General features: G+C 47.5%; 2 protein-coding genes and 1 pseudogene across 9 annotated transcripts; 2 read left to right on the top strand and 1 right to left on the bottom strand.

Moving 5' to 3' along the window:
- The first annotated feature begins 8,882 nt into the window (after positions 1-8,882).
- LOC101045500 (ATP synthase F(0) complex subunit C2, mitochondrial pseudogene) lies at positions 8,883-9,553 on the top strand (annotated as a pseudogene).
- Positions 9,554-53,218: 43,665 nt separating this feature from the next.
- On the top strand, positions 53,219-61,621 carry GPX3 (glutathione peroxidase 3). The gene is made up of 5 exons (XM_003934037.4): positions 53,219-53,386; positions 57,956-58,109; positions 59,529-59,646; positions 60,060-60,159; positions 60,551-61,621. Exons 1-5 carry the CDS (start codon positions 53,300-53,302, stop codon positions 60,755-60,757), a joined length of 666 nt encoding a protein of 221 aa, XP_003934086.3. The 5' UTR covers positions 53,219-53,299; the 3' UTR covers positions 60,758-61,621.
- Positions 61,622-62,565: 944 nt separating this feature from the next.
- TNIP1 (TNFAIP3 interacting protein 1) lies at positions 62,566-124,350 on the bottom strand. Of its 8 annotated transcripts, none has more exons than XM_074379049.1 (18): positions 124,269-124,350; positions 101,334-101,505; positions 99,975-100,109; positions 98,483-98,568; positions 96,323-96,403; positions 92,800-92,991; positions 87,738-87,832; positions 85,351-85,474; positions 80,888-80,977; positions 77,152-77,217; positions 76,819-76,950; positions 72,922-73,050; positions 70,021-70,152; positions 68,524-68,649; positions 67,963-68,028; positions 66,213-66,404; positions 64,889-64,985; positions 62,566-63,365 (listed from the first exon to the last, which is right to left on the bottom strand). In XM_074379049.1, exons 2-18 carry the CDS (start codon positions 101,467-101,469, stop codon positions 63,331-63,333), a joined length of 1,914 nt encoding a protein of 637 aa, XP_074235150.1. In that variant the 5' UTR covers positions 101,470-101,505; positions 124,269-124,350; the 3' UTR covers positions 62,566-63,330. The 8 variants fall into 8 exon arrangements, with proteins under 8 accessions (XP_074235150.1, XP_074235154.1, XP_003934082.1 ...); XM_074379053.1 differs by having other exon boundaries at positions 62,566-63,291; XM_003934033.4 differs by lacking the exon at positions 124,269-124,350 and adding an exon at positions 118,079-118,237 and having other exon boundaries at positions 62,566-63,291.
- Between the last annotated feature and the right edge of the window lie 11,622 nt (positions 124,351-135,972).

Below are 135,972 nucleotides of genomic sequence, written 5' to 3'. Positions count from 1 at the left end.
TGTGAAAATCCACAGGGCCAGAAATAGAACATCTGTCAGAAGAAGAACAAATACCAGCTACATGGTCCAACTAATGTTTGTACCTTTTGTAAAGATGGGATCTTGCTTAGTTGCCCAAGCTGGTCACAAACTTCTGGGTTCAAGCAGTCCTTCCATCTCAGCCTCCCACGGTGCTTGGATTACAGGTGTGAGCCACCATACTTGGCTTTCAGTTTCATTGATTAGAAAACTTATTGTTAAGTTGCTGCTTCTCAATTGTTCTATAGATTCAACACAACCCATTAAAAATCCAACAGGAGTTTTTTCTTAGAAACTGACAAGTTAATTCTAAAATGTGTATGTAAATGCAACAAGCCTTAGCAGAAGCAATCATGAAGAAAAAAGTTGTGACATGTACCGTACCTAATTCCAAGAGTTACCATAAAGCTACATTTATTAGCCTAGTATAGGTAAATTTATTTTTCCATTTACATTAAGTGCTAGAACATGCATAGTTAACTTCTGAAAGAAATCAGAACAAAGAACAGTGGTTGCTTCAAGGGTGAGGACAGACTAGGAAATGTCTGGTGTAACAGCAGTCGTCTATATTTTGATAAGAATGTGGGTTATGCTAGTGTATGCATGTTTTAAAACTTATCAAACTGTAAACTTAAGATATGTAGTATTTAATTTTGTGGTGTTTGCCACAACAAAGACAACAAAAAAATGAGATCACAAATCTGTCAAAATGATTATATGAAACAACAGAGATTTAGAGTCTTATAAGAAAATTAAATGTAAATGATGTAACTTACATCATATCCTTTATACTCAATGTGTTCCTTCTATATTCTGGTCTTTGTGAAAAGGATTAAGTAACATAATCCTTTGTATTATCAATTAGAGTTTTAAAGCAATTGGATCATTTGTAAAACTTTCTTTAATATCTGTATTTGTTGGATATGTTTATCTTTCTCTGTGGAGTTTACACCTTCAGATTTATAGTCTGCATTCCATTGGTTTGTATCAGAAGTTTCTTGCCCAGGTATCTTGAATTATATACTTTACAAAAAAAGACAATGGCTTTTACTGGCTTTTAATTTTCAGATATCTAATTCATCCAATGATGGATTTACAATATCACTGCAAAGGAACTCAGGTCAAGCAGCAGGTAGCCCTTCCAACCTTCTCCAAACACCTCCTGAAGTCTGTTTTAATTTCATTTAAAATCAGTTATGCCAGTGCTTTGAGTACACCGATATGCTGGTTTGATTTTTCCTCTCCTTCCTTCAGAAAATCTCTTTTTGGTCACACTGGTACCCATTAGGTGTGCTGTTGCTCTTGCCTTTGCTGTGACTCATACCAGAAATAGCCAAATTTCTTACTCAGGGGTTGACAAGACAGTGAAAATGACATCAACTTCCTTAGCAACTTAACTGTCTCACATTGGAATCTGAGGCTCATAATACCATGAAAACTCAGAATCACAGAATCATAGAATCTTTGCTGCTAAGAGCACAAGGAATCCTGGAGAGTATAATTTCTCTTCATAACTTGAGGTTGTAAAGAATCCTTTCCTTATAATGGAGAGTGTTTAGCTCATTTTATTTCTTGATTAGAAATACAGAGGAATTTATTGTCACACAAAGGATAATCATGCCAAACTTTGTTTATCACGGGTATTTAAAGTGAAATAATTGTTATATATTGCTGATTAATTGTTTCTTTTATCACTAGTAATTTTTTTGCTGTAAAGTCTATTTCATATGTATAATTATAGTAAAACTAGTTTTCTTTTGATTAGTGTTGGAGTAATATATTATTTTTTCCTATACGTTCAAACTTTCTGTGTTTTTATATTTGGCATGTAGTTGGTCTAACCATTATTTTTTAAATTCAGTCAAAATATTTGCCTTTTTCAACATTATTCATCTAGCAAAATTCTAATATATTTGGTTTGAAATCTATATTTTTAATGTTTGTTCTTTATTTCTCGGCCTGGTACTATGTTCCTTTTCTACCTTATTTGAATTGACTGGATTTTTAAAAATTAATTACATTGTTCTCTATTAGCTTTTTAATTGTACATTCTACTAATTTTTAGTGAATTCTCTAGAAACTGCAATATGCATAGTTGATCTATTCAACTCTAATACAGATTAGGACTTTTCATTACTTCATGTCAAATGAAGGGCCTTAGAAAACTTTAATTTCACTTAGCAACCTGTGAATTAAGTGCTTTGCTAGTGTGTATTTGAGTTATTTTAACCTCACCTCTTTGATTTTTATTTTTTCCTATATCTCAAAGTTTCTTTCTCAGGTCATTTTTTTTCTGCTTCAAGAATATTTTTTTAAGGATTAACTGACTTAGTATAAAAAATATAATTAAATTGTACAACATAATGAGTTTTGAAACATGTATATACTTGTGAGGTAATCACGACAATCAAGAAAATAAACATATCCATAACCTTCTTTTATAATCCCTCTTTTCACTCTGTGCAGTATCTATTCCCAGGAAACCACTGATGTACTTTCTATTCAATGTCTGCATTTTCTGGAATTTCCATAAATGGAACCATATAGTATGTATTTTCAGCTTGTTTCTTTCACTTAGCATAATCATTTTTAGCTTCTTTGCTATGTATCTATTTTGTTTATATGTTTATCTGTTGATACATATTTGGATTGTTTCCAATTTGGAACTATTACATATAAAGCTGTTGTGAAAATTGGTATATGAGCCTTTTTGTAAGCATATGTGCTTTTTCTTCACAGGTAAATACCTAGGAGTAAAATGGTTAGGTGATACAGTAGAAGGATGTTTAACTTCTTTCTAAAATGCCAAACTGTTTTATTTTTATTTTTTAATTGCATTTTAGGTTTTGTGATACATGTGAAGAACATGCAAGATTGTTGCATAGGTACACACATGGCAGTGTGATTTGCTGCCTTCCTCCCCATCATCTATATCTGGCATTTCTCCCCATGCTATCTCTCTCCAACTCCCCACCCCCCACTGTCCCTCCCCTATTTCCCCCTGACAGACCCCAGTGTGTGATGCTCCCCTCCTTGTGTCCATGTTCAACACTCGCCTATGAGTGAGAACATGTGGTGTGTGATTTTCTGTTCTTGTGTCAGTTTGCTGAGAATGATGGCTTCTAGGTTCATCCATGTCCCTACAAAGGACACGAACTCGTCGTTTTTTATGGCCACATAGTATTCCATGGTGTATATGTGCCACATTTTTTCTTGTTCAGTCTATCATCAGTAGACATTTGGGTTGGTTCCAGGTCTTTGCTATAGTAAACAGTGCCGCAATGAACATGTGTGCATGTGTCTTTATAATAGAATGATTTATAATCCTTTGGGTATATATTCACTAATGGGATTGCTGGGTCAAATGGAATTTCTGTTTCTAGGTCCTTAAGAAATCACCACACTGTCTTCCACAATTGTTGAACTAATTTACACTCCCACCAACAGTGTAAAAGTGTTCCTATTTCTCCACATCCTCTTGAGAATCTGTTGTCTCTGATTTTTTAATGATCACCATTCTAACTGGCATAAGATGGTATCTCAATGTAGTTTTGATTTGTATTTCTCTAATGACCAGGGATGATGAGCATTTTTTCATATGTTTATTGGCCTCATATATGTCTTCTTTTGTAAAGTGTCTGTACATGCCCTTTGCCCACTTTTGAATGTGTTTGTTTGTTTGTTTTAAATCTGTTTTAGTTCTTTGTAGATTCTGGATATTAGCCCTTGGTCAGATGGGTAGATTGCAAAAAATTTTTCCCATTCTGATGGTTGCCAGTTCACTCTAATGATTGTTTCTTTTGCTGTACGGAAGCTCTGGAATTGAATTAGATCCCATTTGTCTATTTTGGCTTTTGTTGCCAATGCTTTTGATGTTTTAGTCATGAAGTCCTTGCCTATGCCTATGTCCTCAATGGTTTTGCCTAGGTTTTCTTTTAGGGTTCTTATGGTGTTAGGTCTTATGTTTAAGTTTAAGTTAGGTCTTATGTTTAATCCATCTGGAGTTAATTTTAGTGGAAGGTGTCAGGAAGGGGCCCAGCTTCTGCTTTCTGCAGATGGCTAGCCAGTTTTCACAACGCCATTTATTAAACAGGGAATCCTTACCCCATTGTTTGTTTTTGTCAGGTTTGTCAAAGATCAGATGGTTGTAGATGTGTGGCATTGCCTCCAAGGCCTCTGTTCTGTTCCACTGGTCTATATCTCTGTTTTGGTACCAGTACCATGCTGTTTTGATTACTGTAGCCTTGTAGTATAGTTTGAAGTCAGGTAGTGTGATGCCTCCCAATTTGTTCTTTTTGCTTAGGATTGCCTTGGCTATGTGGGCTCTCTTTTGATTCCATATGAAGTTTAAGGTGGTTTTTTTTCCAGTTTTGTGAAGAAGGTCATTGATAGCTTGATGGGGATAGCGCTGAATCTATAAATTACTTTGGGCAGCATGGCCATTTTCACGATATTGATTCTTCTTAACCATGAGCATGGAATGTTTTTCCATCTGTTTGTGTCCTCTCTTATCTCGTTGAGCAGTGGTTTGTAGTTCTCCTTGAAGAGGTCCTTTACATCCTTCGTTAATTGTATTCCTAGGCATTTTATTCTCTTTATAGCAATTGTGAATGGGAGTTCACTCTTGGTTTGGGTCTGTTAGTCTGTTATTGGTGTATAGGAATGCTTGTGATTTCTGCACATTGATTTTGTATCCTGAGACTGTGCTGAAGTTGCTTATCAGTTTCAGGAGATTTTGGGCTGAGACGATTGTGTCTTTCAGCACCATATCAAGTTTTATTATAGTGTCTTTGGCTTTAGTACCAGAGTAATGCTATACTTCATAGAATGAGTTAGGAAGTGTTCCCTCTTGTTAAACTTTTCAGAGAAGTTTGAGAAGGGTTGGTGTTAGTTCTTTAAATATTTGCCAGGATTCACCAATGAAGTGTGGTTTTTGGCACCGCAAAACAATAAAAATAGTAACATCAAAGATCACTGATCACAGATAATCATAACAGATACAATAATAATAAAAAGTTTACAATATTGTGAGAATAACCAAAACATGGCACAGAGACTTAAGTGAGCACATGCTATTGGAAAACCTGTGCTAACCGACTTCAATGCAGGGTTGCCTCAGACCTTCAATTTATAAAAATTGCAACCTTTGCCAAGCAAAATAAAGTGATGCAAACTAAAAGGAGATATGCTTGTATTTCATCGTTTCAAAAGAGGCAAAAAAGGGAGAATGAAAAGTAAATGTTGGAACAAAAAAAAAAATGGGAAGATGATGGACTTAAATGCAACTATATTAGTGTCTACATTATATGTAAAGTGATTAAAATCCTCTTTTAAGACAAAGATTGTCCTATTTGATGATTAATACAAAATCTGTATTTTTTATGAGATGTACTTTAAATGAAAGTGTATCAGTTAGCTACTGTGTCAAGAAAACTCAGTAACCTAAAATAATAATGTTTGTGATTAGCATCATCATTTGTGTGGCTATGGGTTGGCTATGAGACAGCAAGCCAGCATGTTGGTTGACAGCTCCACTTCAGTCTGGCCTTGATGGAGGTTAGCATGGCCAGCTATTGGACGTATCTCTCATTCTCCACATTGAACCAGCGGGTTAGTGTGAACAGATTTTCATGGTGATGCTAAAAGTACAAAAATATGAGCACAAAAATCTTACGGAGGCTAAGTCTCTGAAATTTGCAACACTTACACTTGAGTCCCTGGGACAATGTAAGTAATATGGCTGATCCCAGAGTCAGAGCTGAAGGATACTAAAAAGTTACATGGTAAAAGATCTGAAGCAGAAAATGTATAAAATAAGCCTATTAAATCTTACAGGAGAAAGCAAAACTATCAAAACCTATTCTTCAAAAGTCAGTTTGAAAAGGCTATCACTGACCAAAGGTGAGGTCATTTAAGCATCAAAATTAGTAACTGAATAGATTGAAGCTCACTGAATATTTAAATACAGAAATTTATAAACTCACCAGAAAAAGAATTAGTTATCATTGGAAGACCCTAGGAAACCTATTCCTTATTCTAAAAACTGTGTTGTTGTTTTTTTAAAGAAGCATTTTTCTGCCTTTACTATTTGAGCAATACCTTGGAAAACTAATAAGTAAATAAAGAGAAACACCTCTTTATAGGAAGGGTGAATAATTAAATCAGAACACCATTATTTTTAGCTGGCAAGCCATATACAGAAGAATGAAACTGGACCCCAACCGTTCATGAAATACAAAAATTAACTCAAGGTGGACTAAAGATTTAAAGATAACACCTCAAACTATAAGAATCCCAGGAGAAAACCTAGGAAACACCATTCTGGACATTAGCCTTGGGGAAGAATTTATGACTAAGTCCTCAAAAGAAATCACAACAAAAACAAAAATTGACAAGTGGGACCTAATTAAACTAAATAGCTTTTGCACAGCAAAAGAAACTGTCAACAGAATAACAGACAACCTAAAGAAAAGGATAAAATATTCACAAACTACATATCCAACAAGGGTCTAATATTCAGAGTCTAGCACCATAAGGAGAGCATAGCATGTCTTCTGTTGGAGGGACTTAACACCTGCAAAATAATCTTCCCCAGATCATCAAACCTGAATCTGTTCAAGTCTAGAGAGTTGTGATTGTGTCACTGTACTCCAGCCTGGGTGACAGTGCAAGACCCTGTCTCAAAAAAACAAAACTTTTGGTATGATTGTGTCCTCTATGCATGCTTACTTTGTTGACAGCTCCAGAAGGTAATTAGAAAACACAATATTAGTAATATTTTCTGTTTTGTTGGCTATATTTGGAAGCTATTGTAAGAAAAAGATAAACTCAGGAAAAAATTAGTGGATTATAAGCAAAAATGAAAGAAAATCCAGTCCTGAAATCTGAGGCCTCATGGAGTTAAAAAAAAAAAAAAAAAAAAGAAAGAAAGAAATTCTATTTCTAGACTCCAAATGGTAGGAGAACAAAATAAATGGTTTTGAGTATATCAAAGACCTAATAGACATTTTCTAGTGAAATAAGAGACTCAGAAGAAAGATTACATTAAGAAGCTGAAACCTTCTCATTCAAGGTTGATAACCTTAAAGTAGTTTTTTATTCACCTACCCTAGCTCTGTGATAGAGAAGCTCAATTTTAGGCAGCTGTAGCCAAGAAGACTGGGGCTACCATACCTAACCTAGCTCCCACTTGTAGACCAGAGGCTCTTGCCAAGGTAAGAGAGGCTAAGACTATTGGGACCCCAATTTCCCTCCTTCTCTGCTCTTGTCTATAGAGTAGACAGTTCATGCCAGGAGAGGCAAGTCAAAAAAGAGGTCATTCTCCCAGCTCCCACTAATAAAAACAGAGGCTCCAGACTGGCAGCAGTACACTGAAAAGACCTCAGGCCTTCATCTTCCTACAAAGATCTCACTTGTAGGAAGGAGCATCCCCACTAAGAAGCTTCCCTAGATCCCACTGGTAGGGCAGAGGTGTCACTTCAGGAAAATCAGGCTTTCCCTTTTGTCTTCAGCTTTTGTGCAACACTGTAGATGTTATATGCAGGAAAAGAAGCAAGATGGAAGGGCTGGAAGCTCCTCAGCTCAACTGGGGGACTGACTGTGATACATAGCATGAAGGGATGCATGAATTAAGGCATTGTTAGAAAGAGAGATCTTAGTGGCAAGCACTTAAGAGAATTCTAACAGTTTCTTTCTTTTTTTTTTTTTTTTCTTTTTTTTGATACGGAGTTTCACTCGTTACCCAGGCTGGAGTGCAATGGTGTGATCTCGGCTCACCGCAACCTCTGCCTCCTGGGTTCAAGCAATTCTCCTGTCTCAGCCTCCTGAGTAGCTGGGATTACAGGCACGCACCACCATGCCCAGCTAATTTTTTGTATTTTTAGTAGAGACGGGGTTTCACCTTGTTGACCAGGATGGTCTCGATATCTTGACCTCGTGATCCACCCGCCTCAGCCTCCCAAAGTGCTGGGATTACGGGCTTGAGCCACCGCGCCCGGCGAATTCTAACAGTTTCTTAAAACAAGTAGCAACAAATAAAACAGCAAGTCACCCAGTTTAACAGAGTGAACAAGAGAAAGAGCTAAAAAGTGCTAAGATTATAATTATCTCTATCTGGAAGGCTGTGCATATGTCTATGTTTCACACATTCAGGACCAACCGTAACAGGTACTAGCTGAACTTGAGTGAAATTGAATTTCCCAAGCCACACAGTGATATATTGGCAAAGAGTGGAAGTCTTACTAGCTCAAGGAGCTTAAGCACAATCCCTGACCAAACACTGGCTAAATGTTAAGATATTTTGACCCAATGGTGACTTCTAGGAAACCCAGCTTGGGGTAAAGGCAATACACTGTAGTGGGGGAGAAATAGAGTTTACAAAGTTAGTACAGGCAATCCACTGAATGAACTAATGAAACAGAGCCACATCAACAATCTCTAAAGGATATGTGTCAGAATCCAGGGTTGTTACAATATATTATTTCAAAAACTATGAGAGATGCAAAAGAACAAAATAATATAACCCTTGTATAGGAAAAACAGCAGCAATAAAAACTGCTTTTGAGGAGGTCCAGGTGTTGGACTTGTAAGGTAAAGATGCCTAAGAAGCTATTATAAATATGTTCAAAAAACTAAAGAAAACCATGTTCAAAGAATGAAAGTAATGTATGATGACAATGACTCATCAGAGGATGTTAGTAGAATAAAAAGTGGTTAAAGATTCTAATAAAAATTATGGAATTGGAAAGTAGAATACCTGAAATGAAGATTCACTTTAGGTACTCAAAAGTAGATTTGAGCTGGCAGAAGAATCAGTAAGCTTTGAGTTAGATCATTAGATATTATACAGTCTTAGAACAGAAAGAAGCTCCTCCGTCTTCTCTGCACTGGGAGCAGCTTTCCTGCCAGAGCCCCTCACCCCCTGAAAATGTTTGCCTGCTCCAAGTTTGTCTCCACTTCCTCTTTGGTCAAGAGCACCTCACAGCTGCTGAGCCGTCCACTATCTGCAGTTTTGCTGAAACGACTGGAGACACTGACAGATGAAAGCCCCAGCAGTTTGGCAGTCTCATGTCCCCTTGCCTCATTTGTCTCTAGCTGCAGCTTCCAAACCAGCACCATTTCAAGGGACATTGACACAGTTCATTGGGGCTGGGGCTGCCACAGTTGGGGTGGCCGGCTCTGGGGCTGGGATTGGGAATGTGTTTGGGAGCCTCATCATTAGTTATGTCAGGAACCCTTCTCTGAAGCAACAGCTCTTCTCCTATGCCATTCTGGGCTTTGCCCTCTCAGAGGCCATGGGGCTCTTTTGCTTGATGGTGGGTGGCCTTTCTCATCCTCTTCGCCATGTGAAGGAGCCATCTCCATATCCCATAGTTCTTTCTCCCATGTATGGTCAGCCCTGTGTGTTCCTTTTCCTATACTTCCCCAGGTACCCTGGGGAACTTGGTTGGCTCAGGGTTTGACAGAGAAAAGACAAATAAATACTGTTTTAATAAGAAAAAAAAAAAAGAACAGAAAAAAAAAGAATGAAGAAAAACTCAGCAGACTTTTGGCTTCTAGTCTGACATATGAAGAGCTTGGAAGTTGTCAATCCTATCATCACAACAAGAAAAAAGTCTGAAAAACTAGAAATTAACAATTCTTAGATCCTTCAAAGAATCACAGGACAAACCACTGCTCCAGAAACTAGAGAGACAGGTAGATGCTGAGAATCACAGGTTCACTGAGAGCAGAAGTCCACCATTGAAGTCAATATTTTTTAGCAACACTTAAACTGTAACTGATGAATCACTAGCGACTAGCAATAAAAGTGCCAGCATTCTAGTTTATGAAAATCTTGTGACCAGAGGTTTACATGAACCTAACCCTGTGTTCCTCTTGGAGAAGTTTTTCAGTATTTGCTAATTACAGGTATTGATTGACTTGCGACCTATGCAACTTATGACCATTCGACTTTACGACCACAATCACTAGCCATGACTGCACTACATCTGGCAGCACAAACGTTGCCCAGCTGGGCGTACGACAGTGAGGACCAGCTTCTGGCAGCACTATCATCTCCGTGTGCACCATTTCAACTGTACATATAGCCTACTTAATTTACGACCAAATCATGTTACGACCATTCCGCAGTCCCGACCGTGGTCATAAGTTGAGCACTGCCTGTAGTGTTTGTGGTAGATTTATATAACATAAGCACGCTGAATAAGGGAATCACTTGTATGTGAAATCTTGACGATCCATTTACATGCAGAAGCATCAAGAAATGGTATTCTCCACAAATGGACTCAAACCCTAGAAGTTCCTGAGAAATTCCTGTTGAGTAGGAAAAGACCTGGAGCCAAGGAGATAAGGTTGGACATGACTGGTCCTCTCCCTTTGTTCTTTCACTGAAATTACTTGAGAAGCATCATGACACCTCCTTATGCCCAGGGTATGGTGGAAAAATAATCAGCAGGGTTGAAAAGACTTAAATGTCTGAAGACTTAAGCATGCCACAGATGGAGAAGGTGATGGTGTAAAGAATGATAACGGTGTCTGAGTAACATTCTGAAGAGGGAGGGAAGTCCAAAAGGCGGGATGTTGTGCCTGGACGAGACCCATGAGGGAGAAAGATTTTCTACGGTGTTTCCGTTAGTTCAGCAGATAGAATGCACCTGTAAAGGGTGCAGGAAGCATGTAGTAGAGTGGGTTCATAAGTCTGGGTTTAGGGAGATTTTAGAAACAATTTGAAACTCAGGGTCTTACCCTCTGTTCTCATAGAATAGTAAAATTCCATGGATCAGGCAAACTTTAATGAAAAGCCCAGGCCACCATCTCTTTCTCTCCCAGATGGCCAATTTTCCTTCTGGTGCTGGTGAATGATGAAGTTGTCTTCAGGAAGGCAGAATTTTGCTAGGTGCTTTCCTATTCTGAGGAGTTATACCACCACACAGCATTTGCTCCCAGAAACAGTCACTATCTTGTATTCTAACATGGATCCCTTGTTATTCTAACATGGATCCCTTGTAAGACCTTGCTAACCACTCCATCCATACTTACAGCTAGGAGCCAATGTGTAGGGATTCAGTCAGAATGGTGAGAGAAATTGTAAAGTTATAGAAAATACTCATGAACCTTTCTGGAAGGCTGGGGGTTTGCATAGTTTAAGCAAAAGATCTTGTTGAAGGCATCCTAATCCTCTTTACCTTGAGTTAATAGCAGGAAAGCAAATTACAAAGGAATATTTCAAAGTTTATCTAAATAGCTTGTTTACTCATGTGGTCCTAAGACTAACCTTTAACCATCCATGGGTGCATGATTGCTCTCTACTTGGTGGATCGAAATGTTAATTACCTTTTAGTGGTGTTTACTCATGACCTTTGTCATTTAATCTGTACTAAATAAATGCAAACTTTGCTGGTTAATCGAAGTGACACTGCAGATTGAGGCAGCAGAGCCCCTTAGACTGACAGACAAGAGATCTGTGTCAGTGTATGTTATTCACCCATTGTGCAAGCCTGGGTCTGCAGGTCAGACCCCAGCAGGTAGTGACCCCAGCATAATACCAATGGACTATCTCAATTTATTTTTTAAAACTTACCCAGGGTGCCTTTTCATGTTTTTTTCTTCTCACTGGAACTTACCAGCCTTATGGAACACAAGGATGTGTTTGTGGTTATCTTTTCTTTACAAGATAGGTCACATAGACTCACAAGTAGGCTGTGTATACTTTTCTTAAAAAGGAGGTGTCACTTGCCTTGGGAATATCAGCCAGCCATATATGAAATCACAGACACAGAAGACCCCTAAGAAAAAGGCAAGGCTATCTGTAACTGCCTTAGCAACTAAGCCACTAGTGGATTAGAATCATAAAATTACAGCACCATGGAAACATGGAAACATAATCACAGAATTCTGAATTTGGGTAACACTAGAGAGCTCACATAATTAAACATCTTACAGAAAATTCTCATTTACTCATTAGAAGTTTTTAACCCTGTAGTATAACCATGTATACACTATTCTCAAAGAGAGAGAATGGGAATATCTTCTTCAGTTGCTTAATGAAAACACAAGAAATCTGAAGCCCTAACATACCAGAATCTATGGGACAAAGGAAAATTATTTGATTATGAGATTCAGAAGCATTTACTGGATCAGGATTTAGAGATGCTGAAAGTAGACAACCAAAAGGTTTGGTTTTGGAGGGAAGGCCAGGTTAAATACAGAGTGCAAGAGAGCAGCTTATCAGCAAACACAGGTATATTACAGACACCTGCAGAAGTGGGAGACCCGCTTAATGCCAGAGCCTACCCCCACTTACAAGCAGGAGTACTTATAGGTATGGGTGGGAGAAATCTGGACAGTATGACTTGTTGCCCGGCAGGATATTGATAAGATGTGCCCATGATAAGGTGGTTTGTCCCTTTTTCTGGTGAAGTGTCATCATGGTGTTCCTTGGGCCTTTGCCCAGCAAGATATGATAGGGAAGTTTCTTTCATTGGGCCTTTGCCTGGTAGGGTATAAGAAGAATGTTTTTTAATTGGGCCTTTGTCCTCCTTGTGGTCAGGTGGTTAGGTAGGATGTCTCTCCATGGCCCAAACCCCTGTGGAATGTTTCACTTTGACTGAGGTCTGCAAAATAGCAGGGGGTTACAAACTGGTGCAGTTTGGAGTAACACAAAAATAAATGGGATATGGGGAATGGTAGGTCAAGAAAGCAGCTTCCTTTATTTATCCCTTCTCTTGAAATGTCTTCATTATGAAGACTTTCATTCTTCTGCCTTTGGAGTTAAAATACAAAGTTTGAATTTTAACACGGAAGTGTGAATGCTAGTATTGCTGAAATCAAATTCTTATAATCCCCAGGCTAGTGACAGCTTGCCTGGGCAACCAAGTAACTTAAGTTCATAAGTAAACACTAACTCTGATGAAACTGAATAACTCATTTTAACTTCTGAACATTTTAAGCATTTCTTATTCTGGGTAATAAAGAGAAATGCTGAAGCAGAATTTATTTCATCTGCTTTAGATGAATTTAGGAATCACTTGCAAGGCATGAAATTAATTTTGTGATCCTTTGCCTAATACGGATTTCTGAAGAAATTATAGTTACAGAGGAGGGCTGGGCCAGAGTTTGGTTAAGGCAATGACATGGAAAGATTTTTCAAAGAAGAGGTAAAAAATGTAGTGGAGTTTTTCATAATCAGGAATTTGAGAGGGTATAATGGAAGTTGTTAGGTTAGACAAGGGTTAAAGAGAGAAACAGTTAGTAAATCTAAAGCAAACCCAGGTTTTCTGTCTAGCACAAGACTTGCAGAGTTGGGGGACCGGTTTAATGCCAGAACCCACAGCCACTTACAGGCTGAGGTACGTACAGGTGTGGGTAAGAGGGGTCTGGGCGGTATGGCTTGCTGCCTGGCAGGATGTTGATAAGATGTTCCCATGATGAGGTGGTTTGATCTTTGTTCTGGCAGAATGTGATATGATGTTCCTTAGACTTCTTCCCAGCAGAATATGATAAGAAAGTCAGGTGGTTGGGCAGAACATTTCTAATGGCCCAAACCCCCATGGAATGTTTCATTTTGACCAAGGTCTGCAAAATGGTGTGGGGCTTACAAAATGGTACAGTTTGGACTAACATTCTGACCTTCTGCTTTAGTATAAAAGGAAATGGGGCATTGTTGATTATCTGGTTGCTTCCTGTGGAATAGGGGCACTGTAATCAGGGTTTGGGTTTTGTAGCAGTGGTTGTCTGACTTCAGAGTTGTTTTCCTGGAGGTGCTGATACTGGACTTCATGGAGGAAAAGGATAGTATCAGTGTGTTTCTGGTTGGCTGCCTGGACAAGGGAGTTCTGCCTTTGGGAGATAAAGTGGGATATGAAGGTGAGTATTCATGGGCCAATTGTTAGGAGGAAGATTAGGGGACATAAGAAAGGGCAACTGGATATCCCCAGGCCAAGTGCAGCAGGGATGCTTAGTCCTGCTACCAGGGGAATGAAGTGTATAGCCCACTTGGTGTGTATGGAGGAGGAGGAAATAGGGATTACTAAAGGAACCTGAATGGTTAGGCAAAATGTTAACGTTTGGAGATTGAAACACCAGGGGTCATGTTCCTGACCAACTTGCCAGTAGGCAAAGATGAGAGTCTGTTCCATACAGAAAAAGACCGGGGATTGACAGGCAATGCTGTAAGTGAAGGCAGTGAGCCATGAGAAGGTGCGGGTTGAATCCTCAACAAACTTTTGTCCCAACGTTTTTGTTTTTCCAGGCTGAATAACTGTTAACAAGGGTAATCACTGTTAGGGCCTGATAGGGAGGTTGGTGGTGAAGGCTGTTTGGTTTTGGAGAAAGAGATAGAAATGTGTTTTTGTTAACTAACAGCCATTTCAGTTCTGATAGGGAAGAAGAATGAAGGTGGCAGTTGAAGGAATTGTGCATTTTCTTTAGGGAGTTCCCTTACGTTGGATACATGGAGAGCAGTGCCAGCAAAGTGCGAGGGTTGGCAAGGGATGTTTTATAGAATTCAGTCTGTAACATGTTTCCTTTACAGGCTATGAGGTGAAGGAGGGTGCCAGGTGGATTTGATGGATTGCAGGGAAAGGTGTTTAGCCAAGCAAGATTATAAACAGGTTTTGGGAATAGATTGGTTGAATAGGTGAGATGCAAGTTTACTTCGGATCAAGTTTCTGTGGTTAGGTTAACAGGAAGGGCTGTGAACTGCTGGATTTGTGTGGACAAACAAATTTAACAATTGGAAGAAAGAGGGAAAAGTGACCGATTTAAGAGGTAGTGTGTAGAAAAGAAAACTTCAGGCCAATATCCGTGATGAACATAGATGCAAAAATCTTCAATAAAATACTGGCAAACCGATTGCAACAGCACATCAAAAAGCTTATCCACCATGATCAAGTAGGCTTCATCCCGGGGATGCAAGGCTGGTTCAACATACACAAGTCTATAAACGTAATTCACCACATAAACAGAACCAAAGACAAAAACCACATGATTGTCTCAATTGATGCAGAGAAGGCCTTTAACAAAATTCAACAGCGCTTTATGCTAAAAACCCTCAATAAACTAGGTATTGATGGAATGTATCTCAAAATAATAAAAGCTATTTACAACAAACCCACAGCCAATATCATACTGAATGGGCAAAAACTGGAAACATTCCCTTTGAAATCTGGCACTAGACAAGGATGCCCTCTCTCACCACTCCTATTCAATATAGTACTGGAAGTTCTAGCCAGAGCAATCAGGCAAGAAAAAGAAATAAAGGGTATTCAATTAGGAAAGGAGGAAGTCAAATTGTCTCTATTTGCAGACAACATGATTGTATATCTAGAAGACCCCATCGTCACAGCCCAAAATCTCCGGAAACTGATAAGCAACTTCAGCAAAGTCTCAGGATACAAAATCAATGCGCAAAAATCACAAGCATTCCTATACACCAATAACAGACTTAAAGGGAGCCAAATCTAGAACTAATTGCCATTCGCAAGTGCTACAAAGAGAATAAAGTACCTAGGAATACAACTAACAAAGAATGTAAAGGACCTCTTCAAGGAGAACTACAAGCCATTGCTCAATGAGATAAGAGAGGACACAAACAGATGGAAAAACATTTCACGTTCATGGTTAGGAAGAATCAATATTGTGGAAATGGCCATACTGCCCAAAGTAATTTACAGATTCAACACTATTCCCATCAAGCTATGAATGACCTTCTTCACAGAACTGGAAAAAAACCACCTTAAACTTCATATGGAACCAAAAGAGAGCCTGCATAGCCAAGTCAATTCTAAGCAAAAAGAACAAAGTGGGAGGCATCACACTACCAGCCTTCAAACTATACTACAAGGCTACAGTAATCAAAACAGCATGGTACTAGTACCGAATCAGAGATATAGACCAGTGGAACAGAACAGAGGCCTCGGAGGCAACACAACACATCTACAACCTTTGACAAACAACAACAATCTTTGACAAACCTGACAAAAATAAGCAATGGGGAAAGGATTCCCTGTTTAATAAACGGTGTTGGGAAAACTGGCTAGCCATGTGCAGAAAGCAGAAACTGGACCTCTTCCTGACACCTTACACTAAAATTAACCTCAGATGGATTAAAGACTTTAACATAAAACCTAACACCATAAAAACCCTAGAAGAAAATCTAGGCAAAACCATTCAGGACATAGGCATAGGCAAGGACTTCATGACCAAAACACCGAAAGCATTGGCGACAAAAGCCAAAATAGACAAATGGGACTTAATGAAACTCCACAGCTTCTGCACAGCAAAAGAAACAGTCATTAGAGTGAATCGGCAACCAACAGAATGGGAAAAAATTTTTGCAGTCTACCCATCTGACAAAGGGCTGATAACCAGAATCTACAAAGAACTGAAACAGATTTACAAGAAAAAACAAACAAGCCCATTCAAAAGTATGTGAAGGATATGAACAGATACTTTACGAAAGAAGACATATATGAGGCCAACAAACATATGAAAAAATGCTCATCATCACTGCTCTTTAGAGAAATGCAAATCAAAACCACATTGAGATACCATCTCACGCCAGTTAGAATGGCGATCATTAAAACATCTGGAGACAACAGATGCTGGAGAGGATGTGGAAAAATAGGAACACTTTTACACTGTTGGTGGGAGTGTAAATTAGTTCAACCACTGTGGAAGACAGTGTGGCGATTCCTCAAGGACCTAGAAATAGAAATTTCATTTGACCCAGTAATCCCATTACTGGGTATATATCCAAAGGATTATAAATCTTTCTACTATAAGGACACATGCACACAAATGTTCATTGCAGCACAGTTTACAATAGCAAAGACCTGGAACCAACCCAAATACCCATCGATGATAGACTGTACAGGGAAAATGTGGCACATATACACCATGGAATATTATGCAGCCATAAAAAACGATGAGTTCGTGTCCTTTGTAGGGACATGGATGAACCTGGAAACCATCATTCTCAGCAAACTGACACAAGAACAGAAAATCAAACACCGCGTGTTCTCACTCATAGGTGGGTGTTGAACAATGAGAACACATGGACGCAGGGAGGGGAGCACTACACACTGGGGTCTGTTGAGGGGAAATAGGGGAGGGACGGGGAGTGGGGAGTTGGGGAGAGATAGCATGAGGAGAAATGCTGGATATAGGTGATGGGGAGGAAGGCAGCAAAGCACACTGCCATGTGTGTACCTATGCAACAATCTTGCATGTTCTTCACATGTACCCCAAAACCTAAAATGCAATAAAAAAAAAAGAGGTAGTGTGTGAGGTTGACAAAGGAAGTCCAACTTCCAGAGGCTGTGGGACTTAAGAGTATCCCACAGCTAAGAAGACAAAAGGGGAAAAGGAGACTTGAGGAAAAGTAAAATTTTGGAAGGTGCCCTACAGCCATAGCTCCTGGGTTAATGTGAGGAGCTGAAGTGGACTATCCAGGGACGTGGGGAGGGAATACCAGGAAAGATCTGAAACAAGTTATGAGATAATAGATTTGAAATTGGAGGCAAAGAGTGTAATGGACCAGGGCCTTCTGGATTGGCAACTTGTGGAATTCTTGTTAAGCACAGTGAGGCTGGTCCTATGAGGGAGGAAGAATATTTTGGGGGTGAGAAAATTCCTAGATGTAAGTCTGGTGCTGTTTTCAGTTTGGAATGGTAGATTCAATGTGGGAAGGATGTTAGTTTTGTTGTCATAGGAGGAGTTAGGATAACTTGGTGAGGACCCTTCCACTTAGGTTGGAAAGGGGAGAAGGAATTGGGGATTTAGACCCAGTTTTCTGGTTGTAGGGGCAGGAAGGAGTGTTTGGAGGATAGACTGAAAGCATTTGTGTACTGTCCTGTTCGATGTTGAGATGTAATGCTGGCCAAGCATGCTGTATAGAAAGGGGGTGGGGCGGGCAGATACCGGGAGACTCTGGAGGATAAAGAGGCATTGGTGCATGAGTTCAAGTGGGCTTACGCTGAGGGGCTTGTGAGGAATGGCTTGTAAATGCATGAGTACTATTGGAAGAACTGAAGTTCAGGCCATTGCAATCTCTAGGGAGTTTGAGTAGTTGCCGTTTTAAAAAGACATTGGCCCATTTACTTTTACCTGAAGATTGGGGGCAATAAGGAACATGAAAGGCCCATTTAATGTTTAGAGGCTCCACTAGCTGTGGGTTAACCTGTGAAACAAATGTTGGCCTGTTGTCTAACTGGGTGGAAGAGGGGATTCCAAACCAGGGGATAATATGGGTGAGGAGAATAGAAGCGAAGGTTTGTGCCTTTTCAATGGTGGTAGGAAAACCTACAGCCAGAGAACATATCTACTAGTGTCAGAAGGTACCAGGTTCCTTTTATGGGGAGCATGTGGGTGAAGTTGATCTGCCAGTCCTGCCCTGGCAGGTGTCCTTGGCCCTGGTATATGGGGAAAGGAGATGGTTTGATAGCTCCCTGAGGGGATGTTTGAGTGCAAATGGAACATGCCTTAGTAATACCTATGCATATACATTTTTAAGAGCTGGAGTAGGGGGCAGTAACTGGCATGGAAATGGTTGTGCACATATGAAAGTTCCTGGGACTTGGGCAAGACAATTTTATTATTGAAGTAGAACCATCTCCTTCCCAAACAGCACCGGTCCAGGTGAGTGAGGTTTGTTCCTCCTGGGTATATACAGGGCGTATGCTGGGAAAGATGGGCAATAATGATTAAGTTTTAAGGGCCTCCTGCTGGGCTGTGGAGTTTGCTGTGAAGTTTTCCTTGGTTACGGCATCTGTAGCCTTTTGGTGTCCCTTATAATGGATAATCGTGGCCTTTAGTGGTAGTTTAGCTGCTTCCAGCAGTTTGTGTATGTGTTTGCCATTTACTGTGGGGATTTCTTTTGTAGTTAGAAAACCCCTTTCCTGCCATATTAAGGCAAGAGAATGTAGGCTGTGGTATGCATAGTTGGAATCAGTGTAAATGTTAACCTTCTTTCCCTTTGCTATGGTGAGAGCCCTGGTGAGGACAACTAGCTCCACCTGTTGAGAGGTAATATGGGGTGGGAGAGCACTGGATTCTAAGAGTTCATTTTCAGCAATCATGGCATAGCCAGCTGCTGGACATGGCTCCCTAAAAGAGCTAAAAAGAGCTTCCATTAATGAATCATGTAGGTGTTCCCTGCAAAGGGGCTTTTGAAATGTGCTGGAAGGGAAGGAGAGGGAGTTTAAGAGGTCCAAGCAGGAGTGAGAGAGCTTAGAGTCAGAGGTGTTTACAGGGAAGAAGATGGCTGGGTTGAGAGCTTTACATTTCTAAAAGGTGAATAGAGGGTTACCTATGAATAAGGCATATACCTGCTGTAAGCAAGATGGCGGGAGGGATAGAAGAGATCAATGGCTCGTGAGGTCCTGTAGGTTATGGGAAGATGTAATAGTAATGTGTTGGTAGAGAATGAGTTTCCTTGCCTCTGAGACCAGCAACGTGGCTGCACCCAAGGTTTTTAGGCTGGTGGCCAGTCTTGGATGACAGTCCACTTGTTTTGAGAGGTATGCAATGGCTTGTGGGGCATTGCCATTGTTTGGCAGAGTCATCCAAGAGCAAAGCTTTGGTCAGAATGTACATACAGAGTAAAAGGCTTGGTGGAGTTGCGAAGTCCCAGTGCTGGGGCCATTAATAAAAAGGACATTTTTCAGTTTTTTAAAGTGGGAGTTGATGGGGTAAGCTGGGTTTAGGAGTTTTAGGATGCACCCATGTGAGGCCATGTAGAACACCTTGGCCAGCAAGCCCAAGTTGGAAATCCACAAATAGAAATATCCCATGGAACCCAAGAAGGAGAGGAGATTTTTTTGTGTGGGGGGAAGAAGCATGTCCCAAATTAGCTCCTTTTGTTGGGTTGGGATGGCGCAAGAATTAGGGGTTAGGAAAAGCCCAAGGTAAGTGACCTGCGTTTGGGCTAACCTGAGCCTTTGTGGGTAAGACCCGATATCCTCAACTATGGGGAAGCTTAAAAGCTGAGTGGTATGTTGGATGGACAAGCTTCGTGAGAGTCTATAGAGAAGGAAGTCATTGATATATTGGAGGAAGGTGCTAGGAGTAAGGGGAAGTTCAGCTACATCCTTGGTGAGAGCCTGTCTGAATGGGGAGGGGCTATCCCAGAACCCCTGTGGGAGTATGTTCCATGTTAGTTGGACGGACTTGTGAGTATCAAGATCTGACCAAGTGAAAGCAAAAAGACTTTGGGAAGCCAGATCCAAGGGAATAGTGAAAAAGGCGTTCTTTAGATCCAACACAGAGAAGTATGTGGTAGATGGGGGAACATGGGAGAGTAGAGTATATGAGTTGGGGACCACCAGATAGACTGGCACCACCACTGGCTAACAACTTGGATATTCTGGACCAAGTGGTAAGACTCATCTGTCTTTTTGACAGCCAGGATAGGGGTGTTGTGGCTAGAGTTGACAGGCTGAGAAGTTGAGCTTGTAAAAATTTACAGATAATAGGTTTGAGGCTTCTAAGGCCAGGTGGATTAAGGAGCTATTGAGGCTGATAAAGGAAAATGGAGGGGTTTTGGAGGGTTATTTTGATCGGGATGTGATGTGTGGCTGTTGTGCGTTTAGAAACATTCCAAACTTCAGGATTAACAGAAGGTAACAGGGTGGATAATGAGGATGAGGGCGAGGAGAGGGAAGCATCTGGACAGCAAGGCAAAATAAAAGAGGTAGAATCGCAGGAGGAAAATTGTAAAATTGTATGGAGGCCTAAAATTTACTTGGTATGTCCCACCCCAAGATAGGGGTAGGGCACTGAGGAATAACCAGGAAAGAGTGGGTGAAGGGGGTGCTGAATAAGTTGCATAATAGAGGACCAGTCTGTTTGTGCCTAGAGGGGATTCTGTGGACTCCCACAATAAAGACAGAAGAACTGAGGAGGGGCTCAGCATATTCTGGTAAAGTTGAATAGCCCATATTTAATAGGAAAGTCGTGGGCTTAGCAGAGACTGACAGCTTTACTCTTGGTTCCAAGGTGGTGATGGTGGTGGGGGTGGTAGATTCTGGGCCCCGCCAGTCTTCAGGAAGAGGTGATGAAGGGAGATAAAAGGTTTTGCTGAGCACAGTCTGACTTCCAGTATTCTTTACCACAGATGGGACAAGGTTTTAAGGGTAGACTGGCATTGGGGCTGGCTTTTGCCCAGTGACCCTGCTGGCCACACTTACAGCAGGCTTCTGGCAGAGTCTGTTGCAAAGTTGAGGACTTCTGTCTGTGCCGGGAACCCTGCTATATGACAGCTCCCAGCATCTAGTATTTAGGCTGGTCTCAAAAAATTTTAAGCTTTGGGTTTTCAGTTCTTCTTCTCTATTGTTAGAGACCTTGAAGGCCACTTTGATTAAGTCTTTTGGGGTGGTTTGAGGGGTGTTCTCCAGTTTCTAAGATTTCTTTTGGAGGTTGGGGGCTGACTGGGAAATGGAGCATATATGGAGGTAGATTCTGCCCTCGTTGGTGTCAGGGCTTAAGGCAGGATATTGAGTCATGCCTTTAAAAGGCAGGAGAAGGGCCGGGCGCGGTGGCTCAAGCCTGTAATCCCAGCACTTTGGGAGGCCGAGGCGGGTGGATCACGAGGTCAAGAGATCGAGACCATCCTGGTCAACATGGTGAAACCCCGTCTCTACTAAAAATACAAAAATTAGCTGGGCATGGTGGTGCATGCCTGTAATCCCAGCTACTAGGGACGCTGAGGCGGGAGAATTGCTTGAACCCAGGAGGCGGAGGTTGCGGTGAGCCGAGATCACGCCATTGCACTCCAGCCTGGGTAACAAGAGCGAAACTCCGTCTCAAAAAAAAAAAAAAAAAGCAGGAGAGGAAAAGAGCAGGGGCAGCTTTATCCATGCCAGCTAGGAGGCATGATATTATGAGCTAATTTCTGTCTGTCTGCAGAAGTTGCTTGATAACCCCAATTGGGATCAGTTCTGGGGACAGCTAGGGTCCCTACTGGGTTATGGGTAGCATCTTGTTGGTGGAGGGTGTCGGTATGGGCCTAGGTGGCTGTCTAGATGTGCTCCCTGTCCTCCAGGGTGAGGGAGGAGGAGAGGATGACATCAAATGTCATGGCAGGTAAGTTATAAAACTGAGTGACATATAGAAATTCCTTCCAGAAGGAGGTGGGATTCATGGAAAAGAAGCTAAGTCTCTTTTCAAGCTGGGAGAGGTCAACTAGGAATAAGAAAACATAAACTCAGATTATACCTTCGGACCCTGTGACTTCCAGCAAGGGAAGGACTTTGGAAGGCCTATGCCTTGTTTTCATCGGAAGAGGGTTACACGTGAGACTGGGCATGCGGTGGAGAGAAAAGGGGGAACAGGGGGTAACAATAAGGGAATGAAGGAGCTGGAGTCAAAGGAGGAGGAGGAGGAGGAGGGAATGGTGGTGGGAGAAGGATTGAAGGAGAGGTTTCGTTGGCCAGGTTGAAATTAGAGAAGGAAGGCTTGTCTGGAGGAAGAGGCATTTTTGGGCTTCAAGGTTCCAGATTAGACATCTGTGAGTGGTGTCTTGAGGAGGTTTTGAGGAATCTTACCCCATACTGGTGGCTGGAAGGGGGAGAAATATAGAGGAGGGATGTGAATACCCCAGAGGGGTGTAAGTACTCTGATTCCTCTCTGGAGGAGGGACATAGCCAAGCCAGGGCATCCCTGCAGCTCTTCGCAGTCCCCTGGAGATCAGAGTGACTGGAGTGGTGAGATTCTGAGGGTGTCCCCTGAGAAGGCAGACCGTGGTCAATTGGTGACCAGAGAGACCTCTCACCCAGCACTGGGATTTCTGGTGAACCAGCAGAGGCGTGAGAGAACCGTGAGAGGAATCTAGAGAGGAGGAAAAGGAAGACTCACCCACTAACGAGACCGGTGTTGGGTGTGATGTTCTGCTGCGGGGGTGATCCTTGCCAGAGCCTCCCAGAAACGGGAAGGAACTAAAAAGAGGATGGAGAGTTTGATCAGCATCTGGAGGTCAGCCCAGGGCCAAAGAAAAGAGAATAAGAGAAATAGGGCTGCAAACAGGGAGTCCACTCAGGATCTGGAAGCAGGCCTCGGTCTAATTTTTGCTGCTTGCTGCTTTCCAGGTTGCAAGAGAAGACTTACCCATTTAGAACCCAATCCATGTCCCAGGTTTCTGTGCCAAAATGTACTGGAATTTTTTTCATAATTGGGAGTTTGAGAAGGTACAATGAAAGTTGTTAGGTTTTGAAGGGAAGGTGAGGGTTAAAGACGGCGAGAGAGTTGGCTGCTCTACAGCAAACACAGGTTTTATGCCTAGAACAAAACCTGCGGAGGTGGGGGACCAGCTTAATGCGAGCCCACCGCCACTTACAGGCTGGGGTACTTACACGTATGGGAGGGAGGGGTCTGGGCAGTAGAGCTTGCTGCCCACCAGGATATTGATAAGATGTTCCCATGATGAGGTGACTTGGTCCTTGTTCCAGCAGAGTGTGATAGTGATGTTCCTTGGACTTTTTCCCAGCAGAATGTGATCAGAAAGTCCGGTGGTCAGGCAGGATGTTTCCCACAGCCCAAACCCCCGTGGATGTTTCATCCGGCCCCAGCACTGGCTCACCTGCATCCTCCCCCTCCTGCAACAGGTTTGAGCACAGTGGCAGGCAGCTGAGTAAGGGAGCTACGCTCCTGTCGTAAGTTCCGTGAAGGGGTCAAGGGAATTCTTCCATCTCAGTTGGATTAAAGATATAAAAAGGAAAATAAATCTTGGGGCCCAGAATCACTAAGCTAAAGGGAAAAGTCAAGCTGGGAACTGCTTAGGGCAAACCTGTCTCCCATTCTATCCAAAGAGACCCCGTTACTCATGGAGATAAATGCATACTGATTGCCTCCTTTGGAGAGGCTAATCAGAAATGGAAAAGAATGCAATCTGGAAGCCCCCTCCCTGCTTCACGTAGTCCTGCCTTCATCTTGAGTTGCCCCACCTTTCTGGACCAAACCAATGTACATCTTACACGTATTGATTGATGTCTCATGTTTCCCTAAAATGTATAAAACCAAACTGTCCTCTGACCACCTTGGGCACATGTCATCAGGATTTTCTGAGGCTGTGTCATGGGTGCAGGAGCATCACCCTCTTGGACAAGCCCCTCATTCTGAAGTTCACCTTACTAAAAAACTGCCTAAATCCAAAGGGCATCCGCCTGATGGCTAAGGTCAGTGTGACCATAAACCACAAATAACATCTCCAACCAGAAACATTCCAAACTTCTCCTCTACGGGAAACATGCTGGCCCTGAGATGACCCTCCTCTGGCTGGGAAGATACCAGCCCTGAGATAATCCCCCTCTGGTCAGAAAGATGTCTGCCCCAAGATAACCTCCCCTCCACCCGGAGATGTTCCAACGCTGCCATAAAACTTCTCCTTCACACAGAAACATTCTCAGCTTGTGACAAGCCCCTTCACCTTAAAACCAATATGTGCCCTTAGTCTGTAAGAGAAAGTGCTCCTGACTGAAATTGGCCAGAAGCCCGTCTCACGTTTTTTCTGAAATAAGCCTGTCTTTAACTGTTGAGCTGCATAGCATCTTTCTTTCCTCTTTTAAACTCTTATAATGAGCACATGTTCTCAACCTTGGCAAAATAAACTTACTAAGTTAACTGAGTCTTATCTCAGATTTTTGGGGTTCACAAAGGATACCTACATAGCTGGTCAAGTATTGTTTCTGGGTGTGTATGTGAGTGTGTTGCCAGAGGAAATTGATATTTGAGTCAGTGGACGGAGGAGGAAGACCCACCCTCCACGTGGGTAGGCACCATCCAGTTAGCTGCCAGTGGAGCTAGGACAAAGTAGGCAGAAGGGGCAGATAAACTGGCTTGCTGAGTTTTCTGGTTTTCATCTTTCTCCTGTGCTGGTTTCTTCCTTCCATTCCTTCTGTCTTTATTTTCACCCAATTATTCCTGTTTTCCCTTAACCTGAAAACAGTACATGTCTAATAATGTGAGCTACCAAATGGTGACTTACTTAAACACATACTAGTAATTAAAAAACACAAATGTTTAAACACTCTCTGAAAACTAGTGGGGCAAAGATGAATTTCAAGAAGTAGGACTTCTAGGTCAGAGAGTATGTATATTTATGTTTTGCAAAAGATGAGTCATAATTTATATGTTTACAAAAATAATGAAAACTTAGTCTTAAAATGTTTAACACTACAGAATGCTGTTATCAAAAAGCCAGAATTCCTTAGAGCATTAATACACTCAGAGAGGCCTGGGATCATTGAGGTAGGATAGGGCCTAGGCCTTTGTATTTTTACCATGACCCCTAGTGTTACTGGTACCAACAAACATTTCAGAGCCACTCCTATAAAATATAGTTGCCCCGAATCTAATCCCCCAAAATGACGTCTGTGAATAATCAGGTAAATTGATCTCCAAACTTTTGAAATGTTCATGTATTTAGAATTTTTTTTGTAAATAAAAATAACACAATCAACCAATCAACTTATCCTCCTCCTTACCTTAATCCAGGCATCCCCAAACTTTTTACACAGGGGGCCAGTTCACTGTCCCTCAGACTGTTGGAGGGCCGCCACATACTGTGCTCCTCTCACTGACCACCAATGAAAGAGGTGCCCCTTCCTGAAGTGCGGCGGGGGCGGATAAATGGCCTTAGGGGGCCGCATGCAGCCTGCGGGCTGGGCCGTAGTTTGGGGACGCCTGCCTTAATCCATCCCAAGATGGATCCCAACCCAGCTCTCTGTTTCCCTTCACTATCCAGCTTTCCACCTTGTTTTTTTTTTGTGTGTTGTTGTTGTTGTTTTTAAGCCAAAAATTCAGGCTTGCTTGTGGAGGTAATTGTGATGATGGCATACCTGGTAGTCAGGATCTCTAAGTTACTTACTAATACAGTAACTTTCTCAGTGGCACATGGCTTGATTGCTCTGTAAGTGAAAAATCATACATTTGACATCAATTACTCACTGCCAATACAAAAAATAAAATAAATAAAATAAAAAACCTCCTCAGGAATTAGACTATGGGTTTGCCATCTGGGTGGAACACTGGAATTACCTACAGAATCTCTTGGCAAAAGCATTATTAAAGAAAAAAAAGAGGGCCCTTTTGTTAACATAATTCTATAACATTCTTAATTAATGACTTATAAAAGTATTATTAGTTTTACTAACAAACTAATCAGTAAACAGAGAGCCATTAATTCTTATTGGAGTAAAAACATTAGACAATCTTGGCATTAGAGGGGTCATGCAGATCACTTAAAGGAAGTTTTCTGAGGCAACTCAGCCTACAGAGAAAAAAAGGAGGAAAATTCTCAGGAGATCTCCGGTTATCAAGAACCTAAGTGTTCCTAATCTTTTCTTCTAATGAAGAACATAGTCATGTGACTCAATCTGCCTAAGAGGATCAGTAAGATACAAATTAAAAGTCTTAACCTTTAAGGCAAGTGGATTAGTGCCTCCTTCACTTTTCAACTCCACCCCAGGTTAGTTTGAGATTTAACCCATCTGAGAAAAGCCCTGATTCCAAACCTCAGAAGCCTATAATAGGATTGGAGCAGGAGACATAACTTCCCAAGCCCCAACCCAAGCAGACTTGAGTCTCAGGCTCACCCCTCTAACATGGCATGGAAGACTCTGCTCAAAGTCCAGAACCTCAGGTATAGTTCACTTGACTCTGTGGAGGCCCAGGAGAACATCCCCTGGGAATTTAAAATGGATTCTTCACAAACTTCAGGCTCAGATATCCTGGCTCTGTGGAGGCCCAGGAGAACATCCCCTGGGAATTTAAAATGGATTCTTCTCAAACTTCAGGCTCAGATATCCTGGCACCTTCATAATGGCATAGTTCCTTCTAACTCTAACTTCTAACTCATCTTTTCTCCTGGTGTTACTGGTGGAGGGTGTCCAGGTTCTTGGCATTTTATTTTCTTATTTTAGGATTTTTTTGCACTCAATTCTTTTTTTTTTTTTTTTTTTTTTGAGACAAAGTTTCACTTCTGTTGTCCAGGGTGAAAATATACTCCACAGGGTGGGAGCAGACCCAAGAAGATCTGTATCTTCTTGGGTCCAAATGCCCCCTAGAGATTTCCCATTGGCTAACTGGTATTCATTCCAGTTGAAGAGGGATTATTTGACGTTCTAGAGATGGCTGCATGCAAAAATTTACATTTTCGTGCCTTCTTATAACCTTTTAGTAAAACACACACACACATACACACGCAATTTCTTCCTAACACATCTTGCATGTGAAAATACTTTTAGTATTATTAGATGTTATAATGATGACTCCTAGCAATCTTAATTTTAATGTAAAACCTGATAAGTTATGTTAATTATGTACTAGGTGCTGATAAGGCCTTACTATTCCAGCATAGGTAAGGGCGTGGCCAACTCCACATGTCCCCAGGCCTTACCTAGCTGTAAAGCAGGCAAGTCAAACAATTTTCAAAAGCCAAAGAAGCAGTTTATGACATGAAAGCATTTAGCAAACCTAATATTTGAACATAATTTAGACCACATGTTTACATTTTTAAAACATTTGTGAAAACTTTACAGAGGAGATAAACAGTGACTTTTACATCTCATTTAACCAGTCTGCACAGAGAGAAAGAGGACAGAGTCTGACTGGTAGGAAATTCTTACCCTTTTTCCAGCATGCCATGTTTCTGGATTCTCTTCCCCTGAGCAGCCCTAGTGAACCTGCTTGGCTGTATCCAAACAAACACACTACCATGAATTAAGAATATTTATAAATAGTTTACAAATTTTGGAGAAATTGGGCAGAGAGAGAAATATGACTGAAATTCTGTTTACAAAAGTATACTTAACATACTTAAAGTATTGGGAATCCTAAATTCCAAAACGTTAGGTTAAGGTTAAAAAGTTGGTGTGGTCCATTAATTCCTGCAGGTTTGACAAAGGTAGCCTAAGAATTCCAGGTAAATGGAACAAAAGATGACTTGCTAAAATGCATAGGAAACAAAATATCCACAAAACCAAATAAAAGCCTCCTACTAGAAACTTTTAAAAAATCATGGTTTTATATATATGTATACAAAAGCAAAGCCAGAGCAGAATAAACAGCAAATGAATAAAAACTGGAAGCAAAAACAAATAAACAGAAAACTAACCTTAATTTTTTCTTACCTAAGTTACCCTGGAGGCTAAAGTGTTGCCTAGGGCCCCCAAAAAACCCACGTAATAAGTATTTTATTCCTGATACACAATTCAATATCCTGAAGTTCACCAATATTATCATACATCCTGTGCAATCAAGAAGTTCACTTTAGGCACATGACCAGTAAGCATTCCAGTGCCAGCACTCCACATAAAACAATAAACATACTGTAAAGCAATGCAAGCATGTATGTAAAATTTGGCTCCACACTGAATTCAGCTCAAGCTTAACTACATAAAAAGAAAAAATACTAAATTGTCAATGCATTTCTTACAATACTTCTTCTTATTTTACGTTAATCAAGACTAAGAGATTTAACTGTGAAAATGTTAATTAGCCAAATGTCTCCAATTCTTTATCCGGTTTAAAAGAGTATTTTATTATCTAAACTTTTTCCACATCTTTTCCCCCAGTCACTGGTTCCTTATTACATTGTTTGATAAATAATTTTTCCAAATCTATAATTTGACTAACTTTTAGGTAACTTCTTAATTAGACAAAATTACTCCTTTTCTCACTAATAACACAATCTTGTTGGCACATTTTGTATACAGAATTCTTTGTTAACTAGAATTCTTATCCTTAGTAACCTAAAACTGTAGTGAAACCCTAAAAAGAAATCCTGAACTATCAGATATGGGCATTTATAGATAAGAACATTTTCACAATTTTTAGAAACATTAATTCCCTATGTCACATGCTTTCTTAATTGGAAATGACTCAAATATTCAATGAATATAAAAATTAATTTTAAACTTTAAATTTACACAAAAAGTTTACCTAAAACATTTATGCCATTTACTGTACTCAGTTCTTTCATTTTTAATAGTTAATCTAGATTACTTCTATAAACTGAGATATTAGATGTGATCATTTAGTTATTTCCTTGCTAACTATGTTTTTAATAACCAGTGAACATCAAGTGCTCACCTAAACCTAAGTAAAAGTCTCAGAGTTAAATACCTAAGTGTTTTGCCAGTAACTCAGAAGATTTAGCTAACATTAAATTACTCTTACTTGTCAAAAAAAGCACACAAACTAAGATCATTTTGTTTCATCTGGGTTTGTAGTTTCATAACCTTCTATGCCAAACACTGACATCTCAAAATATCTAGCAAAGACAAACATAAAATCCGGACAAAATGTATGCTGACAATTTTGATAATTCTATTTTTGTTTTACCAATAATTTTAAAGCCAGCTTGTTTAGTAAAGTTATGCTTCAGTCACTTGAACTTGAAAATTGCTCAGATTTAATTTACTAAATTTATGAGCACTCTTTTACTTATAAACCAATTTGGTAGACATATTACAATAAGTGTAATGCAAATAAACACATCTAGACGTGTATACACACACGCAAACGAGGATCTAATTACTTGAAACCCTAGCTATGAGATAGCCAACATAAGCTCGCTGGTTTTACTGTTTGCCCCAATAGGCAATCCAATGAAAGCTGTGAATCAGAATTTTGAGTAAAAGAATTTCCATGGTAGTTTGATTTGTAAAGGTCAAACCTTGCGAGACTCTAAAGAACTCTGAGACCGAATAGCACCAAAGGAAACCATCACTCTTTAACCAGGTCCTCTGCTTAGAACAGCACCACCAAAGCCTGGATACATACAATGCCATCCCAGTTTTCCATTTAATAGTAAACTCCACATTCCAAACAATATTGGAACCAGACAGCATTGCAACTGTGAGAGAAAATTCTAAGGAGGGTTTAGTACTAGACCTCAGAACCTCTGCCAAGTGCATCCTCTTTGGAGAGGTTGAGATCTGGAGGATTCCGCACTGGGAAGTCTCCCAGCGGGAGCCAATTTCAGAGCAGTCAGACACCACCTCTGACTGGTGCCACTTGCATTATTTTCCCTCCAGAGGCGATAGCCTACGATGAACTTTCATTTTGGCCCTATATGAAGACCTTCACTTCTAGCATCCTTATAATCTGATAAGGCCATACTTTCCCATGCTTCCCATTCCACTAACTTAATAAATTTTGCCCTTAGCCAGTTGAGTAGGGGAAGGGCAGAATTTAGCACAAGAAAAGAAGGTTTAAGTTGCCGAAACACATGTGAGTTTGCTCTGAGCCACATATAGGGATCAGGGACCACATCCAGAAAAGATTTTAAAAAATGAATCCCTCCCCCTTCTGGTCAGGGCAGTTCTCCCCATGCACTCTGTGGTCTTCGGGCAATACTGGGGATTGACCCCAGCCAATTGCCCTCAATTTCCGAGGAGCTACTAGGAAACAGCTGCTGAAAGACTAAACAAGAAAAAAAGGAAAAAAAAAAAAATTAAAAAGACCCAGGTCCCTTAGGCAAACCAGGTGTTGGCATTTAGGCTTCTTCACATGAAAACCCCTTAGTATTCACCAGCCACAGCCAGAAACCTGCAGTTACCTTCATGTTTACATGCTGCCCACCAAGAGTCACGAGTTCGAAAGGAGAAGAGAGAGAGATTTCCCTGTATGTAAAAGGGGAAAGGAGAAAAATAAACCCCAAACTCTGGGCCTACCTTCTCCTGGCTTGCTCACCAAAACATGTTTCTGGTGGAGGGTGTATAGGTTCTCGGTGTTCTGAACATAGAATTGGACAAAATGCAAAAACAAAGCAAGGAAAGAATGAAGCAATAAAACCAGAGATTTACTGAGTACACTCCAAGGTGAGAGCAGACCCAAGCAGCCACTCAAGGGGCCAGATACAAGATCTTCTTGGGCCCAAATACCCACCTAGAGGTTTCCTATTGGCCACTTGGTGCTCATCTCATTTAAATAAAGTGGTGACCCACAATCAGTCTGATTGGTTGCAGACAGTGTGAAGTTACAAAGTTACACTCTTATGCAAACATCTGATTGGTTGCCAAAAGCAACCAATCAGAGGTACTTTCAATTTCCCCTCTGCCACTCAGAAAAGGTGGGATTTTCAAAGACAGTAGCCTTTGGACCTTTTGTTACTTAGGCATGGAAAGTTAGGGTTAGGGTTTTTCTCTGAATTTAGTTCTCTGAAGTCAGCGTGAAATGGCCTTAGGTTTCCTGCCTTCCAGACCCTGTTCTCCTGCCTCACCGGTAACCAAGGGACTCTGCCATTGGGCTAGCTACGGAGGGATGGAGAGAGAGCTGGGGCCTCAAATGCCAGTATTCCTTCCTTCCAGATTTATGTTTAAGACAAGATAATCTTCCAGACCACACAGTATCTGTTGAACATCAGGCTTGGATGAGATGGAGAGAGAAGTGGAGCACTGGATTGAAGAGAAGGCAAAAAACCTTTCTATATCAACAAGGAAATAGCCTCTTCTAGAATCCAGATAGGACCTGGAACTCCTGTGGGCTAATGTAATGTAGTGGGTGAAAAAGTTGGTAATGAAGTCCTTGGATATGGGGATGCATTTGGAAGTCTTGGGAACAAGGAAGAGAGACATCTTTTGGTGTTGATTTTTAGATCCAACACCCAGGGGCTTGTGTGTCTTTTGGGGGCATTAATAGGAGAGATTGATACATTGATGGAGGTTCAGGGTGACTGTCTGAGAATGAGAGATTTTTATTGTTTATACTGATGTCCCCATAGGGTCTGTATGTGGTTCAAATAGGTAGAAAAGAATGAAGTCCGAGATTGAAAATAGCAATATCGGCCAGAATGTTGGATTGTGAATACCTGTCCACAGAAGTAGCTGAGCCCTGAGCCTGTACTGATGATGCAGGAATGCAGGCAGTTAATGGGCTTTAAAGGTCATAGGGTCTCAGGGCTGGGGCATGGTGAGGACACTTTGCCACCTCTAAGATTCAAAGCCTCTTGGACTGGAGGAGGTTGTTAACAGATATTCAGGCAGAAAAGCTGCGGCAGGTTGTGGTGTAAGATGAGGGAGAATCTGACACCACGTGGTCAGCTGGCCATCTGCTCACCTGTTCACCTGGTCACCTGTCCTCCCTACTCCCACAGGATCTGCTTATAGAACAAGGCACAGCAAGGAGGCAAGACACAAGCAGGACATGTGCTTGATGTTACCCACTGCGGTCCTTCTTCCACTCTGGGTAATCCTGAAGACTCAGAAGAGGGGAAGGCAATGGATTCAGTCTAAACCCCAAGGCCAGGACACTGCCTCAGCTTTGAAGCCTGGATGTGATGCTCCAGGGTATACCCACTGGCTGGAAACACAGAGTACAAGCTGCAGCCTCAGTCCAAGCAGCCTCACTCCAACCAGATCAGGCTTCAAGGAACGAAGACGGAAAATATGAATGTGTTGTGCCACTAACTCTAGCCTTTGCTTTTTTGTGTGTTTTGCATGCATTGTAGACCTTGGCATCAGCGTTTGGCTGGCTTTAAGACAGAAACTGAGAAGCCTTTTGTGTTTTACGTGTCACCTTGACTGAGTCACAGCATGCCCAAATATTTGGTTAAACATGATTTCTAGGTACATCTGTGAGGATGTTGCTGACTAAGACTAATATTTGAATTTGAATCAGTGGACTAAGTAAGACAGACTGCCCTCCCCAGTGTGGGCGGCCCTCATCCTTCTCTCTACCTGATGCTCTTGCAGCTGGAACATTTGTCTTCTCCTGCCTTCAGACTCAGACTATGACTGGAATTGATACCATCGGCTCTTCTAGTTCTTCAGACTCAGATGGCTCTCCTGGGTCTAGACTTCTCAGCTTCCAAATCATGTGAACCAATTCTTTATAGTAAATTTTTTATACATCCTATTAATTCTGTTTCTCTGGAGAACCATGATTAATACAGATTTATTTTCCTGCACTCCAATAACTCTCCACTACTCCCTCCCTCAACCTCTGGTAACTATCCTACTTTCTGTGTCTACAAATTTGACTACTCTGGGTATCTCATATAAGTGGAATCATGCAATATTTATCCTTTTGTGACTGGCTTATTTCATTAGCATAATGTTTTCAAGATTTATTCATGTTGTAGCATGTATCTAAATTTCATTCCTTTTTGAGGCTGAATGACATTTGATTTTCTGTATATACCATATTTTGTCTATTCATTCATCTATTGATAAACAATGATTTTCTGTATATACCATATTTTGTCTATTCATTCATCTATTGATAAACAATGATTTTCTGTATATACCATATTTTGTCTATTCATTCATCTATTGATAAACATGTTGTTCCCACATCTTGGCTATTATGAATAATGTTGCTGTTAACATGAGTGTACAAATATCTGAGTCCTTGCTTTTTTTTTTTTTTTTTTTTTTTTGTCTCCCAGGCTGGAGTAAAGTGGTGTGATTCTCTGTTCATGGCAATCTCTGCCTCCCAGGCTCAAGTGATTCTCATGTCTCAGCCTCCCCAGTAGCTGGGAGTACAGATGCGTGCCACCACGCCTGGCTAATTTTTTGTATTTTTAGTAGAGACGGGTTTCGTCATGTTGCCTAGGTTGGTGTCAAACCACTGAGCTCAGGCAATTCACCTGCCTCAGCCTCCCAAGGTGCTAGGATTACAGGCATGAGTCACCATGCCTGAATCCTTGCTTTTCATTATTTTGGGTATATACCTAGAAGTGGAATTGCTGGATCATATGGTCATTCTAATTTTTTGAGGATCCTTCATACTGTTCTCCAGCATCTGATGACCTACAGTTTTGAGCTCAGACTTTCTAAAATAGCAGGAAAAAAAAGAAAAGAAAAACAACTAGAAGTGAAACTGATTTGTCCTTCATTAAGCCAGATTCAAGCTTGAAAACAGTATCACCTCTTTCACTGATGTGTAAGTACCTTTTTATAATTTACATTTTAAGGTGTGATTAATGAAAAACTTACAATGTATAGTTTTATATGCACTGGATGTCCATAAAGTGACCCTCAGTTGCTAAATCTTTGAGAAAGGCAGCCAAGCGCGGTGGCTCACGCCTGTAATCCCAGCACTTTGGGAGGCCAAGGCAGGCAGATCATGAGATCAATAGATCGAGACCATCCTGGCCAACATGGTGAAACCCTATCTCTACTAAAAAATACAAAAATTCGCTGGGCATGGTGGCACGCACCTGTAGTCCCAGCTACTCAGGAGGCTGAGGCAGGAGAATTGCTTGAACCCAGGAGGCGGAGGTTGCGGTGAGCCGAGATTGTGCCATTGCACTCCAGCCTGGGTAACAAGAGCGAAACTCCGTCTCAAAAAAAAAAAAAAAAAAAAAAAAAAAAAAAAAAAAAAAAATCTTTGAGAAAGGCTGAGTAGGCACTGAACAAATGTATACCAACTTGTCAGCTCCTCCAAGAACATTCCCAACCCCCGACCCAAAACGTGCTTTCTTTTTTTTTTTTTTTTTGAGACAGAGTTTCGCTCTTGTTACCCAGGCTGGAGTGCAATGGCGTGATCTAGGCTCACCTCAACCTCCACCTTCTGGGTTCAGGCAATTCTCCTGCCTTGGCCTCCTGAGTAGCTGGGACTACAGGCGCGCACCACCATGCCCAGCTAATTTTTTTTTTTTTGTATTTTTAGTAGAGACGGGGTATCACCATGTTGACCAGGGTGGTCTCGATCTCTTGACCTCGTGATCCACCCGCCTCGGCCTCCCAAAGTGCTGGGATTACAGGTATGAGCCACCACGCCCGGAGCTCCAACAAGGCTCCTTGTCTTCAACAGCTACCATATTTGTGCTCTTCACATTCTTGTCCCTCCCCACTCTTGACTGTGACCTGTGGATAACCGAGGCAGATTTTTACCTTTCAGGTCTGAAGTTAGGCCTGTGATGGTTCTAGAGTTTCGTCTAGGCTGTGAGTCTGATGGGGGCTAGGACAAACGTCCAAATTCAGGGCGAAAATCAGCCTGTCCAAGAGCGGTGGATACGCAGCCCCCATCATCCCACTTCTCAGACGCTCCTAGAACTCCAGCCTGGGATCCTTTATTCTCTGTACACTCCACCTTCTCTCCACACAAGACCCTCTGTAGAGAGCAGGCACAAGGAGCAGATAAATGATGGTTGATGCTGCCTCTCAATTCAGATGGGCCTGGCATAACAGTTAACTAATGGGTTTCTTGTTTTATTGATAGGTTCTACCCAAACTAAAGGAGCTAAATTTCTTTAGGAGAATACATACTCATTGTTTAAAATTCAGATCAACTGAATTTCCCTTAAACACTATTAACATTTAGTGTATTATCCTTTCACATTTGTATAGATATTTAGAAAAATGGGATGTAGTTTATACATTTATACATTTTACTTAGCAGTACATCATAGACATCTAGTACAAATAGCCCAATAACATTCCCCTGTGTAGCTGTACCATAATCTGGCCAAACTCCTATGTGGGGGCCTGGTTTGTTTTTATTTTTCAGTAATGTAAACAATGCGGAGATAAACCTCTGGCTACTAGCTAGTTTCTATTGACTGATTTTTAATATGTGATTGGAATTTTAACCACAAGGGGGAAGCAGGCAACCATGGGAAGACAGGCAAGATTTAGAAAAAAGAAAAACAGGTTGGATGCAGTGGCTCATGCCTGTGATCCCAGCACTTTGGAAAGCTGAGGCAGAAGGACTGCGTAACTCTAAGAGTTTGAGGTTGCACAGAGCTATGATCACGCCACTGCACTCTAGCCTGGTGGATAGAACAAGATCCTCTTTGAAAGACAAAACAAAACAAAACAAATAAGTTTACCCCAACCTTGGGAGCAGTAGCAGCATTAGTGTTAGCTCCATTTTCTGGATGCAGAGCTGTCCTCTGCTTCATATAGCAGATGCCCTTCTCTTCGTAGTACTTCAGAATAAATTGACAGCAGTACAACGTTTGGCCTACATCCAATTCAAGTCCTGGAGCTGTGCTGGGGACACTACGAGGCATGCAGAAAACAAGAACACATGGACACAGGGAGGGGAGCACTGCGCACTGGGGTCTGTTGGGGGGAAATGGGGGAGGGACGGGGGGGTGGGGAGTTGGGGAGAGTTAGCATGGGGAGAAACGCCAGATAGAGGTGATGGGGAGGAAGGCAGCAAATCACACTGCCATGTGTGTACCTATGCAACAATCTTGCATGTTCTTCACGTGTACCCAAAAACCTAAAATGCAATTAAAAAGAACGAGAAGAAGACAATCCCTGCCCCTCTGGGAGTCATTATCAGGTGTGAGGACAGACACACTTGAATAACTAAGTGCCCACCGTAACAGAGAGGAGAGCCCAGGAAGGCAGGAAATTCACTTCAACAGTGAGGCTGGGCACAGCTTTATGAAAGAGGCATGCTGACAACAAGAGCTAAGGTGTTTTTAGCCTTTACTCTGTACCTGGCACTGTGCTAAGCGCTTTACCTGCATAATCTCATTTAAACTTCCCCACAAGCCAGCCACTGTGAGTCATGCCTATAATCCTAGCACTTTGGGAGGCCAAAACAAGAGGATCGCTTAAGCCAAAAACAACAAACATCCCCATAGATCTGGAAGGTATTTTCGCCTTTTTTTTTTACAGAGAAGAAAACTGATGGTCATTGAGGTTAAGAAACTGGCTACTTGTGGAGAGAGATCCAAGATGGCTGATCACTAGCAGCTCGGGATTGTAGCTCCCACTGAAAGCGCAAAGAAGGAGAGGACGCCACACCTTCACGTGAATTCTTGTTGCTCACGCACCAGGAGATTCCCAGCGGAGGAGCCCCACGGGTCGCCAGCGCGACTCTTGTGACCGGCGAGGCGGTTTTGCCGGCGCCTCGGAGCGTCGGTTCTCGGTGCAGAGTCGGAAAAGCACCATCAATCTTAACGCCGCTGATTTAGTCGGTGCAGTGGGTTGCTCAGATTTCGGCGCTGAGAATCAGTAAGTTGGACGTCCACTCAGAAACCCAATTACAAAGACGGTAATTATAAAGACCACAGATGGATAAATCTACAACGAAGGGAGGAAAACGGTCAAAAAAGGCTGAGAATAGCCAAGATCAGAACGCCTCTCCCTCAGCAGGGGATCCCAGTTCCTCATCAGCAACGAAACAAGGCTTGATGGAGAACGAGTGGGTTCCAATTACAGAAGCAGGCTTCAAAACGTGGATAATAAGAAACTTCTCTGAATTAAAAGAACTTGTTATAACACAATCTAAAGAAACTAAGAACTTTGAAAAAAGGTTTGACGAAATGTCAACAAGAATACAAAATTTAGAGAGGAAAATAAGTGAATTGATGGAGCTGAAAAACACAATACGAGAACTACGTGAAGTATGTACAAGTTTTAACAGCCGAATTGATCAAGCAGAAGAAAGGATATCAGAGGTCGAAGATCAACTCAATGAAATAAAACAAGAAGACAAGACGAGAGAAAAAAGGATAAAAAGGAACGAGCAAAGTCTCCAAGAAATATGGGACTATGTGAAAAGACCTAATCTACGCTTGATAGGTGTACCTGAATGTGACGAAGAGAATGAATCCAAGCTGGAAAATACGCTTCAGGACATTATTCAGGAAAATTTTCCCAGCCTAGTAAGGCAGGATAATATTCAACTCCAGGTAATACAGAGAACACCACAGAGATATTCCTCAAGAAGAGCAACTCCAAGGCACATAATCGTCAGATTCACCAGGGTTGAAATGAAGGAGAAAATACTAAGGGCAGCCAGAGAGAAAGGTCAGGTTACCCACAAAGGGAAGCCTATCAGACTTACAGCAGATCTCTCAGCAGAAACCCTACAAGCCAGAAGAGAGTGGGGGCCAATATTCAACATCCTTAAAGAAAAGAATTTTCAACCCAGAATTTCACATCCAGCCAAGCTAAGCTTCACATGTGAAGGAAAAATAAAGTTTTTTGTGAATAAGCAAGCACTCAGAGATTTCATCACCACCAGGCCTGCTTTGCAAGAGCTTCTGAAAGAACCACTACACATATGAAAGGAACAAACAGTATCAGCCTTTCTAAAAAAATTATCAAAAAGAGCATCAATATAATGAAGAATTTACATCAACTAATGGACAAAATAGCCAGCTAAAGACAGTATTAAACTCACATATATTATTATTAATTCTAAATTTAAATTGACTAAATCCCCCAATCCAAAGACAGGCAATTTGAATAAAAAACCAAAACCCATCAGTATGCTGCATCCAGATCCATCTCACATTCAAGGATACACAAAGACTCTAAACAAGGGATGGAGAAAGATTTACCAACCAAACAGAGAGCTAAAATAAATAAATAAAAAGCAGAAGTTACAATTAAGCAACAAAGATCAAAAGAAGCAAAGAAGGACATTATATAATGATAAAAGGATCAATGCAACAACAAGAAGAGCTAAAGATCCTAAATATATACGCACCCAATACAGGAATACCTAGACATATAGGACTTATAAAGAGACTTAGACTCCCACATAATAATAGTGGGAGACTTCAACATTAATATTAGACAGATCAATGAGACAGAAAATTAACAACGATATTCAGGTCTTGAACTTAGATCTGGAACAAGTAAATGTAATTAACATTTATAGAACTCTCCACTTTAAATACACAAAATATACACTCTTATCAGTACCACATCATATCAATTTAGAAGTTTAAATGAAATCTTGGTTGGCTCCTTGTTTGTTATTCTCTTCCCACATTTTCTTTCATGTCTCCATTATTAAAGACAATTATGGGCATACCCATATTTAGACTGCATTCTAGCCTGGGCAATAAAGCAATACCCCCATCCTCTCTCCCTCTTTCTCTTTCTCTTTCTTCCTCTTCTTTAAAAAAAAAAAAAAAAAAAAAGAAACTGGCTACTTGTGACATAACACTGGAACACACATCCTTAATGTGAATTCAGGAGAAATTAACTAGTAGCCAGAGGCTTATCTGGAGGGGTTGGTAGATTTTCAACAGGCAGGGCTGGGAGAGAGAGTTCGAAGTAAGAGAGGAAACATGGAGACAGAGCCTTGGAAGCAAGAAATAGAGGCGCATCTAGGAATGGTAAGGAGATCAGAGTACCTGGAATGTGAAAGAGGAAGAATCTGAAGAGATCAAAACTAGAGAAAGAACGCTGAGTCAGAGCGGTGAAGACCGTGAGTAGCAAGCCAAGGAGACCCTACTGTATTTTGTATTCAGGGGGAACAACTGACGCAAATGACATCACGTGTGCTTTATGAGGATTCATTTGGTGCATTGCATAAGAGAACAAGGAGACTAGTTAGGGGCTTGTTAAAATAGTCCTGGCAAAGATAACTAGCGAAAGAAGGAGAACCAGAAGACATTACAGAGATAAAATCCACAAGATCTCATTAGATGCTGGGAAAGAGAGGAAAGAATTGCAATTAAGATGTTCATGTTTGGGCAACCTGGAGAGTGCGAGTGTGTACACCAGGAAAGGGGCGGGACAAAGAGGAAAGGCAAGTTCACTTTTCATATATGAGCTGGAGGGACCTCTGAGTGGAGATGTTTAGTGGAGTGTTAGAAACAGAAAGCTGGTGATTTAAACATGGTACCTGAGAACCAGAAGAAACTACCCGGAGCCAGGCGTGGTGTCTCATGCCTGTAATCCTAGCATTTTGGGAGGCCAAGATGGGAGGATTTCTTGAGGCCAAGAGTTCAAGACCAGCCTGGTCAACAGAGCAAGACTGTCTCCAAAAAATACAAATAAATAAAAAGAAGAGGAAGAAATGACCAAGGGAGTTGGCCAGGGAAAAACTTATACTTAAGATTCAGCAAGACATGTTCAATCCTGATAACCTCCAATTCCACAGTCAGGTTTCTATCCCAGAGAAACAAAGTAACAGGTGCACAAGAAAGCGTTTGAAGGGTGTTCACAGCATTGTCTGTCATGGTGAAAGGCTGGGTCGGGGAGGAGCAGGCAAATAAACCATTAAATATCCACATTGTGCAATAGTTACAAATTAAGTAGATCAAAGGTATTGACACAGATAGATTTGCAGAACATGGAGTGGATGAGAAAAGCAATTTGTAGTGCAATCATAATGTATAATACTACCTATGAAACAAGAAGAAAAGACAAATGCTGTCACATATATATTTTAAATAATGTATGTGTAGGCATAGAGAAAATTCTGGAAGGCTAAACCCATGCTAATTGTGCTAAAGAGGAGGAGTTGGGGCAAAAATTGAGAGCAGAAAGGGTTAAATGGGATTTTAGCATAGTTGTCAGGTTTTAATTTTACAGGAATATAATCATCCATTACTTATGTGAAAAAAAATTCTCAAACTATTTAAAAACAAACTATTTAAAAAGATTCAATGGGAAGAAGAAACAATGGAATAGACAGGAATATATTCCAAGACTCTAGCTAGGACACTGTTACTGGAAACACTGGGAGAAGTTTCTGGAATGCAAGGTGGAGGAAGGACCCACTGCACTCAGCAACGCTGTAGAGACAGCGGCCAGCAGGATGAGTCCTGTGAGCTCGGCTGCTTGTCAACGCCTTTCACGTGCAGCCATTAACTCCTGTGTCCTTGAAAGGTCACCATGTCCCCCCACTGCCCTTGAATGAGATGGAGATTTTCTGTTCTTTTCTGACTTGTAAACATCTTAAAGCATTTCATCAGTTTTTCGTATTTAGACATTCCTCTCCTTTCCCAGAAATTCCACAGTGATGTTCTCAGTGTTCTCTTTCCAATCCTTCAAGCCGCATATGAAATCTACTTCTTTCCAGTCCAGCTCCAGCAAATATCTGCCTCCTCTCTTGTTCTCCATTCAAGAAACTTCCAATTCGGGGTCATTTTTAAGAGCATTACTGTGGTGGTGGTGGCGGCGGTGGTGGTGGTGGTGGTGCTGGTGGTGGTATTTATGGAATTTCTCATGGGACACACAGCATAGATGTGGCTAACACTGATTGAGCACAAAGGTGCAAGGCACTGTGCTCACTTCATAGGAATTATCTCAGTTCATCCTTTCAGCAACACCAGTAGGTCAGTACTATTATAACCTGCATTTCACAGCTGGGACACAGTGCGGCTGAGTGACCTAAGGTGGTAAGTGGCGGTAAGCTGGTGGTGGGTGATTCTGCATTTGTCTATGTGAGTTTGTCCTAAGTGATCAATAGGGGTGGGGACTGGACTAGGAACAACGTCTCAGGTATGCAGGGGGGTTCAGTTTACCAAGTGCCTTTATGACCATTAATTCATTTGATGTCACCACAGTGCTTTAATGACAGGGGTCATTAAGGAAAATAATGAGATGAGTCAAGCTTTATAATTCCCTTAAAGTGGTCAAGGCTGGATTAAGGGCTTTTAGGGTGCATTAACTCACTATGTGGTCTTGAGCAACTCTGCAAGGAGGGAGAGCAGAGAGAGCCCCCTTTGGCCCAGCTTTCTAAGGATCATCAAGTTCTCAGCAACCACTCCTCCTGGTCTGGAAATTCTTGGCCAGGCACCCTCCGGTTCTCCAAACCCACCCATTCCAGGTAAACACTTTAGTGGCAAGAGGAGTCAGGTTCCTGGGGTTAATAACCAGGCTGTTTATAGCCAGCAGCAGTCATGGGATGGGAAGCAGCCAGCTGGAAAGTCACGCTCCTTCTGAATGTTGAGGTTTCTCATAAACCTTTCCCCACTGAGCCTTCTGGGGGATGAAGATGACTCTGGGCCCACTGCCCTTGCTGGGGCAGAGCACCAAGGCTCCATACTCACTTTCTTCTCCTTTCTCCCAAATCCGGCTCTCTTCCACTTTCCTCCTTCCTCTCCTGCTCTGCTGTCATTCCTTCTCTTTCTTCAGTGGAAAGAGGATACATTTCACAGTAGACACACCTGATAACTCATCCCTCTGAGCCTCAGTTTCCTCCTTCGTAAAATGGGGTAATAAAGGACGTCATCTCAGGATGTATGGGAAAGCGCCTCGCACTGTGTTAGGCACACACAGCGGACATTTTAAACATATCGGTCATCCCTTTCCCACTCCACCCTATCCTTTTGCCCTAATCCAGGCCACTGCCCTGTTTTCTTTCTACTTTCCTGCTCCAGCCCTGCTCCTGTCATCAGCCTGGGAACTTCCACCCCATTCACTGTGCCGCTGCTGCCTGGGAGGGTGGATGAAGAAGCCAGGCTTAATTCAGAAGAGGGCTGATCACTACTGCGGGGCCTGCCTGGGCTTGGCACTTCCCCACAGGACCACACCCAAGGCCTCTCTGCTTTTAGTAAATAGCCCATGGGAATGGGGGTGGAGGGAGGATGCAGAATGGGAGAGGCCAAGATATTTTAACTTTTGGTTTACATGTGCCCTTAATCTGGCTCTTCCGGTGGCTTACTGGTCAGAGATCATTCTGTAAATTGCTGTGTGACTTTGGGCAAGTCGCCTTCACTCTCTGGGCTTCAGCAAGTGTGTGAAGGAAGTGAAGAGTAGAAGTTGAGTAAAAGTGCAGGTCCTGGAACCAGACTGTCTGAGATGAAACTCCCATCTCCGCCACTTACTAGCTTGGATTACATAACTTCTTGTGCCTCAGTTTCCTCAACTATAAAATGGAATTTATAGCATACCTAATTTATAAAAGCACTTTTATAAAGAGTGTACCTAATTTATACAAGCACTTTGAAAAGCACTTAGAATAGAGCCTAGCCCATAGTTGGTACTACGTTCATCTCAACTATTATATGCAAACGGAGAGGTAGAACAGGTGTATGTGTGCATGAGGGGAGAGCTGGACATTCTCCGAGGGTATTCTAAAGTCCTGAAAACTCACATTTCTCCTTTTTTGATAAGAACAGGACAGAATCTTGAACACAAAGAACTTACTTCTCTCAGGGAGGCCATAGAAATTTGTCAAAGACTTTCAAAGCGAGATGGATCCCTTAGGTGGAGGTCATCTGGTACAACTTGTCATGGTACAGTAAGAACAGGGCGGATCAGAGAGATTCGGACTTATCTGGGACCAGAGAGCTTTTGACGAGTTATAGAATTGCAGGTGGTGCATTGCAAGGAAGGGAGGTACTTTAAGGGGACAGTGGGATGGGCTGCCAGGGGGCTGGTGGGATGCTGGAGGTCCGATTCCCAGGCTCCATGACCCCAGGATTCTTAGTTCAGGCACCTACCCCATGACTAAAGTACTGAGGTCACCACTGGCATCTTTAATAATTATAACCATGTAATGAAGAGGGACTATATCCCGAGCACTGGCCCCAATGCTTTCACATGCATTACTTAGCCCACATAAAATCCCCTTGACAGATGGGGAAACATGCCTCGCCCAAACTGCAACAATTAGAAAGGGGCAGAGCTGGGATTTGAATCCAGGTTTCTCTGACGCCAAAACCAGGGTTCTCATGTAACACTCTTTTCATGTTTCCCAGAGCATAGTTTGAGCCCACAACCTCAATAAAAAAGGAACTTGTATTTGTCTGACTGGACTGGCCAAGCACATAACACTAATGAATCAGCTGGGTCCCAGTCACCTTCCCAGTTATTTTTATTTTTATTTTTTTTAGATGGAGTCTCACTCTGTCACCAGGCTGGAGTGCAGTAGCACGATCTTGGCTCACTACAACCTCTGCCTCCTGGGTTCAAGCAATTCTCCTGCCTCAGCCTCCAGAGTAGCTGGGATTACAGGCGTGCACCACCACGCCCGGCTAATTTTATTTTTTTTGTATTTTTAGTAGAAACGGGGTCTCACCGTGGTAGCCAGGATGATCTCAATCTCCTGACCTCACGATCCATCTGCCTCGGCCTCCCAAAGTGCTGGGATTACAGCCATGAGCCACCATGGCCGGCTGACCTTCCCAGTTCTCTCCACCCTGGCCCACAAGCCACGATGAGATACCAGGCCCTGTGTAGGAGAGCTTTCTTCCAGGGACCTTGTCTCTATGCTCTCTGTTCCCACTGTCGATGGGAGAGGCCGTGGCTGCTTTTGGAACAGGCAGGGGAGGAAGGCTTACGGCCTGGGGTGACACTTCCGGCTGCTGGTCCTGACCTGCCTAGGCTTCAGCCAGGGCCCTGACTTGAATGGGAGGAGCAGGAACAGATGGAAAGTGGTAGGAGAAGCAAGAAACCAAGTCAGGTGAAAAAGAACGTTTTCCTTCCCAAAATATGAAGTGTATAGTTGTGAATTTGTCGACTTAATATAGTGTAAGAAGCATGGGGTTTAATACAGTCTTCCTCCCCATGAGGGCAGGAACCACATCTGTTGTATTCACTACCATATGCTTAGTGCCGCACCCAAGGCCTGCCGACAGTCAGTGCTCAATAAATAAATACATGGAAAATGAAAAAAAAAAAGAGGATGGACGTAAAGAAGAGCACTGAAACCTGAGTCAGAAAACCTGCATTACAGTTTTAGCTTCATGGTTCACTGCAACCCTTGGGCAAGTCACTTTGGCTCTGTAAGCCTCAGTTTCCACATATGTAAAATAGACACCACGGCAATTCCTACTACACAGGGCTTTGAAATCACAGAGTTCGGTAGCAGAAATACTTCCGTAAACAATAAATGTCAAGTTGAAAATTGTATTTCTTCAGAGTGAGGCTGGCTTTAGCCATCTATGCAAGAAGTCTTGCTGAACCAAGGCCAGGGGAAGGCCAGAGGTATTGTTCTAAGAATGAGGATTAAACCTGAGAGACACTATAAATCTGCTTAGAGAACTGCAGCATTAGGAGCATACAATGGACCAGACAGGCATGACAGATGCTGTCTGCCCTGGAGAGGCTACAGCTCTGCTCATACAAGGTGTCAGTATCAGCGGGAGCACAGATGGGCTTACATCAGAAGATGTTACAGAGTATCTAGTCCACACTGGACAACAGCCGGGTGAGGGGGTTAAAGGCTGAGAAACCAAGACCCAGATATTCTAAGTCCCAGCTCAGTGCTACTACTCCCACACGATAATCAAAACGGAGGGCGTGTGAGGGGGAATTTGAAGAGAAACAAATGGGACCGAGGAAGGAATGCTTCCCTGTAGCAACAGCTTAAAGGGGGCTTCAGAATAGGAGATACCTTGTTAAAGAAGGGGGAACGAGAGGTGGAAATGGTTAAACATAATGTCTTACATCTATGTGGCTTATGTTTCCAACTATGCCATGTAAGGTTATTGCATGTGAGGTGCTGTGGTGGAGAGTTACTGATGGGGCATCAAAAAGCCCATTTTCATGACCCAGCTCTGCCACGTACAAGCTCTGTGACCTCAGTCAAAATGTCTCTCTGATCCTCCAATTTTCAAGGGAAGTGTGAGGCAATAGTGCCTACCCCATAGACTGATCCTTGGGACCAAGTTAGGAAAGGGGTGTGGGGAGAGGCTCTATCCTCTGTAAAAATGCGCTTCAAATGGGCAACATGGCGAGGCAGTCATAAGCCAGCCTGTGAGGTAAACCATCACTTAGCCTTTCTTTTTTTTTTTTTTTTTTTTGAGACGGAGTTTCGCTCCTGTTACCCAGGCTGGGGTGCAATGGCGCGATCTCGGCTCACCGCAACCTCCGCCTCCTGGGTTCAGGCAATTCTCCCGCCTCAGCCTCCTGAGTAGTTGGGATTACAGGCACGCGCCACCATGCCCAGCTAATTTTTTGTATTTTTAGTAGAGACGGGGTTTCACCATGTTGACCAGGATGGTCTCGATCTCTTGACCTCGTGATCCACCCGCCTCAGCCTCCCAAAGTGCTGGGATTACAGGCTTGAGCCACCGCGCCCGGCTGCCTTTCTTTTTTCTTTTCTTTTCTTTCTTTTTTTTTTTAGATGGAGTTTTGCTCTTGTTGCCCAGGCTGGAGTGCAATGACGAGACTGAGAAGTAAAGCAAAAACAAATTCTGCCCCAGGTGCCCTAAAGTATTTGGGGGTCCACTGTGAGGGCCAGGTTATTTCCCAAGGACCACAGACCCCTTTAAAAAGGAACTTGGGCTGGGCACGGTGACTCACGTCTGTAATCCCAGCACTTTGGGAGGCCAAGGTGGGCGGATCACGAGGTCAGGAGATAGAGACCAGCCTGGCCAACATGGTGACACCCCATCTCTACTAAAGATACAAAAAATCAGCTGGGCATGGTGGCACATGCCTGTAATCCCAGCAACTTGGGAGGCTAAAGCAGGAGAATAATTTGAACCTGGGAGGCAGAGGTTGCAGTGAACCGAGATTGCGCCATTGCACTCCAGCCTGGCGACAGAGCGAGACTCCATCTAAAAAAAAAATAAGGAACTTGATATCCTGAACTCAGTCAGGCATTCAGCTGCAGAGCCAGCACCCCGGACTCTTCTTCCCAGTCTGTCTCCCGCCCTCACCTGTTCTTCACTTCCTGAAGGGAAGAGACAAAAGTTAAGCCACTTCCTTCCCCATCAGGGCTGGGGGAGGAAGAGGCTTGTTCCTAAATGAAGACAAAGGACAAGGCTTAAGGGACACTCGAGAATCTTTGTCTGTCCTTTTTTCTCATTCATTTGTTCATTATTCATTATTCAACTATTTATCAAGTACTCTCTATGTGCGTGATATTTTCCTAGGGACTGGGGTTACAGGAGAGAAAGTAAGACAGACGTGGTCTCTGACGTCATGTCACTTACATTCTAATTGGGAGGAAAATGCGATAGGCCATAAACAGGTAGATTTAAAAAATGAATGAGATCATTTAAAATCACAAAAGGCCAGGCGCGGTGGCTCACGCCTGTGATCCCAGCACTTTGGAAGGCCGAGGCGGGTGGATCACGAGGTCAAGAGATCGAGACCATCCTGGTCAACATGGTGAAACCCCGTTTCTACTAAAAATCTAAAAATTGAGCTGGGCATGGTGGCACATGCCTGTAATCCCAGATACTCGGGAGGCTGAGGCAGGAGAATTGCCTGAACCCAGGAGGCGGAGGTTGCGGTGAGACGAGGTTGCGCCATTGCACTCCAGCCTGGGTAACAAGAGCGAAACTCCACCTCAAAAAAAAAAAAAAAAAAAAAAAAAAATCACAAAAAGCAATAACAGAATAATGAAGCAAAATGATGGGATAGGGAAGCTTCCTCTGTCTATTGTCCATAGGACAAAGTCCAGAGCTGGAAAGGCTCCTCTCCACCTGCCCTTGTGTGCTTCTCCAGCCTTATCTCCTGTCACTTTTTACCTTGAAATTTCCGTTTCAGCCACACAGGACGTGGAGCATCAAGGCTGGAACAGGCCGACCAGCCTTTGATCCAGTGGTGCCCTCAGCCCCAATCACTCTTTGTCTTTGTCCCTACTTCTTCCTCTTTTTCTCTCTCACCCAACTAACCCCTTCTGCCCTTTCCCAGCTTACTCATCACTCCTACTGGAAACTGGCCCTGCTCATCTGGGTTAGGAATTCCTCTGTGCCACCTCCCTATGACAGCATCCGTCACCTGTGCGGCTGTGTTAGTTGGCCGTTGTCCCCTCACCAGACTGTAAGTGCCTCAGGGCAGGAGTCCTGTCTTACTCACTCTGAATCCTGAATCCTCAGCAGTTGGCATACTGCATAGCACATAGTAGGTGCTTAAAGAACACCTGTGGAATTACCTGACACTAAGTTTAGTACATTTAAGAGCTCAGTAAAGAGCTGGGCGCGGTGGCTCACACCTGTAATCCCAGCACTTTGGAAGGCCAGAGGTGGGTGGATCGCCTGAGGTCAGGAGTTCAAAACTAGCCTGGCCAACATAGTGAAACCCCGTCTCTACTAAAAATGCAAAAAAATTAGCTGAGCATGTTGGCAGGTACCTGTAATCCCCAGTACTCAGGAGTCTGAGGCAGAAGAATTGCTTGAACCTGGGAGGTGGAAGTTGCAGTGAGCCAAGATTATGCTATTGTACTCCAGCCTGGGCAAAACTCTGTCAAAAAAAAAAAAAAAAAGCTCATCAATATGAGATGAAGGCACCTACAAGACAAGACATGGCTTTGGAGACAAAAAATAAATTGGAAGGAAAAGAATATAACAATTCCTTAGTCCTTTCTGGAGTCCAGGTTCTAGTGACTTTCAGCTCTGTTCTCTATCAGGTCTCCTGCAAGGCTTCCCTGGCAGACTGAGCACAAATTATTGACCTCCATTCAACAACTGGGGAAGGTCATGCCTCAGAGAGGTGAACCTACTTCAGCTGAAGTCACCCAGCCAGGTGGTGGCAAAGTGTGTCCAAAGAAAGTTAGAGACCAGAGACATCAGATCCAACCCCTCCCTCTTGCAGGGGAGGGGGTGGGGGTGGTAATCTGCAAACTCTGAACTAAGGGTTGTAGCTCATTTCAAACTCAGAATAACCATTTGAGGTAAACAGCAGCCGCAGCCACAAAAAAAAAAGGTAGACACACGATTTGCCCATGGTCTGCCCTTCCCCCTTAACCCGACTGCTCCTGGGCAGGCTGTACCGTCTGTACTAGCCCCACTCCAAGCATGCAATAGCCACATGTCCCTATGGCCTGCCGGCTATGTTGGCTTAGAGGTTAATGGCAAGGGCTCTGAAGACAGTATATGCAAAGGCTAAAGATACTCCATCTGGGATGCTAATTCACCTTGTTGATTTCTGATTAACCCCAGTTCCAGCAAGGCCTCTTAAGATTTTAAGTTTATCTAGTGTTCTTTGTGTAAAAGCATGTCCTTACCATAAATATTCCCCCAGGTCAAAACAACCTTAATGTTATCACACTTCAGTAGTCCTACACATCCTTTCAATAGGGAAATCACCCTTGCCCTATGCTATATAAGCCCTGGGCTGAGGAGGGACGATAGCTCAGGGATCCACTATCTCACTTCACAGCCACCTAAGACTATGGCTTCTCTGTGTAAGTCCCTAATAACTGTTTCTTTCTGAGACATTGGGTATGTCAGCTTCTTTCTTCAGCTTAACCTCCTCTGACTTTGGTGGCGGAGGGGTAGGTTTACCGAGACCTACTCACAGCAGAACAGTATGGGTGGGTCAGAATCCTGGTTCTGTCACTTACCAACAGCATAACCTTAAGCAAAGTTACTTAACCTCTCTGTGTATTAGTTTCTTCATTTGCAAAATGGGGATAATAATGTTAGCTACCTCATGAGGTTGCAGAGATTAATGAATGTAAGGCAGTACCTGAATGCTGGCTGCGACTCTTTATGCTGAAGCTTGGCTCTCTGAGGTCAACTTGCCCAACACCTTGCTCCATAAATGAGGAAACTGCAGCCCAGTCTGGAAGGCACTAGTTTCACAAGCAAAGACTACAGCCACCCACTTCTCCTCTTGATGAACTCCCTGTCTTCTGGCTGGCCCTGAGATCAAATCTGCCAATTACTTAGGAAACTGGCAGCTCCAGGGCCCTACCTGGGTTCTGCAATTTCTTTTTTTTCTTTTTTTTTTTTTTGAGACGGAGTTTCGCTCTTGTTACCCAGGCTGGAGTGCAATGGCGCGATCTCGGCTCACCGCAACCTCCGCCTCCTGGGTTCAGGCAATTCTCCTGCCTCAGCCTCCTGAGTAGCTGGGATTACAGGCACGAGCCACCATGCCTAGCTAATTTTTTGTATTTTTAGTAGAGACGGGGTTTCACCATGTCGACCAGGATGGTCTCGAACTCTCGACCTCGTGATCCACCCACTTTGGCCTCCCAAAGTGCTGGGATTACAGGCTTGAGCCACCGCGCCTGGCCTGCAATTTCTTCTTGACTGCAAAGCAAGGGCTACTGTTTGAAGTTGGCACTGAAGTGACGCAGGCTGAACCTGACCCTCACTTCTGCTTCCACTGAGGCTCATCAGTTGGAGTGGCTGATTCCATCTTTGAGTCCAGAACCTGAAGCGTTTACTCAGCAATAATAGGGCTGGCTTTCACTGTTAACTTTTTACAATCCTTTGAGTTTATTAACTTGTGTTCTAACGTCCTTGAAGACACAATACATCAGCACTTTTTAAAAAACCTCCTTTTGAGTCATCTTTGGTCTCTGCTCACCTACCAAATGGGTAAGCAGTGAGCTCTCTGTAGAGGTCTCTAACAAATAGGGTAAAGAGGTTCCGAGTGCTCACTTGTCTGGGATGCAGAAGACAGGTTCTCAGACTAGAAGCAAAACTAGCTTATGATTCCTCTATAGCTTCTCTTTCCATCCCTCCCTTCCCGTATTACCCGGTGCAAATCGTCTACTCTCCTCTGACAAGCCTACTCAGCGTAACCCACACGTCTTGAATCTTACTAGAAGTTGAAATCAGACCAGTCTTGCGGGCTCTACATTGTTAGAACATGCTGACTTGAAGCTTTCCTTAATCTACAAGCCAAACAGTGTTTCACCTGACATTAATTTATCTGATAGATATGTATCAAGCAACTACTATGTATTAAGCTCTGTCCTGGTGCTGGTGTCTTTTTGGATCTCATAATTTAGTGCAGAAAACAAACAAGAAATGATGATAAAGCACAACAAAGGGTTGATGCAGAAAGTGTCAAATACTCTAGGAACCGTAGAAAACCAAGGGGACCACCGTGAAACTCCTTCCTGAAGACGTGACATTACTGGGACATGAACAATGAGTGGGCCAGAACCAGTTAAAGGGAGACAACCGCTGTCCCAAGCAGAGGGAACAGCAGAGATGAAACCTGGAGGGGAGGGAGAATGGCAGACTGCAAGAACTGAAAACTATCCAGACAGTGGAGGCAGAGAGAGAATCTGGAGAGTGTGGCAAAAGATGAAGAAGCAGATGGATTTCGAGGGCACTGTCTCAAGTGCTGAGGAATTTGGACTTTAACCTGAGGGCAATCAGAGCAGCCTGGTGGAGAATGATTATCTTTCAAAACATAAGGTCTCTGAGAATGAGTCAACCGAATGTATTTAAAAGGTTGTTGATGAAAAGATTGGGAAGTATTGTTTCATTCTCATTGTTTTCATTGTCATGCTCTTTGTGCCAATGGTTAGACCTCCTTTGAAGCTGACTGCGCATGAAGGCCCTTCTTAATGGCAGGGCAGGCTCCCCCAGCCTCCTTACCACACTGTCCAGGTCATCAGTTTTGTATGACTCAGGCTTTCCTTATACCCTTAGGAATGAAGAATGAATGAAGAAACGAAGAGCCACAGACACCACCACTGAGAGACTGTCAAAGACCCTTGTTTAATAGGTGGGTAACTGAGATCAGAGAAGGAAAGTGACTTTATTACTTTCCACAGCAATCCAGGGGTAGCATCTCAGGTCTCTGGCTCCTTCTTGTCTCCCCCAAAGAAACAGATCACCAAAGCTGGGACTAAGGTGAGGCAAGTAAGATACAGAGGGTACAAACGTAGAGAGATGCCCACTGCCAGGTGACAGCCTGCACTTGGGTCACCCTAGGTGCCTTCCCTTCCCTCACCCTGTGGTCTCTGCTGAAAACACATTTGAGGGCAGGGACTTTAGCTTCTAGACAGCTCTTCAGCATCTCTCATGGTGTTAACGTGTTGCTAGGGTCATATTTTGAGGGTCACTAGATGCCTACCAATGCTAATGAACAATGGATTTCTGACAAACTGATGCGAACACAGATGTTTATATCTTTGGGTAAATATGAACCTCAAAAGACAACAGAACATGAAGAGGGCTTGAGATTGAGATTCTGGTCCCCTCCCTGCCATCAGTTGGTTATGGGAACTTGGGTAAATTGCTCCTCATCTCTAGGCTTCAGTGAAATGAGGTGGTTGAACAAAACATATTGAGCACATACTGTGTGCCAGCCATTGTTCATATGCTCCCAGGCTTTAACTCATCTAAAGACGTCCTGGCCTCTGAGGTTGCTTCAACTTCAACATCTGTGGTTTGAGGGGAGAAGACTTTGTAGAGAATGTAAAACTTGAGAGAAATCTTCCACATTCCCATGGGGATGTTAATAGTTTTGCTCATAGTAAAACCATGTTTTCTCAAGGCATTTCGTGGTCAGAAGAAAGTTCTAGAAGGCACTTAATCCTAGGACTCACACTACCAAGGCTATAGCCAGGCCAACTGCTTCATAATAACCTTTAGAACATGTCTGAAGGCAGATTCTCAGCTTCTGCCCTTAGAGATTCTAATGCAGTGATTTCAAAGTGGGGTCCAGGAATCTGTATTAAAGGCTTCCCAGTTGACTCTGGTGGCCAGACAGATTTGAGACCGATTCCAACACATTCCCCAGCTGTGGACAGGATCATAGTTAGATAGCCCAGCCCTAGAACTGTCTGGCTTGATCATAAGTGTTCCAAGCAGATTCTTTTAAAAATGTGATGAATAATTAAGTCAGCAAATATTTAACATCTGTTGTGTGCTAGGCCCTGTGCCATTTGATTATGGGCCCTCTTCTCAAAGGACCCCTGGTCTCAGTCTGTCACTTAGTTTAGAAACAAGTCATCTAGCCACAGTCAGAAGGGCATTAGAGATCACTAACCAATCCCATCGTGACATAGCTGGGGAAACTGAGGCCCAGAGAGGGAATGCAACATGTTAAAAGACTACCCAGGGAGCAAATTTATTTTCTGCTTCAAGCAAGATGGTTTGGCCACAGATAGACCACAAAGAACACGAACAGACAAGGCTAGCTGGGTTTCCCACTCCGTCTATTGCTATTAAACTCTTCGCTTTTTGTCCAATCACATTTCTGTGCATTTCCATGCCCTTCATAGAATCCAAGCCTAAAGACAGACAGTTTTCCTTGAGTCTTTGGGTCTTCATTTCTGAAGATTCTCATGTCTAAATAAATCTGTCAGGCGTTTTTGTTGCTAACCGGTCTTTTGCTACAGGCATGTCAGCTGTGACCCTTGCGTTGGGGAGGAAAGGCACCACACCTTCCCTGGCCCTACGGTCCCAGTGCCCTACCCAGAATGGGGGTTTTCGAAATCCCAGGACACCCACTCTTTGTTTCTTAAGCACTAAACCTACATATAGTTGGTGTTTCTGGAAATTTAGCTTCAGATCTTGCTGAAATTTTAAACTCTCAACTTCCAGAGGACCACCGCGAGGTGTTCTAAAAGCCTCGGTAGGAGTAAGAAATGCTTCCCAGAATGGAGCCTTCCATCTGTTGTCGGGTGCTACTATCCCCATTTCCCCGGTTATAATGTAGACTCCTGTGCCAGCCTTCATTCGCACTTTGGAGCCCAAAGAGGAAGGGACCGCCTCCCACGTCCACAGGGACCTGCCTTCCACCTCTGCCCAGACTTGTTTATGTCACTGTCGCCCCGGGCCGGGGCGGGGGGAGCGGGGGGGCAAGTCGTGCCCGCCCCTGAAATCCCAGCCGCCCAGGGATTGGCTGCAAAGGCCCAGGCCTGGCCGCAGATTGGTCACCCCCGAGGGCTTGAAAGGTGGCTGGGAGCGCAGTACCCCTCAGACGGACGGGGCCGGGGATCAGGCAGCAGGCGACCCTGAGCGCGCTCCCAGCCCGCCATGGCCCGGCTGCTGCAGGCGTGCTGCCTGCTCTCCCTGCTCCTGGCCGGCTTCGTCCCGCAGAGCCGGGGACAAGTGAAGTCGAAGGTGAGTGAGGCTCCGGGCCGGGGGCCAGGAGAACAGACCTCGCCCCTGGGTATATCCAGCGCTCAGTGCAATGCACCCCTCTTCCCAGGCTCCCCGCCAGGTGCGAGGGGCGCCCTGAACCCCCGTGGCCGCCCCTCCGCCGCCGCGACCCCACCCCCGACCGTCGTCGTTTACAGTTCCATTTGTTGAAGAGCCGAGACCGGGTGCTTCGAGTGGGCGGAATGACTTGGGGAGGAAGGTCTCTCACTCCGAGCTCGCCCTTTCTCCCCACTGCCACCTCAGGGGTCGCCTTGCTACACCTGTGTCACCTCCGTGCCTGGGCCGCCCCTCTTCAGTAGGGCCCGAGAGGGAGGGCGTCACAGAAAAAATGCCTGGCGTCTGGGTGGGCTGTGCAAGTTCCCAGGGAGACAGACAGGGAGAAAGGGGAGAGGCAGCTGGGTGGTCCTGGTCCTTAGGAACTGGTGTGGGGGCTCTCCTAGCCCAAGAATGATACAGGCCACTTGGATTTAGGGCGTTGGTGGAAGAGGCAGAGATCTGTGCTAGAAAGTCCTCTGGAGTGACAGCGCAGCACACCCAGGACCCTGAGTCCTTACCTGTTCCTGGACCCCTGTTTATCCATCTGCAGTGGGGGGGGGAGCTTGGGGGTGGGAGTCCAGGGGCACAGTGAAGCCGAGGGCTTCAGATGGGATGCTTGGAGAAGCTGAAAACACCACATGCTCTTCTCTGAAATTTCCTGCTATGGGGCAGCCTCACTACCCAGGACTCACCATCCTCCTTAGCCTGAGGAAACCTGGTAGAAAGCTGGGGACTGCAAATCCAGAAGACGTAGAATTCTCCGGAGCCTCGGTCTGTTTCCAGCGGGTGTGTGGCCCATACCTGGAGTGGGGATACTGAGGTGGGAGTGGCATGAGCCAACATGCTTATCTCCTTGGACAGGATAGGATGTACTGGGTGGGCTCTGTAGACCTCTCCTCTCCCCAGGGAGTCGGAGTGGGTGGGGAAGGAGGCAGAAGCCGGGTGTAGGGATAGACAAAGAGAGTGATTTCTGTCTCTAGCTCACACACACTTGCAAGCTCTGAGCTTGTTTCTAAAATCCTCTGGGTCTTCACTTTAATTAAGATCTTATGAGTCTAGGATTTCGTTTCCTATCCAGTTCTCAGGAAGCCCATTGCAAGCCCTGGGCTCCTTCCATGTCACTTACCCCCTTTCTGTCCTCAGCCTAAATCCCATTAATCAGCCTCCTTGGAGTCAGTCTACATGTACGCAAAGCCACTTCATCCAAGTCCCCTCCTTTTTAATCCATCCCTGTTCATAATCCCCAACCCAGAAGGCATTTTCCAGATCAGGAATGGGGTCAATTTTCAAGATTGAGGTTGGGGGTGGGGCATAGAGAGGCCAGCACCATGGAGTCAGTCCCAACCTCTCAGTTTTGAGAGGGTCAAAGAAGGTACAATTGGGCCCTGCCCGAAGAAGGCTAGTGGTGAGAATATGGACCCCATGAATATCTCATCATAGCTATGTGCTCTCTGCAGAACTCTGGGGGAGAGGGGGGATAAATGGACTCAGAGAGAATAGGATGCGTATGTTCTGGGAAAGTTTTAGGGTAAGGTGTGATCATATCACAAGCAATCAGCCAGGACTTGCTGGCCAATGAAAGCCTGCAAGCATACCCGTCTCTGTTCCCAAGTTCTTGGAGTTGAGATGTCTTAGCTCTGGGTTAGGACCCAACCACTCGCCTCACCCGCAACCCCAGAGTAAAGGGATAGGGTTAGGTGGGTATGTGGAGAATGCAATGGACAAAAGGTGACTCAGCCCCAGAGAGGTGTTTGCCTCCTCCCAATTCAAAGGGAGGGGCTAGAGAACAAATGGGGTCCTCCTCTTCCTGCTGCATCCCCTCCTCATTCAGCTTCAGGCTGCCCAGCCTCCTTGTCCTTGCTCTACAAAAGGACTGCAGAAGCTGGAAAGAGTGACAGCTGGTGATGTGCATGGGATCCTAGTAACCGCTGGTTTCTAGGTGACTAAACCTGGCAGAGAGAATCATGGAACCACACGCTGATGGTGAAAGGGCCCTTAAGACAGCCCTGAACCTGACTCCATCTTACAATGGAGGAGTCGGAGCCCCAGGAAAGGGGGTCACGTGGCATCAGAGACACAGCAAGGTCCAGCACTCAGGTCCCTGCCTCCCAGACCACTTCTCACAGCATCATGTTGATAGGAGTGATAAGATAGAGGAGAAAAACACAAGACCAGCAGCCCCAGCCAGCCAGAGTCCTGGCTGAGTCCCCTGATCCAACTCTCAAGCCATGGGAACCCTCCTATCTTGTCCAGCTCTGGGAGGACTGAGGCACCATCATGGCCTCTCACCTCTATCTCCTCCAGCCACTGTTTCAGGTGCAGTGCTCTGGGATTCCACGTGCCCAGAGGAGGGAAGGGGGCTCATGGAGGACTGAGTTGCAGTGATCAGGGGTGAGCACAGGTGTGGCTTCTCTTCCCACAGCCCACCTTCTGACCCCCACTGTCCCTTGAATGGGATTTCATTCCAAGAGACTCCATGCCTGTTTTGCTCTGCCAGCAGACTCTCACAACCCTTTGGGGCAGCAGCATGCTTATCTCCCTGGACAGCATATGCCCAGACGGTGAAAGTGTCTTGCTCAGGGCCACTTAGCCAGTAAAATATAGAACCTAATGAAATAGAGTTCTCCTTGTCACACCACACCCCCAACCTGAAACTGTGCCCAGAAGCTGGTCCTTCTGTTTACAAGCTCCCATTATTTGGACAACCTGTCATCTTTTTTTTTTCCTCCATGTCTCAGAGTTCATTTTTGGATCAGGGCAGAGTTAAAAAAGTGGAGAGGCTATGGAGATGCCTGGCTTTCTAGCCACTAGACCTTTGTGGCTGTCTAGGTTGTATTTGTTGTGCCCCAGCTCATCTGTATTTTAAGGTGGAACTGGCCGTGGCTGGGAACAAGAAGGTCCAGGGACAGGAGGAATGTTGATCTTAGGTCTTGGGCCTGCCTCAAATACCCACCAAAAGTCACAGGGTGTGGAATATTAGACTCGTGTAAAGCAGGAAGTTTGTACCCAGAGCCAAGAAGAGAGCTTGCAGCTGCCAGGGAATGGCCTGGTGGAGGAAGTGCAGCCCCGCCCGGCTTAGCAGGCCTTAGCTTTGGGACACAGGCAGCTCTTCTGCACCCTGCTGGGGCCAGGCTCGGCCAGCATGGGTCACTCCCTTCACTTGGTTAGGCCCAGGTACCTCTCGATGGCAAGTTCTCCAGAACTGAGGGGAAGTGAGGGTGTGAATTTGCTTCTGTAACTCCAGCCACCTGTCTCTGCCCTCTCCTGGTCTCTAATGCTACTTCGCATTCCATTTGTTTATTGTCTGCCCACCTCTCAAAGGATATCAGGGCCACAAAGGACCTTCAAGACCACCCTGTACAATGATTTCAAGGTTTTTCCTTTCCCATCACGACCAGCCCACCTGCCGAATTGTGTCAATGATGCAATGACATCCTTTCAAGAGTAGTCTCAGAGTTTTGTTGTTTGTATCGGGGATGAGGTAGGGGCAAGAGTAAGCTCATGGTGATATCCTACTGGCCAGCAGTGACCTCATCCCCCTCCCCCACTGATCATGATCCTATCAAGCCATCATGGTTGACCTGGTTGAAGAGCTGATTCAGTTCAAGGTTCTTATTCTATAAATGAGGAAACTCAGGTCCGAAGAAAAGAAAGGGCCAGTCCAAGACCACACAGGGAGTTAATGGCAGAGGGACGTGGAGCCCAGGTCTCCCAGCCCATTGCACTCTGTCCCTCCTTGTCCTGGAGGCTGATGTGAGCAGCAGCTGGGGAGGGAGGAAGGCATAAGGGTCGTCACCAACCTGCTCACAGACACAGAACATTCACACGTGCAGGTACTGCTGCTTTTCCCTACCTCACCACAGGCCTTTCCCCGACGCCTGCTTCCCTGTTTGGTAACAACAGCCTCATCTTTCCAGTCCTCCAGATGGGGAGCCTCCGAATCACCGTGTCCATACTGCCTCATCCTTTCTGTTCAGTTTTTCCTTCACACTGGCCTAGCTCGGGCTCTCATCCTCACTTGTCTGGATTTTTGCAACAGCCATCCTACCAGTTTCCATCAGCTCCTCCAGGAACCCAGCCATCAGCTTTAGGGCAGTCTCCCTCAGAGCTCCACAAATGTTCTGAAGCTGACATGTGATGTGGAGAAATTTGCAAAAGAAGCCATTCTCCAGGGTTCCATAGTGCTCACTTATTAAGCGCTTAATCGTAATAAGTACTTATTAGGCACTTAATATTAATAAATGCTTATTAGGCACTTAATATTAAGTGCCTAATCAGCACTCATTAAGTACTTTCAGAATCATTAGGAATTAGGAATACACAAGGAATTAGGAGAACTCAGTGCTAGTCCAGTTCCAATTCTTGGTGATGATTTTGAGATTCTTGCTGAGAACGTCACTCTCTCTGTTGGGATCTTTCATTATTTTGAAAATGGAGATGTCCAAGTTCCCTTCCAGCTCTACCTGCTCTTTCTATGGCCTTTCTGTGTTCCAGGTGGACTGCCATGGTGGCATGAGCGGCACCATTTATGAGTACGGAGCCCTCACCATCAATGGGGAGGAGTATGTCCCCTTCAAGCAGTTTGCTGGCAAATACCTCCTCTTTGTCAACGTGGCCAGCTACTGAGGCCTGACGGGCCAGTACATTGGTAAGAGCCCACCCTTCCTCCCTGCTTTATTTGGGGCTGTACGGCATATTTCAATCCCAGGCGCTTTTCTGGTGCATGGCGGGTCGAGGGGAGGGTGGTAGCAATCATGAGAGTCCAAGCACCTTTTCCCAGCTCCACTGTGCTCCACAGTTTTGTGAAGATGATCATGTAAGCTTGAGGTCTGATTGCCTTTGGACCTGTTCTAGAAGATTCCCCATATACTTCTTCATCTCTGGGCACCTCAGCCACCCTAAAGGCAGAGGGATGGAGGAGATGTTTTGTGCTTAGAGCTCCTTTTGGCTGGAGCACGAGATGGTAACTGGAGCTCCATCTTGCTGAGAATGTCTCATCTTCCCTCAGCCCCGTCTGCTTTGGCGCTTCTCTTGGCGGATCTCTGGAAAGCAGGCGATTGTCTCAAGGCCCCAGAGTGTATGGTTACTGTAGCAGGATGAAGCGGGAGGCTAGACTTCTAATCCTCATTCTAAAACAAACTTTGAAGATGATCTGGTTTGGCCTTCCCCTCTTCTCAGTTTACAGATAGGCAACCAAGGCTCAGAGTGAAGACGCAACTTAAGCAGAGTCACAAAGCTATTAGTGGCAGAATGGGGCATTTGGCCCAGGTTTCATGATCCCCTGATACGCTTACTTCTTTCTCCCTAGCTGTAGTAGAGCGCAGAGGCTGAGAGAACAGGCAACCAAAGGCATGTGACTGCACCCAGGGGAAAACGCTCTGGTGCTGAGCAGTCTGCTGGCAGGGGTCAGGGAGGCAAGGGCAATCTGGCCCTCCATGCTCTGCCTGTCAATCACAGGCAAATTCCTGGAAGTGAAAGCACAGCGGGGCATATGGCCCAGTGGCCATGTGTGCTCTGTCTGGAATGCTTCTCTCTCGCCTTGAAAAAGAGCAGAGTGCATTTGGGCGAGAGATGGGGCAGGTGCTACTGCAAGAGAGGCCAGGGGACATTGAGGAAACTGGGGACCTGAGCCAGGGCCACATCGGTGTTCCTAATTTGCCAAAGATTATGGGAAAATTGTAACCCCACCCCACCTCAAAGAAGTTCTGTGCCTTCTATCCAGGGTTAGACAGTTCTTGCTCCAGGAAACTCAATCCTGAGGGCCTTAAATGAGTGCTCCACCAACTGGCCCAGGTGGAGAGCCTTGGCAATTGGTAGGTGACTAACAGCTGATTTGGGGAAGGGTGTTATTCTTTTCCCCAAAACCTCTAATCCCTCCAGATTAGAGTCAAGAGGATAAGACCTGAGTCCCAGCATTGCCATGAACTCACTGGTGATCTTGGGCAAGTCCCTCCCTTTCTTGGACCTCAGCAGTTTCAGCTGCACAGCGGGTGAGCCGGGGAGTGGTGTGGATGAGACAGCGCTCCTCACCAGAGACTCCCATGTCCACTCTTTTTCTTTGGCCCAGAACTGAATGCACTACAGGAAGAGCTTGCCCCATTTGGTCTGGTCGTTCTGGGCTTTCCCTGCAACCAATTTGGAAAACAGGAACCAGGAGAGAACTCGGAGATTCTCCCCAGCCTCAAGTGAGTGCTCTCTCAGCATTCTAAGAAAACTCCTTTCACAGAGCCCACATGTCTTGAATCAGCCCCAGTTCTTGGCAGACATTTCTTAGCCACCAAGAACCACTCTCCTTTTCTAGGATCCCCAGTGCAGTGAGGGAAGGGAAGGGAAGGGACAAGAGAAGGAGGCCAGGGGCAACTGGTTGTGATGTGCCTCCCAGGGGAGCACCGAGGTGGGAGGACACTGAGAAGGGACCAGGTGGGAAAAGAAGATTGAGGATTCACGTTATGCCTACCCCCCTGCAGTTTGCTGGCTCCTGCTGCCCACCTTGGAGTAAATCCAGACTCCCAACCCCCCTCCCTGTTCTGTCCCTTCCTCTCATTTCTGAGCCCTGTGCCCATCTCCTTGGGACTCACCTAAGAACATTCCTCAACAGGTATGTCCGACCAGGTGGGGGCTTCGTCCCCAATTTCCAGCTGTTTGAGAAAGGGGATGTGAATGGAGATAAAGAGCAGAAATTCTACACTTTCCTAAAGGTGAGTGAGCTGCCACCTGTGTTGGCGGGGGCTGCAGCCCCTCCTGGCTCCAGCCCACACTGTCAAGGTCCATGCCACCTCCCCTGCTCCTGGGCTCTTGGGGAATTTCTTGGTATCTATTGTTCCGGCTAGACTAGGGCTCTGCAGACACTGCCTAGGGTCTCATCAGCCCATTTTACAGGAAAGGCCCGGAAGGAGGACCCAGAGTCATATGCTAAGGGTCTCACAATCTTCTAGAGCCACAGCTGATGCTGGCAGTCACTCTTCTAACTCCCAAACTGGCGCTGTTTCCTCAGGGCCAGGCTGTTCTCCCACCCCAGGAAGGCCTGGGGAGGAAGAGGGTCAGAGGGGTCCCCAAGCAAGGCTGACACTCCTTTCATCCCTGCTCTAGAACTCCTGTCCTCCAACCTCGGAGCTCGTGGGTACATCTGACCGGCTCTTCTGGGAACCCATGAAGGTCCATGACATCCGCTGGAACTTTGAGAAGTTCCTGGTGGGGCCAGATGGTATACCCGTCATGCGCTGGCACCACCGGACCACGGTCAGCAACGTTAAGATGGATATCCTGTTATACATGAGGCACCGGCAGGCAGCCTAGGAGGTCAAGAGGAAGCAACTGAAGCCCGTCTCATCCCATGTCCCCCATGTAGGGGAGGGACCTTGTTCAGGAAGGAACCCGTGTCTCCAACCACACTATTTGTCCACCACAGTCCCCTTTCCTATCGCTTAAGGCCCCAGCCAGGCACAAATGGATGCATACAGTTGTATGTCTGTACTGCCAGGCATGTGGGTGTGTGTGCATGTGGGTATTCACTCGCCTACCGGCATGCATGACCGTGTATTGTGTGCATGGGTGTAGGGCCGCATGTCTACCTGTATGTCTATCTGGGAGTGTATGTCCATCTGTGTGCCTGCAGCTGTGTGCTGTGCAGTGCTGGAGAATAACACCCCTTTCTCTCCAGTTCTCCATTCCAATGATGATAGTTCACTTACACCTAAACCCAAAGGAAAAACCAGCTCTAGGTCCAATTGTTCTGCTCTGAGACCTCAACCTTGGGGCCAGCATCTCCCACTGCCTCCAAATATTAGTAACTACCACTGACATCCCCAGAAGTTTCTGGGTCTACCACACTGCCCAGACGCCCCTCCTCCTTCCTGAAGGGCCCTCCCAACGCTACATCCCCACCCCACAGTTCTCCCTGAGATCAGCCAAGGCAGATGTGAGAGCGAGGGCGACCTACCGGTATCAGGGGTGGCGTCTTCATGAGGGAGGGGCCCGAAGCCCTTGTGGGCGGACCTCCCCCGAGCCTGTCTATGGGGCCAGCCCTTAGTGCATTCAGGCTAAGCCCCTGGGCAGGGATGCCACCCCCGCTCCTTCAGAGGACGTGCCGTCTCCCCTCACTGGTCCATTGGCATGAGACTCACCCCACCCGCCCAGTAAAAGCCTTTCTGCAGCAGCTGAGCCTATGTGTGTGGAGCTTCTTCACTGGGGGCCACTCCCGCCTGGGTGGGGAGTGAGGAGAAGGCGGGGCAGGGTAAAGTGCGGACGAAAAGAACAGAAACAACAGAAACACTTTTTACAGTGGTGCCAAAGTATTTGCGGTTTTTGCCATATGGCAACATCCAAGGCTACATCCCCACCCCACAGTTCTCCCTGTGACCGGCCAAGGCAGATGTGAGAGCGAGGGCCACGTAGCCCACGCCAGAGGTGGTGTCTTCATGAGGGAATCCCCTCCCCCCACCATCAAAAAGGGGCAAAAAACACATTTACTTTTGCAACAACCTAATAGCTAGTGCAGTAGTGCACCCCCGTAGCCCCAGCTACTTGGGAAGGCTGACATGGGAGGTTCCCTCGACAAGCCCAGGAGTTTGAGGCTATAATGTGCTGTGATTGAGTCTGTGAATAACTCCTGTACTCCAGCCTGGGCAACAGAGTGAGACTGTCTCTTAAAAAAGAGAAAAAAAAAATTAGAAATTAGAGAATGCTTTGCTTTGGGTCGCTGCTTCTTGGCTTCCATCTTGGCCCACTCTGCTTCTCCCACTCAGCATTTGGAGTTTATAAAACCAGTTCTTACCTACTTTCATTCCCTCCCACAGTTCTCCAACTCAGCTAAGGTTAAGACGAGGTATTCTGTTTGACAGATGAGGAAACTGAGGCTCACAGAAGGGCCAGGCCTTGCCCCAGGTCTCCTGATGAGTGAGGGGTAGGACCAGAATTTAAACCCAAGTCCCCTGAGTCCTGGCCTGCCCCACCCTCAGGAAGGCCCTGTATGTCACCATTCCCCAAGAGTCATAGTGACCCTCTCAGGGAAAGGTGGGAAAGGGGACTAGGAGGAAGGATCAGGAAAGCAGGGGGTTGACAGAAGAACATTAGTCAGGGCATAAAAGAACACAAGTCACAGAATGTTGATCTTCAACTTGGATTTATGTCCATGATTCGTGCAAATAGCTATCCAGGAATGGACAGCCACCCTAATCCGGGCTTCTGGCACCACAGGCCTCCAGCTGCAGGGTCAAGGGTCTGAACCTCAGAGCCTGGCAGCTTCAGGCTGGGGCCCCTCAGCAGACGTGGCTGGCATGGCCTTCTCCCATCTGTGATGGCTTCAGCGAGGCTACGGTGAGTGGAGGTGGAGAGGGCCCCAGAGCCAGAACATCCGTCGTTTTCTTCTGCTCCGGAGACAAACCCACACTTCTCACGGCTCGTCGCAGAGGGGTAGGGCTGTGCGTGGGACAGTCCTGCTACAGAGCTTGAAGCAAAAAATAAACACACACACAAATTGGTCACGGCACCCAGAGGGCCTGAAGCCACTTCTGTGATGTTGTGAAGGAAGGGGGTCTTGGCTGCACCCCACTCTTAGGATTGCTGCTCCTGGAGGCTTCTGCAATGGATGGCAGGTCAAAGCTGGATGAGGTCTCTCTTCACTCAGGAGCAGGGTAGTGAGTTTTTCCCAGTCACTCCCAGCAGAGTGCGAATGAAAGCCTTCTGGGTGGAGCCTCCCTAGTCTTGTAAACAGCTCAGTTCAGGGACTGGGGTACAAGCTGGCCACCCATCTCAGCCTCTCATCCAGTTGAGGCTCTGGCCACATTGTGCACGTGACTTCTAGTTTTTCGGCCATCTGAGGTCAGCTGGCTCTGCAAGATGAAGGTGGAGCCAAATGACACAATCTGGTCTCACTGAGGCCCCTCACGGTCATTTTTTGCAGACTCTAAATAAATAAAAATTTTGAGGACTTCATGATGATATGATAGACTGAGTTTCAAAGTCTCTTACAGAATGCAATACAGGAACAGTGAAAATAACAGCTAGGGTTCCTGGGTGCTACCAAGTGCCAGGGCTAAGTACCTTAGGTACACTGGTCATGCAATCTTCACCCAGCCCTACAAAGAAGGCAGATTATTATCCCCCTGTAAAAGAGGGAACTGGGACGCTAAGAGGTTTTAAAATGACTTGCCCGTAGTTCCAGATCCAGGAAGCAGTGGTGCTAGGATTTGAACCCAACATTGCTCCAGACCCTAGAAGTGGAGCAGTTCTGGGGAGGGAGCCCCTCCCATTAAACCACCCTCTACCACTCAAGGGGCTCCAGTGACCTTGTAGGGATCTTCAGCGAACCACAGAAAATGACTGAGCAGTCCAATCCCTTCTTCCAATCACCAAATCCTCCAAACCACACTCCCATGGCCTGTCCTCACACACCTTCTGCGAAGGGACACTCACTACCTCCGGCAGAGCTGGCTCCATTTTCGCACAACTGTGTCCCTTGGAAAGTTCCTCTTCATGTTGCGATGGACCTGCCCTCCCTGTCATTCCCACCCACCAGTTCTAATTCTGTTCCCAGAAGTCCCACAGGCGAGGTGGTGCCTTCTGCCCTGCAAGAGCTCTGCAGGGAGCCGTAGCAGTCGCTAAGGTCCCAGACTTTTGACTAGTGGACACAGCTCCAGGCCCTTCAGGCTTTCCGGGTGGACATCATGTCCAGAGGGAGCTTCTCAAACAGAAATATGGTCATGCCGCTCTGCTTTAAAAATGTCCCATCACTACTCATTATGCTGAGGATGAGACGCAGGCCTCCCGCCACACTCTGCAGGCCTGCCACATCCCTAACCCCCACACTGCCCCTCTCTTTCCCCACCTTGTTCTTGGCTCCAGCCACACTGGTCTTCCCTCAGATCCTCAGATCGGCTACCCTTCTTCCGCCTCCTCCCACCAAGGCCTCTGCATTTGTCATGTTCTCTGAAAGGCATCCTTCTCCCCTACCTTTCCACCTAGCTAGTGCCACTCATTCTGAGAGTCTCAACTCAAATGCTGCCACCTACGGAAAGCTCTCCTAAGCCCCCAGTCTAGGTCGGCGTCTTCTGCCATCTGCTCCCACAGAAACCTGCTCTTCTTCCTTGAGGGCACGTGAGTGCAGCCTGCCCGTGTGGTGTTTATTCATTTCTGCCTCCCTCACTAGACATTATGCTGTATAAGGGCAAGGACCATGTCTGCTTCTGTTCTCTTGGCATCCACAGCACCTAGTGCAATGCCCGGCATTTAGAGGATGCGCTAGAATGAAGTTTCAACCCCGCTCACCCTGCAGCTGTCATCACTCTCCTTTCAACACTGTTTTGGAAAGCCGGACCTCTCCTCCACCGAGATCAGAAAGTAGCAACATCATCCCCAGACTCAGTCAATGCTGGCAGATGCGAAGGTGTCTCCCCCAGGGAGGAACGAGACTTAGTACTAGGGGCTCACCTGGTTCTGCAGGCCTGGCTGTGGGAGGGTCCATCGCTTGCGAGCTCTGATTTGGATTTCGAATCCCTCCACAAGGTAGACGCCAGGTGTATTCCGGCTGTGACAAAACTGGTACTTAATCATCAATAACCACACCCCAAAATTACAATTGCACCTACTGTACCAGGACAATACTAAAACTGTATTAGTCAAGTATAATTGAATCTTTACGACAACCCAGGCTGTCACTCCCGTTTCACAGGTAAGGAATCTGAGGCTCAGAGAGGATAAGTAATTGCTGAAGGTATCCAGCAAGGAGAATGGCCAGACTTGGATTCGAACCCAGGTCTTTGTAAATCCAGAGCCAATTTCTTAACTATACTATCCCCTGGTGTTTAAAGATGTCTACCAAGAATGGTCATATGGAAGAAGCTGAAAAAGAGGCCAGGCAGGAGGCTTCTGTAATGGTCCAGGGGAGAGCTGGGATGCCTCAGGTGGGGCTGTGGCAGAGGACTGGAGAAAAGGGGACAAGTGACAGCAGATATTTGGAGGAAGAATGGTAAGAAGGGAAAAGAGGCCAGGTGCAGTGGCTCACACCTGTAATCCCAGCACTTTGGGAGGCCAAGGTGGGTGGATCACCTGAGGTCAGGAGTTCAAGACCAGCCTGGCCAACATGGTGAAACCCTGCCTCTACTAAAAATACAAAATTATCCAGGTGTGGTGGCGCATGCCTGTAATCCCAGCTACTCAGGAGGCTGAGGCAGGAGAATCACTTGAACTCAGGAGGCAGAGGTTGCAATGAGCCGAGATCGCGTCACTGCATTCCAGTCTGGGCAAAGACAGTGAAAATCCATCTCAAAAAAAAGAAAAAAGGAGAAGGGAAAAGAAAATAAAAGAGGGGGGGAGGGGAGGAGAGGGGAGGGGGGAGGGGGGAAGGGGAAGGGAGGGGGAGAGGAGGGGAGGGGAGGGGAGGGGGGGGAGGGAAAGGAAGGAAAGGGAAGGGGAGGGAAGGGAAGGGAAAGGAAGGGAAAGAAACATGGTGTGAGGTTCTGATATCCCTGGCCTGGGGCCTGCAGGGAGTGCCCCTTCCCACCCTGCACTCTTACTCAGACTTCTCCATCCTAGACCAGTGACCCCAAACAGCTGTGGAGCAGCCCTACAGGATCGTGGCCAGATCCCTGCCCCTGGGTAACAGGCCGGAGCCAGGCCCTGGACACCCACCTGCCACCACAGTGCTGTTTAGTTCAGAAGGATACAGTTTCTGACCCCCTCACTTAACTTTCCTCTCTGGAAGGTGTCTGGGGCAGCCTCTGTGTGTGCCCTTAAGGGAGGGACACAGACTCACCAGATGGAAGAGGCGCGAATTGGGGAGTGGGGGCGGGTGCTCCATGGCCATAGGGGGAGGGGGGTAGCGGATCTGGGACCAATCCTCGAAGCCGTGGTGTGGTACCATGGCTGGCATGGGCGGGTAGGCGTAAGGGTAGGCACCGCAGAGGTGTTCCGGGTGGGGCTCCACATGGTAGCGCTCTCCAGAGGCCTGCAAGAAACGCTCACGTCTGGCTTTGGCCTGCAACAGGCTGCACGGGACACCCATCCCATCTCCTTTCTCTAGAATGTTGGCTCTCTGAAGGCTAGTAGGCTGGGTACCAAAGGCTGGTACATTGTCATGAAAGACTGCTACATGGGTACAGAAATCTGGATACATGGGCACAGGAGGCTGGATATGTGAGCATGGAAGGCTGCATGAGCATGGAAGGCTGGGTACATATGCATGGAAGGTTGTCACGCGGGCACAGAAGACTGGTACATGGACATGGAAGACTGGTACACAAGCACAGAAAGCTAGTACATGGGCACGGAAGGCTGGTTACATGGGCACGGAAGGCTGGGCACGTGGGCACAGAAGCCTGGTTACATGGGCACGGAAGGCTGGGCACATGGGCATGGAAGGCTGGGTACACAGACACAGAAGGCTGGGCACATGGGCACGGAAGGCTGGGAACACAGACACGGAAGGCTGGGCACATGGGCATGGAAGGCGGGTACATGAGCATGGATGGCTAGGCACATGGGCACGGAAGGCTGGGAACACAGACACAGAAGGCTGGGCACATAGGCACGGAAGGCTGGGCACAGGGGCACGGAAGGCTGGGAACACAGACACGGAAGGCTGGGCACATGGGCATGGAAGGCGGGTACATAAGCACGGAAGGCTGGCACATGGGCACGGAAGGCTGGTTACATGGGTACGGAAGGCTGGTTACATGGGCACAGAAGGCTGGGCACATAGACATGGAAGCCTAGGCACACGGGCACGGAAGGCTGGGAACACAGACACGGAAGGCTGGGCACATGGGCACGGAATGTGGGTACATGAGCATGGAAGACTGGCACATGGGCACAGAAGGCTGGTACACAGGCACAGAAAGTTAGTACATGGGCACAGAAGCCTGGTTACATGAGCACGGAAGGCTGGGCACATGGGCATGGAAGGCTGGGAACACAGACACGGAAGGCTGGGCACATGGGCGTGGAAGGTGGGTACATGAGCACGGAAGGCTGGCACATGGGCATGGAAGTCTGGGTACATGGGCACGGAAGGCTGGTTACATGGGCACGGAAGGCTGGGCACATAGACATGGAAAGCTAGGCACATGGGCACGGAAGGCTAGGAACATAGACACAGAAGGCTGGGCACATGGGCACAGAAGGCTGGGCACATGGGCACGGAATGTGGGTACATGAGCACGGAAGGCTAGCACATGGGCACGGAAGGCTGGGTACGTGGGCATGGAAGGTTGGGTACATGAGGATGGAAGGCTGGTACATGGACACGGAAGGCTCATACACGGGCAGAGATGGCTAGTCACATGGGCACGGAAGGGTGCTACCTGGACACGATATCAACAGTGATGACAGCTAATGCATTGTGAACACTGCCTCCGTACCGAATCTGCTCTAAGACTTCTCCTGTACAACTCCTCAGTTACCTGGCAGACAATGTCCCAGCCCGAGCGCACACCGTGTCCATCAGGCTAGCTCCCTGAGGAAGGTAAGATGATGTCAGTGCGGCCACCTCCCTCAAGCCTCCTCACCTTTGCTTTCCTCTTCTGCTGTCTGAGGGCTTCTCTTGCCTTCTCCTCATCTTTGAACGCTTTTAGCTGAGAGAAGCGGGAGGGAGAGAAGACTGTCAGCACAGATGGTTTCCGGCCAGGGCCTAAGCAGCCGAGAGGGCTGACTGGCTGATGCTTCCCTCTGGGCCACCATGCCTGGGCTGGCCCCGGGGAAGGGCCCTGAGGGCCAGGCACAGCCCAGGGTGCTGCTACAGGCCACCCACACGTCACAGTGGTCTGTGTACAGGTCAAGAGGGTTTACGTGACCCTCGCTCCTTCTGTGCTAACACCTTTCAGTTCCACTCTGTGAGAGTAGAGCCCCAGAAGTGACTGGAAAGTCAGAGGCAGAGGAATCTTACAGTAAACCTCGTCACTGTACAAAGAGTCAGAGAAGGAAAGGGCCTTGCTGAGGTCAAATCTGACCGCAGAGCTGGAGAGAACAGTGAGTGTGCTGACGTCCAGCCTCACCAGGGCCCTCCAATCCACACCCCCTCTCCCCAAGAGGACAGACCAGTTGCCCTTCCTGGGTCCAGCCACTCTCACCTGGGCATTCGACAGGGTGACCTGGGCCTGCAGCTTCTCCACTTGCTTCTTCAGCTCCTCCTTCTCCTCATTCATGCGCTCACGGTCGCTGCGCTCCCTCTGGAAGTCCTCCTCAAAGATCTTCACCTGGTGTGGAGGGAGGGTGAAGAGAGGGAGGGTGACCATTCTGAGCAGGGGTTCCCACCTCCTCAGGCCCGGACTCCCATGCCTCCTGCTGGGAGGTCACAGAGGGCAGAGCTGGGGGTCGCCATGGGGAGTGGGAAAGGTGCGCTTCCAGCCCCCCCGCAACTTCAAACAGAGTAGTTCTGTGTCCTTCTATCTTACATTCTGGACCTCAAAGTAGGACTTTATTTGAACAAAGGATCTATGGATTTTTTTTTTTTTTTTTTTTTTTTTTTTTGAGATGGAGTCTTGCTCTGTCGCCAGGCTGGAGCACAGTGGCGCAGTCTCGGCTCACTGCAACCTCCGCCTTCCAGGTTCAAGCGATTCTTCCGCCTCAGCCTCCCGAGTAGCTGGGACTATAGGCCTGTGCCAAACACCCGGCTAATTTTTGTAATTTTAGTAGAGACGGGGGTTTCACCATGTTGGCCAGGATGGTCTCAATCTCTTGACCTTGTGATCCACCCACCTCGGCCTCCTAAAGTGCTGGGATTACAGGAGTGAGCCACTGCGCCCAGTCGGATCTATGGCTTTTTAAAAAAAGATTGGAAGCTACCAACCAGTGCAATCCTTTCACTCCACTGAGACCCACAGGGACAGTGACCACAGAACCAGAGACTGGAGTCTCAATCTGCTGGTTCTGAGAACAGACACCCTACAAACTCTGCTAGGTGGGCTGTGTGGGGGCTGCCTCTGTCTCTTAGCCTGTAGCGCAGATCAGCCGAGACACTGGCTAGGTTCAAGATGGTTTAGGAGAATCAAAAGCACAGGATTAAATAGCATAGAGACAGGGGTGGAGCCGTCACTTTTCATTTCCTTTCAACCCAATCCTTCTGTGTCCCGCGGGGTTAGCAGGTCTTCAATACCTTTCTAGTATTCAATCTCCTTTAAATGAAGGGGAAAAGAACTCTAGATCAGAGCCTTCATCTGGCAAGAGTAACTGGCTGGAGTTTAATAACATTGTTTTGTTTTTATTGTGTTTATTGCTTACAGATACTTTCTACTTGTGACAAATAATAAATGGGGTTTTCCATTTACGGTAGTGATATAAAGCTCCCTTTTAAATTCACTTATTTAGAGTTTAGTTTTTAATACTAGGTAAATAATAGCACAGGTAGGGCACAGAGATGGCTAAATCGTAAAGTGGTAGAGGAATCACTTAAGCTAGGGTTATGGTGCTGGAGAGGATAAACCTAGAGCCAGATGGGGGCCGTGGCCAATGGCCAGAAAGTAGATTACTAATTACAGGTTCCATGTGATTCCAAGCCGTCCGGGCCCTCAGGAAAGCTCCAGTTCCCACTGAGCACCTCCCACCTGACTTTGTCCCAGAGGCCTCACCTGCTGTTTCAGCAACTCGTTCTGTGTGACCAGCTCCTGTTTCCTTAGGAGGCCCCCTGCTCCTTCTGGGCTCCCAAATGCTGTTGGTGGAGATGATGGGGGGGCTTGGATACTCAGTGCCTCCTCCAGAGCCTGGAATCAGGGAGAGAAAAGACAGGACCATCAGCAGGAACACCAGGAAATCAGGCCCCTTTGGGGGGGTCATCCCCAGGGACCTTCTTCCTAATCATGATACTACTATAGCCATCACCAGCAGTGCTATTTAATAAACACTACCCTATTTATTAGCATTCTACATGTATCATTTCATTGAATCTTCTGCACAGTGCCATGAAGAAAAGATTCTGATCATCATCCTCATTTTACAAATGTGAGAACTGAGGCTCAGAGACCTGAAGGGACTTGTCCGAGGTCAAACAGCTAGTAAGCGGTAGAGCAGGGACTCAAGCGCAGCCTATGCTCTTACCCAGCAGGCTACACTGGGGTTGTCATGTGGAAGGGGAAACCTCCCCTGCCCTTAACAGGTGTGGCTCAATTCTTAGCATCCAGACCTAGAAGGAACATTAAGTCCTCCGGCAGAAGCTTCAGTCTCCACAACAACTGCCCTGCTCTGAGATTCTTCAGCGTCAGCGACTCATTCCCATCCAAACCACCCCTTCCATCCTCAACTCTTCTGTAGAAAGAGTAGACTGGATTTAATTTCTACTTAGTTAATATTTTCCCTTTCTAACCCTAAAAATGGGCTGAAATATCACCAAATAACTTTTTGAAAATAAAAAAAGTACTTTTTTTTTTTTTTGAGACAGAGTTTTGCTCTTGTTACCCAGACTGGAGTGCAATGGCGCGATCTCGGCTCACCACAACCTCCGCCTCCTGGGTTCAGGCAATTCTCCTGCCTCCGCCTCCTGAGTAGCTGGGATTACAGGCATATGCCACCATGCCCAGCTAATTCTTTTGTATTTTTAGTAGAGACGGGGTTTCACCATGTTGACCAGGATGGTCTCGATCTCTTGACCTCGTGATCCACCTATCTCGGCCTCCCAAAGTGCTGGGATTACAAGCTTGAGCCACTGCGCCCGGCAAAAAAAGTACTCTTAATCTATCATGTTCAGAAAATACTTTTCTTTATGTGAGTAGTGTGCTCACATCTTCTCAAAGCTTTCTGATAACTGTGTTTCCCCTTTAACTCTGTTAGCACATTACTCAGAAGCCTGGAACATCTCTGAAGACTGTTCACCCTGGACTTATCACCACTTGGACTTCAGCCCCAGGAAGCTGGGCCTCCCCTCACATGCCTGGGCATCGCTCATGAGCTTTCCTGAACCGTGGGGAGACAGAGACCTGGCCCAACTTGGACTCAGGCTTCCATCTGGTCTCCTTAGCTTCCCTAGACACAAAGAAACTGTAGGACCAAGAGAAAGTTCAGGAAGCTCTGAGGGGAAGTTAGGGCTCCACTTTATCTTCCTAGTCCACCCTACTTTTTTTTTTTTTTTTTGGAGATGGAGTGTCGCTCTTGTTGCCCAGGCTGGAGTGCAATGGTGCAATCTCGGCTCACCACAACCTCCACCTCCCGGGTTCAAGCGATTCTCCTGCCTCAGCCTCTCAAGTAGCTGGGATTACAGGTATATGCCACCACGCCTGGCTAATTTTGTATTTTTAGTAGAGACAGGGCTTCTCCATGTTGGTCAGGCTGGTCTTGAATTCCTGAGGTCAGGTGATCCGCCCACCTCAGCCTCCCAAAGTGCTGGGATTGCAGATGTGAGCCACTGCACCTGGCCTCCACCCCACTTTTTAGATGAAAAGACTGAGGTCTTGGGACAGGGAAACTGCCAAGGTCATCTTTCTGATTAGCAGCGTGAACAAGTCTCTGCCTGGATTTAGGGCCCCAAGTCCCCCAGCTCGGGACAGATCATTTCTTTCTCTGGCAACAGGTCAGGAACCCCAGACTTGGCATAATCAGTGTTTACAAAACACCAAAATCTAAAAGAAAGGGTTTCCCCAGCAGGCGTAGGAATGCTGAACTCATGCCAGAGTTCACTGTGACCAGGGTCAGGAGGCAGAGGGAAAGGAAAAACAATTAGCAAGAAAGGAAAAACAGAGCCATGAACTTAACTCCTGAGGCCCTCGAGAATGTTTCCTTTCAAAGCTCCCTCCTGTCAGCTTGCATCTTTGAAACCCTACTGGAAGGTAGGCAGTGCTAGAACTCAGATGGCAAAACTGAGGATCAGGGCTCAGACGGCAAAACTGAGCTGGAGAGGCTGGAGAGGCTAAGCTGGGACTAGACCACTCTGCTTGGCTCAGATCAGAGGGTTTCTGCTTTCCCCAGCCTCCACTCTGGGGGCCCCATCTCCCTGAATCCCACTGCACAAGGGCAGAGCCCTCAGCCTGTGCCCCCCTCCCACTCCCTTCAGTGTTTCCTGAACACGTGCTCAGTGCCAGGCGCTGTGCAAGGAGCCAAGGGCAGACACCTTGGTGAAGGTGTGCACCTCCCACTGCCAGGTGGGAAGACAGAATTAAGTAAGTGATGATGAGCCGGGAGAAGGGGTGTGAGAGAAGTTGCTGGTACCTTAGGAGCATAGACCAGGGCAACCTGAATGAGACTTGGGGAAGGTTTTGCTGAGCAAGTGAGGGTAAAGTGAATCCTGACAAGCAGGGTGGGCAGGTGAGGCGTAAAGGGAAGCATGCACCTCCAGAGGGAAGGGCGACACAGGCTCATCCAAGGGCTGGGTCACTCGGGCTGTGGGAGGCCATGGCAGAGCAGGTGGGAAGCAGGACGCCAGCTGGCTGTCTGGGGGTTACCCTTCCTGAGCTGAAGGGCTGGGGCGCCAGTGACGGGGTAGGCATTGCAGCTGGACTCAAGGGAGCCCTGCGCAGCCAAGGGACCCGGGCCGAGGCGCCCACCTTGTTGAGCCGCTGGATCTCTTTTTCCTGGTACTCGCGCTGCCGAGTGAGCGGGCTCAGCTGATCCTGTAGGTACTTGACCTTTTGGCGCAGCTCCTTGGCCTCTGCTGTCAGCTGTTCCTTGTCGGTCTGCAGGGAACATGGGGTTGGTAAGCGGGCAGGGGTGGCCTCTCCAGGAGGCTTCGGACTCCCTGTCCTGCCTGGCCCAGCCTTTACCGGTGCCATCCTTTCTCCCTTGACCATCACTCCACAATGCTCACATGCAAGGCACCTGGGGTTGGCGCGGTAATGTCCACATCGTCCTGCCCTCAATTAGTATGTGTCAATTTAAAATAATAACTAAAAGCAGAAAAAGCAGAAGCTCAGTTGAGTAAAAGACCTTGGATTCCGACACCAGTTCATCCACAAGCAGCTGAGATCCCAGGCACTGCCACTGCCCTCTCTTGTCTAAGCTTACCTACCTGTCACAGGTGCAGGGTTCCTAACACGAGTCACAGAGAGGCCTCTGGAGGGCGGTGAGCCCCAAAACTGAATGCAAAATTTTGTCTGTGTGTAATGTGCTCGAAAGAAAAGCGAAAGTTCTGATCAGATTCATGTGGGGGTCTTCTGTGAGCCACAGAAAGAGATGAACTACTGATAATCCCTAACAGACACTTCAGCTCGTACGGCCTCGGAGCCTAGAAGAGAGACAATACTGCCAGAGAGAAATGTGGCAGAAGGCAGTGAGTGCTCCTCCAGAAAAGAACAAAGTACTGTGGGACTAAAAGAAAGATCACCACAGCTGAGGGAAGGCTTCCAAGAGGTGGTTCCATAGGGGCTTCGTCACAGCCAAGGGATGGCCTTTAGACAGCATCAGGCCCCAGCCCTGCAATATGTTAAGCAACAAAGGTCCAGATGCGGGAAGGGGCATACTCGAGGCCCCGTGGTGAGCTGGGGCTAGAACCCAGGTTTCCTGTTCCCTTGCTCTCTCCCCTACCATGAACGTCAAAGGATGTATTTAAACTACAGGACGGCAGCACAGTGCCGTGGAAAGACCAGGCACAGCCCCAAATAAACAATATATTCCTACGTGTACATATGTGGGAGAATGGCCTGGAAACAGAGGCACCAAAATGGTGACAGTGGTTCCCTCTGCGGAGGGCCTGGAATCACGGCGGGGGGAGGTGGTCCAAGGGAACTTTCACTTTGTAGTGTGTGGACATTTCGTAACTGTGTATTCACAGCATGTGATTAGGAGATCAGCTGCAGCGGTTACTTTTCACCAGCCCTTGTGTGATCTTTAGTATTCTACCAACCACCTTGTGAGCTGTTTCCATCCAGAGACTGATTGCAGAGGGCAGCCTTGGTCAGAACTCCGTGGGAGTTGTTCCGGACTCCCTGCCAACAGGCTCCCGGATGGGCATGGCCTTTTCCGAAATGTGTACTTATCTACAGGGCCACCCCCTGTCACGAAACGTCCTGTCTTCCCTGAAGCTGATAGGGAAAAGTGCCCTCAGTTTCCAGGGATTTGTCTTACCTACCACTGTGAGCAAGGGGGAGGGGCCAAAGAGCCAGGACGTCTGGCCGAGAGTAACCAGATGTGATTGTGCACTCATAAGGAAAGACAGAAGTGTCCTTCCTACACAGCTCCAAGTTAAGGGGGTGTCACAGATGCAGGCTGACTGCTAAGATAAGGCTCCTACTGTCCCATGCTGATGGGACAATCTGTGTTGGAAATATCCATTTTTAAGCTAGGCAAAAGACCATGCCCAGTTCCTATGGAGAGAAAAACACAGTGACATAAATAAAATCTCCCGAGATTCCAGCAGTCAAGTAGCCTTTCCTCTTTAAGCTGCTCCAAAGTCCTGAGGGGCCCTGGCTGGTGTCAGCCATACATATGACTGGGCAGATACTACTATTTCAGGGGACCTGCTGTTTCCCTGCAAGAAAAAATCTAGTCCCCCTTATGCCCACTCTCTGATCTCTGAAACTTCTTCTTTGTAATACTTCTTTTTCCCCTTAGACAAGGTCTCATTCTGTCACCCAGGCTGGAGTGCAGTGGTGCGATCCCAGCTCACTGCAACCTCCGCCTTCCGAGTTCAAGCGATTCCCATGCCTCAGCCTCCTGAGTAGCTGGGACTATAGGTATGAGCCACCACGCCTGGCTAATTTTTCTATTTTTAGTAGAGACAGAGTTTCACCATGTTAGCCAGGCTGGTCTTGAACTCCTGACCTCAAGTGATCCACCCGCCTTGGCCTCCCAAAATGGTGGGATTACAGGCATGAGCCACTGTAATGCCTGGCCATACTTTATTCTTTTAAAGAAATAGGGTCTCACTCTGTTGTCCAGCCTGGAGTGCAGTGGCACAACCACAGCTCACTGCAGCTCAAGCAATCCTCCCATCTCAGCCTGAGCAGCTAGGTCTATAGGTGCATGGTACTACACCGAACTAATTTTTTAAATTTTGTACAGACAAGGTCTTGCTATGTCACCAAGGTTGGTCTTGAACTCCTGGCTTCAAGCAATCCTCCCGCCTCGGCCTCCCAAAGTGTCATGATCACTGGCACAAGCCATCACACCTGGCCTTCTTTGCAATACTTAACATGGTTTCACTTATTTGCTTCTTTAATTAGTTGTCTGGCACCTCTTCCCCCACAAAGGCGGGGCTTTTCCCCTGGACTCTATGTCCAACACAGTGCCTGGGGTAGGATCTGAGGACAAACGCCTGGAAGAATGGATAGGTGGAGCTCTATCTCATGCTGTAGCCCCTCCCTCACAAATCGCCATCACTATGCTGAACAATTAGCAGCGTCCCACCCCACCAAGTGCCACAGAGCAGGCCTGCTAGGATTTGTTTTTTTTTTTTTTTTTTTTTGAGACAAAGTTTCACTCTTGTTGCCCAGGCTGGAGTGCGATGGTGCAATCTCGACTCACTGCAACCTCTGCCTCCCAGGTTCAAGCAATTCTCCTGCCTCAGCTACCGGAGTAGCTGGGATTACAGGCACCTGCCGCCACAGCTGGCTAATTTTTGTATTTTTAGTAGAAACAGGGTTTCATCATGTTGGCCACACTGATCTCAAATTCTGTTTGAGAGCAGGCCCTAAGCCTGGTATAAACAGGCCTTAAAGAAACTGGCCGTAAACAGAATATCTACAGTACTGAGACATCCTCGTGATGGCAGTGACGCACATTGCTAGAGGTTGTTTACTGGAGCCGGGGAAAGACCTAACCTGCCCTTGGGTGGAAGACCGCTGGCGGGGGAAGGGGGGGGCTTCTGAACCATACACAATAGCATGAGCGACAAGTGCCTTAGACACGTTCCAGCTGCGGTAGATAAAGGGCGAGAGCCTGTTTCTTGCCACTGAAGAATGCTTTGTTCCCTGCAAGAATGCTTTCAGTTAAATGATGATTATCACTTGCTGGCTGTCAATAAATGTGTGGGTCAAACTCTGTTCAAGGCTCTCAGCTGGGAATGCCGAGGCCTCGTCTGTCCCATACCTTTTTGCTCTCTATCTGTCTGTTTCTTAATTCCTGCAGCGCCGCCTGGGTTGGGGTCTCTACAACCGAGCTGGTCTCAGTACTGGGATTACAGGTGTGAGCCATCATGCCCGGCTACCTGGTTGGATCTTCTATACTGTGTGCTTCCCTGTACAATTCCCCAGTCCCTACGATTTTAATGGAACACAAAGTTCTGAATCCAAACAAGAAAATGTGAAAAGCTGTAGTTACTGGAACCTTCTCAATTTTCAGACAGGAAACTGCAGCACAGAGAAGGAAAGAGGCTGTGTTTTCGATCACACAGCTCTTTGGCACTAGACCCCCGGATCTCTTGACTCCTGCCTCTGGCTTGTTTGTTTCACTGAATTCTGCTAATGTGGAGGGGAGCTGATTCTGCAGGGACCAGCGGCCACACTTGCCTCCTCCATTTCAATCTTGGACTTGGCCAGAAGGAGCTTGCGGTCAAAGTCACGCTGCTTCTGCTCCCGCTCGGCCTCCAGGTCAGTCACCTGCTTCTGCAGGTCAGCCAGCTTCTGGCGCAGCTCAGTGATCTGGGTTCAGAGGCAGAGAGGGTGTGTGAGTCATGGATGCAGAGCGCTTCCGGGGTGTGGGCAGGGCCTGGCTGCCCCAACTTCTCCTCTGAGCCATACTGGGGTGCGGCACAGCCACTCCCCAAGGTTCAAAGCTGCTAAAAAGGCAGCGAGATGAAGACCAGGCATGCCCTGTGGGCGCGGCCAGGAACCCCACATTACCTTCTGCTCGTACTGCTGCTTCATAGACCGGAAATGCTGGTCCCACTGCTTGTTCACTTCGAGCAGCTGTGGGGAGAGACTGGAGTTAGCGGGAGATGAGCACAGAAGGAACAAGGAACGCCAACTCCTGCCCCATGTACGCCGGCATCCTAAGGTGCACTGTGTGTGCGAATAGCTGCTACAGACACTGTCTCCATCCCTCACTCTCGAAAACTCAGTGTTGCTCAAAAGCCATTCACCTTTATCAACTGCTGCATTTTACCTTGCCAGGAAAGCAAGAGCAAGATTAACACTAAGATATGGAAACTACATCATTTCAGCGAATAATTAAGCAACACACACACCTCTTTGGAGAACAGTCTGGGATTATGTATTGAAATTTCATATTGTCATCATCTTTAACCCAATAACTGCACTCTGAAAAATTTAACCAACAGAAGCACTTACACAAGTGTGCAAAAATATACATCAAGGCTAATCATCTCAGCAATATCTGTATTACAAAAAAATTCCAGAGGCCAATCTAAGCACAGGAGATGGGTTAAGTAAACGATAGTTTAAACAGACAATGTGCAGCTATTAAGAAAACAAGGAAATAGGCAGCCAGGTGCAGTGGCTCATGGCTATAATCCCAGCACTCTGGGAGGCCAAGGTGGGCCAACTGCTTGAGTCCAGGAGTTCGAGACCAGCCTGGAGAATATGGCAAAACCCCATCTCTACAAAAATACAAAAATTAGCCAGGCATGGTGACATGTACCTATAGTCCCAACTACTCAGGAGGCTGAGGGGGCAGGATCACCTGAACTTAGGAGGTGGAGGTTGCAGTGAGTTGAGATTATGCCACTGCACTCCAGCCTGAGCAACTAAAGTGAGACCCTGTCTAAAAAAATTAAAAAAAAAAAAAAAAAAAAAAAAAAAAAGACAAAAGAAAAAGAAAATAAGGCATCCACCACACTTCCTCAGTTCTAAAATGACACCATCCACCATACTCTTGATGTAACAATTCCTCAGGGAAGAAAAACAACCCTACATCATCAACTAAATAAAACAAAAGGAGGAGGTATATCCCAATGTTGGGACTCAAAAAATGACACCCCCAAAGTGAAGGCCTAGAAGCAAAATTTTTCACTGACCTTCTGCTTCTATCTTTCATCCCTCCTTCTCCCCCCGTAACCAGAGAAACTAGAATTCCTCTTCCCCAACATGCACAGAAACCAGAACCCCACTCCCCCAAAGCCAACCATCAAACCTAAAAATATTACTCTAACCTCTCTCGTCTGTGAGTGTCAGAGCTGGCCATAAAGAAATTCTCTGACCTACTCTGTCTAATACTAGGTCATAAAATCCTGGGGCCAGAGGGTGTCTTGTCCTATACCTGGGTGGAAGGAATACCATGCAGAGAGGTCAAGAAGAATCCAGACAGGCAGACAGGCCTTCCTGGTTTCCCCATTCAGACTATTATCAGCAGATTATTCCCTTCTATCCAATCACCTTTCTACACACTGTCCACGCTTCATCCAATCTAAAGCACAAAAATGGACGGTTTTCCCTGTACCTCTGGGCCTTCATGCTGACGGTTCCCATACCATGTAAACTTTGATTAGATAAATCTGTTATGCTTTTCTCTTGTTAAAGTGTCTTTTGTTATGGGAATATTGGCCCTGACTCTTAAATGATGTGTCATAAGGATTCATACCAATTTCAAAAACATTGTATATGATAAAAAGTTACTAAGAATTGAAGGAACATAGTATATCTTATAGATATGAATAGAGATCCTTAAAGACAGTTAATACTTTTTTTTTTTTTTTTTTTTGGAGGCAGGCTCAGGCCAGAATGCAGTGGTGTGATCATGGCTCACTGCAGTTCTTCTGAGGTCAAGTGATCCTCCCACCTCAGCCTCCCAAGTACCCGGGACTACAACTGTGTACTACCACACCCAGCTAATTTATTTTTTATAGAGACAGGGTTTTGTTATGTTGCCTGGGCTGGTCTCAAACTCCTGGATGCAAGTGATCTTCCTGTATCAGCCTCCCAAAGTGCTGGGATTACAGGCATGAGCCACCATGCCTGACCCAGTTAATTTTTTAAAAAACAAAAGAAAAAATAATCTCTAAAGCAGTGTATGTATACACACACACACACACACACACACACACCACACACACACACACACACACACACACACACATATATGTATACTTTTATTTTTCTACTTTGGAAAAAAACAGGATTATGCAATGAACTATAATTAGTTATGGTTTTCACTAGGAGGTGGTATTCTTGATCTTTGTGTGATGAGCATTATATCACTTTTGAAATCAGAAAAAAAAACGCTTATAACAATACAAAAAGAAATAAAACTAATATACACGTAAGAACTAATATGCACATAAAGTTTTTATGCACAAATAAAACTGATATGCACATAAAGCAGCTTTCCAATGTATGGGAGGACGAGGGTGGGCAGGCAGGCTCGGGGTTCTAGAGAAGGACCAGGGCTGTGTAGAGAAGGGCTAGACGGAACAGACAGACCAGTGTCTACCAAAAAGGAGCTGCATGCAGACCCCGGGTCTGAAAAGACTGGACTAGACTGGGGGTGTGAGGCGAGGGAGGAACACACGTGAGATCCACAGGAAAAGGCGCAAGGACGCTGCTGTGTGACTTCTCTCTTGGCAGCAGAGGGAAAAGAAGACTCTCTTACAAACCAGCTCCTGAACCTTAGTAGTGTTGGGGCAGGGGCAGCATTTAAACTACCTAAGGCGCTGGCCATCACCTTAATGAAGTTTAGGAAGCCACCCAGTATTCTGTGGCAGGATTCAGCTGCTGGCTGGTCTTTCTCATTCTTGCCTATGAAAATTCTTGAAATGGGAGGATTCATTTCCCAGAATATCTGAAAAGTAGCTACATGAATAGAGGTAGCTTGTGTTTGTGTGTGTGTGTGTGTGTGTGTGTGTGTGTGTGTGTGTGTGTGGTGTGGTGTGTGTGTGTGTTTGAGACGGAGTCTTGCTGGAGTGCAGTGGCACAATCTTGGCTCACTGCAATCTCCACCTCCCAGGTTCAAGCAATTCTCCCTGCCTCAGCCTTCTGAGCAACTGGGATTACCGGCATGCACCACTATGCCCAGCTAATTTTTTTGTACTTTTAGTAGAGATGGGGTTTCGCCATATTGGCCAGGTTGGTCCCGAAACCCTGACCTCAGGTGATCCACTGGCCTTGGCCTCCCAATGTGCTGGGATTATAGGCATGAGCCACCACACTCAGCTGTGGTAGATTTTAATGTTAAAAATTTTGACAGTAAATTCATGGATCCTCCAGGCTAGTTGGAAGTGGCCTTAATCCCCTCCTTCCATGATGGGTCCTCCCTAAACCAGCTTTAGAGGGTCCCTCCACTCCCCATCATTGATGCTGAAACTTGCCTAACTTATCACAACCTCTTTCCACCATCCGAGGTCTACCATGGGAGCCTGCCTAAACTCTACCCCCAACAATATTAGGCCATGACCCAAATGCCACTTCCTCAGAGTGACCGCTGTAGACAGAGGGACTGATTGAGAGAGGACAGTACAGGGCAAGGAGGCAGACTTCATCCATGGGCAGATGGGTCCATGGTCACCATGCCACCTCCTCATGGTGACGTGAGGCCTGCATGACCCAGGAGGTCAGAGCAAGCCTTTGTGCTGCTGGCCCTGGGAGGGAGGATCCTCCCACAGCCACCACCACCCCAGCCACATACCTCACTGCGCTGCTGCTCCAGCATCTTCACCTTCTTCTCAGCTGCGCCCAAGGCCCCCACCTCTGGGACCTTACCTGCCGTCACACTAGCCTAGGGAGAAGCACAGAGGGGCGTTCACCAAAACCTCGATACAATTTATCTCACCCACGGAGTACCCTCTGAGGCCCCTCACCCCTGTGGCCTCAGCCCTCTGTCTCCTATCTCCCTACTCCTCCCACCCGCCGGGACACCACTAACCATCCCAGTCATGACTGGTCCCCTTCTGGAAGTCCACAAGACGATGATCCCCCTCCCTGACTCAGAGTGGCTGCTAAGCCCTCTCCCTGCTTAGGCATGACCTCTAAGGTATACCAGCCCCTCTCCTCACCCGCTACATACATCAGCCAAAAAACTCTCTGGCCTGGAAGGTAAGAAATTTGAGACTTAGATATAGATATATTCAGTCCATAAAACATACATGTTTGATAAAACTTTTATAGAAGTTAAAGTTATATGCTTATTTAAAAACATTTTTAGAGAGATGCAGAAATAAAGATCTGAGTATATGCATGATTAGTACAAATAGATATTTCCTATCTCTGTCCTCTGCACGGGGCTAAAGCAGAGTTATCCAGCAGTACTGAGTACACCCAGTGCTCAGCTACTAAATGCCATTTTCTTTTTATTAAAAAGAAACAGGGCCAGGCGCGGTGGCTCAAGCTTGTAATCCCAGCACTTTGGGAGGCCGAGGCGGGTGGATCACGAGGTCGAGAGATCGAGACCATCCTGGTCAACGTGGTGAAACCCCGTCTCTACTAAAAATACAAAAAATTAGCTGGGCATGGTGGCGCGTGCCTGTAATCCCAGCTACTCAGGAGGCTGAGGCAGGAGAATTGCCTGAACCCAGGAGGCGGAGGTTGCGGTGAGCCAAGATCGCGCCATTGCACTCCAGCCTAGGTAACAAGAGCGACACTCTGTCTCAAAAAAAATAAAAATAAAAATAAAAATAAAAAATAAAAAAGAAACAGGGCTGCTTTGAGAAGTGGTTCATTCCAGGTCTAGAACAGATAAAATGGAAGGTGAGCTTGGTGCATCTTACAGTGCCAGAAAGTAAGGCAGTATTCAAATGAATAATAATAACAACAATAGTCATAAAAGGGGCATGTCAAAGGGCACCGGAAACAACCTGAAAAAAACTCTTACGGCCAAAACAGAAACCCTCAGAACAGCAAAATATATCACAACAGTATTGGATTATAAGTCACAGTAGGAAATAAATATTCTCGAGTTCATATTGATAGAACAAAACAGCTGAATAAATAAACAAATTGAGGGAGAAGGGACAGCTCTTCCTTACAAAAGAATTCCGATTAGTAAGTGTAGGAGGAAAGAAGAAAACACTAAATCACCATTAGATTACTCTAGTAATTACTGCTGCAGGTGGAGATCCACCAATGGACCTAAAATTACTGAGTCAAAGTTTAAGAAAAAAGAGTATTTGCATAGTCTCAAAGTTGCTCCTCAAAAATAAACATTTATTAATTACAAAGGGAAAATTGGTCATTTGATTGCAGAGAAACTTGAAAGGCAGCACCTTGACCAAGTGATGAAGGTTAACGGTAGTAAAACGTTGGCATCATGTACCCCTGATATGCTGGCTTGAGAAATGTTCTACACACTTGGACGCACACAGAACGTCACCCGTGTGAGATCCCTGCCAAAACACATAACCTCAATCTCATCCTGAGATCCAATCACTTGGGAGGCATCAATCACGACAGCAAAGAAGCCCAAACTGAAGAACATTCTACAAAATAACTGGCCACTATATAACCCAAAAGAGTCAAGGTCATGAAAAGCAAGGAACAACTAGGAACTGTCACAGACTAGAGGAAAAGAGGGAGAGGAGACAACTGAATGCAATGAAATCTGAATAAAGTCTGTAGTTTACTAAGTAGTACGTCCCCTTAATTCCTAGTTTTGATCATTCAACCATGGTTCTCTAAGATGTTACCATTAGGGGGAGCTAGAGGAGGGGGATAAGGGAACTCTTTGGACTACTTTTGGAACTCTTCTGTAAGTTTAGTTATAGCAAAATAAAAAGGTTTAAAAAAAAAAAAAACCAGCGAGTGCTTGGGTGAAACAGCAGACAAGGCCAGGAGTCCAGAGGGTGTGTGTCGACTCTATCTCTAAGCCCCTCAGTGATGGACGCCAAGACCCTCACCTTCTCTGAGCTTCAGTACAATAAGAAGCTCAAAGAGAAGAGGGTCTCCGCAGGCCCCATCTGGACTTCTGACACTGTCCGCCATCCTGGAGTCAGATTCTCTCTATTTTCAGTGTTCTTTTTTTTTTTTTTTTTTTTTTTTGAGACGGAGTTCGCTCTTGTTGCCCAGGCTGGAGTGCAATGGCGCGATCTCAGCTCACCGCAACCTCCGCCTCCTGGGTTCAGGCAATTCTCCTGCCTCAGCCTCCTGAGTAGCTGGGATTACAGGCACGTGCCACCATGCCTAGCTCATTTTTTGTATTTTTAGTAGAGACAGGGTTTCACCATGTTGACCAGGATGGTCTCGATCTCTTGACCTCGTGATCCACCCGCCTCGGCCTCCCAAAGTGCTGGGATTACAGGCGTGAGCCACCGCGCCCGGCCTTATTCGCAGTGTTCTCTATTCCCTCCTCATCGCACCCCGCAGAGGCTTCAGGTAGGGCTGAAGGCAGAGCTTGCCCCCTACAGGCGCAGGCCTGTAAGCACACCTTAGCACCAGGGAGCAAGGTGAAGGGGAGCCCTCCAGGTAAGGTCACCCTCTTTGAGAAAGGGAACAGACAACCTGACCCCTTGAAATCGGTGGCATCCTGGATGGGAGCTGTGCTTAGCAAAAAGGCAAATGGGTTACTCGGGAGGGAGGAAGAAGGTGGAATCTAAGGTGGTGTACCCTGAACCTCCGAGAGGGAGACAGGAGTCCACATGGAGTCAGCAGAGCTGGCCGCTGGCACCAAATCTGTCCTGAAGAGCAACAGCTTAATGTTCACTGTTGATGACGCTAAACTTACTTCACATGCATTGCATCACTGAATCCTCACAACCACCCCTTGAGGTAGGTGTTACCATCTTCATTTTACAGAGGAAAGTGAGGCCTGGGAGTCTTGTGTGACTTATCCAAGGTTGCAGTGCTGGTGAAAGGTGGAGCCAGTATTCCACCTGCATGCAACTCCAAGGCACATCCTTCGCCCCTCTGTAACGCAGGCCTCTTAGGGGGCAGGTGATCCTGGGGCGCAAGGGCAAGTCACTCCCACTCTCTGATAGGGCAGTAAGAGCATTTGGCTTGGGGCTCTCAAGGAAAATGACTTGAGATTAAAGGGCACAGGAAAAGTAAAGAGACCGGCCCAGGGAATTCCACACCTGAGCAGCTCAGAGAACCCAGGGGAGAGCAGCCGACTGCACAAGTCCCTTCCACAGGAGGGCAGACAAGGCAGGATCTGATTTGGGGGAAAAAGGAAAGAAAAGAGGGTCTCCATGGGCTGGGGTTCAGAAAACCAGGGCAGAGTAGACTTTCGCCATTTATCAGCATGTCTCTCTGGCCATACCCTACGTCTGCCTGACAGCAGGTCACACAGAAATCCTGATTATATGATGTTACATGACCTCTCCAAACCTATGGCCATAGCTGTAGAATGGAATAACAGTCCCAGCCTTTCCTACTCTATGTGTAGAGATGAGGCCCGAATAAGATAATAGATTTGCAAGTCCTAGGGTGATTACTACGATTGCATAGGTGTAGAGTGGGTTAAAGACATTAAGCCCCAGTGTTCAGCTGTTAAACCCCATTAAAGGGGGAAATAAAAACATGTTGGCGAAGAGTTGGGACTCAGCTCTGCAGCACGGGGAATGGTGATGACTGGGGAAGGGGCGCAGAGTCTGCTCCTGCTTGGGACCTGGATGTGGCCAGGCTGGGACAAGAGGAGGATGGGAGAATGGGCCAGCCCTGCAGCATCACCAGACCACACTGATGCTGGCCAGCTCCCTCCCCTCTCCACTTTAGAGGCTCCAGAGACATAATCCCAGGAGCTTAGCTTAGCAGAATCCAAGGGGGCTTGCTCAACCGAGCAACCTAATTCTGCCAGGAACATCAAAGATGTTAAACTGACTTTTGGGAGCCACTCTGAGACGGACCTTGACAAACTGGAATGTTTAGGGAGTGCACCCAGACTGAGCAAAGGACTCGACATCACCTGTGAGCAATGGCTGAAGGAACTGGAGCTATTTAGCCAGGAGGAGAGAAGGCCTGTGTGGCCCACAGAGCCACGGGGACTACCAGCAGCCTCGAAGCAGAGATCAGGCCAAGTGAAGAAAAAGGCATATAACAGCTAGAACCTTCTACGGTGGCACTGGCTGCAGGAGAGAGTCACCTCACTGTCACTGGAGGTGGTAAGCAGAGGCTGGGTACCGGCAACCAAGGATGCTGCAGAAGGAATTTCTGACCACCTACCTGCTGCTGCCCGGCCCCCATCTTCTTGCCTGCCCCTTCCATCTTCGGTGAGCCTGGCTGCCCAGAGGTACCCTCTTTGTTGCCACTGCTCATCAACAACTTCTTGAGCTCCAAGTTTTCCTCCCTGGGATGGAGGTAAATAGACAAGTCACAATGCTGGCCCTGAGTTCAGAAATCTACAGAGCTCCCTAATGCTCACTATCACATGAGTTGCAGCTAAGCCCCAGGGAGTACTGCAGGATCCCGAAACCTGCCCTCAGGGAAAGCCAAAAAGGGCATCCTTCAGCCACCTTGCTCTCAACCTGTGGGCTTCCCTGGAGGTCTCTGATTGTCAGTGGCAGGGTTTCCCCAGCTGTGGAATATTTATGCATGTGAGACCTTCAGGATGTATCCAAACACTGCATTAAATAACCCTGGATCACATTCTAGTGAGAAAGTGACACCCTTTCCAATTATCTTCACATTTCCTATGTAGAGCATGCAGACGATGTGAGCTTGGTGCTGACAGGTCCTGGCACACCTCCAGTTACTCCCCAGTCTCCCTCGTTAACACAGAAATGCAGGCTGCAGGCTCAGTGCCTTCAATGTGCAGTCATACTTAGCCTGAATTCATTCACATCCTTTCATTTTCATTGTATTTAGTGCTGTCTTCTATTCATCATAGGTAATGCTTTTTTCCATTTACTCTAGTTAAAGTTTCCTTTATAACTTCAAGTAAAAATACGAATCAAATTCAAGAAAAATCCTAAGTAGCTAATAAAACAGGTGATAGAGGATACCGTAAAATTGGTAGTGTGGATTCAGGTCTGACTAAAGTGTTTCTTTCTTTCTTTTTTTGAGACAGGGTCTCGTTCTGTCACCCAGGCTGGAGTACAGTGGCCGATCTCGGTTCATCACACCCTTGACTGCTCCTACTCAAGTAATCCTCCCACCTCAGCCACCCTCCACCTCCCCGACAACACACCCAACCCTCCTGAGTAGCTGGGACTACAGACACGCACCACCACACCTGGCTGATTTTTTTTTTTTGGTATTTTTTGTTGCGGCTGGGGGCGGGGTGGTGATACATTTTGCCAGGCTGGTCTCAAACTCATGGATTCAAAGCAATCCTCCTGCCTCAGCCTCCCCAAGTCCTGGGATTACAGGTGTGAGCCAGCCTCCACACCCAGCCACCATTTCTTTAGGTTCCATTTGCCAGCTGAGTTTCCACTTGAAAAACCAAAAAGTGACTTTCCCAAGGGCACACAGCAGAGACTTGCATTCTTGCCTTCTAATCCATGAGCCTTTTCCCCACCTTCGGTTTCTGAATCCATGGATTGGGTCATTAGGGGTATAGAAACCCCAAAACTGCATGCTTGGCCATCCAAAAGTAAATGAATTACACACTGATCCAAAATAGCCAATGGCTCAGTAGTTAAACGTTACTTCTGTGGCCGTATTTAAGAAGTTTATATTCCTTCTCTTTCTGTTGATTCTAATTAGAAACGCGAGGGGGTGGGAAACAGAGGGGCAAGTCCTGTCTATAACACAGGCCTTTCCTGTAAGGGCCTGAGCCCAGCTGGTACCCAACAGATGACTCATCACTCAAATTGTCCAGGACCACAGTGCAGGCAGGAATTGTGGCCACTCTAGAGGATAGAGAGCAAAGAGGCCCAAATTCTTGTCGTAAGACTACAAGCAAGTCCCCCTGCCTCTCCCTGGGCTCCGGTTTCCCCTCTGCGCAGCGCAAGGTCTGGCCTGAATGATTCCAAGGGCTCGTCAAACTCTGACAGTCAAGATCAGTGTTTCCCAAGGCGTGATCCTGGGCCTACCTCCATCATAATCACAGAGACTCCTGCTGAAATGCAGGCTGCGAGATCTTGCCTAAGACCTGTCAATTCAGAATCTTGCAAGGGAAGGAAGGGCAGGCGTATGAACTTACAATGTCTTTCCCTGACCCTCAACCCTCAGTTAAGTTCAAGCCTAGAGTCCAGAGGAGGAGCTCTGATGTTTTCAGGAAGACAGAGCAGGTCAGGATGGTGACCAGCAGGGGACAGCAAAGTCCTGAGTCCTCTGGCACAGCCAGTTCACAGTTAACAGGGCAGGAAGGCGACTGCTGGAGGAGGAAGTACCATCCATGCGCCCTTCTTCTGAAGCTCTCAGGGCACTTCTATATACCTCCCAAGGTGGCAAAAGGGCCAGAGGGAAAATACCAAAGGAGCCAAGGAGAAGAATCAAGAGACCTAACCTCCAAACAGGGCTCTGGGCACCGGGCCTCAGAGCCACGGTCTGAGATCAATGGCTGTGCACCAGGACCCAGAATCCAGAGATCTGTGCAACCACCCAGAAGTCAGTGCTGTGCCTCAGCCCCTCCTCCTGCAGCCCCCACTCCTCGCCCCTGCGCTTACCGTAACCTCTCAGCAGCCTGATCCCGCTGTTCCAGGCCCTCGTCCAGCTTGGCCTTCAGAGCCTCGTTCTCCTTCCGAAGCTGCTCGCACAGGGTCTGCGGGGCAGGGGAGCAGACAGAGTGAGGGGGAGGAGGGGTGTCTCCTAGGTGCAAGCTGAGCTAGACGACAGGGAGGGGCTGTGGCCACCCCAGGGCCCAGCTCCTTATCTCCTTTGCCTGGCCTCACCCAATCCTTCTCTAAGGAGCTAAGCCACTTGGCCACCCACATGTCCTCTCCCTTGGGAGCCAACAGGGAAGCCTGACCAAGTATCAGCCATGGGGCCTTCTGCACCTCCAAGCCAGACAGCCGCATCCCTTCTCCCCCTTTGTCCCTGCTCCTACTGCCGAGACCCCCGTTCCCCACCAGCCTACCCGGCTGACTTCTTCTCTTCTTTGAAGTCTTAGCTTAAATCCCATCTCCTCACAGAAGTCCTCCCTGATTCCCCATCCAGCTAAAGCAGGCCACCTCCCTTAGCCTCACTCACAGCCCCCTGCTTTTATGCTTCTCAGCACCTGTGACAGACAGAGCTAAAGAACTGTTTGTGCTGCTGTTTTCTTAGGATCGACCCCACTTACCCCCAACTAATTCCCGAGCTCCCAGAGGGCTAGGACCCTCCTCATTATCTTGTTCACTGCCAGATCCCCAACCCCCGAGGCTCAAAGTTTGTGGAAGGAACAACATGACTGGCCGGCCGGCCAAATGAACACATGGACAAATGAGCAGAATAGTCCTGCAGGGGCTGAAAGGCTCATCAGTTTGCGGGTGTGAGAGGTGCCCAGTGCCACCAAGGGGAAAGTCAGAAGATGGGGCCTTCAGTCAGGACCTCACTAGCTCTCCCACTCTCGCAGTGTGGCTGTGACACTTGGTTCCCTCCTCTACAAAAGGACAACTGTTTCCTTCTTTCCTTCTTTCTCCTGCCTCAGCCTCCTGAGTAGCTGAGATTACAGGCATGCACCGCCACGCCTGGCTAATTTTTGTATTTTTAGTAGAGACCAGCCATGTTGGCCAGGCTGCTCTTGAACTCCTGACCTCAAGTGATCTGCCCGCCTCAGTCTCCCAAAGTGCTGGGATTACAGGAATGAGCCACCATGCCCAGTCCAGGGACAACTGTTTCTTCTCTGCCTCCTCTATAGGGCTGCTGAGAACAGATGAGACAGTGAAAGTGGAAGCGTCCGTGCACCGCCAGCCACTTGCTTATGTGTGGGGGCTCATGTTGGAAGGACTGGGAACTGGGGGCATGGAAGAGGGGCTGCCAGACTCAGGACCTCACAGGCTCGGGGGAAGGGAAGGTGCTGACTAGCAACGCTAACATACAGTGTCAGCACAGAGTTGTTCAATCTTTCCGCAAACCCTCACTGAGCACCTGACCTGTGCCAGGTACATGGCTGGCTGCTTCTCCATACACCATCTCACTGGTACCTCACAACTTCCCAAAAGCTGAGTAACTCATCTCTATGTTAAAGGTAGGGAAACCAGGTAAAATGATACAGTCTAACAGGTGCACAGCTGCTAAGACTCACCAATGGGAATAAACTTCATCTGGCAGACCCTACACTGGCATCGCCTTCCCCTGTGATGAAAGATCAGAGAGGGGAGAGAGATGGTGCCCAAAGGAGGAGACAGCCTTTGAACTGCACCAGGACCAGGGTCATTCACTAAACAGCCATCTGCTCCCTTCCAGCTCCCAGGCCTGTTGCAGGTGGATGCAATCATGTGACAAGTTCTGGCCAAGAAAAGAGGTGTGGAAGGGACAAGCATCGCTCCTGGGCTGGCCTGTGCATGATTCTCTAGTCTCTTTCTCCTGGTAGCAGGGGCTGATATGGATGTCTCGTTTTCTAAAGGGCACTGGAAGGTGGGATCCCTGTCTCCCTGGGACTCTAAGGAACGGTGTAGAGCAGAAACAAACCCCTGCCACACAGCATAGAAGGGAAAACTTCTGTTGTGTAATCCACGGAGATTTCAGAGTTGTTTCTTTTCTGACTCACCCAAGAGAGTCTTGGGAAGGCAGAATGGAGACACTGCCTTAAATGGAGGTGGTTGGACAATGAGGGAGATGAGGGAAGCTTAGAAAACAGAAAACTGGCTGGGCACGGTGGCTCATGCCTGTAATCCCACCACTTCGGGAGGCTGAGGCAGGCGGATCATGAGGTAAGAGATTGAGATCATCCTGGCCAACATGGGGAAAACCCATCTCTACTAAAAAATACAAAAATTAGCTGGGCGTGGTGGTGCACGCCTATAGTCCCAGCTACTCGGGAGGCTGAGGCAGGAGAATTGCTTGAACCCGGGAGGTGGAAGTTGCAGTGAGCCGAGATCGTGCCACTGCACTCCAGCCTGATGACAGAGCGAGACTTGGTCTCAAAAACAAACAAACAAAAAGAGAAAACAGGCCGGGCGCGGTGGCTGATACCTGTAATCCCAGCACTTTGGGAGGCCAAGGTGGGTGGATCATCTGAGGTCAGGAGTTCAAGACCAGCCTGGCCATCGTGGTAAAATGCCATCTTAAAAAAAAAAAAAAAAAAAAGAAAAGAAAGAAAACAAAACTGGCTGGGCGTGGTGGTCCACACCAGTAATCTCAGGACTTTGGGAGGCTGAGGCAGGAGGATCACTTGAGCCCCAGGGGTTCAATATCAGCCAGGGCAACATGGCAAAACCCTGTCTCTACTAAAATACCAAAAAATTGGCCAGGCATAATGGCACATGTGTGTAGTCTCAGCTATTCAGGGAACTGAGGTGGGAGGATTGCTTGAGCCCAGGAGGTCAAGGATACAGTGAGCTGTGGTCACACCACTACACTCTAGCCTGGGTGATGGGGCAGGATCTTGTCCCCTACCACCCCTCAAAACACAGAAATCAGAAGATTATAGTGCTGAGTCCATTCGGTAGGTAGCAGAGAGCCTTATGCTATACCTGATCTTGAACATGTTTGTTTAGTGAACTAAAAAACAGCAACAAATGAATGAGAAGGAACTGGATTAATAACCCTCCACCCACACAGTATAAATACCCAAGATGCCATGTCTCTGGGCGAGGCATCCAGGGAACAGAATGGCCTGCTCCTGGTCCCTAAGGGAATGCCAGGACAAGGCCTCACTTATTATCCCACCCTTCCGGTCTAGAGGGCTGTTTCCTTGGAGTCTCTGGGCCAATGCCCTGGGTGCAAACTGGCCAATGGATAGAATCATCAGAGGTCATAAAGGTCATCACCGTCCATCCAAGGCGCTACAAGAGCTAACCTACGAGTTCATTTGCTCATGTATTCTTTTGTTCATTCATTCATTCATTCACCAAATGTGTATGAAGTGCCAGGAACTGGGACGCCACAGTGAATACAACAAACATGGTGCCACCCCCCTCAAGCTTACCTTCTAGCAGAGAGTATAAGAAAAAAAGGGAATCATTTTATTGTATTAAATAAATAAAATGTTTAATAACTATGGTAAGAGCTAAGAAGAAAATAAATAGGGAGGGGCCTGAAATAAAAAGTAACAGAGATTTTGGCAGGACCCCTTTTAGGAGTTCTGGGATCTATCCCCATTTCAAAGCTGAAAAGTGGATGCACAAAGTGCTCTCACCCCAGGCACCTTCCCACCCTGCCCATGGCCCAGGCCCTGTGCCAGGCTCACCTTGCCACAGTTCAGCCTGGACACCCTGAAGCCTCACTGACATCTTAAAGGGGTTCCCCTCTCTCAGCCTTGCCCTCCAGGTCTCTGCCTCTCATTCAGCCTCACCTCCCGACACACCACTCCCCTCCAGGTGGGATGGGTGGCCTTCCTGTTCCTCTGCCCCTACACCTCTCCTCACACCGCTTCTCCAACCTGGATGCCCTTCCGGCTCTTGGCAACCCAAGGTCACACAAGGGGGACTCCCCCTTCTGCCACCAGTGGGGCACATGAGTGCCTGTGACAGGAATGAGACCATGGACCAGGGACTGGCCCAGGAGGAGGGTCTGCAGGGAGTAAGGAGACTTCGTCATGGCTCTGTCACTAAGGTGGCAGGTGCTCAGATCACAAGCAGTCCCTCAGAAGCCTCTGTTTTGCCATCTTTAGAATGGTCACCAATTATAACTGAATCCTTCCCTGCTTCCAAAGCCCACAAGGCTAAGATACCTGGCACAGTGTGGATGTCCGTCATGAACTCCTAATGGGGACCTCTCTTCCAGCACGGACTATGTTCTGGACTGCACTGGGTGTTTCATGTACAAGGCCTCACTGAATGCAGCAATGAGGCTGGGTGTGGTGGCTCAAGCCTGTAATCCAAGCACTTTGGAGGCCAAGGCAGGCGGATCACCTGAGGTCAGGAGTTCAAGACCAGCCTGATCAACATGGTGAAACCCCGTCTTTATTTAAAAAAAAAAAAAAAAAAAAAGATAAAAGTGACTTGTCCAAGGTCACACAGCAATAGAGAGTCACTATTGGAACCAACGGCCATGTAATTCCAAGGTCTGGCCTGGCCTAGCAAGGAAATCTAACCATTCCCCACAGCACGAGGAGGCTTTTGAAAAGAATTTGATAGGGGAGGCAGGTTGGGATGGTGGTCAAGAGTATGGGCTTGTAATACAACAGATCGAGGTTCCAATCCCAACTTCAGTGTTGACCAGCTAGGTAACCTTGGGCAAAAAAAGGGTTGCTTCCCCACCTGTGAAGTGGCAATAACGGGGGTGCCTACCCTAGGGGGCAAGGGGCGTAACAAAAGGAGCTGACCGTTGTTCCCTCCCTTCCCCTCCCCCCACCCTGCATATGAGAAATGAAGGCAGGATTGCTAGGGGTATCCCCAACCGTGACACTCACATTGCCCATCCTGTATTTCTCCATTTCCTTCCTCTTCCTCATCCCGCCCCACAACTTCCTTATCCTGTTTATTACCCTGAACAAAAAGCCCAGAGTCTGCACAAGACACAGCCCTCAGAAGTCCCCATGGTACCTGTGGATTCCCAGGAGCAGGAAGGTGGGAAGAGCCGGGGGTGGAGTGGGGGGGAGAAGCACACTCGCCTGTCTTTGGCCGCCCTCCCGACATGCCTCACCTGCAGGATGGAGGTGCGCTGCTCATTCTTGTGCACCTTGGACGCCAGCCGGTTGAACTCCAGGGCCATGCGGCCCAGGTGGGTGAAGAGCTGGCCATGGTCCGGCTCCTCCGCACAAACGCTCAGCGTGGTCTCCAGGCGCTGCAGGTGCAGCATCAGGTTGCCATCCTCGTGGGGCAGGGGGCCCAGCGCCTGGAGAGGGAAAGGGCACCCGGCCCACTCTTCACCAAGGCCTGAGTAGGTGCTGCCAGTCCATTCTCCCTCGGCTTCCTCATTTCTCATGACTCAGTTTCCCCCTGTGACCCCAGCTCAGCCCAGGGAAATTCTCCAGTTATGCAGGTTCCCTGTCTGGGGCTGACTCACAGGGCAGGGCCCAGGACTCACAGGCCACTGGTGGCTCCACGGCAGCGCGGCCACCATCCTCCCACACACTGGGCCTTGCAGAGTGCCTGACAGTAAGTCACTCATCTGCTGGGTCTCAGCATCCTCATTTACCAAACATTCGCACAACCCTTCCCTCCCTTCAACCTCACAGGGCTCTCAGGAGGAGGAATTGACCCCTGGGAGCAGCACGCCCGGAGAAGGGGCATCACCGCACAGTCGGACCTCCGTATCCGTGGGCTCCACATCCATGGAGTCAACCAACTGCAGATCAAAAATATTCTAAAAGGACAAATTGTACTGAACATGTACAGACATTTTTCTTGTCATTATTCCCTAAACAATAGAGTATAACAAAATGTACATAGCATTTACGTTGTCTTAGGTATTGTAAGTAACCTAGAGATGATTTAAAGTATACAGGAGGATGTACATACGTTACAGGCAAACACTGTGCCATTTTACAAAGCGGCCTTGAGCATCCCTGGATTTTGGTATCCTCAGGGAGTTCTGGAACCACCCTCCCATGGAGACCCAGGGACACCTGAATATATGTCCTGCAATCTCCGCCCCCCAGGTTCAAGCAATTCTCCTGCCTCAGCCCTGAGTAGCTGGGATTATAGGCGTGCACCACTACACCTGGCTAATTTTTGTATTTTTAGTAGAGACGGCGTTTCACCATGTTGGCCAGGCTGGCCTCAAACTCCTGACCTCAGGTGATCCACCCACCTCGGCCTCCCAAAGGGCTGAGATTACAGGTGTGAGCCACCGTGCCCAGGCTGCATGTGTGTCTTCTGGGGAATGGTCCAAGCATTTATCAGCTTCTGAAGACCCATGACTCAAAACAGGTCAAGAACCACAGCTCTAGATATTTCAGAAAAATCCCAAACTAGTACAACATCTAAGACATAAAGCAAGAGAGTTGACTCTTTCTCTCTAGTGTATCTGCAATACTCCTACCAAAGACTGCCTTTGTTATGCCAACTCCACACCCAAGGACCTACAGTGTTACCCTACTGCAGACAGCACTGGGCTCAGCTCCCCTGCTGTGCATCTAAGGCCCTGTGGCCGCAGGTGCCATCTGCACCAGTGTCCAGTTGGGCTCCCCACTTCACCCTGCCTGAATCCACACACACCAGGTCCGGTGCCTCTCCAGGCTTCAACCCCATGTGTCCTCTCTGCCTCGGCAAGTCCTGCTTATCCTCCCACCCTGCCCTTGCCTCTGCTCCTCCGGCCGCCTCCCAGAAACAGTACAGGAATCACAGGACACCAGAGCTGCATGGAGCCTCAGAAATCAGGCTGGGAAACAAAGCTATGGGGAAGAGGAACTTGCCCAAAGTCACCCAGGAAGTCAGTGGCAGAGATATAACGAGAGGCTTACAGACTCACTATCCAGGGCTCTGCTGCACTGACCTCCCACTTCTCTGAACTCTGGAGAAGTAACAATGACTACAACCACAGCTTGGCATACCCTGAACACCTGTGTAATGGTGTTAGGGCCATATTATTATTATTTATTTATTTATTTATTTATTTTAGATGGAGTCTTTTCTTTGTCGCCCAGGATGGAGTGCAGTGATCTTGGCTCACTACAGCCTCTGCCTCCTGGGTTCAAGTGATTCTCCTGCCTCAGCTTCCTGAGTAGCTGGGATTACAGGCATGCGCCACCACACCCAACTAACTTTGTATTTTTAGTGGAGACAGGGTTTCCCCATGTTGGTCAGGCTGGTCTCAAACTCGTGACCTCACGTGATCCACCCGCCTCAGCCTCCCAAAGTGCTGGGATCACAGGCATGTGCCACCACGCCCGGCCATTAGTGCCATGTTCTAACAACAGGAAATGCTGCTGTTTCAACTCCGCATCCATTCCCTCGCTGCCTCTTTCCACAAAGGAGCTGAGGTGGCAGCTGCTGCTCTATTTAAGGCTCCTGCAGTGCTTCCCATGCCTGCAACTTCTCCAGACTACAAGCTTCAGAGCACAGTGGGGCTCTGTTGTCTTGGCTCAGTGGCTCAGCAGAGACAGGCACCCTGCAGGGCTAATGAGGAACTCAAATGAGCTAAAGTCACCGGTCCAAAGTCAAAGAGTAAAACACTTTCTGAGCAGGGGATCGTTGCCTCCATGGCCAGTATCTCAGAGCCCTCAGGGACAGAACAGGACAAAGGAATGGAAGGTTCCAGGAGACAGAGCATAAAGAACCTTTCCAGAGCTGCCTGAGGCAGTGGTGAGCCTCTCAACACGGAAGGCATGCTAGTTAACTGGACAGCCACCTGAGGGGGCCTGGCACTGGGAACTGACAGGTACAGGGGGCAACCCGTGAACACAAGCACATTTGTCAGCCAAACCTTTGTGAAACCTTTGTTTGCCAAACTTTTGCCAAAGGACGCAGCAGAAATCGACATATCGGTGAATGGTGAGAGCACTTCCTGCTTGCATCACAACAATGAAAGAAAAAAACTTAAAAGTGGGAAGGAAGGGAGAAGGTAGGGATTTAAGACCTTTGAAGAATCTTCCAGACTTTTCACAATGGTTCTCCAATAAGTCTGCCATTTTAAGAAAGAACAGAAGGAGATATAGTTAGGGTAAAGGCAGCCAGTGTTATGAGGTGTGGAATGAGGAGGCTGGGCAGGCGCTTCGGAGCTGGGCGAGTTTGTGTGTGTGCGTGTGTGTGCGTGTGCGTGCGTGTGTGTGTGTAAGTGGAAAGTTTAACCTCCTACCTCTGTGCTCCCTAGAGGGAGCCAAGGAGAGACAAGAGCTTGCACAAAGAATAAATAACCTGTCTTCCAGGGCCCTGGGCCTTTCTGACCCTTCTTTCTCCCCCGGGGTTGGGAGACCACAGACCCAAAGCACTGAGTCGTAGTGTGCAGAGGTGCCTGGCGCCTGGCAGAGGGCAACAGGGCTGGCGAAGAGCCCAGGCTTTCACAACGGTCGGGTGCCTGTACGCCCCAAGTCGGTGAAGTCACTAGCCCGGGAATTTGCATATGTGAGCCAGAAGTATCCCCTGCTCCTGCCCCTTGTGTGTCCCCAGGTGACTCCAGGGTACCCAAGGGATCTGAACAGGTCCTGTGCCTTTCACATGGTGGCAAGTGAAAAGACAGAAAGGGGGCTGGCAGGTCGAGCCCGGGGACCTGCCCATCCACTCACCATTACATTGGCATGGCTGCTGCTCTCTGGCGGAGAATTCTGCTCCTCAGCAGAGACCACTTCAAATTCAGAGGAGGTGCCCTGTGCAGAAAGGGAGTTAGATGCTGCCAGGGAGAAAAACAGCTTGGCCCTCCTCTCTGCAGCTGTGAGCAGGAACGGGGAATACATCTCTTCCCACTTTGAATTCACAGGCGATGTTACATATCATCTCACATGAGATCACAAAGCAGAGTTCCCGACAAGCCCGTCATAACCCTCTGTGTAATAAGAGGTCACATCCCCTCGACGGCCAATCCTCTTCTGTAGAAGAGAAGTGGGACCAGTTGACCTTGAACCAGCAGCACTTTAGGCCTGCATTTTTTTAAGGCCTTGCACTTTTTAAATGCTTTCATGAGCTGCATTATTTCTCAAAGTGACCCATGGAGTGGGTCAGAAGGTTATAACCTCTTTGGAAAGAAGAGGAAACTACAGTATGCAGTTGGTTAATGCAAAAGCAGGGACTGAGCCCCAAGATTGCAGATCCAACATTCCTGCTACGGCCCCAGAGCTGTCTCTTAGGCCCCGATGTCTCCGATGGCAGGTGTTACAGCCACCACCAAGCAGTCCTGTGCTCGCCTTCCCAAGCCAGTCCTGGAGATCCCAGAGGAGTGAACTGATCTGAGAAAAGTCCCAGAGATGGTTCAACAAATTTGGAGACTTTTTCAGGATTCCACCAAATCCAGAGGGGCCAAGGAATCCCAGATTTTTTCACATCTTTCCATCATTCCAAATAGAATTACTGGTCAGTCAACCAGCCGAGAGGTCAATGGTCCAACCAAACCAGCCGTTAGCTGTGGGATCTGGGATTTCCATATCTTGTTAAACACGGTCGGCAAAGACAACTTCAGCCTCCCCACATCCCAGAAAGGGGCAGGACAGGTGAGAGGAGTCTGTGCTCAGCTTCCAGCTAAGCCTCACGGCCACCAAGAGCTCACCTCCGGCTCTTGTCCCTGCCCTAGAAATTCCACCTCCTCCATCTACATTTTCCCCGTTACCCATGTAACCTCAAAACAGGTCCTTCTTAGCCGGGCACGGTGGCTCAAGCCTGTAATCCCAGCACTTTGGGAGGCCAAGGCGGGTGGATCACGAGCTCGAGAGATCGAGACCATCCTGGTCAACATGGTGAAACCCCGTCTCTACTAAAAATACAAAAAATCAGCTGGGCATGGTGGCATGTGCCTGTAATCCCAGCTACTCAAGAGGCTGAGGCAGGAGAATTGCCTGAACCCAGGAGGCGGAGGTTGCGGTGAGCCGAGATCGCGCCATTGCACTCCAGCCTGGGTAACAAGAGCGAAACTCCGTCTCAAAAAAACAAAAAACAAAAAACAAAACAAACAAACAAAACAACAACAACAACAACAAAACAGGTCCTTCTTTATCAGCACCTGATCTGTAGGATAAAGATGCAGAACTATACAATCCCTTGTAGGAAACCAAGCAAAACTTTTCCAGCCAAATCTGTAGACGGTTTTCTTCTTCTTCTTCTTCTTCTTCTTTTAATGAGAGGGTCTCACTCTGTCACCCAGGCTGCAGTGTGGTGACATAAAGATGGCTCACTGCAGCCTTGACCTCCTGGGCTCAAGCGATCCTTCTGCCTCAGTCAGCCTCTCAAGCAGCTGGGATCACAGGCACACACCACCATAACCAACTACTTTTTTTTTTAAGAGAGGTGGAATCTCACTATCCTGTCCAGGCTGGTCTCAAACTCCTGGGTTCAAGCATCCTCCTGCCTCAGCCTCCCAAAGTGCTGGGATTATAGTTAAGAGCTATTGTGCCCAGGCTGTAGAAGATGGTTTCTGAGCCCTCTTTAAGAATGTGAGCTCCACGTCACATCTGTCTGTTTTCCTAGCACTGTGCACAGTCAGTGATACTTAACAGTATGCAACTTAGTGAGAAGAATTCCTTGTACATACCAGGGTCTTCCTGGTAGGTTTTAACTATGACCTTCATTTCAAAATGGGGAGGCTGAGGCCCCAGAGAGCTTGAGATGGACTTGCCCAGTATCACCCAGCAAGTCAGAACAGTTTCTTGACCTCAACTCTCTTTCTTCATGTTCTCATATCTGTCAGCAGGACCTTGAGGTCCAGGCAACCTCTACCCATGACTCCAAACAAAACTTACACTGGATGGAGGCTTCTGGACTGGTGATGGCTTGTCACTGGGGCATGCAGGGGCAGTGGGAGGTGCTGTGACATTTGAGTCTTTTCCTAGGGAATCAAGAGAGCACAGAGTAACTGACTGGGAAGGGGAGAAGCCCAGGTACCACCCTCTCAAAAACAGTCCTTGCCAAAGGAGTTTTCAGACAGGGTTCCCCACTTGAATCTGGGAAAATGGGAGGTGGTCTCATCAGGGCCAGGTAGTCTGAGAAAGTGGCGTGCCCTGGAGTGACAGGGTGGAGCCTGAGCAGATTGACCATGCTCCCGAGGCTTCCTGGGAAAATCCCAAGTTGGCTGCTGTTCCTTGCTGCCCTGGACATGCTTCAATGATAGGGACAATTGTTTACAATTAACAAAGTCTTTATGTAGCTATTATCCCAGCCATTCTCATAAAAGCCCTATATCCCCATTTTAAAGGTAAGGAAACCGAGGCCTGGGAAGGTCATCAACTCGCCCACAGTCACAGAGCCAGCAACCACAAACTCAGGACTGAGACCTGGCTCTCCCTCCCTGACTTCCTATGGTTCTTGCTGCAGGGAGCTCCTTGAAGGTAGCTTCATTTCTCACTTTGGAGAGCGGAACTTGACACTAATCAGGAACTCAGGAACACTGCTGACTGGGCAGGCAGAGGCTGGAAACACCCACGGACCGCAGCACAGTGGACTCTGAGACCGTCACTTTCCTCCAATTGTCCATTCAGCAAATGCAACCGCCCACCCAATAGAAGGCTGTCATATTGGCCTGGGCCAGATACCACACGGCAGAGCTGCAGCAGGACACATCTGAGTCCAGTTGGGGTGGGATCATTTCCATCCTGGTCCCAGACTTTGCCCTGGACTTGGAGACATGCCAGAGTAATGCACACACTCTGTATGCACTGGTAACGTCTCATGGGACTTCAACCCCAGGTCACAGTCACCCTTTCCTTTAACGGGCAGCACACGTGACCATATACCAGAAATACGCTGCAGCAGGCTAACAGGCAAGCCCAGCTTCTTCCCTGGGCCTCGGCTTTCCTAATTGGAAAATGGAAGCACAGGGCACGACCAGGGAGCTTTCAACTCATATGCCAGCTCCCAGTGACAGGGAGTGGCGGTTTGGAGTGCTATGCCTGGCACACAGTAGCTGCTTGTTAAATATCTGCTCACTCAACATGTTGATAAAGACCCCAAGGCCACAGGGCTGCCATGCAGTCCACTGTTGTGATCTATTACTCATGCCTGCTGGGGCCTCGGGAGTGCTGAGTCATTGGCTATTTTTAACAAGATTGTTTTGAAGTCCCTTCCAAATTTGACCTTCTGGGGGATGCTGCAGCTAAAACACGAATGGAAAGGTAGCCTGTGGCCTAAGAATAAACCAGGGGATGTGGGTTTTGGCATAAGAAGGGAGTTCACCGTGAAGAATCTGGGCAGTTTAGGGTACAGGGAGAGTCAGAGGTACCCAGACTCCTCTTATACCTGTGAGCTCAGCCAGGGGGTCGAAAGAGCCCAAGGAGGGAGAAGGTGGTGGGGGCAGCTCATTGTCCTTCACCAGCTCCTCTGCCTTCTGCCGAAGCCTGGCCGCTTCCATCTGCGACTCTTCCAAAAGCTCCCCTAGAGGTATTGGGGAAGAAGGAGCAAAAGCGTTTACTCAGTTCCAAGCGCTGCTTCTCGCCCCAGGCCCCTAAACCCGCTGCTGCCTGGCTTCCAAGGCTCCAGGCCCCGGACTTCACTTCCACCATTGCTCTGTGGGTCTAGGGGTACAAACTCCATGCTGGCTCGCCATAAGAAACAGGCTAGAGTAAGGAAGAGGGCCCAGCAATTGGGGGACATAAGAGCAGAAGGAATCTATGAGAAACTCCTAGCCCCCTCCATTCTCTTTCTGCCCCACTCCCTTCGCACCCAGCCAGGGGACTCCACAGAAAGCGAGGGGCTCTCCACCCTACTACCATAGCACCCCAGGCTACCCACAGCCTGACCTGGGCAAAGGGCTGCCTGCAGGGTGGAGAGCCTGGATAATTCCAACCAGCCCTCCAGGCCTCCGTTTTCCTTCTCCCACAAGCAGGTGTGGAGAAACTTCACTCCTCCCTCCCTAGTCTACCATCCCAAGCAAGGGTCTGCTAAGCAAGGAGAAAGCATTTTGAAAATCAGAGAGCTACGATCCCCTCTAAAACCTGAGACTAGAGAAGGGAGCAGCAAGGCAAAAGAAGAGTTTCAGGAGTTTGGAAGAAAGAGAGCCCCCTCTGGATGGGGAAATCAGTGAAAGCCTTGCCTGGGAAGAGGAGGGGACACAGCAACTGGGTGCTGATGCACAGGGACAGTCGGTCACGTGGAGGGAAGTGGGGGTATCCTAAAGTGGGGTGGGCTTGAGCAAGAGCCAGGAGAAGAGAGCTGGGCGAAACCGCCTCCTTGCTTCAAGCCAAGCTCTGCTCCCTGTTCCAACACTGGGGATGCGTGCCCCAGTTGCCCTGGTGATGCTGGCTCTCCTCATCTCTCATGCCCCAGGAAGAGGAGGCCATTCTAATTCCATGTCCACCAGCTGGGCCTTCCAGCCCCCTCTCTGTCAGCCCACACCTCCCTCTTGGACCCTCAAGGTACCTGAGTCCTGCCATCCTCATTTTGGGGTGCTGGGGAATCAGGGCTGGAATACTGTCACCATGCTACACGGTGCACAGAGACACATCTGTGAGGCAGGAGCCACCAGCGCTGGGCCAGGAGGGACAGGGGATGACTTGGGCAGAGGCACATGCCAGCTGCATTCTTTACTGCTCGTGGAGGGGCTGGCATCACAGGCTGCAGAGAGGGGGGCTCGCAGGGAGGGGACGGGGTCTGCTTTACCTAACATCTTTATCCCTTGCATTTTTTCCTTCAGCCGGGAATTCTCCTTCACTAGGCGCTCAAAAGCTGCGGATGCCTCTCCTGAGGGCACGCTGCCCCCAGGGTCGTAGATCCGGTACGGTCCTCTCCCTTCCATGAGGGTAGCTCAGCCCCTGCTGTGGTGCCCGCCTGGCTGTAAGGACAACAGCAGCATATCAGCAGGCTGGCCAGGCCATGGGGGCATCCTTTGTGGGAAAGCTTTAGTCTGTCAATGCCCCAGAAGGCAGTCCCCCACTTTAGGCTGGTCTGACCATACTATAGCAAAGCAGGACAGTCACCTCCTTTGATTTGGACACTTTGCCTCTATTAATACAACCTTAGAATGTGATTAGTTTCTTTTAGCAGCCTCAGTGCACTGCTGGCTTCTTTGGAATAGGAGTCCAAATAAGCAGTAGGGTGCAATGTGGGATACAAGAAAGAACCTGGACATGGAGTAAAAAAGTCTGAGTTCATGTCCTGTCTGTGAGGTCGGGAAGAACGCGAATGTCATCTGTTTTGCCCATCATTGCATCCTCAGAGCCCAGCACAGCATTAGCTATGAATTTTGCCCAAAAAAGGCTTGCCCAATTAATGGCCTGGCCATCAATTTACTGTGGGATTGTGGGCAGTCCCTTCCCCTGTCTGAGGAAGGGAAATGAAACTTTTAAGTTAATTCAGTAATCTTTAAAGTGTAATGCTTGTACCCTAAGGGATAAGCAAGTCAACCCAGTCCCAAGTCCCATTTATATGTATGTCATCTTCTTAAAAAAAAAAAAAAAAAGAAAGAAAGAAAAGAAAAAACACCGTGACTAATATGTAATACACTGTCACCTTCCTCTGTGAGTCTCACATCATGCATGGTCTGTCCCCTGCAGTTCTAAGGAACAGGCAAATTTTTTATCAAACCACTGTCTATTTGAGCGGCAAGTTTTTTTTTTTTTTTTTTTTTTTGGTAATTAACCTGTTCAATTTCATCTGCTTTATTTCATTCGAAACCACTTGGAAAAGTGATTTTAGAATCCTAGCTCTGTAACTTAGCAGAGAAGCTCTCTGTCCATTCACTACTCATCCATTCAACAATTACTAATTGAGCATCTACTCTGTGCTAGGCACCAGTCTGGAGACTGAGGAATTGCAGCAGACGAAAGTCCTTCATAGAGCTTACAGTCTAGTGGTGGGAGCAGAGGAGAGTGGTGGGGAACACAGTATTTCAGGCAATCAAAAAGTCTATGGACAAAATTTAGCAGGGAAGGGTGAGGCAGGGAATTTCATTTTAAATGGAGCTGTCACGGAAGGCCCCATGGAAAAGGGGCTATTTTAGCAAAGACCTGAAGGAAGTGAGGGAACCAGCCATGAGGATGTCAGAAGGAAGAACATTCTCGGCAGAGAGAACAGTAAGGGCAGAGGTCCTGAGGCCGAAACACGGAGCCAGCCTCCAGCCCTCCAAACAACTCTCCCCGAGGCCTCCACTGGGGACCTCAGAAGGGCTTGGGGGCTGGCTCCCAAGGTCACCACTCCTAAGACAAAAACTGTTTCAACGGGAATCCTCAAAGACCCTTCCAAGTCCACACCGCGCTCAATAAAAGATGACAGTGAGGAAGGATTAGCAGCAACAGCACCATCCTTGAATCAACTCCTTGCTGGACGCCGCATTAAATGCTTCAGATCGACAATCTCGGGAGCTGCACAGTAACTCTAACACGCATACTAACCTCAGCTGCATTTTATAAGGGAGAAACTGAGGCGCAGGGAGGTTAAGTCACTCAGCCATAATGACTTGGCCAGTAATGAGAGCCAAGATGCAACGTCAGCTTTGCCTGCTGCGACTCTAACCCCCACCGTACTCACACAGCCAGGACAGGGCCAGAGGGGCAGACAGGGAGGTCAAGTCTGTTTGCAAGGCAGCACCACGCTATCAGGTCACCTCTGGGCAGTTTCCCCTGCCCTGCAGCATGAGAACCAATAAGGACCTTTCCAAGAGGGTCCATAGGATGGGATGGGCCAGAAAGAAAAACAGAGTTCTGATGAGCAGGACCCCCTCCCCCAAAGGCTGACAAACTCAAGATGAACACACCAGGCGGGAGGCACCCACGCCCCGCTGAGCCCGACAGGCAAAGGACAGCTACCCACACACGCATCACAGGCCATCACCCGGCTTAGGGGCGACTTGTTTGTAACCTGAAAGGTCAACATTCTACAGCGAAGCACAAAGTGCAGATGTTTCCATTAAACTAAGAGACAGTGTGGGGGCAGCACTTAGCACTGTGACTGGCACGTAGTACTCAAAAATGTTGGCAGATGTGGGGGGGTCCTTCCCCTCTGCTCGCCTCTGTCCTCAAGAGCCTTGCCACCCGGCATGGCATGTGTCTGACTGGTGTGGGCATTGCCCATCTGGTTGAAAACTTCCTGAGGCAGAAGCGTACTTCGTGCATCTTGGTATTCCTGTTGGCAGCACGGGAGGGTGAGCCTTCCTTTAGAGCTGCTTAGAGTTCACAAACAGTGAAACGGAGGCCTAGAAGGGACCCGGAGCCACCTTGCCTGCCAAGCGCAGCAGCGTCCTGGTTCCTGTCCACCACTACGCACATGCCCTAAGCGCAGCAGCGTCCTGGTTCCTGTCCACCACTACGCACATGCCCTAAGTGGCACTCATAGCCAATACCACACCAAGGCATGGGCAATTTTTTACTCAATGTCTGCCTTGCCCTGTAGATTAATGGCTGCATGAGGACAGGAAACGAGTCCATCCTGTGTGCCAGGGTATCTTCCGAGTGGCCCAGAGTTGAGCCTCGGCAAATCTCGAATTCGGGGGAGTCGGACTGAAGGGACCCAAGGAGCCCTTGACCCTGACCCTGCCTCCCGCAAGGCCATGTCTCTGACATCCCAGAAAGCCTAATCCTGACCCCTTCAACAGATGCACTTAGACACCCATACACTTCTAGAATCGGGGCTGGGCCAGCCACGCTCCCTCAGAGAGGCCCAGATGTAAAGGCAAGGGACAAAGCAGGATGCAGGATATGGGAACTGAAACCCACTCCACGTCCTCCAAAACACACAATACTCGGTTTCTCTTGGTGCAAGGGAGTCAACAGGGAAAAGGGTTCATGGGAAGCAGAAAGGGGGCAGACAGAGCTACGCTCCCCTACTTTAGCCTCAGGGGGCAGAGCCTGGGGAGAAAGAAAGGCAGTGGGCAGAGGAAACGCAGGAGAAATATCCTTTTGTGGGAAAACCCTCTCTGGATATCAGAGGAGCCACCCCTAGAGGGCCTCGACTTCTGGAGGAAAGAAAGACAAAGAGGGAAACAGGGAATTTCCAGGTCCCGCTGACCTCATGCCCGGATGGTCAGCGTTAGTCTCCGGATGACCACGGGGCCGACGGGAACCCTCCTTCCGATCAGGGAGGTTTTCACAACCTCTCCTTGAGAGAGGACTCACTCTCAGGATGACAAAGCTGGAGGGGAATCTCCAAGGGCAATGAGGTGAATCCCGCATTATCAGGTGGGAGAGAGCGATGTGCCCAGAAATACTCAGTGGATGAGGGGCTGCATTAGAACATGGCGATGGCACGTGCTCCCGTCTGCTGTCCACAAACCACAAGTCTGTATGGAAAGGGGAAAAGGAAGTACTGACTGCTCCCCTCCACGTGGCAGTATCTAGAGTTCAGAGCCCAGGAGTCCCTGGCCATGAGCTCATCCGATCCTCACTGCAAAGGCAGTGCAGCAAGTCAGGGCCCTGAGCAGGGAAGGCCAAGATCACAAAGGAGTCAGGACAGAGCTGGGACCAGAAGATCTCTGCTTTCCCTCCAGGCTGCCCACAGTCCATCCTCCATTTCCCTTCCACATCCTCTCGCAGAGTTCCGTATCCACCTGGCCTGGTTCCAGAAACTACAATTCAGCAGGTGTTCCACCAGCAGTGGGTCTCCAGGCCCCACTGCCAAAACCAGAAACAGCTGGTGGTAAAGGAACAGCCAGTGCAGACTTTCTTCCAAAACAAGATCTCAACAGGGGGCCTCCACAGCCTGCCCGGGAGGAGCCCTGGGGCTGCCCAAGGGAACCAGAAAGGCCCAGTTGGGGGCAGAAAGGGGCAGAGACAGACAGCAGGTCAGGCAGTGACAACAGAGTGTGAAGATGGAAGCGATGCTGCTGAAACCGAAGGAGCCACCCACTGGTAGCAGGCACGGTGGTGGCAGAGGGGGCAGTAGTCCCCAGGGCCCAAATCTCAGCCTCACTCCGGAAGAAGAGGGGTGATAAAGACTACATTCAGAATTAAATGTACATTCCAGCTTTTGCGCTGAAATGCTTTGGTCTGTCAGATTATCTTGCCATTAGCCATGTTTTGGTGGCTGGGTAGGAGGGTGGTCCCAGACCCCCCAAAATGATATTCACTTGCATAGGCACTAACATTCGCAAATTGCTTCAGGTGTCCCAAACACTGTTTTTTCATCTGATTATCACAACAGCCCTGGGGAGAAGGCAGCGCTGGTACCTGCCTGATGGATAAGGAAACTGAAGTCCAGCTTGGGGACTGAATCAGCCCAATTTAATACCTCTGGTCACCGGCTGCATCCTGGGGCCAGCTATCTCTGCGACCCTGGAGCAGATGATACCCTCCCTGGCCCAGTGGGAAAAGTGGTAGCAAATCTCTGGTATGGGGAGGTGGAAGGTCATGGAGGCCGACACCCACCTCCCCAGCAGAGGTGAGGGCTACCAGGGATACTGGCAGGTAGGCTGGCAGAGGGGGTATAGGGAAGGGGTCTCCAGGAAAGATGGCATAGAACAGAACGTCAGAGAGGCCTTTTCTAGTGTCTACTCTGCTGTGTATGGGACCATGGGCTCATTCCCTCTCATGCAAGGGGAGAAGCATGGGCCACATGGAAACTGGGCGATGGCTAAAGCTGGCCACAGGATCGAGGACACCCAAGTGTCACGAGCTAGCAGCAAAGTGAGGAAAGAGAGGGAACCAGCACCCTGGAAACATCGCAGACCTGGAGGCAGGAAGAAAGGTCCACACAGGGCAGGTGCTCAAGGGCAACTTTGCAAGCACCCTGCGGGCTGTGAGACCTTGGACCAGCCATTCACCTTTCCTCAGCCTCAGCTGCCTCCTCTGTAAGACAGGAGTAATAATGGAACTGACCTGATATAAGATCAAAGAAATTAAATGAAACAATATGTGTATAGTTGGAAGGGAATTCTCACTTTCCACTTTAGGCGGTCCTTCCTGATTATCTGATTTAACAAGAAACACACCTTTGTTTTATAAGACTTCCAAAATAATAAGACTATAGAGTAACTAGGTCAGTATTTGGCACACATCAGGTGCTTAATAAAAAGGCTGAGGCAACCCCACAACTGTGCCCAGATGATTTAAGGGCCAAGGCTCCCCTCCCCCCACCCCCACCCCTGTGTTCCTTCCTTTAACAGGGTATTTTAGGCTCTTCAGTCAGCTCAGTAAGCTAGGTTCTGGCCTCCACTTACTTTCTAGTGGCCTGCAAATCACCATTTAACTGTGGTTAAGCAGGGTGCCTGGGCACACCATAGCTAGTGAAGATGTAACTGTAAGAAGCCCTTGAACCACGATACCACGCTCACCAACGACTGGGAATTTGAGCCTCATTTCCTCTGTTGTCAAGGGGAATATCCTGCAATTCCACCCAAGGATGAGAGGAAGTGAGACGCCGTGATATCACATTGCATACGTAAGCAAAAAAATTGTCCTCATATTTGTGTTGTGATGACCTCCAGTCCTCCCCCACCCATTTCCAGGCCGGGAAAACTGAAGCCTCAGGTCCATCTAGGCTGGATTTTTCAGGCAGTGAAACCACTCTTTCCAATCTTGTAATGGTGGTCATTCCACATTTGTCTAAATCCATAGAAATACACCACCAAGAGAGAACCCTGATGTACACCATGGACTCTGGGTGACAGTGGTGTCAATGTAGATTCATCAGCTGTAACAAATCTACCACTCTGGTGGAGGATGTGGATAACGCGGGAAGCTATACCAGTTGCGGCTGGCGGATGCATACGGAAAATCTCTGTACCTTCTTCTCAATTCTGCTGTAAACCTCAAAATGCTCTCTAAAAAATAAAGTCTTTAATTTAAAAGAGAAAAGGACCGGGCTGGGTTCTCTTGATGGCTGTCAGGTTCATACATCAGTGAGGGCACAGCACCTGCTTGGGATAATGTGTACTCAAGGACCCGACCTGGCATCCTCACCAATAAGGAGCTCAGACTTAATTCATCCGTCCTTGCAATCAGCTGAGCAATAAAGAGGCTGCAGGCATGGAGTCTCATATAAACAGCTGGGGCTCCGGAACTGTGGGAGCGAGTCGAGGTACACTAGAGCAAACGTCTTAACCCTCACTGGGCCTCAGCTACGTAAAGAGAGGGAGCTGCAACAACAGTAATAATATAACATGGGGGGCTGCACTGGACAATCTTTAAGGCCCCTTCCAGTTCTAACATTTCAGAATCTGAAATTTATTATCACTACTTTTTTAATCTTCTAAGCTTAAGAAGGCTACAATCCCGAGCTCCAATCCCTTCTAAGGCCCACGTGGATTTCTCTAACCCATCAGTCCTCCCATAAGGGCTTGCATGAGTGCTGTCCCCTCCCTGAGAGCAGTCAGAGACCCGCCGCTGACGTCTGCAGCCCACTTCCAGGTCCCTCCTGCCTAATTTATACCAGGCTCCAGCGAAGCATGATCTGGGTTCCTCAAATGGCGCACATCTTCCCATGTCCTTTGTCCTCCCCTCCCTGAGTCTCACACAGAGGAAGCCCCACTGTCTCCACTCAGTCTCCGAGACCCAGGCTACACACATCCACTGAACACCGAAGCCAGAATTCACACTGCAAAAGAGAAAGCACCTAACTAAAGCTGGAGAGAGGGTGACAGTTCATTAGGTGCTGCCCTATGCCAGGCGCTGGGCTGCATTGTAACACACACAGAGACGGAAATTATCATCCATGCTTTCCAGCAAGGAAACCAATTGACTCGGCTAAATGAATGAGGAAGTAGACTCGGAGAAGCTAAGTCATTTGCCTGAGAACACACAGCTGGTTAGTGGTAGAACAAACAATGCAGCCTCAATCTGTCAGATTCCAATACCGGCGCCCCGACGCCCTGGCGCCCTTTCCACTGCTCTGCACTGCCTGGAGAGGCAGCAGGCTAAGGATCAGGGGTAGGAAACCAGACCTGCTTTCCAGTTCTCCAGAACATGCCCCAAGTTCCTAGCCACTGCCTTTACATGTCTCTAGCTTTAAATGTAACCAGGTGGCAGCCTGCCCCTCATCACCTGCAGTCAACAGGGTTTAGAATCTCAGGCTGGAAGGCAGCTCAGAGGACATTCCATCCTGTGCTTACCCAGTCCTCTGAGGAGCCCAGGGACTCCAGCTGGCCATCTTTAGCAAACCAGATCTCACCAACTTCCTCCCCAAAACAATTCCTGGGGTAGCCAGCACTGGCTATAGTTAAGCTGCTCCCAGTTCTGTTTCCGCTGGCCCTTGCTCTGCCCTCTGTGGTCCCCTGGAATAAGGAACAAGATGCCCCTCTTTGGCATGTTGGCCCTGAGGACACCTGGAACCGGCAGCCTTCTCCTGAAGCCTGACCAAATGCAGAGTGACTTTCACCTCCACCCTTTTAGGTATTATATTTCTATTGAGGCAGCCTTGGTACACGTTTGCTTCTCTTACAGCTGAGTCAACCCCTGAAGAATGTCCTTTCTCAATGACAACCACCTGCATGTATGCCTAACTGGTGAGAACAAAGGTCTTGTGTAGAAAAGTGTGCTTGAGGGCTGGGCGTGGTGACTCATACCTGTAATCCCAGCACTTTAGGAGGCTGAGGCACACGGATCACCTGAGGTCGAGAGTTTGAGACCACTGGCCAACATGGCAAAACCCCATTTCTACTAAAAATACAAAAATTAACTAGGTATGGTAGCAATGTGCCTGTAGTCCCAGCTGCTGGGGTAGAAGAATCACCTGAATCTGGGAGACAGAGGTTGCAGTGAGCCAAGATCACACCACAGCACTCCAGCCTGGGAGACAGAGTGACACTCCATCTCAAAAAAAAAGCTGTGTTTGAGGAGGTGCAAGTTACCTAAGGGGGCAGAAGTAACTGATTTATTCAGTAATCCCCTATCTAGGACCCTAGAGATCTTTGCATCAGTACACACAGAAGCTGAACAAAGACGTTCACTGCCACATGCTTTATAATAGACATTTTTTGCCATTCTTGGATGTCCATCAAGAAGGGGACTGGTTAAACAAAATTACCATTCATTTGATGGAATACTATATAGCCATCAAAAAGAATGAAGTAGACTGCTTTGCAATGATACAGAAAGATGTCCATAAAATACAAAGCAAAGTACAGATTTAAATGTGTAATAGGGTGATATTATTTTCAAAACATACAACTATGTGTGTATGTATATGTAAACATATATATATATATATATATATATATATATATATGTAATGTAAAATCTTACATGTGCATAGAAAAAAACTTGGAAGTCCAGGCCTTTGGGAGGCCAAGGTGGGAGGACTGCCTGAGCCCAGGAGTTCAAGACCAGCCTGGGCAAAAAGCAAGATCCTGTCTCTTATTTATTTTTTTTAAATTTGCTTACATTAGCCCAATGTGATGGCACATGCCTGGAGTCCCAGCTACTTGGAAAGCTGAGGTGGGAGGATCATTTGAGCCCAGGAGTTCGGGCTACAGTGAGCTATGATCATGACACTGAACTCCAGCCTGAGTGACAGAGCAATACTCTGCCTCTTAAAAAAAAAAAAAAAAAAAAAAAAAGAAGCCGGGCACAGTGGCTCACGCCTGTAATACCAGCGCTTTTGGGAGGCCAAGGTGGGTGGGTCACAAGGTCACAAGATCGAGACCATCCTGGTCAACATGGTGAAACCCCGTCTCTACTAAAAATACAAAAAATTAGCTGGGCATGGTGGTGCGTGCCTGTAATCCCAGCTACTCAGGAGGCTGAGGCAGGAGAATTGCCTGAACCCAGGAGGCGGAGTTTGTGGTGAGCCGAGATCGCGCCATTGCACTCCAGCCTGGGTAACAAGAGTGAAACTGTCTCAAAAAAGAAAAGAAAAGAAAAGAAAAAAGTCTCAAAGGATAGATACCAAACTGCTACTATTAGACTACTCTACATAAGGACCTGGGTAAGGAAGTAAAATCGAAAGAAACTTTTATTTTACCTATGCTATTTTAACTCTTCACATGGGAAATCTAGTCCTGTTCTTATGCATTTATAAAATTAATTTTTAAATATGGTAGGGACAGAAGAATGGGAAAGGAAGGAGAGAGAGGACAACTGTCCCTTTTTTACTTTATACCTTTTGTACTGCTTGAGTTTTGGGGGATTTTCCCCCCAATAATCATGTGTTATTTGGTAATGTTTTTAGAGGGAGACTTTAATTTTTTTTTTTTTTTTTTTAATTTAAGTGAGCTGGGTGGAGTGGTGCATGCCTACAGTCCCAGCTATTCCAGAGGTAGAGGTGGGAGGACAGCTTGAAACGAGAGTTTAACCCTGTAACTCCCCTGCCTGCAAGAGGTAAGATGCCAATTTTGGGGAATTCCACTTATACAAAATATGGTGGAAGAAGGGTTTCACAGATTCAAATCCTGGCTATAAGTCCTTCCCGAACGACCCTCATTCTCAAAGTGAGAAGGCCTCACTTTCCCTGTTTCTCCCTACAGAAATGTAAGGATCAAGTACAAACCATACAGTTCTCTGTAAACCTGAAAATGCTACCCAGATAGGAGGAATAATGGCTGTCAAAGAGCTAGAAAGAAAAAGGCTGGATAGGGGTTGAGATACTCAGATAAAAGCCAAAGATGTCTTGTGTTAACAACAAAAGGCTGGAAGCTACCTAAAATAAAGAGGAAAATGAATAAATACATTGTGGCAATTTCCTATCAGGGAATACTATACAGCAGTGAAAAAGGAATGAGCCACAGCTGGAGATACAAACATGGATGAATCTGGGTCTCGTTCTGTCCTCCAGGCTGGAGTGCAGTGGCATGATCTCAGCTCACTGCAACTTCCACCTCCTGGGCTCCAGTGATCCTCCCACCTCAGCCTCTTAAGTAGCTGGGACTACAGACATATGCCACCACAGCCAGCTAATTTTTGTATTGTTTGCAGAGATGGAGTTTAGCCACGTTGCCCAGGCTGGTCTCAAACTCCTGGGTTCAAGAGATCCACCGGCCTCTGCCTCCCAAAGTCCAGGATTTCAGGCATGAGCCACCGCGCCCAGCCTAAATGACATTTTTAAACATAAAAAAAAAAAAATACTGTGTGTTATTTAGGGATGCACACATTTATTTAAAAAAAAAACTTTAAAGGAATGCAAGAAAAAACCTCACTAATTCAGAACACTTGTTTCTTGTTGGGGGCTGATGAAGGAGAAATTTCAGGGGACTGGAAAATGTGTTATTTCTCCTACCAGATGAGTGAGCACACAGGTGCCTGAATGTTACCCTCTGTATCTGAGAGATGCCTTAATTTTTTTCTCTATTTCTTTTTTACTGTATTTTTTTGCTTTTATTTTTTTCTGCTTCAACTTTTATTTTAGATTCAGGAAGTATGTGTGCAGGTTTGTTACCTGGGTATACTGCATGACTTGGGTAGGATTGATGCCATCACCTGGGTACTGAGCATAGTACCCAATAGTTTTTCAGCCCTGCCTCCCTCCCTCCCCACTCTAGTAGTCCCCAGTGTCTACTGTTGCCATCTTTATGTCCCTGAGTACCTGATAGTTAGCTCCACTTATAAGTGAGAAAATGCAGTATTTGGTTTTCTGTTCTGGTGTTCATGTGCTTAGGGCAATATTTTCTAAAAGTCTATGTTGCCAATTTCCTGGGGACCAGATCAGGCAGGAGTTGCACCTGCAGAGACAGAAGTAGGGGTGGAGAGGGACCAGAGCTCCTGAGACCGGGGCCAAAGCTGACTGTGATGAAGGCAAAGGAGGTGTGGCCTGAGGCCAGCGGAGAGTCTGGTCAGTGCTCTGCAGAGTGGGTGGAGACTGAGCCAAAGGCCCTTGACTCATGGGGCAGTCCCACACCTTCCCTGGCCTCTCAGCCTGACTCTTTGGTGACACAACTCCCACAGCACCCACACACTTACACCCACTTCTCCCCCAACACACACACCCCTGCCTGGGCTGCCCGGTTCGTCCACTGTGTAGCTGCTCCAGGACACAGAGCTCCTTCCTCTCAAGAAACAGCCTCAGGGTGAGGTCCTTGGAAAAGAAGAGCTCAGCTCTGCCCAGAGAGCAGCTCTCAGACAAAGAGCCAGCTCACCAGTCATCTGTTCCAATCGGAAGAGTGACTGTCCTGGGCCAGTCATGGGAAAATCATCAAGAACTTCCCGCAATGGTCATGGTGACTGCCAAGGTCTGTCTCTGGGGACTGGGAGCTGTGCACCCCAGAGAACAAGGGGAGTTGCTCCCAGCTGCCTTGTGCCTTCCTGCAGCAACTCTCTAGAGGATCCCCAGATATGCTCCCTACAGATGACCAGGGATAGGAGGGGCAGGCATTGCAGGCACAAGGAGGCGTGGCGGGCACATGGGGGCATAGAAACAAGAATCTAGGAGGGCAGACATAGCAAGGCCGGGCCCCGAAGGAAACTGGGGCCTGCCAAAGACAGAGGGTGACCCAATCATTGGTTGTTACGGAGTTTTTAAGATGTGGAAGACAATGCTCTGAGATACCAGACAGTGAAAGGTTTTCTTTCTGCAGCTGGGAAACCAAAGCCAGCAAAGGGGAACAGACGTGCCCAGAGCTGCATGGGACAGCAGTGGCACAGAAGAAATGTGTGCCCCGTCCTCTGGTGGCCACTATACACTCTCTTACCACACCATGCTACTGCCCAACCTCCCTCCCTCCCTCACAGTGGTCAGGTAAGCAATGAGGGAAAATGATGGAGGTGAGAAAGGAAGAACCCCAGCTGACTTCGGCTCACAAAGAAACAAGTCTAAACAACACTGGAAGGGGCGGTATGAGGTGGAGAGTGCCCTGATCCCAAGGATCGGGGTCAAGCAGAGGAGTGCTGGGGCTGCTGAGGGAATTCAGGCCAGATGTCTTCCAGGCCCCTCCCACATCTGAGTTTCCACCACTCCAAAGAGACAAAGCAAAGGACAACTCACCCAGAGAGGACACCGCATGGTCCACAGGGTGGCAGAGGGTTGAAGGCAAGTGTCCTAGTCTGCTTTCTGCCACTACTCTGTTGAATAGCACAGGCTGGGCAATTTGTAAAGAACAAGTTTATTTGGCTCATGGTTCTGGATGATGAGAAGTCCCAGTGCATGGCATCACTGTCTGGCAAGGGTCGTACCGAGACAGAAGACAGAAGGTAAAAACGAGTGATCGAAATAGAGAGTACTGGCCAAACTGGCCCCTTTTATAATTAACCCACCCTTGAGATAGTGACATTAATCTATGAAGGCAGAGCTGACAATCCATTCATGAAGGCAGAGATATTAAGTTTCCGACATACAAACTTTCGGGGGACACATTCAAACCTTAACAGCAAGTTATCCAAAGCAAAGAAAATCAAACCAGTCTCATCTTCTACTGGAATCCCGTCAATAACCTCAGGATTAGCATCAATAACGATAATAGCAGCAACCATTTACTGAGCACTTACCACACTGTTGGCCCTATACTGTTGGCCATAGTGCTTGCCACACACTGTCCCGTTAATTCCCACTATTCTAGGAGGTAGCACTGATGTCATACAGAGCTGACAGGTTAGGACGCACAGGCCCAGAGTGGCAGATGCAGCACCTACCCAGGTCTGCCAAGCACTGAATCGTGCTCTTCCCCAGTGGTGCTCAAGGAGCAGCCCACACCAGCGGCACTGGTACCACCGCCATCCACTGGATCAGACGCTCTGGAGTTGCAGCCCAGCAATCTGTGTTTAACAACCACCCTCTACCTCCACCCCCAGGATTCCGATGCACGCTCAAGTTTATGAACCAACTGCTCTGACCATTTCCCAACGCTGCTAAGGAGAAAAATCAACATTTCTATGTCTGGTATCAAAATCTTTTAGGGTTCTTCCCAAGCCAACTGGTCAATTCTCCCAACCTAGGAGAGGCTGATTCCAGACAGTCTCCCTAGTCTCCTAAGTTCCAGAAGAGACCCAGGCTCCACTCGACACTTCGTCATTTTTATTTTTCTTTTAGAGACGAGGTCTTGCTATGTTGCCCAGGCTGGAGTGCAGTGGCTATTCACAGGCCCGATCCCACTTCTGATCAGCACGGGAGTTTTGACCTGCTCCGTTTCCGACCTAGGCCAGTTCACCCCTCTTTAGGCAACCTGGTGGTTCCCCGCTCCCTGGTGGTCCCTCACTCCCAGGAGGTCACCATATTGATGCCAAACTTAGTGCAGACACCCGATTGGCATAGCGCACTATAGCCCTGAACTCCTGGACTCAAGTGATCCTCCAGCCTCAGCGTCCCAAGACTTTGTCATTTTTTTAGGGCTTGATCTTGAAGTCACTTCCCTCCAGAAAACCTCCCCCCAACCACCTGGTGCCCCCAAATTACTCTGCACTCCAGTTATACTTATGCCAATCTGACTCATTTGGCACTTACTGGCATATAATGCCTTTCGGGTAGCACTCACAGCACGTCTCCCCCATTTGACCAAAAGTTCCTGGAAGGCAAGGCCAGCTCCTTATGCACCTGTGCATCATGAACCCTGCACAGCACTGCACACGGGAGCCATCAGGAAATGATGCTTGGGAGAGAGCTGCGAGAGCAGACCCTGGTTCTTGTCCTGCCTTCTCATCTGTAGGCCTTAGATTCCTCATTTGGGAAACGTGCCATTATTCTGCTCATTCATTGAACAAACTCAGAAGAGCCATCTATCAGGCATTTTTCTGCTGCTGCAGAAATACACCCAGGGACGAAAGAGGCCTCTGCTCACCCCCTTTTATTCCAGGAAAAGAGAAAGACAATAAACAAACACTACAAATAACAATTTGTCAAACACTAAGTTCTGTACCTAGGCTTTCTCGTTTGCAAATAAACAAGATTCTTTCATAGCATAATACATGTATGAGAAAAATAAAATAGTCATGTGACAGAAAGTGAAAAAAGGGGCTGCTTTGCATAAAAAGAGCAGGGAAGGCCCCTCTGAGGAGGTGACATTTGAGCTGAGACTTGATTGATAAGGAAAAACCAGCCATGGGAAAATCTGGGGAAAGGTGTTTGGGCAGAGGGAACAGCACGTAGGAAAGCCTCAGGATGAGAACAAGCTTGGCTTGCTGGAGGGGGAAAAGCAGGCCCACATGGAGTGGCCAAATCACAGCGGGTGCAGGAGTAAAACAGTAATCAGTGGGTTGGAGAGAGAGGCAGACAAACAACCTCCTGCAACACTCCCTCACTCAAATCAGGTCGGCCTGACCCAACCAGGACATCCGGGCCCCAAGTCACAGGCAGCACTGGGGGTAAGGGTATGAGTCAGACCCCACAGCTTCCTGGGGCCCCAAAAAACCTGGTGGGATATCCAGGGGCAGGCATCAACCCTCAGCATGAGTGCTATGCCATATCTATGGGAACACCCAAGGCTAGGAGACACACATGGTTACATAGGGTGTAGAACATAGCACACTCTTAGCGGCAGCTTCCAGAGGAGCATAATCAAGTGCTTCCATGAAGTGCCAGTCCCTGATCACATTATTTTCCCAGGACACAGCCAGGACAGCAGCCGTGGTCAGTGGAAAGGGAACAGGGCCTAGGATTCAAGGGTTGCTAGTCTTGGGAAAGTCAACCTTCTCTGGGCCTCAGTTTCCTCATCTGAAAATTAAGGCTACTAATAGAGTTTTAGAAAGATTAAGTGATCAGTACTTATGATCCACTCGTCTGGCTCAGACGAGTGGATCATAAGGTCAGGAGTTCGAGACCCTGGCCAATACAGTGAAACCCCGTCTCCACTAAAAATACAAAATAATTAGCCTGGCATGATGGCACATGCCTGTAATCCCAGCCACTCAGGAGGCTGAGGCAGGAGAATTGCTTGAACCCGGGAGGCAGAGGTTGCAGTGGGCCAAGATCGCATCACTGCATTCCAGCCTGGGTGACAAAGCGAGACTCCGTCTTAAAAAATAAAAAATAAATAAAAGAAAAAGAAAGAAACAAAGATTAAGTGAATCCAGGTGCAGTGGCTCACACCTGTAATCGCAGCACTTTGAGAGGCTGAGGTGGGTGGATCACTTGAGGTCAGGAGATTGAGACAAGCCTGGCCAACGTGGTGAAACCCCATCTCTACTCAAAATACAAAAAATTAGCCAGGAGTGGTGGCGGGTGGCTGTAATCCCAGCTACTCGGGAGGCTGAAGCAGGAGAATAGCTTGAACCTGGGAGGTGGGTTGCAGTGAGCTGAGATGGTGCCACTGCCCTCTAGCCTGGGTGACAGAATGAGACTCCATCTCAAAAAAAAAAAAAAGTAAATGAGATACTGAATGTAAAGCACTATGCCTAGCACATAGTAAGCTATTAGTATTAGCATTATCAGTTTTTTCACTGGTTCAGTTTCTTCTGTTGGAAAATAGGGAGCACTACAGGGTTGCTGAGTTTATACTAATTAATACTCTACCCTCCCAATACAACGCTACCTTTCTTCGTCAAGGATTTTTTAAAAAAATTCTGAGTCCCTTTTTCTGACCTCTCATCAGATGCCAAATTCCCCTCGATCACACCCATTGTTTGGAAAATGAGTAAGTGCTGATTAAATTCCATTTTGACGGTACTGTGAGAAAAAAAAATGATGCGTTAGGAATCTACACATTTCCCTATACTGTGATTCCGCAAGAGGGTGGGGAAGGACGTTGCTGATTCTTCTGCATCATCCACAAAAGTCCCTCCCTCCCCCTACCAAAACACAATCTCTCACCCAGTCGCACAAAATTCCTTTCTGCTCTTATACACACAATTAATGAACGTACAATGCACATGTGCACACAAATGTCCTACAGTGGAAAGCTCAGCCTTCAAACTCCAACCTGAGAACCACTCCTGGAAACTCATCTATTCTGCACATGCACACAAATGTCTCCAACAATGTGCATGCAAAATATGTTCAACCGAAACTATATGGTAGGAACTCCGGAGCCAAATGCTTGAGCTCAAATCTGACTTTCCGACTCACAGCTGTGTGACCTCAAGCTCCAAGTACCTCGGTTTCCTGAACTATAAAATGGAGATAATAACAATGCTAATGTTTAGGATGGAAGTTACAATTAAGTAAGACTAATACACTTGTAGCGTTAAGATGAGCACTTGAAAAGCGCCCAGTAAAAATTATTATTTTCCTCCTCGTGACATATGCACACTGCTTCCACAGCTTTATACGAAACTCCTGACGCCGCGTAGGCAGCTCGTCTCCACACGATGGACACCCCCCGACCGCAGCAGCGTCGCCAGCACCCGGAGGGTCTGCGCCCCGTGCAGCCGCCCCACGCCGTTCCCAGGCGCGTTGCCCCGCGCAGTGCGCACGCGCGGCCCCCACTAGCCCCAGCCCCAAGCAGGGAGTCCCCGCGCAGCCCAGGCTGGTCGCTAGCGGAGACGCCTCGGGACCTCGCGCGCCGGGCCCCTGGGCACAGGCCATCTTCCCCAGCTCGCGTCCCGCCACCGCCGAGGCTCGGGACGATCTGGGCCCGGCATCCCTTCCTCCCCTCCATCCCTGTAACGGCCAGGCAGGCTTACCCGAGGACTGGGAGCTTGGGGACACAGCGCCCCGCTTGCTGCGTCCAGCCCCGAGTCCAGGGACCGGGCGGCGGCCCGGGCCAGGCTCCGGCACTCCTCGGGCTCCTGGGCGGGGGCAGTGGGACTAGGAAGTGCTGGGGGCCGGGCTCGGCCGCCCCATCCCTGGGAAAGTCCCCGGAGACTGACAGGCCGCTCGCCCAATCGTGCCGCGCGCTCCGGGCGGGCCCGCGGCCGCCAGGGGTGGGACCGAGCGAGGTAAACACAGGCTGTCCGGGGTTCGGGGATCCCGCAGCGTCTCAGGCAGGCACCTTGGCGTCCTTCCCCTCGGGGGGCGACCTCCCTAGCGCCACCGTCCCAGGCCCGCGCGGCCCCTCGCTGCACTCCCCGCGCCGGAAGCCGCGGGCGGAGGCCTGGGGCCACCTTAAAAGCCGGAATTTCACCGCGGAGACGAGCCACGGAGACCACCCAGCCCCTTCCTTGCGCCCTAGGGAACGTGGGCCCGAGCGGGCAGGGGACCTGCCTAAAGGCACGTAAGCAGTTGGCGCTAAGCCAGAGCTGGAGCTCAGGGCCCCCAGAGTTCCGTCCAGGGCGTTGCAGGACTCTTAGCAAAGCTGTAGAAATTCCGAGCTGAAAGGACCCATCAAGACTCTTACCGCAAACACTTTTTGCTCCAAACATTGTAAACGCTTTGCTGCAGACATTGTAGATGCTTTGCATGCATTCTTTTTCCACAATCACCCTAGTGAAATGGGTTTTACTCCCTTTTCTGAAATATTTGAGGCACAAAAAGGTTAAATGACCTCAGTAAGGGGCTGAATCAAGATTCAAACCCAGGTGGGCAAATCCAGAGGCCTTCTTCCACCCTGCTAGATAATCCTAACAGACTGAGATTTCCTACACCGGTAAGAAACGGAAACTTGCTTTAAGGCTAGTAAAGCTTTTTAAAAGCTTATCCTTTTAGTTTCAAAAAGAAAGGTAAATTTTAATTCCGAGAAGTGGGAGGCCTGACCTTGGAGTAAAGAACAGCTCTTCAAACTAAATATAGCTTTATGAAAAAGTTATTGCAAAAGACACAAAACTTAGTCATTGACAGGCCCTCATCCTCAAAAAGAATTAGGGGAAAGGATTTGGGGAACTGTTTAATACACACCCTCATTTGACAGAAGAGAGACCTACCAATCACTGTGACTTCGAGTGAACACACATACACACACACACACACTCGCCCAAATTATATGCCTAATCCGGGATTCTCCTTTAAGGCTTTGCAACATACTAGGGTTCCTTCAGTTACTTCAAAGATGTTACCAGATTTTCAAAACTATGTTCATTCCAGTTCCCTTTTTGAAAAGAATTACACATAAGCCTTGATTCAAAAGGGAGGGACGGAGGGAGGGAAAATGCAAACACTAGAACACCGGAGTGTCACCACTGGGGGATCCTACAGAGAAACAATCGCAGCCCTGGTTCACATAGCAGCTCCCATGAATCATCTCCACCCATCAGGCCCCCACAGGTCAGTTTTCTTCCTGCTCTCCTCCTAGTCCAAACCCACGTCTTCTCCACCCCCACCCTCTACTCACTGAACACTGAAATTTACTTAAAAATGGCAGGTCTCTAATTACTCCCATTTTGTTTCCACCCTATTTCAGCTGTTTTTGTAACATATCTGGCCTTAGAGAGCTGGGTAGACCGGATCATTTCTCAAAGTGCCCTCTGGGAATTCTCAAGCATGATGTAAAAATGTCACTCAGTCATCTTTTTGTCTGATTTCCTAGTTCTGGATGCGTTTTTTTTAACAGTTGCTATTTGTGAGAAAATTCATTTATTCAAAGTCATGACTGCCCCCACCCCTTACATTCTTTTAAGCCTTGGTTCATCTTCAGGGCATTCCACCATGAGAGAGGCCATGGAGACCATTGATAACAAACCCCTATTTGACAGATACATAAATTGAGGCCTCTATCTGGAAAAGGACTTGCTGTAGGCCACACTCATTGAGTGATACAACCAGGATTGGCATCCAGGGCGGTGGCTCCCAGTCCCGTGTGCTTCGGCCACTGTACCACGTTGTCTTCACAATGACATGATTTTTCTTACTTTCTTACAGAAACTCACCACTGTCATAAACACAGGCTGTGAACTGAACTAATGGGATTCCAGTCCCTACTCAGCCACTTACTACCTGGGTGGCCCCTCTAAGTCTCAGACTTCTGTCTGGAAAATGGGGGATAATATACCTATTCCTCAGGTGAGGCTAAATTGGATAATACAAATAAAGCCCAAGTCTCAGTACACGGTAGGCATTCGAGAAATGATAGTGATGTGTAGATGTGGGTTGCATGCATCGCTTAGAGCTTTGCTGTTAAACTCAGCAATGCAACCTTGCCAGGCTCCATCCTACCATACGTGTCCTCTGTGAGACCCTGGCCTCTTGGGGCATGGCAGGAATGGAAGACAGGCCCCGTATCCTGGCATTGCCTGCTACCCCTTGGTCCAGAAGGGGATTTCCAAGTCAAGAAGCTGGGCGCGACTGGGGCCGAGTGACTCAGGCAGGTGGCAACCTCTTGTTCTTCCAGAGTAATGACAACCACTCGCACAAAGCCCCACCCAGAAGGAGAATCAAACGGCCTTTGTTTTGTTTTATTTGGTTTTGTTTGAAAGCACACAACTTCTCAATCTCCTTTCTGCTACTCCCTCCTCCACCGCCTCTACTGAGGTAGCTACAGAGTCAGACCCAAATACACATTTGAAGGAAATAAAAAACAAAAAATCCATCTATAACCAATTTAACTCTAAACCAAGTGCCAGAAGAGGGGCAGAGGCTGCGTAATAAAAGCATTAAAAGATAACATGTATGAAGTATTTGCTGTGTGCTAGCTCTGCGCTTTCATACATAATTTGTCTCCCAGCCAGCTTACGGGGTCGGTACCATTATCGTCCACATTTCAGATGAAACTAAAGCTTTGGGGTACTAGATGACTTGCCCAAGGTCTTACAGCACAGCAAGTAACCAGAACATGAAGATCCAGGCTCTTAAACTCTTAACACTCTTAAGCATCATGCTCCAAAGTCTTGCCTGCTAGCAAGACAGAACTCAGAATGCCAGGCTTGAAGGGTCTTTAGAAATGATCAACTCAGGTCGGGGGAGGACGAGGCAGGTGAATCACCTTAGGTCAAGAGTTTGAGACCAGCCTGGCCAACATGGTGAAAACTCGTCTCTACTAAAAATGCAAAAAATTATCAAGGCATGATGGTGGGCACCTGTGATCCCAGCCACTCAGGAGGCTGAAGCAGGAGAATCATTTGAACCTGGGAGGCGGAGGTTACAGTGAGCCAAGATCGTGCCACTGCACTACAGCCTGGGCAACAAGTGAGTCTGTCTCTAAATAAATAAATAAATAAATAATCAACCCAGTCTTTCCTTGTAGGGCTGGAGCCACACCAAAGGCCAGCGAGCGGCAGGGACTTGCAAGAGGTCTTACACTGACTTTGTGATTCATACTCAGGACAGTACCCAAGTACCCTGCTCCCAGCACACTGCTATTTCCACATACCCTACTGATGGGAAATGGAGCATCTAAATCAAGCACATGCCTCACTCTATTAGGAGAATGAGTGAATCAGGGTCTTGGCTAGGGGAGAATGGAACTCAGGGGGAGCAGCTAATGAACTAGGAAAAGAGCAGCCCTGGGTCCCTTCCTTAGACCCATGGCCTGAGGCAATCTCAGGAGTGTAAAATCCTCCAGTGGATTCTAGGTACTTTTTGGTGCTGGGTGTATGTGTATATCAGAGAGATATTTTGGTGATATATAAATGAGATGATGTATGTCAAGCACATGATATTGACTAAAATTGTTCAGGCAATTGTGGCAGTTTTTGGTAAGAAGTAAGTAAATGAGCAGAGTCTATGGTCCCAGCTTCTCTTTTTTTTTTTTTTTTTTTTTTTTAAAGATGGGGTTTCACAATGTTGGTTAGGCTGGTCTTAAACTCCTGACCTCAGGTGATCCACCCACCTTGGCCTCCAAAGTGCTTGGATTACAGGCGTGAGCCACCGCGCCCGGCCGGTCCCAGCTTCTCTCCATAGCCTAAGAAGACATTTTAGATTCTATTCATTTCCCAAATACCTACATGAGGAGGTAGTTGTATCCTCAGAAGTTTTCACATTCATTCAGCACCTTAAGGTGAATGAAACCATTACATACCCACAACTTGCCCATTTCCCAAGAGACCGTCATGCAGAGGATAAGGTGTGGGCTCTGGCCTCTGTGCTTAAATCACAGCCCTGACAGTTACAACTCTGTACCTCGGTTTCTTTTATCAATGACATGAAGACTATAACTGTACCCGATTCACAGGGTGGTGACAATCAAATGCCACAGGGCTTGGCCTTAGTGAAAGGTGGTGATGATCATTATGATCATCAATCCTACGAGGCAGTAGTGATTGCTTCTCTCCTTTTCCCAGGAGGACCCCAAGTCCCGGAGCTGGAGAGCAGCTTGCCCCAGACATCACAGTGTCCTCTGGGGAGCTGGGTCTACAAGGCATTGATACTGACTTTTCTCCAGACTCTTTCCCATTTTCCCCTTTCTCTATCCCAACCACTTTCCCTGTGTCCCTGGGCCTGCCTGTTACGCTTCAGTTTCTAGGGCACCACTGGAGGAGAGGAAAGGGCAAAGTGACATGGGGGGAAATTCCCAGCCTCATCACACACGTGGCCTAGCCAGGCCCCTCCCACAGTTCCTAGGAGCCCTGGGTCCCCTGACTCCAGCTTCTCTCCCCCTGGCCTCTCTGTCTGCAGGTCAGGGTGTCAAGCTGGATCTGGGCTTGCATCCAGGGTTGCTCCTTGTCATCCTCCTGGAAGTAGGAACAAGTCAGCCAGGCCCAGCCCGGCCCAGCCTCTCAAGAAAGTAGACCCACAAAACCAGAGCATTTCCTAATCCCGGGAAGCCCTAACAGGGCCCTAAGAGCAATCCTCTTTCAGTCCCACCCACTGTCCTCCCTCTCCTCTCCCACACCTTCTTCTTCTATGGCCCCTCCCGGCTCTCCTTCCATTCCTCTGTAGCCTAGAAGCCACCATCAGACTTGGCCTCTGTTCCTTGCCTCTCCTAGCCAGGGACTTCCCTGGGCTGTGAAAAGATGCCCTGGGAAGGGATGAAGAGGGCTGTTTAGATGAGCTGGGCTTTCTTCATCGTTCCTGGTTCCAGAGTTTCCTCATCCTTACGGGAACATCTATGGACCACTGAGGATACAGGAGTGGACAAATCAGACCCGTCTCCTGCCCTGTCAGAGCTCCCAGACTCTGAAGAGCCATATGGGACTATTTAAATATAAACAAGTAGAATTAAACTAAAAATAAATAGAATTTCTAAGCGAAAATCTGGACTGTGATCCAAGAGGAAGCTGCATCAGCTGTGTCTGCTAGCCCTCTGCCCACTCCCTGTGTCCTGGGCTCTCTGTTAAAGGTTCCACCACAAAAGAGCCCAGTGGCCCTAGGAGCAGAGCAGGCAGGAGGGAACCAAGAGATCAAGAGATCCTTTTGCTCCAGTGTTAAGCGTTCCCCTCAGAGGCAGCATCGATACTTGATCTCTTCCTATCTAGCCGTAGGCTATTGAAGTGCCCAGCACACACCTGTACCCTCCCCGTCAAAAATCCACACTCACACACAAACACAGACTGTACACACACACACACACACACACACACACACACACAAATACACACAGTCACCAACTTACACCCATGCAGACACAGATGCACTTCAGGGATCTGACACAACACGTTCTCACACACACAGACACCCACATCCATGTTCACAGTTGCACACTTCCCTTTTCTTGAGGGAAGAAGACAAAAATAGGCTTTTCTTTTTCCTTTGGAAAAGCTAGTAACAACTAGAAAGAAAAAGACTGGCCAAGAAGGCAGCGCCAGAAGAAGAGGGGCAGGAAGAGGAAATGAGATGGGGGAGAGAAGGCGGTGGAGAAGGAGGCTGGGCAAGGAGCAGGGGCTGGGAGCTCGAGACCTGGGTGGGAAGAGCAAGCCGGGCTGGGAGCAGCAGACCCTGGCTGGCAGGACCAGGAAGGCCAGGTGGCTCTTGGCACCGAGCTGGGGGTGTCTGGTGGCCCCAGCTCTCTTGTGCGGTGGGCCCTTTCCCCTGTCCTGGCTCACCCGCCCCCATCTGGTCACTCACCTGGGGAAGGGCAGGAGAATATGAGGATATGTGCACTGGGGGCAGCTGTCCCGATGAACGCTCCTCGGCTCACTGTGCTTCTGCAGGAAGGAGGGCTGGGCTGAGCTGACTTTTAGGCAGGAGGGGAATTCCCCGAGATGGAGGAGCTGCCACCAGGCAGCCCCGCAAGGCCCAGCTGAGGCCCCATCCTGCCCCCTAGCAGAGCACAGGGCCCTTCTTTGTCAGCCTCCACCTGTCACTTCCCAGACTGGCTGTCCCATGCTGTGAATTCCAAAGTTCAAGGGAGGATCTGGGGAAGAGCTGGAAGCCTGATGCTTCCTCAGCTAGACTGGGAAGAGGCACCGGGGCAGGGGCTGGGGCAACCTGGCCTGGCCTCCCTGGGTTCTCCTGAAGATCTCCATTTCCTCCTTCACCTAACGTGGGGGATTCCAGTGCTCAGGCCCCTGAGGAAGCTGCCAGGTGCCCTGCCCACATCATCCCACCCTGCTCCTATCCCATCTGTTTCCATTTACTCTCTGAGGCTTCTCCATCCACAGTGAAGGAGAGGACTGCTTCTTGCCTGGTGCATACCAGGTCACATTTGGATGTCAAGTAAGGCCTTAGAAACCTGCAGCCCAAAGCCGGACGCGGTGGCTCACGCCTGTAATCCCACCACTTTGGGAGGCTGAGGTGGGCGGATCACCTGAGGTCAGGAGTTTGAGACCAGCCTGACCAATATGGTGAAACCCCATCTTTAAAAGAAAGAAAGAAAGAAAGAAACCTGCAGCCTAAGGAGTTCTGCACTGACCAGCTGGAGATCCTGAACAAGTCACCTGGTCATCCTGAGCCCCAGTGAGCCCCACTGTAAAATGGGGTTAATAAGTCCTGGTTTGCCTGTCTCCTGCCATTTAATGGTAATTAAAATAAAATGATGGGCTGGCACAGTGACCCATGCCTATTAATCTCAGCACTATGTGAGGCCCAAGGCAGGCTTGAGCCCAGGAATTTGAGACCAGCCTGTGCAACTTGGCAAAAACACTGTCTCTACAAAAAATACAAAAATTAGCTGGGTGTGGTGGCACTTGCCTGTAGTCCCAGCTACTCGGGAGGGTGAGGTGGGAGAATCGCTTGAGCCCAGGAGGTTGAGGCTGCAGTGAGCCATGATCACACCACGGCACTCCAGCCTGGGCAACAGAGTGAGACTCTGTCTCAAAAATAATAATAAATTTAAAAGTAAAATGATGGCCGGGCGCGGTGGCTCACGCCTGTAATCCCAGCACTTTGGGAGTCCGAGGCGGGTGGATCACGAGGTCAAGAGATCGAGATCATCCTGGTTAACATGGTGAAACCCCGTCTCTACTAAAAGTACAAAAAAAAAAAAAATTAGCTGGGCATGGTGGCGCATGCCTGTAATCCCAGCTACTCAGGAGCCTGAGGCAGGAGAATTGCTTGAACCCAGGAGGCGGAGGTTGCGGTGAGCCGAGATCGTGCCATTGCACTCTAGCCTCCAGCCTGGGTAACAAGAGTGAAACTCCGTCTCAAAAAAAAAAAAAAAAAAGTAAAATGATGGTTTGTAGACATCCTTTGTAAACTACTGACTGCTTTACAAACATAAGGTCTACATTCCCTATCCCCTGAAAAGATGCCTGGGGAGGTGATAAAGAGGGCCATTTGGATGAGCTGGCCTTTCTTCATTCCTGGTTCCAGAGTTTCCTCATCCTTACGGTAACATCTATGGACCACTGAGGATACAGGAGTGGGCAAATCAGACCCGCCTCCTGTCCTCTCAGAGCTCCCAGACTCTGAAGAGCCATATGGGGCTATTTAAATATAAATTAAGTATAATTAAACTAAACTTAAATAGAATTAACAGTTCATCAGTAGTACAAGCTGCATTTCAAATGTTCAACAGCCACACATACCTACTACATCAGACTGCACACATATAAAAGACTTCCATTATCACAGAAAGTTCTATGGGATAGCACTGCTCTGGGGGCCACAGGTAAATGAACAGTCTATTGCAATAAAGTACAGGAAAGATGTGTTTTGGCAGGAGAAATGCAGGGGGCTCTGGGAGCCTGGACAAAGAGTGTCTGGTCAGGATATCGGGATCTGGGAAGTCTTCTGGAGGAAGTGACACCTAAACTGAGACCTGAAAGTAGCCAAGAAAGAAGGTAAGGAAGGGTGTTCTGCCCAAAGGGAATAGAATATACAAAGAGAAGAGGGAATATATTCTGTGAACTATTCACTCAGAGTAGACTAAGGGGTGTGAGGCAGATGGGGGAAGTGACGGACAGGTCCAGGTTGCAAGGGGCCACATGCAGCCTTTGCACAAGATGGGGAGATAAGAGGTAGGGGTGGAGAAGGGTCCACTGAATCCCATCCAGCTGCATCTGTGCCCTTCGATCAGGATTACACAGGGATGCTAGAAAGACTTCCTAGGCCACTGGCCTCACTTTACAGATAAGGAAGTGGAGGCCAGAGAGGGGAAATATATTTCCAAGGGAGTTAATAGAGGGATTTCCTGACTCCTAGTCCAGTGCTCTTTCCCACGCTACACTCAGTCCCTCAGTGGCACTTCCACTTTTCTTTTCTTTTCTTTTTTTTTTTTTTTTGAGACAGAGTTTCGCTCTTGTTACCCAGGCTGGAGTGCAATGGCGCGATCTCGGCTCACCGCAGCCTCCGCCTCCTGGGTTCAGGCAATTCTCCTGCCTCTCAGCCTCCTGAGTAGCTGGGATTACAGGCACGCGCCACCATGCCCAGCTAATTTTTTGTATTTTTAGTAGTGACGGGGATTCACCATATTGACCAGAATGGTCCTCGTGATCCACCTGCCTCGGCCTCCCAAAGTGCTGGGATTACAGGCTTGAGCCACCGTGCCCGGCCGGCACTTCCACTTTTCAAGGGCTCGATTACCACATGTGGCAAGCAGCTACCATGCCAGACTGCACAGATATTTCCATCATTACAGAAGGTGCAGTTGGATGAATGACACTGGCCCTTGAGCTAGACCAAGGGCAAAAAGATGACATGTTTTCCTGTACACAGACCCTTTTCTCTGCAGGGGGTGAAAATATGTGTGGCTCAGCCCTAATGTTCTTGGATTGCAATTTTCTCCCTATACACAACATTTCACTTAAGAGTCCACAATAATCACAGATTCTCTGTGAATTCACGAGCCTGGCTTAGACCAGTTCCTGCCCATGGAATCTTAGATGGCAAAGGGACCTTGAAGGGCTAAGGACTTTCAAGGAGCTGGAGAGACATGAGCTGGGATTTCCAGTTAGAACACTTGGCTGGCACATCCTGTGGGAGAATGGCTGTGAGCTCTCCCTGCTGAAATGCTGAGAGTAATCAGTTTCTCTCACCTCCTCTCTTACCTCTTCCCCCTTCCAGCCATGGAGTCCCTGAAATTGCCTTCCCTGTTCAGGCCGTGGGATAGACACCAAGGAAGAAGAGGCCCTTGGACTGGGAATCAGTAGAGCTGATTTTGAGTCCTGGCTCTGCCGTGTGGCCCTAGGCAGGTTTCTTTCTTTCTTTGGTCCTCAGCTTCTCTTTCCATAATATAAAAATTTAGACTACTAAGGGTCCTTTCATTCTGACACTTTAGGGAAGTCCAAAAGTTCAGAGGAAGGAGAAATCAGGATGAATAAAGGTGGATGTTAAGTAAGGCCTTAGAAACCTGCAGCCCAAGGAGTTCTGCGTAGACCAGCTGCGTGGACCACCTCAACAAGTCACCTGGTCATCCTGAGCCCCAGTGATCCCTGCTGTAAAATGGGGTTATATGTTACAACAGGGATTACTGGGGCTCAGGATGGTGATGAGCCCCAAATAGTCAAACTCCTTTGACCAGGGGTTCTCAAGTCTGACTGCATATTTAAATCACCTGGGAAATAAAAACGGTAATCACCCACATTTAAGCTTATCATGTGCCAGGCACAGCACTCAGTGCTCTTAATTATTTCATGCGTCTCTCTTAAGAACTGTATAAGACTGGTACTGCTATTTCACAAAAGTAGAAATGAGGCTCCTAGTGGGTTAAGCCAACTTCTAATAAATGGCACAAGCAGAGTTCAAACCCAAGAGATGTCTCTAGTGCTCATGTGGAGATGAGACCTATACTGGATCTTAAAAGAGGGCAAAATTTGGATATACGCAAGGAAACTGCCGCAGGACCACTCTTTTGATACTTAACTATCCGACCCTACTTCACCCAGTCTGACATCTCTGGTCTTGCTGTTGATATTGTGGGGACACAGTTAGGCCGGTCTCATAAGAGCCATTTGATACTTATTTAGGGAATGAATGAATTTGACTCTGTGGGTTTCCCGGTTCACCAATTCTGTTGAAAGCTCCCCAAGGACAGCAACTCTTCGTGCCATTAGGACCTAGCCCAGGACTTGGCAGATTTCTGGACCCCATCATACAGCTAAGAAATCAGACTCTCTAGGCCAGGCGCGGTGGCTCACACCTATAATCCAAGCACTTTGGAGGCCAAGGTGGGAGGATCACCTGAGGTCAGGAGTTCAAGACCAGCCTGACCAACATGGTGAAACCCTGTCTTTAAAAAAAAAAAAAAGGAAATCAGACTCTCTAATGAGGGGATCCCTAAAGGCAGCACTTTAATTAAACTCCTTGATACTATTGAGTTTGAGAAGCCGAAACTCTCTGAGCGGGATCTTCCAACTCCAAAGTAAGAATTATCTGCTCACATATAGGCAGCCAAGTAGAACTCATTGTCAGGAACCTGTGGTAGATACTGAGGATGCATTTACTTCCCTGAGTCCCCCAAGCATCAAATCTATGACTTTTGCAAAGTCACACACAAGCCAATGAAGTTACCTTCTTACTGAACTTTGAGGACAGGCATCTAGAAGAGGTCATAGAATCATAGTTTTTCAGGTATCTACTGGCTCAATAGCCTACCCAGGGACAGCACATCCTCCCCATTGGCAGGTGGTCAGCCAGGTTTTGCTACCATACTTCTAATGATGGGGAGCTCACCACCTTACAGATAGTTCATTGCATTGTCAGTCAGCTCTTATATAAAGCTCACATCTGCCTTCCTCTCCTTTGGATGGGTGCCTATCAATGGCTGACAAATTCTTTCAAGGCCCTTCATGGTGATCTAGCCTCTACTTACCATCCTTTCCCACTCCAACCACCCCTTAGGGTTCCTCAAATGTGCCAGCTCCTTTCTGCCTCTTTTTGCTTCCTTGCATGTACCTCAGCCCCTGGCGGCAGCAGCCTCCCCTCCCCTGTGCCTTTCACGTGGCCACTGCCTACTTATTTTCTCTGTCTCAGTTTAAGTGTGCCTCTTCTGGGCAGTTTCCCTGGCCTTCCACATTCCTGCACTCCCCTCCAGACCACAGCCGTCCCCTCATCCTGTGCTTGCAAGCTCTCCCTTTCTTCTCTCTGCAACTAGTTGTAATAAAATGATTATTGGTGCAGTTAATTTAGCATCTGAGCCGGGCACGGTGGCTCAAGCCTGTAATCCCAGCACTTTGGGAGGCCAAGGCGGGTGGATCACGAGGTCGAGAGATCGAGACCATCCTGGTCAACATGGTGAAACCCCATCTCTACTAAAAATACAAAACATTAGCTGGGCATGGTGGCGCGTGCCTGTAATCCCAGCTACTCAGGAGGCTGAGGCAGGAGAATTGCCTGAGCCCGGGAGGCGGAGGTTGCGGTGAGCCGAGATCGCGCCATTGCACTCCAGCCTGGGCAACAAGAGCGAAACTCCGTCTCAAAAAAAAAAAAAAAAAAAATATATATATATATATATATATATTATAATAATAATAATTTAGCATCTGATTAGAGAAATGGTTTTCAGCCAGGGGTGATTTTGGCCCCCACAAGACAACTGGCAATCTCCGGAGACATTTTTGGTTGTTACAGCTGAGGAGGGGGTGTACTCCTGGCGTTTAGTGGGCAGAAGGCAGGGACGCTGCTAAGCAGGACAGATCCCCATAACAAAAAATTATCCAAACCAACACATCTATAGTGTTCTCAACATGTCCACAGAAAAAAACTTGTGCCGGAGTACGAGCCCCATGTGGCCAGGAACTGTTTCTTCAATTGTCACAATTTCACCAGTGCCTGGCAAACAGCGAGCAATTCATGAATGTTTGTGGAGGGAAGGAGAGAAGGAGAAGGAAGTGGGTCATAGAATAAAATGCTAGAACTCCACTGAGTGGGGCTGATGTGTACAATGTCCCTGAGGTTTTGGGGAGTAGAGAACTGGGGAGACACGCCTAAGGAGAACTGAGATGGGCAGACAGACCTCAGGAGCCTTGAACACTGGGCTAACCAGGCGTCCCCAAACTACGGCCCATGGGCCACATGCGGTCCCCTGAGGCCATTTATCCGGCCCCCCGCTGCACTTCAGGAAGGGGCACCTCTTTCACTGGTGGTCAGTGAGAGGAGCACAGTATGTGGCGGCCCTCCAACGGTCTGAGGGACAGAGAACTGACCCCCTGTGTAAAAAGTTTGGGGATGCCTGCTAAGCAATGGGGTGACAGGGGGGCATGGGAGTCTTTCTTTCCACTAATATTAATAAAATATTTTTGTGGCCAAAAATTGTCTGATCAAACTGGCACCTCAGGAAGAGATCTGGGAACAGTGAGAATTCTGTCTTGAGAAAGGGGATTTGACTTGCTCGTGACAGAGGCTGGTCTTAATCCACAAATATCCCTCCTTATTTTACTGATGCGAATTGGGCAACCCTGGTTGCAACCACTGTCTGAAGAGCTGGCAAGACTGTGAGTGAAGGGACAGGCCTCAAACTGTGAGGCCACAGGCACCTGTTTGGTGCCAGGTCTGCTGCTCTTACTGACTCACCGTGTGACCTGATCAGTACTTCCTCTCTCCATCCCTCACCTTCCTCATCTGTAAAAGGGAGTCAATTCTCTTCACCCATTTATAACACTGAGCACAGCTGTGTGCACAAAAGGACATCTATTAGGATAATTTTATAGAGAATATTATAGGCCAGGCGTTTGTTAACTTTAGTGTCCTTTGACCAGGGGTTCTCAAGTCTGACTGCATATTTAAATCACCTGGAGAGCGTTCTAAAAACACAACTGCCCCAGATTAATTAAATCAGAATCTCCGGGGCTGTGGCCTGGGCATGAGTATTGATAAAGCTCCCCGGGTGATTTTTGAGGTGCAAAGTTGTGACCACTGCCCTAGAAGCTGCCTTTCTTTTTCTTTTCTTTTCTTTTTTTTTGAGATGGAGTTTTGCTCCTGTTAACCCAGGCTGGAGTGCAATGGCTCGATCTCAGCTCACCGCAATCTCTGCCTCCTGGGTTCAAGCAATTCTCCTGCCTCAGCCTCCGCAGTAGATGGGACTACAGGTGCGTGCCACCATGCCCAGCTAATTTTTGTATTTTTAGTAGAGACGGGGTTTCACCATGTTGACCAGGATGGTCTCGATCTCTTGACCTTGTGATCCATCTGCCTCGGCCTCCCAAAGTGCTGGGATTACAGGCGTGAGCCACCGCGCCTGGTCTTTTTTTCTTTTTTGAGACAAGGCTACCCTTTAACAGCTGGTTCTGATGCAGGTGATCACAGGACCTTACTGTCCTTGAGTCACTTTGCTCTCCCAAGTTGTTGCCTCTTTTTGTATCAGAAAGGTGACTTTTCAATACCAGGATTAGAAACTGCGGGGACAACAAATCTCAGAATGTCAAGAGAATTCCTCTTTTGGGGGGGTCACAGAACATTATACATGGTGGGTGTGAAAAGAAAAGTTAAAACTCAAGCTAGTTACCTAAGTGGAGAGGAGGTATGTGTAATTCTGTTAGCATTTGAAAAATGGGATTCAGGGAGGCGTTTTGTAAAATTGTGCTTTCCAAGGAAGCTGATACAGGGTGGTATGTTGCAAGATTCTTGTCAAAGGAAGGGGATCCAAGAACAAATGTTGCAACACTGTGCTGCCAAAGGAAGTGGAAGCTAGGGAAGTGGCTCCTTAGTCTGTCAGATCTGGAACAAAGCTTCAAGATTATCTTGACCAATCTTCTCACTGGACAGAAGGGGAAACTAAGACTCAGAGAAGAAAAGGCTCGTGGCCAGGGCCAGGCAGGGAGCTACTGATGAGTTCAAATTGCAGTCCAGGTTTCCTAACCACCACCTACCTGCTGCGGCTTCCTCTTCTCCTTGAGTATCTATCACCTCACTGTTTCCGCTCTGGGTCCCTAGCCCAGCCTCCACATCTCTACTCTCTGGACAGCACCGAAGGTCAAAGGATGAGCCTAAATCTTCGTGCCGGGATCTAGGCCTGCCAGATGACAGGGTTGAAAGCCAGCGGTGGCAGTGGCAAGCCGGAGAGGAAGAAGCAGTGTCTGATGATGTGGCCTGACCTCAGAAAGGAAGCCTGGTTGGTCACCAGGGGGAATTTCCCCGGGTGAGGTCTCACATCTATGCAAATATTGCTCTGCAATTAACCTGGACCCTGGGATGGGAGAGAGAAAAGAGGAGAGAGGACACTGGGAAAGACAGAGAGAAGGGCAGGTAATTGGACCTGAACATCCCCAGGGTACCAGGTACTGTGCTAGGCTCCTCACACACTTAATCTTATTTTGCCCCTAAAGTATCTTCCATTGTAGGAAAATTGAGAGTCTGAGGCCCAGTGAGAGAGTGCCTTGCTCAAGCAAAATCAGCACATTCCAACCCCAGCGGGAGATCAGGCTTCAGGGAGAGGCGATGATGGTGATGAGATTTGGCACTGCTGCTGCTGCTGACAAAGGTAACAGTGATGAGGCTTGAGTCCACGGTCTAGCAAGGTTTCATTTTAGGTTTCCATCTCACTCATCAGGGGGAGTTTTATCCTGGGAACAGCCAAAACAGCAGGAAGGTAGTGACCCTGACTCAAGGGCAAATCCCAGCACTCTGGTTTTTCACGGCCTTGTAGGGGCAAGGCATGTGGGAGCTGACACTATTAACCCCTTCACCACCAGTTTCGGGAGCACTCCTGGAAAAGGGAATAGAATGGGATCCATGCGTTTGAAGGAGACTCACTCTCCGCTACCTCTTTAAATTTCCCTCGCTATGCACCTCACCATTTTCAGAAAGCCTTCCCTGGGGACTTTACTCCTTTCCCAAAGCTTGATCCCATTTACTGCCTGGTTCTCCAGGGAGCTAGCTGGTCTTGTCTCCCAGAGCAGGACGCCAAGTAGGATCAGAGCTCAAGTCAGGGCTGTTGGGCTCCAAGCCTGTCCTCTACACGGCCCGGTTGGTTACTGTCCTGATGGGCTTACAAAAGAATGCGCAGACTCCTGATTTCTGGAGGTGTGTGGGGCACAGTAAGGCTGTGCGCTAAGAAAAGTCTGAGTGTGCACATGACCCACTGTGTGTGAAGAACAAGTTAGGATATATATGTGAGGTGTTTCCCATGTGGACAGTGCGTGCATGCGCACGTGCACACACACACACACACACACACACACACACACACACACACATCCTGTCTATATGTTTTGTTACCAGCAAATTAAAAAAATATATTATTTTCTCTATGTGGACAACAATGTGTGTCTCTGTATGTGTTACCAGCAGAATAACTGGTATAATACACCCCTTAGTATTAGCAGCAATGTGTGTCTCATTCCAGTGTGTACCCTGTGGGTATGGCTGGCAGTGATTGTGTGTGTGACAAGCAGTATTTATGGACCTTGAGTGGATAGAAGGCACATGGGAAAGTGGGGTATGGAATGTCAATTTCCCACCCTCCCTGCTTTCCTTTCAGGCCCTCCCAGGAGGGGTTCTGCATGCAGCTGGCAGCAAAACAGGCAGATGGTGGTAGCTGGGAGGAAGGGGTGGGACCATCCCACACAAGAAAATGCATGTTCTGGAAATTTTAACAGCTGGGCCTGTGTGTATGGTGATGGGGGGGGTGGGGTCATTCCCAGACAGCTCTGGTTTAGGGTTTTGTCAGTCCCTACCTGGCTGAAGGAGGGCAGTGAGACAGCCTACACCAGGGACCTCTGTCCCCATGTCCTTCTCTGGGTTCTTAGGGAATGGCACCTGGCTTCATATCTGCCTCCTCCCTGCTCAGTCCCCCTGGCACTTGAGGGCCCTTTTCCCTGTTTTCTCACTCCCCAGTGTCCTTCTGTTTTCTCCAGCTCTGCTTCCTCTGTGCTGGCTTGTGTCCTCGTCCCTCCACACCTAAGGACCCCAGCTGCTGGTCCTGTCTCCTCCACACTGGTCCCTGGGGATGTCTTTTCTAAAGGACATATCTAATCATATACTCTCCCTCCCTAGCACATTCAGCCAGTGCCTGGAGGATAAAGTCCACACTCTTCAGCCTGGACTCAGTGACCTTCCCAGAGGGTGTCCTCACACAGCAGGTGACGGGGCCCAGCTCTCCCATGGACCTCTCCTTTCCCAGTTCTGGGCCTTTGCTTCAGTCATTGCCTCTGCCTGGAACCCCCGCCCCTCTTCAGTAGTTTCTAATGTGAGAGCTTCTCTAGCCGTCTCTCAAAGTGCTCCCAAATGTCCCCTTCTCCGAGGAGCCTTTGTTAGTCGTCCCTGTGATTAAGTCATTTCCTCTGTACTCAGTGTCCCTTGCTAGGTTGAACGTTTTTTTCTCTTTTTCGAGATGAAGTTTTGCTTTTGTCGTCCAGGCTGGAGTGCAGCAGTGTGATCTTAGTGCAGTGCAACGTCTGCCTGCTGGGTTCAAGTGATTCTCCTGCCTCAGCCTCCCAAGTAGCTGGGATTACAGACGCCTGCCACCACACTCAGCTAATTTTTTGTTGTTGTTGTTGTAGTATTTTTTTTTTTAATTTTATTAAAGACGGGGTTTCACCATGTTGGTCAGGCTGGTCTTGAACTCCCGACCTCAGGTGATCCACCTGCCTTGGCCTCCCAGAGTGCTGGGATTACAGGTGTGAGCCACTGCGCCCAGCCTGTTTCTGTATTTTTAGTAGAGATGGGGTTTCACCATGTTGGCCAGGCTGGTCTGGAACTCTTGACCTCTGGTGACCCATCTGCCTCAGCCTCCCAAAGTGCTGGGAATACAGGCATAGCCACTGGGCCTGGTCTGGTTGAGATTTTTTCTAATAATCTTTCCCCACTTAGCTCTCTGGGGGCAGCAGGCATAGCGTAAAGCATCAGACTCCCCGCTCTGACCCTGATTACTCTTCTCTAAAATAGAATCCTGCCTGTTATCGATAATAAAGAGCTGATATACTTACTGAGTCCTTCCTATATGCTAGACAGTGTGCTCAGAAATAAACATGCATTGCCAATACAGACAGGTCAAGTTACTTATTTACTCCTATTAATAGTAGTGGATGGGATTTGAGCCCAGGCCTGCCTGTCTCCACAGGACTAACCACTGAGCAGAGCGCTCAGTTATGTAACTACAATTTCCCACTCACCTCACTCCAGCCCTAAAGTGGGGAAATCTCCTGTAGGAAGCCCGAGTTCTGGTGGGAATGGGGAAGCATGTTAGAGTGCTGATTTACCACTTCTGGGTTCTGAAATTCAGGTTGGGCAACCTGACACTTCTCCCTCCCAGCTCAGTCTGGCTTCCTCAATAGGTAAAGGAGGAAGAGTCAGCAGAGAGCAGAACCTGGAATCAGGACAGCTGGGTTCTAGCCTCACATCTAGCCCTTATGAATCCTGTGGTCACAATCCTGTCCTCTGGGCCTCAGTTACCAAACTTGTGAAACGAGAGGGTTGGTTGGGGCCATCTCTAAGATCATTTCCAGTGAGTCAG

This window comes from Saimiri boliviensis, chromosome 1 (assembly GCF_048565385.1).
Source record: "Saimiri boliviensis isolate mSaiBol1 chromosome 1, mSaiBol1.pri, whole genome shotgun sequence".
Taxonomy (NCBI): Eukaryota; Metazoa; Chordata; class Mammalia; order Primates; family Cebidae; genus Saimiri; species Saimiri boliviensis.
The sequence above is the reverse complement of the archived record's forward strand: the minus strand, read 5'-3'. Positions and strand labels throughout refer to the sequence as shown.

Bases quoted from the DNA above. Each gene is read 5' to 3' on its own strand.
- TNIP1 (XM_074379049.1), bottom strand. From the start codon at position 101,469: ATGGAAGGGAGAGGACCGTACCGGATCTACGACCCTGGGGGCAGCGTG. The intron at 96,404-98,482 runs GTAAGTTTTGTT...CTTTCTGCACAG, and splicing joins TCCAGAAGCCTCCATCCAGT to GGCACCTCCTCTGAATTTGA. The intron at 80,978-85,350 runs GTAGGTGGTCAG...GCTTCTCCCTAG, and splicing joins TGGGGGCCGGGCAGCAGCAG to GCTAGTGTGACGGCAGGTAA.